The following is a 144179-nucleotide window of genomic DNA, read 5'->3' as shown; positions in this document are numbered from 1 at the left end:
GGCTACACTATGTAACCCTAGGCACACACTGAGCGGCAAATCAGGGCGCGTTTCCGTGGGGATCCTTTCCAAGCGTTCCCGCAAGCCTCCTATGCGATGGAGTAAGCTCCATTGAAATCAATGGGATTTTCTTCGCAGTTGACCTAACCTAGGGAGTTTGATCCGGCCGACCATCCGCATAAATTTGTTACCCGTCCCCCACTCCCTTTCCTCCCTTTTCTTTGCCTAATCCGCAATAAATATCTGCACATTGGACCCAGAAATTGGTTTCACGTGACTAATGAATCAGATTCAATCCTATCTGCATCTTTGCAGCCAGCTGTTTGCAACTCAGGGCCTAATGATGGAAATATTCCCCTTTAGCCTTGTGAAAAGGCGCACTGCGCGGACAACTTTGCGCTCAGACTGCCCCCCCCCCAACCACGCAGTCACGGACACGCACTCTTTATTTACAACCCGAAGCCTATGCAGAAAAAGCGAGAGCGCGGAAGTTATTTACCCAACAGAAAATATATCCTAACGTCATCAAAGCTTTGCCGCTGGAAACGGGTAGGCCACCCTTTTTGCCGCCCAGGTTTACACAGCAGTTTCAACAATTTGGACAGAAGCGCAGGGTGGCAGGGTGGCGGCGGCGGGGGGAGAAGATGACGCGTCGCGGAGGTGGCGGAGGAGAGTAGAAAGAGCTACAAAGCTCCTTCGATTTGTAACCATGTGCTCAGCAATCTGGAAAATAGATTCATTTTGCCTCATTTTCTTCTCCCCGCTTTCCACGTCCTGCCTTGTAAGTCTCTTTTGTGGGGACTCGCACATGAAAAGGGACGACTAAGTGTCTGACAGGGGATCGCTTTTCAAAAGCAAATGTGGGCCAGAGGGAGACGCGAGACCGCTCGCTGGGCCTGCAGGGAGGGCAGGACTCCTTTCAAGGAACAACATCAACAAACTCCGCTCAGGGCTTGTGGCCCGGGCGGGCGGGCGGGGTGGGGGGAGCGGCGGCAGAGGCTGGATGGAGAGACAGATGGAAAATGCTACAAGAATCCGCCTCTTTTCTCTCCTTCCCGCTCCCCCCACCCCACCCCACACGACCCCTTTCATAAACCCATCTCTATGGGAGTCTATTAAAGCCGTGTAAAAGCTAGTAAATGAATATTTTAGAATGGGGCTTTAGGCCGATCCATTCACTTACTCCTTTCAGGGTCATTTAAGTCATGGGCGGCGGGCAGAAACTTGACAAGGCAGTCGCTGCCTGAGCGATCCGGGCAGGATTTTGTTTATGCAAAGCGGCGCATTTTCACATTTGGCCACAGATATGAAGACATTTCAGGGGGAGGGGGAGGAGGGGAGTCTGTTTACTTTTGTAGCTTTTTTTCTTCTCCTCAAAATTTAGGCAGGGATCTCGGGTTTCAGACGGTCAGTTCAACCCTTCAGGCTCAGGGGTTTCTCCGCCAGCCCCCACTCCACCGCCACTTCTCCACACCCGCCTCCTCCTTCCATGTGTCAACATTTCCAACCAAAACAAAAAGGGGAGTGGGAGTATAATTTTCCTCCTTTAGGAACTGCCTTGGCAACTTCCAAGTATTTTCCGAAAACAAGAGTTCAATTGGTTGCCAAGTGTAACACCAGAGTTTAAAAGTATGATGTACAACTCATGGTTTAACACTTGAAATTTCAAAGAAACGGAGGAAACACTACCTATGTATTTGGAAGAGTGAAAATGATGAATTTAAGAGGGCATTAGCAGCGGGATGGGAAAAGTTTAGCCTCAAGTGAGCTTGCTAAGGACCTACCCTCCTCTCCCAACGGGAAGTTCAGTTCCTAACGTTAAGCTGAACTGCTCCTACTCCACTGATCTTGCCCCTACTTGACTAGAACCATTTACTACATGTGCATAAGCATAGGCCATAATTCGGTTGCAGACTACAGCCCTGTATTTTGCGGAAAAACCAAGTACCTCAGTTACAGCCCTATGGTAGATTGCTGCTCCAATGCATATTCTATTATTATTAGTAGTAGTAGTATTAGTAGTAGTTAATTATTAGTATAATTACTACTACTAATAATAATAATAGATTGTACACTACTATTGTTACTGAAAGTACAGTCGATTAAGGCCCACCTAATATAGTTATTAGTTAGCTCTCCAGAGTACGTTTAATAGTTAAGATGCATTACTTTTTAATATTTATATTACTTTAAAAATATCACCCAAATATCAAAATCACCAAACGCAGACACTCCTCGCTTAGGAGGACCCCTGGAGTCCTAGCTTTAGTCGTTAGTTTACTTTTATCTCTCTTCTCTTTCTTGTGTTAAGAAAGCCGATAGCGAGACCCACTGGGTTTCTTTAAAAGACATCACAAACATTTATTAATTTACACCAAAGGTGGACAAAAAAAAAATTACGTTGCCTTTTCCACATCAAATTATTCACAATTCTTTCAATAAAATAGAAAGGATGCGCAGCTATTAGGGAGAGCTAAGGAGGCTCTGGTAGGCGCACAATATATACACACACAAATAAGTCCAGATACACAAGAAACACACACGTTGAAGGGGCGGAGAGGAGGCGGGTGATTGGATAAAGGGGACTTCCTGATCTAGCACGGTCTTTTGAGATGCGCACTTGAAATCTCTCAACTTCTTTTAGCATTCCGGTTTCCTCTTTGGGGGGGAACAGAGACTTTCAATGTTAACTACGTTCAACAGACTTTCTCCTTAAGCAGTTCCTTGGGGGCGGAGGAAACCACATGGGGAATTATTTTTTTGTTTGAGAGAAATGCTACTAGTGGAGTATTTCTGATGCTCCAGCCACTTAAGCCGAAAAGTTTACGGCTGCTGACTACACACCTATCCGAGAGCAAGTCTCACTGAATCGTGGGACTTGTTTCTGAGTAAACATGCCTAGGATCTGCCCATCGTATTTTGGATGGCGGAGCGGACTGCTAGGAAGCTACCGCCACCCTCCTGGGAGATTTGCACCGGGAAAGCACAGTTCTCCAGCAAGCAGCTGCACAGAATGCGGCAGAAAGACGTTTTAAGGGACGCGCCCTACATACTCTCAAAAGAAGTATTGGGCCATTCTGATCCCCACAGAAAATCCACCTGGGTAGCTTAAGATCCCAGCCTTAATAAAATAGGCCCTGTTTTTAAAATGAAATCAAGCTGCCAGAAGTCATTTGATAAGAAACATTACTTTTTAAAATAGATCCGTGAGAGTTGGTCGGTTCTTTTTCTCCGCCGCCCCCCCCCTCCTCCCTCCTCCTAAAACACACTACGAATCCTGAACGCGCATGGAGAGAGAGAGGGAGAGACATACACAGAATCGATCCAGACGCCCGAACAGTTCTCAAAAAAGGAAGAGTTCCTACCTTTTAAAACACAACGGGAGGGCAATTGTGAGAATGGAGGGGAGGGGGGCAGAGAGGCCAGGAGGGGCTGTGGGTTAGGATCTCGGGGGTGGGGTGAGTAATGGTGGCTGGTCGTTGTCGCGTTTTTAAAAAGGACAACTGTTGAGGTTTGTGAGTTTGCTGGAAAAGTTCTGTCCGGACTGCAGGAGGGACTCGTGGGTGAGATTCAAATGGTTCGGTAAGGGTGTCAGAGCCGGAGAAAGCATCGCCAGGACTTGCGCTTGGCCCCCGGCGTGGCCCGCCGGGAAGGGCGAAGCGGGGGCGCTGCTGGTGGAGCTACCGGACGGCGGGGGGGCCGCGCCGCCGCCCCCGCCGCCTCCGATGATGTTGTCTATTGAAAAGGAAGGCCTGCTGCCGGCTCCCTGGTCCGCCTTGAGGCTCTGCAGGAGGGAAGCGGTGGGGCTGAGCTGGCCGGCGGGGTAGAAGGCTTTCCTGCAACTCAGGTCGCCGCCCAGGAACGACGAGAGGCCGCTGGAGAAAACGGACGGCGCGGCCGCCGAGGCTCCGGGTCCCGGCGGCGCCGGCAGGGCGCAAGGAGGAGGCTGGAAGGGGAAGGTCCCCGCCGCCCCGCCGGCCCCCGCCGCGGGGTGGTGGTGGTGGTGGTGGTGGTGGTGAAAGCTCTGCAGCTGGAGCCCATAGTTGTAGCCGTAAGGTCCGTAGGCGAAGCCGGGGAGGAAGGCGGCCGGGTCGGCGGCGGCGGCGGCGGCGCGCAAGAGGAGCTCGGGCGGCTGCGGGTGGAGCTGCTGCTGCTGCCGCTTGAAGCGCTTCCTCCGGCGCAGGAAGGAGCCATTGTCGAACATATCGGCCGACTCCGGGTCCAGAGTCCAGTAGTTGCCCTTGCCCGGGTTGCCCGGCTCGCGGGGGATCTTGACGAAGCAGTCGTTGAGCGACAGGTTGTGGCGGATGGAGTTCTGCCACGCGGGGAACTTCTCCCGGTAGTAGGGGAAGCGGCCGCTGATGAACTCGCAGATCTCGCTCAGCGTCAGCCGCTTCTTGGGGCTCTGCAGGATGGCCATGGTGATGAGCGCGATGTAAGAGTAGGGGGGCTTCACCAGGGGGTTCTTGCCGGACCCCGAAGCGCCCGACGACGACGAAGAGGAGGAGGAGGAGGAGGAGGCTGGCGCAACTGGCGCCGATGCCGCCACCGCCGGGTCGTGGCTGTCCCCCAGCGCGGCCTCCGGCCCTCCCTGGGCTGGAGAGAGGCTCCCGCGGGCCGCCTGCTTGGGCAGGAGGCGCAGCTCCTCCTCGTCGTCGTCGTCTTCGTCCTCGTCGTCCTCGCTGAACTTAGCCTGGCCGTGCTCGTGCGGAGGCCCTACCACGTCGATGTCTTCCACGTCGGACAGCGCCTCGTCGTCGTCCTCCTCCTCCGGAGAGGGCGCCGCCAGCAAGCCGCACGGCCGGCTGCTCCCGCTGCTGCAGCCCAGGGTCATGGCGGCGACGGCGTCGGCGGGGTTGCTGCTGGGGCTGCTGCTGCTGCGCTCTCTTCTGCTGCTGCTGCTGCTCGGCGCTGCCTCGGGCTCGGGCGGCTCGCCTTGGCCACCCCCTAGCGGCGGAGCGGAGGAGGAGCCACCGCCCCGCCTCCCCCCGGCTCAGCGGAGGGCTGCCGGCGCTCCCTCGCAGTTCCCGCCCCTCAGGCGAAGAGCGCTAGGTGCGGGGTGGGGGAGGCCATGGGGGTGGGATCCCTGGGGGTGGGCAGTAAGGAGAGGTGAGGGAGGGGGGACGGGGCAAAAGGGAGGGGAAGGAAAGACAACCTCCCTTCCAGCGCGGCTCCCTCCCGCCACAACTTCTCACAGGCACTGAGCAGCGTCGGAGAGCGCCAGGAGCCTTTATAGCGCGGCCCGCGCGTCACGTGCTGGCGCGCGCAGACAGACCCTCGGCGCTCGCTCTCCCTCGGTCCCTCCCCGCCCGCGCGCGCGCGGTTATAACTCGCGCTCGGAGCTGCGCGCGACCTCGGGCTCTTCCCTCCCCCCCTCCTCCTTCCGCGCCGTTGGTTGCGCCTGGCGGGGTACCTGATTCGCAGTCCCGCCAGACGTTCCAGAAGGCGCCCTGTGGCCCGGCCGCCGCGCGCCATCTTGACTCCTCTCGCGCGTCGCTCTTCCGGCCCTAGAGGGTCTGAGGGTCTCGGAGCACTGGCTAATAATAAGGACAGTAGTAGTTGTAGTAATGATGATACAACAGGGGCGAAGTCAACCTTAGAGTTGCCTGTCTCTTTTGGGAAGCTCTCCCTTCGACTCCAGTCGCACGGAGGTTTATTCTCCCCTCAGATACGTCCTCCTGCGCCAGCACCTCCACAAACAAGCAGCAACAACGCCCCGAAGTCTTCCTCCTTCAGAACAGCCATCTCTTTCTGCAGAGATTGCCGACGGCACGAGAAAGGCTTGGAGAGCTGGGGTTGTGAGGCGACGGGCCAAGGCGCATGTCTTCTGGCGTGTCAGGACGCTTCCCCCCACCCCCGGCAGTGGGCCCCGGACAGCCGCCCTCCTTCCATCGCGGGCTGGAAAGTCCAAGGCCGAAAGCCCTTCGCAACAGCGCCCGAAACCAGGTGGACCGGGAAAAGTCTCGCGCATTTACGCATTGCTGAATGTTCAGTGGCAATGAAGGAGATTTGCTCCCAGGCTTGGGTACATAACCCTGGTGTTCGTCTTGTTCAACCTGAACTAGTTTGTGAACTGAAAGTAGTCTCAGAAACGGTACATAAACTGCAAAAGAATATTTTCAATTGTTTTGGAAGACACGTGCTTGATGCAGATCCGGGACTCAACTTCTTTATTCAGGGGAAGGTTCTCAAGACTGCAATCCAGAATTAATTTATTCCCAGCGATTGTTCTGAAGGAATTGGCGTGGATTAACAGCCAGACCTGTACAGCCTCCTTTTTCTCCAAAGCAAATTTTACTAACCTGTGTAATTAATTCCAAATAAATAAATAAACCCAACTTCTCCACAAATGACAACTAAGCCCGGAAAAAAATACCAGCAGAAAGCGATGCCTGGTCAACTCAGGCAACTGAGCCCTAAACCAGAAGGTTCCTTCTAAATCCTTTGAACTTATTATTTTCAAATCCGTTTAGGATCTGGAAGCACTTTCCCACTTCTTGGGTTGCGACGGAGGTAAGCAGGGCTTCCAAGCAAATATGTTAAGGATCCAGTTGTCCCATCATCTGATCCGATCTGCAAGACTTCGCCGTAGGGACACCTACCGCGAAAAACAAGCACCCGCCAAACCCTGCCTGGATCTCAAACATTTCTGCATAGACAGAAGCCCGGCTGGTTTGGACAGAACTTAACTTCCCAAGTAACAAGGTCTTTTGAAAATGAAGCTGCGTCTACCTGCTTATAAAGGCCTATCAGCACCAGAATGTGAGAAGCAGACGATGCTGTTGGTTGAGCGAACCTGATGCCCCCCCCCCCGGTGCTACTCAAGAAAGCAGTGGCAAATAAGCAATGCTCGAATTATGGGGACAAAAGCAGGGCGAAGGTCGTTAATTACCGTATGTTGACATGTTTCGCCCCCAACTCCTTCCACTTTATAACTAAATCATGCCCCTCCACCTGAGGTTTCTAAAAGCAAGAAATAAGGTATCACAAAATATGGGGGTCGTGGTTTCCTTTCTGTCCTGCCTCAGGAAATTTGCACATTGCCAACTCAAACGATGGAATTTTACGTAAGAAGCGAACAGTTCCTCAGTGTACGTTGCTGTCCTTGCAATCTTCTATAGGCGCTGGACTAAGGGACTCCCCCTGCCCATGACAGGGCTCACCCGCCCTACTGCTGTCTATAGGTCATAGCTAGCACAAGGCATTTGAATATTGCAGCTGCTGTTTGTTTATATCCAGCCCTGCATTAAAAAGCGTGTGTGTTGCGGGGTTGCTGTTCAAATTGCACAGGGAAAGGGAGAAGCGAGCTTTGCAGAACCAGGCCCCTAGTGCTGAGCTGCCGACCACACACATCGCCACGTGTCTGCTTTGTTTTTCTGGGTTGGCTTTTTCACCAAGCGGAATCGGAAGACTCGCATAGAAGCCGAGGTTAGGCTGAAATCCAAGCGAATCTCCGGCCAAGACAACTTACGGCCCCCACTTAAATCAATAGAATACGCTGTCTGGTTTACTTTGGGGGTAGATCACATTGAAATAAATCAAAAACTTCATTAGGTCGCAGCTTCGTTAGGTGTGGATCATGAGGCAGCGTAGGCACATACATACATACATACATACATACATACATACATACATAATACTTGTATTCCGCCTTTCCACCGTTCAAACCATGCTCAAGGCGCCTTACATTATGGGGGGGAAATACATAACGTTTAAGAATGCACAACCAAACTGAACAATTTCCACACAAATTATGACAATATGTAAAATAAAGATACAGAAGCCCAAGATTGTGTTCAGCAGCCTCAGCTTTTTGTAGCTGGAGTCAGCAAGGATCCCGCCCTCCCAGGCCAGGTAGGAAAAGGTCAGTAGAGCAGGGAGCAGGTCTCCCGTGAGCCAAGAATGTCCACTTACACTCTCGCTAGACAAAAAAACCTCAGGCTTAAAGTCAGGGCAAAGGCCAAGTGACACCCCCATTTTGCATCCTTAAAAGAGATACTCCCACGTGTGGCTAAACAATGTCTTGAAGATCCAGCTTTAGACCACCTCGGATCGGCCTCACCAAAGCGTTCCTTTTTGGAGCTTGAGTCCCGCTGAATTCAGTGGGCCTTATTCCCGCATAAACCATATAAGGACAGGATAGCAAGGCGACAAACTTTCTTGTCGCCTTGGAAGTAGTGGACCTTCGGAATAAAAGAAGGGTTGTTGGTGCTGTAAAGGTAAAGGTACCCCTGCCCGTACGGGCCAGTCTTGACAGACTCTGGGGTTGTGCGCCCATCTCACTCAAGAGGCCAGGGGCCAGCGCTGTCCGGAGACACTTCCGGGTCACGTGGCCAGCGTGACATCGCTGCTCTGGCGAGCCAGAGCCGCACACGGAAACGCCGTTTACCTTCCCGCTGGTAAGCGGTCCCTATTTATCTACTTGCACCCGGAGGTGCTTTCGAACTGCTAGGTTGGCAGGCGCTGGGACCGAGCAGCGGGAGCTCACCCCGCCGCAGGGATTCGAACCGCCGACCTTTCGATCGGCAAGCCCTAGGCGCTGAGGCTTTAACCCACAGCGCCACCTGCGTCCCAGGTGTTGGTGCTGTAGAAGAACGCTATTAGCACCTGGCATGGGATGTCTGGAGAGTAGGGTGGGGCGAAGAGAAATGGAAAAGCCGTCATCCACTTAAACGTCGAGATGGCTGATGCAAGGCTGGACTTGCCGTAGAGGTAAGCTCTAATGGGGCAAATCCCCAGTTTCCCCCCTTCATTAATTTCCTGACACATGAAAGCCGTTTTCTCCTTTTGAGTTTACCTAGGCTAGAATCCTCGCTGGTGGATTAGCTTAAAGGCCCATCTTAGTCCAGCATCATCTTCTCACATGGGTCAACCAGAAGCTTATCATGGGAAGCTGGCAAGGAGGACCCGAGAGCCAGAGCTCTCTCCATACTCGTGATCCCCAGCCACGGTTTTTCAGAGACATCCCAAAGGGCAGAAGCTAATAAGGCATCCCTAGACCCTTCAGACAGCCGAAGGCATGGCATTGCCACAGAGGAGGAGCACGTCTGCATCCCATCGATTTCCGGGGAAGAGAAATAAGACCGGAAGGCTTACCTTTCCCCTTGAAATCAATGGGTCACTGGGGCGGGAGATCGTGTGTCGAGGGTCCGAATGAAGGCTCTCACTTAACACAGCTGGTTCCTATCCACGGATGCTATGCTCCGAAGTAAAATCTAAGCAGAAATACCCACTAAATCTACTTCCCAGAAGAAGTAGAGAGACCTTCCACTGCAGTGGGGCAGGGCTGCCCATCAGGGGTCCTGGGGGGTCCTTTTTTGTTTATTTGCAGCTGGGTCAATCTGGGATTGCAAAGTGAATTTAGGTAAACTGGAAAGGTGAAAGAGGCTGACCTCCCGATCCTAAACAGCCCTGATACACTGTTGTCAAGTAAAGGATTTAGTATCGGATTGGGTAGACATGTTCCCCTCCCCTTCCCATGTACTAAATGCCAGCGAGTGTGTGCTCGGCGCTGCACAGAAAACGAGAGATGGCAGGTGCTCAGAAACTCCTTATAAACTGCTGGGCATAACTGGGATGATAGGTGGGAGGGTGAGGCTGCTACTGATTTGATATACGTAGCAAAGTGAAAGGGAGAGCCTAAGGAATTGGTAAAGTCTTTTTTCGGCCGATGCTAATACTAATAGAGTTGTAAGGGCCCCAAAGGTTTTCGAGTCCAACCCCCTGTAATGCAGTAACGCCACCCCCGAGCCTTTACAATAGTGATGGGTTATGGATTGGTGAAAAAAGAAGTTATCCTCACTTATCAGGTTAAACCCAAGGATGGGCTTTCTAGCTTGTTCCATAAAATAATTAATTCAACTGAAGGGATGAAATAGGCCATAGATGGGGCCGATTTAGCCAAACCCCGTTGGCTTCACTCCTCCTCATGTGCCTGGAAATAGAGCAATTTCGTTATGTCTGTCTAATAGGCCAACTTTTTCATTCCCTTCTCCTTTTCCTTTAGCGTAGGAATAACATTTCAAACCAAATCCCAAAGAAGGTTCCTATCCATGCTCTGCCCATATTTCTCTGTTGTGACACTCCCCGCCCAGTCCAGCCACAAATTGATGAGAAGGTTCCCTGTAAATGAGGCAACCTGGACTTCAGAGCCCATTTTAGTTCTCTGGGGTGTTTTTTTTTTTTTAAAAAAAAATTGCATACATGGGAGGAGATGCTAATATTACCGCGCACACAATGTGATAAAAAATCCGAACAGTGCTCCCCACAGAAGTCGGCCCTAGATGCAGATGATGAGCGAGTTGCATGCTGTATAGAGGACAGGATTTAAATACAGAAATATATTGACGAATTGATTCTTTGTCTTGAAATAAGATTCGATTCAGCAAAGATGGTGCTTTACACGTTGCAAGTAGGGATCACTTGTCAAATACCGGGCACTCCTGTTGTTCCAGAGGTTTGTATAAAAACATCCTGGTGTTCCCTTTCCACCGTTTGTGAACATCGTTCAGGATGAGCAGCCGGTACTTTCCAACTGACCAACCTCCCCTCATCTTGATTCTTTCTGCAAAATCTTTGAGGGTTTGGGGTTTTTTAAAAAATAATAATCAAGCGGTATATGTACATTTCATGAAATATAAATAAAGAAACATTGTTCTTGCAAGTAAATGTAATCGATGTCCATTTAGCTTACTGTCACACTCATGTTTACTTGGTGGTACCAGGCAATGTCCCATGGCAGTTTAATACAATAGTAACTCGCCAGGGACTCAACCTTCATGTCCCTGGTACTTTGCTCCTTGTGCTAAAAGGAATGGGGGCCCTGTTCTTGGGAGTGTGTGTGACGTTTTATCAGAGCAGGAGAAAATGGTCTTGGGGTTTAGGATACGGTTTTCCTCACGTTTTATCAGTGCCTTATAACAAGACCTTGGGGGGGGGGGGTCAATCCTCTGGCTGAAATAAAAGTCCAGCTCATCGCACGTGATGATTTAACTCTCTGTGTGTGTGTGTGCGCGCGCGCGCGCGTCTTTCTCTCGCACTCTCTCTCTTTCACACACACACACACACACACACACACACACACACGGCGCTTGCGTGGGAATTAAGTCAATATGCAGGGATCTCAATTTTAAGCAGGCGCATATAGAGACATTAGGCACGGTATCCTAAAACAATTCAGATCTGCCAAGGTTCCTGCAGCATCGGATCCTCTAATCATTTTCGAAGCCTCAGTTCTCTCAAGCTAAGCCGATCTCCTTCCCTAGGTAAAAGCCTACTCAGAAGTTCCCTGGAATTCGCTGGCACTTGCTCCTTGGTGTGTTTGTGGGGGGGGGGTGTTTGGCGGAGTGAGGGTGGGTGGAAATTCTCTTAAACCTTTCCTCTTTTTTTGTTGTTGCTTTGTTTGGTGCGGCGAAGGCGTGGAGAAGGAAAAGGTGGGGCTAGAACATAACCCAACCCTTTGGAATGTCCAAAGTTGGTGATGATGAGAATAGCAACAATCATCATCATCATCATCATCATCATAATTAATAATAATGCCTCCACCCCATCCTTCACCCTTCCGTCAGGAGGGTGAGAAAGAGAATGATGAATTGCTGCTGGTGGTGCCGCCGCCGCCGCAAACAGGTGCTGGCGTTTGGTGATCAAATCACCAGCCCTAATACTGACAAACTGGGCCAAGGCAGCTGCAGAAGCTGCTTCCAAATACCAAACGCAGATTTCCAAACGCTTAACGACTTCGGGGCAGGGGCGAACTGCGCTTAGAGGGCTCTGGCAGAAAATCATCACCATCCTCTTCCTCCTCGTCCTCTAAAATCCCAGCGTTCGGAGATCAAAGTGACATTGACTTTCAATGGGACATTTTAATGCGAAGATGCTAAAGGCTGGTTTAATGTTTACGGTTTGGGTTGCGTTTGCATTTTGTGTATATTGCTATTTTCCAAAAGGGAGACTTCTGCTGGTTATTTGCGAGGCATTCCTCCTAAGTATGAAAGCAAGTGCTATTTCTTTATAGTTTCCAGCGAGGTAGCTGTGTTACAGCAAAAACTACCAGTAGTGCAATCCTATATGTGTCTACTTGGAAGTAAGCACCGTGAAATCCAATGGGCTTTACTCACAGGTAAGCACGCATGGGAGTGCATCCGAAGAATCTTGTGGCACCTTGGAGACTTCACTAACCCCCACCCTCAGCCCGTCTGCCTCAACTCCACGAAAATGTATGCTATAATAAATACGCTGAGGTTTGAGGTGCCGCAAGGCTCTTTGTTGCAATAATTCACATTACATTAACATTTTATTATTAACGCTGGCCTCTCTGCAAAAACGCATGTCGCGAAACAGCTTTTAAAAACACATTTTAAACACATTCCAATTAGGATCGGGGCATCGTCAACGCAGCCACCCAGGCAATTTCTCCCGAGGGGCCTCTGTTAAAAAGAGCTGCAGAGCCGGCGACTCCCCTGGAGCAAAAGAACAGAGGCAGGCGTCGCATCTTGGACCGGTGCGCCCCGTATCTCACTCAAGGCTTGCAGGCACAAGCGCGTTTGCAGGAGAGAAAGAGCGCCTGCCTGCATTCGGTAGCTCTTACTTCCGGGTAAACACGTTTGGGGATCGTGCAGGACTGATTCACCTTGGAACTGAATGGCCCTGAAATCAGTGGGACTTACCTCCCACCCCACCCCCTAATGGGATCGGGGCGCGCGTGTGTAAGTGAGGACCCTGAATGGGGGAAATAGAGACAAGCACGGCGTCGCTTTTCTGTTGCGCTCTCATTCATTCACACCCATCAGAAACAGATCGTTTTGTTTTTCAGGATAGGGAGCGATCCCCCTAAACTAGCAACAGGGCAAAATAACGGGTCATTTTTTAATTTATTTATTTTTTTTACCTTCTATAGATTCCTGACAGTTTAAAACGAATCAGGTCTCTGGAAAACTGACAGGGAAATAATCAAGTGGCGCGGGTGGGGGGGGGAGGGGGAACGACGAGCAGAAAGTTCTCTTCCCCACCCTCTCTCTTTGTAGGTTTATTGCGTAAAATAATAGTTTGGCCTCTCTGCATAAACGCAAGTGTCATTAAAAAGAAAAGAAAGAAAGCCCAGCCGCGTCTCGAGCAGCTGCAGCAGCCTGCGATTCCCGACCACACGCAGAAGGGGCGAGATCGAATTTCCACCTTGTGTATTTCAGGACTCCGGAGTGAACGGCCCCTTGTGCTCCGGCGGCTGGGCGAGGGGCGGCTGCGGAGGTGGGGTGTGTGTTCATTTTGGAAGGGCGAGGGATGGCTACTGATTTACTGGAAAATCATTAAGCGAAGGTGAAAGCCTTTCTTTGTTTAAAGTCACCCCGAATTCGTTACCCCTGATCTGAAGGGCGGGGTGGGGGAGAGAAAGAGAATGGGCTCTCTCGCCGAGCAAGGGAACGACGGAGTAGGCTGTGGTTTTGTTTCTGCCATTTAAAATAATAAAAAGCCCCTCCTAGCTAATTCTTCCCTGCTGCAGACACCTCCCCCCCCCGCCTCGGTTCTCATAGAGATGTTCCCTCCCGTTCCCGAAGTGGGGGTGTCCTTCTCTCTTTCTAAAGCGGACTGAAATGAATGGGGGCTACAAAATGCAGGCAGCAGAACTTGCTGGGGGATCAGGCCCTCCCGGTCCTCTCAAAAGGCCCCTGTAGCTCCATAAACACGTGGCCGCCGGCTACTTGAGGAGAGAGGTGTGCTCAGGGTGCAAGCGGGGAGGTTGTGTTACGACGGTCCTCCAGCAGTTGGGCAAAGAAGAACCACGACGTGGGGTTCCAGGCGCTCTCCTCCGCAGACGATTGTTGAGCCTCGCTAGTTGAAAAACCGCCCACTCCAACAACAAAATTGAATAAATCCCAACCACATCCTGAAGTCAGCTTGATCTAATTGCACCCAGAGCAAGCAACAGTGGGGCTGTCCTAACGGTACCTCGATATTGTAATTCAAATGCACGCAGACGTGTGCGCGCCTAAGTGTCTGTATTGCATTTATCCCCTAAAGTATTCTGAGCGACACACGAAATATATAGCACTCTGTATACTAATTTTGTGTGCGTTTAAAAAGTAGTGGTGATGTCTTATGCGGGCAAGGTGCGTGCGGCAGGGCCTGCTGCGATCCTAATATTCCTGGGTCTCTGGTGTCACAGTGTTTGACAGCAGATCGATCTGGTCCCTGGTTCATTGCACTGGTTCTCCTGCCTCCGTCTTTCTTTGCTTCACAGAGGCTTTATAGAAACTCACATCGGCATGGCTTTTTAATCCCATCCCGGAGGCTGCACTCCTAAGCACATCCTTACCTGGAAGTAAAATGGTCAGAGTTAGGCTTACTTGTAACTAAACATAGCTAGGAATTCTGTAAAGACAATTTAGAAAATCAGATTGACTGAACAGGATTAGACAGTTACATCTCACATCTCCCCCTCTAATATAGAAACTCTGATGATGAGTGCAGACAGGATTGCAGCCAAAGTGGGGGAGGGGACACACACACCAAGGATTATCAGTGTGCCTGGTTGTTGTTTTTTGCAGGAGTAGAAACCATCTTGAAGAAATCAGTGTAAGCGGATTACTCTCCCCTCCCCAAAGTATGGGACTGTACATACTCAGTGGCCACAGAATATTGAGTAGAGATGGAGCGGGGTGGAAAACCCTGCTTGAGGTCCTTGCAGTTTACAGGATCCTGATAGAGAATATTAGCTGGCTGGCTGGCTGGCTGGCTGGCACCTTGAACAAAAGCACTTCTGCTAAGAGATTTATTTCACCCAGGTTAAAGGCCCAAGTTTGGCACCCCACCTCACCTGCATTTGCATACACACACACACACACACACACACACACACAGAGGCTGGTTGCCTCAATGGCACCCCTTTGAAGACTTTACCGGGGACAAAATACTCAGCTAGCTGCTCCCAGCTACGGCTCTGGTTGAAGGTAGAATAACATTCTATTGCAGGTTCCACTTCCATAAAATGGATCAACATCATGATATGAGTATCCCCCGGCTTTATGTGCTCAGATAAGCACAGCTACTGGTTTGGATATAAGAAGCTAAATATAGATTCCAAAGGCCTCCTTTTCCACCCAGTTGATATGAAAACAAGTGCAGTCATTTTCATGGGACATGAGGTTCCAAAGTCTCCTGCGCCAGTAGAAAGCTCTGCTCACGTGTTACAGCCACAAAGGAAGCTGCAGATGGCCAGTGCTGCTTCTTGTATGTTTGAAGAAGGGAGGGAGGGGGGAGAAGAGTGCTTGTGTGTTAGTATCCTTCCAAAGGCCAATCTCAGGCCAAATAAATGTTGGGGGGGGGGAGTGTACTGACATGCCTCCAAAGGGGCTGGAAAGAGGGCATGTTTGAACCACCAGAATTTATATAATAGAGAGAGAGAGCTTAATTATGACAACTGAATTAAGTAAATGAAATTCCTTTTAAAAGGAAAAGCCTTTGCTTCTTTGTTCCAAGGTAGCTTCATTAAGTTATTCATAAATAGTTCTAAGGATATTTAGAAGTTCTATTCTTGCAGGGGTTGGCCACATGAGTAGGATGAAAGTTTGAAAGAACGCACTCAGTTTTTATGGATCACTGAGAATCACCACATCCTTCTAGGCTAGGTATGCGAAAAAGGTGGCTCACGCCATGGACCAGTGGCCCATTTTTAGTAGGCTACCTATTCTCTGCTGGCAGAGAGTACTGAGCTATATTGACCTTGATCTGATTTGGCAAGATGTTTTATGTTCTTAAGCAGCACTGCATACTAAAGTTTACTTAGTACATATTAGTGAAATTTTAACTGTTAATATCACCTGCATATATACTCTTGCTTACCTGTAAGCACAGGCCACATAAAACTGAAGTCAGTGCTGCCCTATAAAGGGCTGAGTTGCCATGCTTTTCATGTGCTGCAGAAATAGGGGTGGCCATCTGTGCTGTGTGTAAAAGTGGGTTGAAACAGCAGCAAACCTGTTACAGGTTGTGGCAGTGGTGCTCACCAGCATTCTGTGTTGGAAGTTTGGGTGAAGCTCAGCTTGCACAAGAGGGGTTTGCATAGGGTTAAGAAATATAGAGTGAGGGACTGCCACATTCCTAGACAATCCCCACACTTTAACTTATCAGCTTCTTGTTTGTTTAGACTAGGGGTCAGCAAACTTTTTCAGCAGGGGGCCAGTTCCACTGTCCCTCAGACCTTGTGGGGGGCTGGACTATATTTTGAAGGGGGGGAAATGAACGAATTCCTATGCTCCACAAATAACCCAGAGATGCATTTTAATTAATGGACACATTCTACTCATGTAAAAACACGCTTATTCCCAGACCGTCCGCAGGCTGGATTTAGAAGGTGACTGGGACGGATCTGGCCCCCGGGCCTTAGTTTGCCTACCCATGGTTTAGACTGATACTGTCTTAGGCTGCATCCTGTTTACAACTTCTTCCTCCTCACATTTCTCTCTTGGACCTCCAGATGAGAGGTCATTTTTAACTATCCTCTGAGAGCAAGCAATTGCTGCCTTTTTCTTTTCTAAACTAATTAGTGTGGAATGAGAAACTTTCTATTCAAGTTACGTATTCTGACAATAAACGACTTTGTTATTTTCTTTACCTACAAGCATGTGTTTGTGTGTGATTGCTGCCAGTTACTCTTTAACCAAGATTCAGTAGCTGAGTGCTGCTCACTCTGCAATTGGCAGCCACCATTCCCACTCACTTTCCAGCAGGCTGAAGACTGAAAACAGGAATATGAAATGAACATGTGTTGCTTCAACTCCCCCAAAATCTCACTGGACCTGTCCAAGCAGGATACTGGTCACTGGGTGGGCTGGAAGCTTCAATGTGAAAGTTCAGCCTCTTGCACCCTTTACAGAGATTAAGCTGCTTATTGGTACTATTGCCCTCAGATGCTTTTCATCTTGGTTATTATGGTCATTTTATTTAGAACTGCTTCCTTTGTAAGTGGGACACATAATTACCCAGGCACAATAGTTTGGAAGGGGCAGCGTGAGCATAGACACCTAGACACATTTATATGATCAGCCTGTTTGAATAGCAATGTATTTCCTCCTTTGTTTCCCCTGCCCCCCAAATACGCCCACCACCTATGGCTCTCTGTTTGTAGGGAAACAAGGAGATATAAGTCTGAGTTGGAAAGTTGTTATTTGGGCAAGTCTAGAGATCACCAGCACATATAATGCACAGTCCTACTTAGAAGTGGGAGAAGAAACCATTTGCAATTCAGAAATATTATGAGCCAACGGTCATTCTTCTATTGCTTCCTTCACGTTTTCATCTAGAAAAAACAGTGCAAGTACTGCGTACCCTTCTGTTCAGTTTTGAAACTTAATTTTCCTCCGCTCCTGCAAGCTTCAAAAATAGGATAAGCTCTTCAAAACAGATATCCAGAAGGAACAATTTGCTCAGTTGCAGGATAAAATAAAAATACAAGGCAATGAATTGGATGCAGGAGAACTGAATTGGGAAGCAAAAGGCAAGCCTTCCTCCTTGCATTCAGCAAAGCGCAGTGATGCTCTTCTACCCAGGCAATGCACCACGAGAAATGACTTCTAATGTGTGGGACTGCAGAATAGCAGACAAGAAATAAGGCAGGAACTCACATAGGCTTAAATGAGGCAAGGCAGGTAATGCAGGATGAGGACAACACACAGTCCATTAAAGCAGGCTAGATGATGACCTTCTTGCACATAAAAGCACTAACAGGAAATGCTAGGTCTTTGAGACAACCAGGGAACAGGGATGGACTGACTAATGAGAAAGGTATGGCCAGAACAGGATTAGGATAGTGGTGCCCTGTCCAAACACGCACCAAGACAACAGTTCTTGTGTTCCACTATGGTCATCTCACAACTTCTCACTGGTTTTGATTTCCATAGATCCTGGCATCCCTAAAGCATTAAGCCTTTCAGGGTTATCTTTTTGGTCCTGTTTTTGTTCCTGCTTACACACTTGAATGATGGTTCTTTCTCTCTCCATCCAAGAGGTGTTATTAACCTGATTCCAAATTTATGGGCAGAAATTCTCTACACATTTTGGCTGTGATCCACCAGCCAATTAAGGTAGACCTTGCAATCCACATGGTACTTAAATGGGCACACTTGTATGTAAATTGGCTTAAGTCCATTGACTTCATCACCATAAAGGAAACTCTCTAGCTTAAATAACCTGTTAACCCCCAGTGTCAAGCATTGCAGGTGGACAAACTAGAATTGCTACCATAATTCTTCCCCTGCCTTATGAGGACCTTTCCACCAATCTCTTTGTACAGTCCCCCAAACGTCTGTGAAGAGATGTTTGTTCACCTAGGTGGTAGAGTGGAACTTGGTGATCTCAACTCATAAATGGCCATGTGTATTTTTTTAAAAAAAAATAAGACCAAGCCAGTTCACTCTTTGCCACTAAAAACATGTTAGCCAAATTGCACAAGGCCAATTATGACTTGGCACCCACACAGGCACACTGAAGGCCGTAGTGTGGGAACTGCACCTACCACAAAAGAAAAATAGTCTTGTGAACATCAATTGGTTCAAATTATTATTTTACGTCCCAAAATAAAATTAGAATATCGGGCAATGTTTTCCAAATGTAAGCAATTAAATTTGGGCTGTTAAAAATATGGCCTGGACTCTGCCAACCCCCCTCCAAAAAATATTGTCACACTATAATTCAGTCAGAATTTTGGCAATGCTATCTAACAACTTGTTCAGATTTATGCAAGACTGTTATATGGTGATATTGGAGATATTTGTGCATGTGTTAGCAAAGGGGTCAACCACATGATTAGGAGTATAATCTATCCTGTGAAGGCCCATAGCAAAACTTCTATAGCAAAAGCTTTGACTAGTTTTGGATTTTAATCCAACTTTTTGTTGTTCAATATTTATCAGATCCTTCCAAAGCTGCTATTAACAGACAGAACAAAACAATTAATATCTGTAAAAGATCCAAACACAACAATTAAACCCAGATTAGATCTTGTCCATCCAATTTGCACATGAATAGCAAATATTGCATAGCTCAGCAACCGAGTTGTCAAAGTGCTTCAGCTGACAGGCAACCAAATAAAGTAAACGTGTGATATATATATACACACACACACACACACACACACACACACACACACACACACATATATACATGGTGTCTAAATTTCTGTGATCAGAAATTCTTTCCATCAAAATTTTTTGTCATGCAAATTCACAGTTCTGCATATATTTAATTTGCATATACAAATTCTCTGTTTTTGCGGGGATGGGACGGGACTAAAATATGTAAAATCAGGGAGCTCCCATTGCTCAGTCCCTGCTCCTGCCAACCTAGCAGTTTGAAAGCATTTCAAAGTGCAAGTAAATAAATAGGTACCACTCCGGCGGGAAGGTAAACGGCATTTCCGTGTGCTGCTCTGGTTTGCCAAAAGTGGCTTAGTAATGCTGGCCACATGACCCGGAAGCTGTATGCCGTCTCCCTTGGCCAATAAAGTGAGAGGAGTGCCACAACCCCAGAGTTGGTCATGACTGGACCTAATGGTCAGGGGTCTCTTTACCTTTACCTTTAAGGAACAATGTGGAGGAAAGGAAATCCCATCATCTGAGCATGACAGTAGCCCAAGCCCTTCTTTTGTTTGACGAAAGCATGAGCGTACATTTTAAAAATAATAATTTTGTGTTAACAAGGAATATGAAAACCTCTGTCTCCCTCCCACCCTACGAGAAAGAGATTAAAGATAATTGGTATTGCAGTGTGTGTACCTTTGTGGTAGCTGTTTCAGTGACAACAAACATGAAATTTAATTTTGCCAGTTCAGTGATTTAATCATTGCACTCATATTTTCATTATTTTTTTAAAAGAAAACTGCATATATCCCAGTACAGAAGTGAAGTGTTCAGTCCTTACGGTCTCATGAAAATGTGTCCACCTGAATGTTTTAAAAAGGCCAGAAAGCAATCCATTCTGAATCCATCCACCTTTTAAAGTGGTCTAAATTGCATTCAGAAAAATAACTTCAGACTTAAGTACTTGGTAGACATTTGCATGCCTCCCCTCTCCCTGTGTGTATATATATATATATATATATATATATATATATATACACACACACACACACACATATTGTTAGTTCAGTGCTAAGCATGCCATCTAGAGGCTATAGTGTTAGTTGCTAATGAAAGCCTTCAAAAGTCAGGGTGAAATTCAAACATTTGTACAGTACAGTGGTACCTTGGGTTAAGTACTTAATTCGTTCCGGAGGTCCGTTCTTAACCTGAAACTGTTCTTAACCTGAAGCGCCACTTTAGCTAATGGGGCCTCAGGCTGCTACCGCGCCGGAGCACAATTTCTGTTCTCATCCTGAAACAAAGTTCTTAACCCGAGGTACTATTTCTGGGTTAGCGGAGTCTGTAACCTGAAGCGTATGTAACCTGAAGCGTATGTAACCCAAGGTACCACTGTATCTGCATTAGAAATGCAAGAAACAGAGTAAACAATACATCTTGTGAACTTGGACTGGCCAGTGAGCATTTGAAATTCTGGAAGGAAGTTTTGAAATATAACAGGATTCTTCTTCAGGCTGGATATTCAAGTGGTAGAGAAGATGCAGCCAAACTGATTTACTGTGGAGCAGGAGACTCTTAATCTCAGAATTGTAGGTTTGAGCCCCATTTCCTGCATTACATGACCCTCATGGACCAGATGACCCCTCGGTCCCTTACAGCTCTACAATTCTATGAGTCACAAGAGGAAAAGGACCTGCAGAACTGTGGTCATTATTTACCCACCACATTGTCAAGCTTTGCTTCAATTCACCACTCCCATCTGGTGCTGAAGATACGGAGGACCGTTTTGGACAAGTTCTGTCCCCAAATGATTATTAGTTCTGTGTGGGAAATGGGATGTACGTCACGTATTGCTTCACATGTTGAGCACATACATGCGTATTTGTCAAATGCCTAGGAAGCTCTGATTTTGTGGAGGGAGGGGGCGGACAGTCAGGTTCCCATGGCATGTACATGTGGCAAAATAAGTGCATATGTGCTCATCACATGATGGTGTACATAAAATTTACTATGCACAAGGGATGCAAACCTCAGATAAACTACAAAGAGGTAATACTGGAAAGCTTTCAAAGTATACACAAGGCTTTCAGGGACAGAGCACTAAATGAAATATTTAGATCAGGAATAGGCCTCCAGATATTTTTGGACTACAATATCCATAATCCCGGATCATTAGTCATGCTGGCTGGGGATTGTGGAAGTCTAACAGCATCTGGAACTTACAGGTTCCCCATCCCTAATTTAGATATTGCCTTTTGGGAAAATTTAAATCATAGTTTATAAAATTAGATTGACCTAAAATGAGTGCTTGTTCTATGTCACTTCTGTGAGTAGGGTAGTAACCAAGGAATTAATACAATGAAAAATGTAGAATGGTGTACAGAACTTGGGGTTAAGCAAAGGTCCTCACTTTCAGTCTCGTAGCTTTTTAGAATTTTCTATTATTATTTTTAAATCACGAAATGGTACGACTCACTGCCCACCACTCAAGCAGGCCCTTATTCTTTTTATTTCTAATCCTCTAAGCATTTGGAGGATATTATTTCATAGTTTCTTACAAAACTAAAATATTTGTTTGGCAACAGTATATAAGGAAGAGAATTTCAGACACAGGTGGGCAAATCAGTGCAGATGATTTAAAAAAGATGATCGGACTATCAAAGACACTTGAAATCTGAAATCTAATTGTCTAAATCTGGATGAAAGCAAACTTTGTGTATTCCAATTATATCCCATTTCTCAAAGACTCCTTCCATCTCCATGGCAGGATTCAAGTTCACAGGTAAACTTTCTGCATTGAGTCCATTAATCCTAGAACAAAAATACAGGAAAACAGGAATCTACAGGATAAGGTCTGCAGTCAAAAGAACATTTCTGACAATTTCAGCCCAAATCTTAAGGACTGAAGAAAGGGAAACCACCCACCTCTGGTGATACAGGTCAACTGATGCCTTACAAGTTAAAGAGATTATATAAAGCAGGTCTTGTGAAAAAGCTGATCAGAGTGGGATGCTTATTCTAAGATGAAATTTTCAGTCCTCCATGCTAATGAAGGCTAGGTTAAATTCAGCACTTTAAGAGTGCAATCTTAAAGGGGAGCCTGTGGCCCTGCAGGTGTTGCTGGACTCCAACTCCCATAAACCCTAGCTAGCATGACCAATGACTAGGGATGATGGGAGTTGTAGTTCAGGAACCTCTGGAGGGCCACAGGTTCCCCAGCTCTGCTGTACACACTCACCTATAAGCCTGATTGAATTCAACAGGATTTACTTCTGACACCCATAGGCTTGCATTGCAAATCTACAGTCCTAAGCACGGCTACCTGGGAATAAGCCCCACTGAACAAACTGGGACTTAAATCTAAGTAGACATGCATATGAATGTTTGGTAAACGTTGAATTGTAGCACAAAATTTATGCAGATACTTAAGGCCTATTGAGCAATGGGTAGAAAGGAAGGAGAGGTCAATGCAACTACTTAGGCAGCTGAAAATCGACACACACAGCAAGTATGATAGACAAGCATTGCTGTAGGTTGCACTTTGGTAAGGAAGGCAGCAATGTCAAACATTTCCAGCAGTCATGGACAAAACAGGCTGACTTCATCATACATGCCTATTTAAAATTCAAGCCATTTGTCACCTCTACAGATGCTGAAAGAGGTTACAAATCTTGCTGAGTCCTAATGACTTTGGGTGACTAAGACTGCCCTCCTTTACATACATACCTGGGAGTAAGCCCCGTTGAGCTCAGTGAAACTTACTTCTGAGTAGATAGTTCACCTGCTGCATATTGATTCTTTTTGCAAAGCCTAAGATCAAGGGAAACAATGAAAGCGCATCTTTTTCTAGATTCAGCATGAGGCACAAAGTACAGTGGTACCTCGGGTTACATACGCTTCAGGTTACAGACTCTGCTAACCCAGAAATAGTACCTCAGGTTAAGAACTTAGCTTCAGGATGAGAACAGAAATCGTGCTCCGGGGGCACGGCGGCAGCGGGAGGCCCCATTAGCTAAAGTGGTGCTTCAGGTTAAGAATAGTTTCAGGTTAAGAACGGACCTCCGGAACAAATTAAGTACTTAACCCGAGGTACCACTGTATGTGGTATGTGGATGCCAATCCAATAATTTTCACCAGTCTGTGAAAATTTGAAATATAATTACAGGAGAGCTCTTCAAGGAGATAATTTACATAGCCATAGCCCAGTGTTAGAGCATCTGCTTCGCATGCAGAAAAATTCCTAGGGCAGGGCTGGGAGACACTGGCGGAGGAACGGGAGTGCGGAGGAAGTGGACCACCTCCGGCACCACAATTCCAGTAGGGTGCCATCGTGGTGGGCCCCCCAGACATGCACAGTGTGCACACACACTGCGCTGGGTGCCATGCCTCCACAGGAGGCGCACCATGCCCCCAGGATGTGTGCCACGCCCCTGCGTGCGGCATGCCATGCCCTCGTGGGTGACTTGCCATGCCCCAGGGATGCGCCCCACGCCCCACCCTGTTCTCTGCCCCCGGTGGCGGAGCATGCAGCTTCCCCACTGCTGGGAGAGAACCCTGACTCAAGTTCTGGAGATCCCTCTAGCAACCAGTGTAGACATACTGTGCTAGATGTTCCAATGGTCTGACTTAATATAAAGAAGCTTCATTTGTTCCTATCCACAGTTAATGCCCACCTTTCCTTAGACCTCCAATGTCTTATAAAAAGTTATTGGTGAAATAAAGGGCGGGAGAAGCTCACATACTGAGCCCAAGAAACAATGAAACATGCTAATCCTGAAGTCTTCCTTCTAATGTGGAAGCCATTTCTAGTTTACACAGAAGCTAATAAAGCCCTCACTAAGGAGTCCCAAATGTTAACTCAACACTGTAATGGGTTTTAAACCCTCATTTTGGCTAGCATCAAAGCTGGATCCTAAATTGGTTGCATACAATGTGGCGCTGGAAGCCTTAACACTAAGCGCCTTTCAGATTAATTTAAAATATTGCAAAGTGTTGCTTTAACTTTGCTTAATTTGCGTCACCAATTAGTTTTCTAATCATGGATTATGCATGGAAATTTAATTTGAAACGTAGTTCATCCAAGGATCTCTCATGAGACAATCTGGCTGTGCGCCTTCTTGGAAAAAGAATGTGGGGAAACAAACTAATGTGGTGTAGACGTTTGGACGAGGACTTGGGAGGCTTCCTCAAGCACTGGGTGGCCTTGGGCCACTCATTGTCTCTTTGCTTAACCTACTTCATAGGCTTATGGTGAGGATGAAATGGGGAGGTGGGAACCACATATGCCACCCCGAGCTCCTTGGGGAAAAGCCGGGGTCAGGAGCAGCTGGTGCACAGCGCAGCCCCCTCCCAACAACATCGCTGCTGCTGCCCACCTGGATGGCCCCAGCCTGACTGCTCCCCTGCCCTCATATCACCCAGGAAAGTGGCAGCGATGCTGTTGTTGGGAGGGCGGTTCAACATCACTGCCCTACCATGCTGACTTCCCCTGGATAAATACAATGATAGGTAGACAGATCTGCCACTGTAATTTACCAATATTCCAAACTCTGGAGAAGGGTTATTGCTGGCTGAGCCAGGTGAAATGAGTTGGACTCATACACCCTTTTTGCCCGTGTTGCTTCCGTTGGGTTGCTAGGTTACGTGACTTAGCTGAATGGAGGTTGCTATAATAAGCAAAACACCCTTACTCACGTTGGACTTTTGCTATTATCTTGCAGTGTGATGCTGAGCAATTTTGTGCCCAATAGCGCATTCATTCTCCTATTAACAGTTCAGTATTTCTTTTTTGTAGGAAATGTGTATGTGTGTAAATTATTCTTTAATGAAACATCAGAAATAGAAAGCTAGCTGGCTAGCTGCACAAAATGAAATAGAAGAAAGTTGAATATATTTTATGTAAATATATAATAATGAGAAACTGAGTCCACTAAAAATGCCCTTTGTTATTCATGTTACCGGGATTCCATTTTTTCCTGGCCTTGGTGCCATTCAGTCTTGCATTTTCAGTTTCAGCCAAAATTATGACCTAAGGCACATTTCAAGAAGAAAAGGAAGCTGCTTAAAGATGGGTGAGCTCACTGCCTTGTTCCAAAAGACAAGTTATTAACACTTATGACTTTTTCACTCAAAATGGAAACTTCTGCACTGTATCCAAATGCAAAACTATGCTCAGACACTGCACCAGCCCATTCCAAAGGAGTCACAAAGCTGTCTCCTAGTGTTCCACTGACATCATCCATTTGTGCAAGGAGTTCTCTTAATCTGGTGGTAATCCAACTGGTTTGCCACCAAAGATGTTTCTGGCCACACAAGAATTCCTGGACGAAATCCCAGAATATGCTCCTCATTCTCTTAGGACCAGAGAAGAAGAGAGTGGAAGGAACTACTGAAGCTATTGGCAAGGTCTCTTTGTGTTTGCTTGAAGGGTTGGTTATAGGAAGTCTGGCTCAAATGTCTACATTGTGCAGAATAATGGAACACCAGCAACTGTGGCACACTAGCAAGAAGCATGGCCAAACATGGTGACGCCATGTGCAGCCTGTGATACCTTCTATTCCTTGCAGATTTTAGCCCTAACGCATTTAGCAACCGCTCTAGGGTTGTCATAGGAGCATAGGAAGAGCCTTATAATAAATTTAATAATACTTTTTTTATTTATACCCCACCCTTCCTTATTCAGGAAACCGGGCTCAGGGCAGCTAACAACAAATTTAAAACACTTAATTGATGCTTTAAAAAAAAAAAAACCAGCATAAAATACGGTATAAAGTGTAAATAACAATAAAATCAAAAATCAATTTCAGGGGAAAATCCATCCAATAAACATTAGATGATCACCAGCGCTAGCTGGCTAAATTAGTCCCACTTGGGCCAGCGAGGAGTCCAGGGGAGAACCAGCTGTGGGATTCCAGAGCGGGCAATCTTCACAAAAAGGGGAGGGGGTGGGAAGGAAGGGGAACAAAAGATTAGGCCAGGTTCAAATTGAAAGCTAGGCAGAATAGTTCTGTCTTACAGGCCCTGCAGAAGGAAGTTAAATCCTGCAGGGCTCTGGTCTCATGGGACAGAGCATTCCACCAGGTCGGAGCCATCACTGAGAAGGCCCTGGCCCTGGTGGAGGATAATCTAACTTCCTTAGGGCCTGGGGCCTCTAAACTATGATTATTCATGGACCTTAAGGTGCTCTGCGGGGCATACCAGGAGAGGCGGTCCCATAAGTTCAAGGGCCCTAAGCCACAAAGGGCTTTAAAGGTCAAAACCAGCATCTTAAACCTGACCCGATACTCCACCAGGAGCCAATGCAACTGGTAAAGCACTGGGTGAATATGCTCCCATGGCAGGGACCCCGTGAGGAGCCTCGCTGCAGCATTCTGCACCTGCTGGAGTTTCTGGGACAGCTTCAAGGGCAGCCCCGCGTAGAGCGAATTACAGTAGTCAAGCTTATTGAGTCCACTGGTCCATCTAGCTCAGCATGTCTACACTGGCTGGCATGATTTCAGACAGAGATCTCTCCCTGGCCTACCTGGAGATTCTGGAGATTGAGCCCAGGATCTTTTCAATGCAAAGCAGATGCTCTGTCCCTAGCCTAGCAGTGCTAGGGAGTAAAGTGTGATATTTAAGATAAACCTATAGCTTCCATACAGGCTAGATTTCTGAGTGCCACACACACCACCTCAACATCTAAGTGTCCTTCACCTCTCTGTGACTAAACTCTGATTGACAGCCTGTATTCTCACTTAGAACAAGTGAGTTCCAGTATTAGGGATTGTGGCAAAGGTGTTGCTCCAGATCTACATCCTCTAGAGTTCTGTTTCCATCCCACAATCCTCATTCAACCACCGTCTTGTCAATCAAATGAGAAGGAAAATCACGGAAGCACAAGGAACTGCTAACACTGGTTGCCAAAGAATATTCCTGGAGGGTAACAGCCTTTGAAAGATCAGTGCCAGAAGGGAATTCCCAGGTGGTTTGTTTCCATAACCAATTCATGTGACCAAATCAAGGGTAAAAGCCAGCCAATTGATGTAGGAGCATCAAAGCAAGAGAACAAGATTCATCTTAAAATCAAAACTATATGAAGAAATCTGCAAAGATTGGTGGTAGGTGTTGCAAATATGCATTATTAGGTTGCCACCTTGTGGCAATGTGCATGATGTACAAATGACTAAAGATGGCTTACCAGCGTGAATTAATTGTTGCTATGAAAAGTATCAAACAGACAATTCTTGTACAATATATGTATTTTAACAATCCCATGAAAAGAAGCAGATATTTTGAGTGAAGGAAAACCATGTCTAACCCGTTTCTTGTTCTTAAATATACAGACTGACAAGCTGCACATTTGGGGGCAAAAATGGTGCATAACTGTTATTCCTTCCTGATGTGCTGAAATCACACAGATATCATGACACAGAAATAAAGAAATGGCAAAGAATGTACTTGAGCACTAAAGAAAACAAACCCACAAGAGTAGGGATAGCAATGATTTAACGATTTGGCATACTCTTTCCAAGCATTGTGCCCAGGTACAAACAAACAAACAAACAAACAAACAAACAAACAAACAAACAAACAAACAAACATAGGATTCTAGATGGTTGAACCTTCCATGTATTCAGGCAGTTTTCAGCTCAATATACACCAATAATGAAGTCAAGAAGGATATGTGCCACTGAAATTCAAGATCATTCTGCCAGTTTGCAGAGCTTCTATTCTCAAAGGATATAAGTTGCTATAGGGTGTTGCCAGACTGTCACTCTTTTTGTAGTAGGAATTCAAGTGCATACCAGAAAATTAGGCTTGCACACTTAAAGTGGATTAATTGCCCTAGAACGAAACAAACAAACAAACAAACAAACCCCTACTTTTAAAAACTCCTGATATTTTGTGGTTTGGCAAATGACAGGCAAATGCAATAACAAGTGTGGGATGAATGAGTACCATCATGGGAGGGGTGTTTTCAGCTACCCCACCCTTTGCCCTTGGAAGCCTTAAAAGAAATTGTTACAGGAGAGGGACACTGAACAACACCAAGGGAGGAATGTCCCGGGGAATAAGGTGAAACTGTGGAGCTCCCTTGCTATTTTTGTTATTGGCTTCTGCATGCCATTTATGTAATCTTGGTACATTTATAGTATTGAAATGTGGTTTTTTTGTATGTTATTATATTTGCTATTGTTTTGTTGTGCTATTATGAAATTGTTTTTGTAGTGTTTGTTTGAAATGCATCCCTGTTTTTTTTGTAAGCTGCTTTGAGCATAGTGTGTGTGTGTGTGTGACAGCAGCATACATATAAAATGAATGAATAACATGGAGAAGTGTTAACACCCTGCAAGCAATCAGGATGAATGCTTGTTGCCATATTATCACTCCCATAAAGAAATTAGACAAAACGCTCCATAAAGACCCACAAAGACCCAACCCTTGGCTAGCAAATGTAGCCTTCTTCCCCTCTTGCACCGAGGAACCAGTTTCCCCTTGACATGTGGTTAAATTCAGCACTGGATGTCTCTTACATTATTTTCGTTTCTGAAAGAAATATGCCACATCGCCGTACAAAGGAGATACACAGCACATCAGGGCTGGGGGCAGTTGACTGAAAGAGTGGTGATTACAAGCCAGATCAACAGGAAAAGGCCATAAACATTTAGCATGTATTTCCAGGACATCCTTCCCTCTGGCTATGATCATGATGATAATATAAGGGAAGTCCATTATATACTAGCACCATCTACTGGATATCAAAGAAGAAGCAGGTTAACCAGTCTCTGACTGCAAGCTAAAAAGCTACCCTTTCCCAACCTTGGAGAGAGGACGCAAAGGGCCATAGCATAGCACTGGAGTATCTACTTTGCATGTAAAATCTCCCAGGTTGAACCCCCAGCATCTTCAGGTAGGGCAAAGAATGACCCCTGCCTGAAACCCTGAAGGTCACTGCCAGTCAGGGTAAGCGTTACTGAGCTAGGTAGATATATGGGCTGACTGGCTGTAAAACAGTTTCCTGTGTTGTTTATTTATTTTATCTAACAAAAAAATATAACCCACTCAATTGTAGTAACATCTCTAAGCAGTTTGCAGGAAATGTTCCGTAACCCCTTTCCAAATTTGAGAATTGGAGCACTTTTTTTGGGGGGGGGGGGGATTTGCCAAGAGTGCCTTGCAACCATGAAGGCCAGTGGCAATACCAAATGCAGTAACAGAACCTTCCTCCTTTTTTCCCCTAGGGTCCCAGGGGCTAAATTATTTCAGAAATGTATTATTTCCCCTTGCAAAAAAGCAAAACAAAACCCTAACGTAAGATTTATTATCTATATGCAAAAATCAATAGCAACAATCATAATACCCCACTTATCTGGCTGGGTTGTCCCAGCCACTCTGGGTGGCTTCCAACACATATAAAAACATAATAAAATGTCAAACATCTACAGTCTGGCAGTGCCTTTATGGTAGAACCAATTGAAATGTCATGAAATGGCAAGCAAGCTTACCATTTCTGCAGTTTTCAGCAGCCTGGATGTTAATGAAGCAATATGAAGAACTCAAAAGCTTGCTCACTTTTTGTAACATTTTGGTTGGTCCTCATAAAGGTATTGCATGCGGATTTTGTTTTCCTCCCTCTTAGTGGACCAGCATGACTCATAGCTTCTTATGCTTAACATCAGACAAGGAGGGAGAGTTTAACCCTTTCCTCCCTGGCTGCAGACTTGACAAAAACCATGCTCCTTTGAAGCCGCCATGTGCATTGGAAGGAATTTCTCCATTGGTGCTAATAAATAGAGTAATGAAATCTGAGTTATTTCTCTGCCCTTGCTTCTCCCCATCCCAACTTCTGACAGATCTACATGGCCTGTTCAAATCATGTTCACATAGCACGCTCGTTTTCAGTTCTTTGAGCTTAAGACGTTACCTGAGGCTCTTGGGACCAGCAAAAAGATGAGCTTGCATATTGCTCCAAAACTTCCACGCATTCCAGCACATAATGTGGGGTGTGCAAAAGTGTAATTTTCCATGTCTCTGGTACAGTTTCATTGCAAACAATGGATCAGGGTGTGAAATGAAGGGAATAATGGAGGTAATGGTGCGGAACATGTAGCTGGCTCCAGTGTGACACACTTCATTGGGCCCAGAGTCAGAGCCAACTTCCATGTAACCCTTTGTGGCTTAAACACTGTAAGGGGGGGGGAATGTCAGAGCGAGGGACATTCAATGCATTCATCCTGTTGATTTCCAAAAACCATGCTCCCACTGAGAGATAGTAGCTCAGTCGGTAGAGCACGAGACTCTTGATATCAGGGTTGTGGGTTCCAGCCCCATGTTGGGCAAAAGATCCCTGCATTGCAGAGGATTGGACCAGATGACTCTTGTGGTCCCTTCCAACTCTACAATTCTATGATGTGTGCTTAGCACCATCATTTTACTTTGTTGTAACTCCTTCTTTAAGCAGCTTCATTGGCTCATCTATCCACAGCCACACCATCAAATTAGGCAGCAGGCTTACGCTCCCAAACTCCAGGTGGTTCATTTGTCTTTGGCATACGCAGCCATTCCAGTGATTTATGCAGGAAGGAATAGCAACCCTATAGAGTCCACATCAGAACAATCCATGGGCATCCATCCACATTCAGCAACAAAAATTAGAGGAACTCAATATCCCAAACATAATTCCAAAACTGGCCTATGAAGGCTGGCTGGACTGTTTCTTCAGAACTGGAAAACTTTGCTTTACCAGATTTGATTTCCCCCCAACAGTCATGAGGGTACATAAACAGGAATGGACAGGTCATTAGCAGGTCTGGCATTGAGGTTCACAGGCCATTATCACCTGAATTGCCACATGCCGGTTGTCTGATTCTACAGGCCATCCTTTACCAATCTGGTGCCCTCCAATGTTTTGGACTATGATTCCTATGAGCCCCAGCCAAAATGGCTGCACTGGCCAAGGCTTATGGGATTTGTATTCCAAAGCAACTGGAGGGCACCAAGTTGGAAGGCTGCTATTGGTCAAAAGCCAGGACTCTGCCTTGAAAATGTGTTGGGGATGGAAGAGATGTGAGTAGATTAAACTTCAACTTTCTTCATTCACAGGAGAAATTTTAGCAATCATCCTTTCAGTGCTCCCCCTGTAAGACCTAGCATAGAGGTTTGGACTACATTTAGCCCAGTCTTCCAAGGGCAACTGTCTTCATCCCTGAACTGATCTCTCATTTAAGTGGCAGCGAGCACCCCTAATTCTATATTAAGTCAACAGATTAATTTGGGTTTACCATTCACAGAATAACACTAAGAGTGACAATGAAAGAAAACTAGTCCAACTAAATGTGGGCCAGAGTTCATCTTCCTTGATGGTGGTGACAAGAAAGAACTTATTTCTCCACCAACATTGCATTTTAGATCACGTTGGGATCTTTTGATTAAAGGCAGAATGTAAATATTTTTGAGGAAATGAAGTGTTTGGGGTTTGGTCCAAATGCAGTCGCACTGTGTTAATTTCTCTTTTCACACATGTGTGTGAATACTTTTCTCAGGGTAACAATAAAAATTAATCCTTGTTGGAAGAAATCCATCCATGCCCAAAGTTTATGAAATAAGACGGATATACCTTCAAAATACCTGGATCTATGGGCAGAGATAATGCAAAACTGCATCTTAATTGCCACTTTGCTACACAACAGCAGGGGTTGCACTTGAGCTGTTCGGCCTCAACACCCGCCTTTTAAAGCAGTTAACCTTTCAGTACACATCTTCCTTCATATTACTTGAGCATTTAGAATGGGAAGGGTTGGGTCAGTGAGGAGCAGAGAGAGAGAAGACAGGGAAGTCCTGTAATTCATTTTTGAGCTTGCACTTTGGAAAAGCAGATGCAGCCAGGGATGCAGTAGAAATCTGATAATTCACATGTATCAGAATTCTGAGATGCCATTCTCCAACCATCCTTGTTTATAAAAATGCAGAAAAATGACTAAATAACTTACAAAAATGCATTACAGTATATTATGGGAAACTGCTTGCACTAGTCAAAACTGCATAGAAAAATGTGTATTAGAAGAGGGCCACATTAAAATGCGGACAAATTTTCATGAGGGTTCTTTGCTTTTTAAAAAGTGCACACACAATTGCAAATGGCTGCAGAAATGTGGAGAACTGAATTTAAGATTGGAAAAATGAGAAACCGAGAGAATGGATTTGCTCATCCCTAGATGAAACTCTTCTCTCGTCTAGATGCCCCTGGAAAGAGATGAATTTAGGTCTTTACCTATATTGTCACCACAGAATTATTAACAAGTACAAAGAGTAGAAATACATATAATTGCACAATTTGTGCTTATCAATACACAAATGAGGAGCAAATCATGCTCAAACACATAGATCAGTTCAGTGGCGTAGCGTGGGTTATCAGCACCCGGGGCAGGGCAAGTAATTTGCACCCCCTAACCCATGGATTTGCGCCCCCTAACCCGTGGATTTCCCTAACCCCCAGATGTTGCGCCCGGTGCGGCCGGCCCCCCCTGCACCCCCCACGCTACGCCACTGGATCAGTTACAGAAGAACCAGACTGTAAAGGGGATATTATTTTTTGCCAAAATCATTAGCGATACAACTAGTAGCTGCATACTTTTGAGCAGCCACTAATACTTTTGAAAATACACATAGATTGGGAAACCTTCTCCCTTCTTTATCCCACTATTTTCTCACCTTTCATTGACCACCTGGTACTCAGCCTCTCCCCATGACAAGTGCCTAGGTCTTTCAGTACTTGACAAAACACCCAGCATCTCCAAAACGCCATATATTAAAGCTCCCCACAAGATGATGATGATACTCCCGCTAGCTGCACACGCCTTTTTTGTGTGTACTAGATGAAGCTGCTCATAAAATACATCCCTGCACTAGAACCAAATTGTTCTAACATACATTCACACTAAGCCACCATACATTGTGTTAGTTTCTGTTCATATTGCTAGAAATTCCCAGTATAATCAGGAGAGACGTCCCATGTATCTGCACCAAAACGTCGGGATGAACTGACTCACTTTCTATGTATTCATTCAGCAGAGGATAAATTTGCTCCATTACATATCTGCTTGAAGAGCTCTCCAATGGAACCTCATTAAAACTCCTCAGAACTTTTGGAAGGTCATATCTTGCAGCAACTAGATACTGCAGGTGAACTGCAACCTGTTAGTAATGGCATCTGGGGCAACATCTGGTCCTCTTTCTGTTTTGTTCTTCTACATCTTCACTTTTAGCTACACCTAATATATACATTTCTCATTGCCCATCAGGAACAGAAAGTCTTTAGGTAATTTGCTGTTGCCTCTTATGATGAAAGCTCAATTCAGTCCTCTGTAAGTATACCATTAGTTAAAACAGACTACATCACCTTCCTGTTACTAAGCAAAGGAAGGCTAACTATTTATAATTTGCCTTTTCTTTTTAACAATAATTGCTTACTCTGGAGGTTCACCTACCTGAAGAAGCATAGCTTTACCCTACTGGCAAGGCAAACATAAACTTCCTCTCAACCTAAATCCACTTTGGCCCTGCTAGGCTTATGCCCCTCACAACACTTTAATCCAACTCATTTGCTTGATTCATCCCAGCTATAAACAAGCTTTTGAAACGAAAGCTTAAAAGACTAGTTGTGATACATTAAGATAATCATGGAGGAACTCCCCACAGGAGTTTAAGAAGGCCACCCAAAATATGTATTACCATATTGCTCACCTCCTGGTTGTGCGGGAAAACTTACAACTTCTCCCACTTCAGCTTTCATCCTGAGTCTTTTTCACAGGTCCTCTGAATTCAGCAAGGCATATCTCTTTATTATTTTTAATCAGTTTGGATTAGCTTCATTCCTGGTGGATGCGCTAGGGATGTTTCTGAATGTACTCAGATTGTGAACAGAACCAAGTAAATAGGAGGCACCCACTAAATTCTTTATTTCATCAGCTCCTTAATTATCCCCAGCCCAGATTCCAGTGGTGATGTCTGTTGTGCAGATGTGAAAGCTGGCGATCCAGAAATGATTTAAATAAAAGCATTTACACTGAAACAAGATGAACTCCATTAATTATGAATATGACAATTAAGTGCTTTGTGAACTGTAGTCTTAGCTGGTTGATCTCTGTGGTAAGAACTGTTTAAGAAGCAGTAACATATTGCTAATAAGGCTCCTGGTTACTATGTTGGTTTTGAGTGTGTATATATGTATATATGTGTGTGTGTGTACATATACACACAGACACACACACCCAAAACCAAAAGACAGGTGGCACAGTGGTCTAAACCACTGAGCCTCTTGGGCTTGCCGATCAGAAGGTCGGCGGTTCGAATCCCCGCGACGGGGTGAGCTCCTGTTGCTTGGTCCCAGCTCCTGCCAACCTAGCAGTTTGAAAGCATGCCAGTGTAAGTAGATAAATAGGTACCACTCTGGCAAGAAAGTAAACAGTGTTTCTGTGCGCTGCTCTGGTTTTGGTGTTCCGTTGTGCCAAAAGCGGCTTAGTCATGCTGGCCACATGACCCGGAAAAACTGTCTGCGGACAATCACCGGCTCCCTCAGCCTGTAAAGCGAGATGAGCGCCACAACCCCAGAGTCATATGCGACCGGACTTAACTGTCAGGGGTCCTTTACCTTTACCTTTATATGTATTTTGCTATGGGCGCAGGTCCAGTTGCGATTATGTGGAGATTTCTGGGCCTCAGGTTGGCAACCACAGTTAAAAAACCTCTGCCTTAGTCCATTGTTAATGCCATTTCCATTTCCACTGCATTTCTCCTTCTTGCCTACTGAGACAAGTGTTGCAAGAGCAAGCTACAGCCAAGCAATGTAGTTGAGATCATAGAATCATAGAACTGTGGTGTTGAGAGGGACCCCAAGGGTCATCTAGTTAAATTCCCTAGCAAATAGAATAGACATTCTATAGTGGCAACTGTAACCTAGGTTTAAGGTGCTCATTTGGTGCCTAACTTATACAGTGGTACCTTGGGTTACATACACTTCAGGTTACAAACTCCGCTAACCCAGAAATAGTGCTTCAGGTTAAGAACTTTGCTTCAGGATGAGAACAGAAATCATGCTCTGGTGGTGTAGCGGCAACAGGAGGCCCCATTAGATAAAGTGGTGCTTCAGGTTAAGAACAGTTTCAGGTTAAGAACGGACCTCCGGAATGAATTAACTACTTAACCCAAGGTACCACTGTATATCTGAGTTTCTACACTGTCTGTGTGTGTGTGTGTGTGTGTGTGTGTGTGTGTGTGCATGTGCAGATGGGTAGATAGATAGTACCACAGACATCACAGACATCAGGGCTAAGTGAAGCTTTGGAAAATAAATGCTGCAACATTCCACATCAGGCTATGCTTGAAAATGTTAAGAGCCTATGAAGACAACTTTAAGTGCGCAAAGGAGGAGCCAGCTAAAAAACACCAGAGAGCGATAATGCACCTCTTCAGACAACCAGAGCTCTGCTGGCTCCAGGCACACTTCAACGGAAACCAAAGACTGCAGAGATCTTCAAGAGTCTTCTGAGAAGTTTCCCAGGCAGATCAAGCTTGCTTCTGACTGCCAGGGAACTGAAAAAGGCTTGAATAGCTCAAGCACCATTTCCCAAAGACAGAGATAGGTACGTTTCACTGGTCTTAATGACACTGCCTAGCGAGAACCATATCAAATGCATCACAGTCTCCCAAAATGTCATAAATGTATATTTATCCGAGCTAGAGACAAAGGAGCCCTGCTAAAGATTAAAATTTGCTGCTGGATATGCTAACCTTCTGGTCATTTTCCTTAGGTGAAAAAGCTCATCTGTTCTCCCAACAGCAAGAGGTCAAAAATGAAGAAACGAAAGTTACTATTCTGACTTATCTTCCTCCCATATGTTTAAACCATTACAACAATGCTACAGTTTGCTCAGGCTAATGACTCTTAAAGGGAAGTGAGTGGGCAACTGCTTCCCACTGAGATCTTCACACAATCCCACTGGCTAGAGGAGTAAGCAAGTCTGGACCAAGATGAGTAACCAAGGACTGAAGGAGGACTCTTCTGATCAAGATGCACATGCTGTCATGCATTCACAGAAACGGAAAGCATGCACTATATAGTTTAGAAACGCAGTAAAAATATTATACTGTAAACATAAGACTTGATTTTTAAGTTTTTTGCTTTTTCTTGTAAAATAAAAATTATAAATAATCTGTTTCAAAAAAAGAAAGCATGCACTATTGCTTTCTAACAGGAGCCTAACATTCCAGGGCACCCCAGCCCTGCATATGCTATGCTCCACTATTTCAAAATGCAAAACAAAAGCCAAAAAGCTTCCAGAACAATTGACAGAAGTCCAGATTTGTGCTCCATTGACAATCCTTTTGATCTGACCATACATTTGGCTCTTCCTTTCAATACTTTTCAAGGCACAGGAAGGAAGGATCACACCTTGCTGACAGGTCACGCAATCCACTATCAACTGAAGGGGATACACTATAGGGGAATTTTGATGCACTGAAATTAATGGATGTGAAAATTCTGTATCCAAGTATTGCAATTTCACTGAGGCGGCAATCCTAAACCCATTTCCATGGGCGAAAGCACCACTCTGAATTCAAAGGGCTAACTTCTGAGTAGTAATATATAGGATTGAGCTGGGAATTATTTATTTACATCTTTTGCCAAAATTATTTTACCCAATTATGGATTGGGGGAATTAAATAAAAAAAAAAAACAGATTGTGGACAGCCCTGTGCCATGCCTATTTCCTCAGAATTTAGCAATACTTGCCCTCAGGCTGTCACTGCAAACTTGCTTGTCCTGTGGAACTCAGTCAGACACATAAATGTGTACTAAATCAAGCAATTAACCTCAAAACCTTTGCCAGATTGCAACTCTATATAAAACAGAGTGCAAGACTTGGTGTAACAGGACAGGGTTGCTGTGTTGCAGAAGGAATTGTAGCTTAGACTACTCTAGATGGAACTTCCAAGCATAGCCTTCCAAGTGCAGAACTTTCTGAATAAGCCCAAATAAGGTTGCTGGACACAACTGCCTTTTAGATCATCTCAACAAATGAAACAGTGAAGTACTTAATATTTCTTTTTCCCTTAACTAAGACCACTCACTGATTTGACATAAAAGACATGGGACATGATTAAAAAAAAAACAATGCTTAAAACTCACTGATTTCAATGGGAGAAAGCTAAGCACACGCTTAATTATCTATAACCATCAATGAGACTCTACTTTAGAGCTTTCCAAACTTTTCACGTGGGTGACAAACTTTTTAGACAAGCATCATATTGCGACACAGTAATTCAGTTTTAGTAGCAAACCGGAAGTTAAACTGACCCCTTTCCAGCCATTGGAAGAGTATGGGGAGTGTTTGTTCAACACGGCAACACACTAACATGTCGCGACACACGGTTTGGATAGCTCTGCTGTACAGTGCATCAGCGTCAGTAATCCTTGCCTCCCAGCCTTTGCACAAACCACATGGCCCCCTGTAGTACAGGAAGCTCTGCATGTATACTATCAGGTGCAAATGCTTCCTTATGACCTGCCATCCCTGATCATGAAAAACTCCACTGTTACCAGGGTCCATGCACTTCAAAGGAAGACTAAGGAGCTAAGTGACTCACCTGTTGACAAATATGGGAGCAAAAACACACAGGTGAAGCTCATGTCACGAACAAGATTCGAAAAGCTTAAGAATTGTTCTTCCTTTCTTTTCCTTTTAAATAATAAATCATCTATTCAAGAGGCATATTCAAAACAGGACCAGCACACTTAAACATGTCTAAAATGAGTATTTAATTTTTTTCCTAAGTTAGAAAAATATAAATTTCTCCTACTTACAAAAAGAATTGCTTAATTTAATAAGCAGGACTAATTGTCACTGAAGTGTTAAACTTGTACCTAGAACGTACCACTTTCCTACTGCAGGTAAGGAATGCTTCTCCATACAAAACAAAATATGTATCAGGGAAGAAGGGTCCTAACCTTGCCTTCTTCCAAACATGCCACCTTCCTATGTGCAGGGATTGGCTGATTTATGGTACATGGTTGCATCATATGAGACCTCACCAGCAGTATGATGGGGAACGGACCAGATAAAGGTTTATCATCTCAATGAGAACCAGGCTTTAAATGTATTAAATATTAATATTGAAATACTTAATGCTACTAATTCTTTAAGCATCACCAATGAATCAACAGTCCATTTAAGAGTTCAGATTTAAATCAATAAAGGCTTTGATCCCAAATATATTTGCAATTTTTGACTGAAATCAGAGGAATCAATAGTATCCTAATTATTTAAATGAAATTGACTTTTTAAATGACACATTTTTATGACTGCATCTAAATATGCTTAAATAAAAATACACTTAACTAAGTTATGAACTGTGATATTTGGTTATAGGTTATCAAGAAATCCCACATCCTGGGATATTTAAATGCATTATACATGCAAAGCACTACCGTGCATTATTCTGAAGGCATTCTTGTTCATTATGCAATATGCACTACAAACTATGCTAATGCTATATATGCAATATGCACTATATACACTGTACATTTCATATGAAGCATGACATGTTGGTGTTGTAACATTATACAGTAGCCCAGCGAGCAACACTGCATAATACATGCATTGTGCAGCACGATGACGATTGTCCATTACCTGCACGTTATGAAACATTACTGACGGGGAAAAGCAAACCACTTTCATACGTAACGTATGGTAAAAAATGGAACTGTTATACATTTGAAATGTACTATACACTGCCTACGCAGTGATAAGGAGACACACGGGAAGTAAAAATGGTATGTCGTTGGCCCAACCCGTTGTGTAAAATTTGCCAGCTTTGAAAAATAGGCAGCTGTTTGTCAAGTGCAATTATTCACTGCCAGAATAAAGTAACATACAATCATATAATTGTAGAGCTGGAAGGACTCTAAGCGTCATCTTGTCCAATCTCCTGCAATGCAGGAATCTCATCATCCAATCTGAAACCATACTGGACTTAGCTTTGCAAATGTGCTAGCAGTTTTATTGCTGTGCCACTAGGTGGTCCGTAAAACCAAATAAGGCGCTACATACCAGCAAATTACTACTAGCCTTCTTGGTATCTCCAAGACAGTGCAGTGTTTAGAAGATATAGCATTGTAGTTGACTGGGGGAAACCTGGGATCAAAGCATCACTCAGACACGAAGCTCACCAGGTAACATTCAGTCAGTCACCATCTCTCAGCCTAACTTGATCTCACACCAGTTATTGTGTAGATATAATGGAATCCTATCTATCTGACAAGGGAGGGGAAGCTGCCACCCTCCAGGTGTTATTGGACTACAATGGCCAGGATGGGAAGGGCTGATGGGAGCTGGGGCCTAATGACACCTGGAGAGTCACTGGTTCCCCATCACTGGTGCAAAAGGTAAAAAAAAAAAAAAAACACAAGCTCAGCCTGGGTGATCTTAGAAACCACAGGCAGCTGCTAAACATGGGAATCAAATCTCTGGTCCATTTAGCTCATTACTGTCTGCACTGAATGGAAGCAGCTCTCCAGAATTTGACAGGGTTCATTCCTGCCCTACGTGGGACTTTTTCATGCAAAGCATTTCCTCTGCCATTCTCTTGCATAAAGGACTGAGAATGTCAGAACAGAGCCCACAAGGAGGAAAGCTCTGTAAAACCTGTCAGAACAAGTACTTTTGAGGGCAGACAGCAGGAATGCCACCTCAGCACTTCCCTCAGCAGAAACAATGGCAAGAAAGGGCCAATCTTAGTGCCAAATCAAATAGGCTAACCTAAGCCAGCCCTGATCGGCTGCCTTCTTCTCCATCTCCTCCTCCCTATCCTGGCTGCAGAAGGCTGAACTAGCAGATGACAAGTTCCTCTAAGCTGCCATCACTAAACTGCAGGTCAAAAGTGCCACCTAAAGAGGTGGGACCTTAATTCTGTCTCATGATTCCGCTGTCACTGTGGGGAAAAAGTTGTTCTTGCCTGTGACCTGGAAATGGCACAATTGCAAACCTCTGCGGAGCATGGGAATCAGATGACATTAAAAGCTCTTAAAAATAAATAAATCACAACTTATTGGGCCAATCAACACATCATTTAAAAACAAAAAGCAAAACACTGTTCAGTATCTCCTATTCTGTTGGACTAGCCAAACTGCAAGACTTGGATCTTCAAGCTCACTGCTCAATGTTGCAGCACATTTTCCGGCGCACAGGGCAACACCCAGAATGTCTATTCATGAGGGGCTCTGTGCCTCTCAAGCGGCTGTTACAGGCAGAGAGTCCCTATGTAAAAGTCCTAAATTGCAAATCCACGATCCTATTGGAGGAGGGTAAAATGTTACATATGTACAATATTCTCAAAAGACCTGTGGCAGTCCTCACTTTTTGCATGGGGATGCCGCATGTTCCTTTGGACACGTGGGGTGGGGAGGCGCTGCTGCCGGCATGCTTCACGTGTAGTTTCCACGGGTTCCAAACCACGCGGATGCCGTTCAGACGTTGCTGTGGGCGCCCCCGCCGTGGGCTTCCTCGCAATTCAGGGGCAGACAAGAGTTCCATTCAAGTACCAGGCGCGCAGCTCCCTTCCCACGTGCCGATTCTTAAAATGTCCTAGGCGATTCACGTTGTGGCTTTGCCCGCCTGCCCGGCCAAGGCCGGCTTCCCTCCTCGGCTTCACAAGTACCTTTCCAGGCCGGAGTGGAAATTGGGCTGCCTCATGTATGAGTTGTTGGCGGCGCCTCCGAACTGCCCGAGCCCGTTGAGCTGCGAGGCCGCCAGGCCCAAAAGCTGCTCGGCGTGATCGGCGCAAGAAGAAGCGGCGGGCCGCCCGGGCTGCAGGGCCAGCCTGTTGGGGGCGCCGTAGAGCTGCGCGCTGGGAGGCGAATAGGCGCCGGGCGGCAAGGCCAGGTGGGCGGGCGGCGAGGTCGAGTACGGGTAGGCCATGGCCGGGGGCTGCCGGCCCAGGAATCCGGGGCTGACCTGCTGCGTCTGGAAGCAGGCCTCGGCGTTGCTCCCGGGGCAGCTGCCCAGGTCCCCGGCGCCGTTGAGGCCCAAGGGGTGGTGAGCCAGCTCGGGCCCCACCGGGGAGCCTTGCAGGGCCGCCGCCGCCGCCGCGGCTGCTTGCTGCTGCTGCTGGGAGCTAATGAGGCTGTCGATGCTGAACATCCGCGGCGGCAGCGCCGGGGGCGCCCCCGGGTACTGCGGCAGGCCGGGCAGCTGCGCGCTGTAGGCGGCGCCGCCGCCGGGGGAGTAGAGGGCGCCCCCGCCGCCCGGGTAAGCGGCGCCTCCGGAGCCGCCGCAGCCGGGCCCCGCTCGGGCCACGGGGCCCGGGTTGGGGGTGAAGGCGCTGGCGCTGTGCACGTAGCCCGGGTAGGTGGTGAGGTCGGTGCGCTTGAAGCGCTTCCTACGCCGGAGGAAGGAGCCGTTGTCGAACATGTCCTCGGCGGCCGGGTCCAGCGTCCAGTAGTTGCCCTTGCCCGGGTGGCCCGGCTCGCGGGGGATCTTGACGAAGCAGTCGTTGAGGGTCAGGTTGTGGCGGATGGAGTTCTGCCACTTCTTGGGGTTCTCTCGGTAGAAAGGGAAGCGCTCCGTGATGAACTTGTAGATGCCGCCCAGCGTCAGCCGCCGATCGGGCGCGTTGGCGATGGCCATGGCGATCAGCGCGATGTAGGAATACGGCGGCTTGCCGCGCTGCACCGGGCGCTTCCTCCGACGGCCGCCGCCGCCTCCCGCACCACCACCTGCGCCGGGGCCAGGTGGCTGCTCCTCCACCGGCTGCTCCGCTGCTCTCTCTGCCGGGCTGCCTCTGGGCTCCGCTTTGATGAGCAGCGGTTCCACTTTGCAGCCCGACGGGGAGGCCCTCTGCAAAGTGGGGGAGCCCGGGCTAGCCCCCTGACTAGGCGAGTGGAGGGAGTCCGCTGTCATGGTGCATATACCCGAGAAAAAGGAGAAGCCGGCCAGGTTCATATACAAGGGAAGCTCCCGGGAGGGAAAGGCAGATGAAACAGCACAGCTCCCTCGGGGACCAGGTATTGGACGGGCAGGACCTGCTTTATATAGATCAGGCCTGGCGCCACCCTGGTGCGACCCCCTCAATGGCTCGGCTATTGCCCACCCACCTGAACGCTCCCCCTCCTCACTCGCATGCATTCTCTCTCTCCCTTCTCTCTCTCTCTCTCTCTCTCTCTCTCTCACACACACACACACACACAGCTGGCAGAAAACAGCGTTCCACAAGCCAGTGCCAGCATTTCGTATGTGAAAAACTAAACTGGGGTTCCTTTCTTCGTCTGCACCAGGTAGAGAGGAGGTAAAGGAGGATTTCGTTTCCAGCCCATGGTGTAGCGCGGTCCTATGCGTGCTAACTCAGAAGTGCGTCGCACCACGTTCAAGGGGACTTTTACTGCAAGTAAGCATGGCTGGATTACAGGATTGTAGCCTTAGCCTGTAGCAACTACGACGAGGGGATTTCTTTTCAGTAAGACGTTTGCGGACCGCACCGTCTCCTTTTCGGCTTGGAGACGGGCTGATACGTCGAAGAACTACTGGGAATTCCCCGTGGCGACTCCGGAACAGCAGCTGGCTCCTAAGGGCAAGACTGTCCCTGCACGTCAAGAGAATTTACTTGGAAGGAAGTGTGCTTTGCAGATGCTTTAGCCAACGGGATGTAGGAAGACAGACGCGTAGACTCGGCCGGCAAGTCCTTCCGCTGATGCTTCAGTTAAAAGAATGGAAGTTGCGCAAGGGGAGGGGGGCTGTCACAGTTCCCATTGAGATTTGCGCAGGAGAACTTCCTGGTGAATAATGCCAATGGGCAGAAACAAATCTCATGGGATTCGGTTGGATTCGCTTTTGTATTAGAGCCGGTTGCCAGGGGAGTTCTGGTTCTTCTCGTCCACACATTCAATTAGAGCGCATATATCATTCTTTTGCGATGTACATACGGACTTCTCTCACACACGCCAGAAATGTTTGAAGGATGAGATGGGAAAGGGTGACATTAATTATGATAAGCTTTTCTTAAGCAACACACGGAGATGTTCCAGCTGTCTCCAAATTACTTAGCACACCCTCTAACTCCTAGATCAAGGGACGGAGATCCTCCTTAAAACGAAAACAGAATGTATTCAACTCGACAGGCTTGCCAAGGGGATTCAAGCTAAGGGAGGGGCGTGGAGGAAAATAGGCAAAGGAAAACCGCGATTTTATTTTTTCCTATTGTGTTGGATTATGAACACGTTTTCAAACTTCTCTTATGCCATTCATGGGCTTCGTTTTCCTTTGTGTGTACAGCAGGGGTGTGCTCCTTTTCTCAGTGCTACACATTTAGGCAGGAGCTTCCTCCTTCCGACCCAAGTCCTCCCCACCTGATGTCCTCAGTTAGCAAGTACATGATACACCTGGCTGTAGTGTAGGGAATTCCGTGAATTCAAGGCACGCCTTCCTCTTTTTGCCCCTTCATATGGTGAAAGGAGAGGGTTGGGGGCATCGTCAGTAGCTGTTTTCACCGCATCAAAACTGGACTCGACTTTCCTGCTTATTTGAACTGGTTTGTTTGAACTGGTTGGAGATCATTATCTACTATCAGCTTCGTTTCCAATCTGCTCCATCACCCGCCCGGTTTTAACATGCATCCTCATGCTCTGACGTACTCAGTATCTTGCTCGCTATTATGCAACATCTTAGCTGGTCCCGATATGGGTGTTGGCCTAATGTGGATCTAGGTCATAGGAGCCAACTCATAGGGGCCGTGGGGGTTTCCGCCCCCACAATAAAATATTTGAGGGGGTCGGGCCCCCCAAAATTGATAGGCATTCCCATTCAAATGGGGTGTGTGCCCCGCGTTATGTGATCGGTTATGCGGAGCGGGGCTTACCTGGGCTCCCACAATATTTTATTCAAGTTGGCGCCTCTGATCTGGGCCCTCCAGCGCTCCCCGCGTCCAGCCCTCTCCCGTGGGCCAACGGAGGCTGCTTTCAATTTTTTATCTATAGGGAACCATTGCTTGGTCTTTGTCTAGTCTCTCCTGCCCTCTTGAGTTTCCCAAAACTGTCCGTACCAAATCAAATATCACAAAACTGATGTACATATGTCTAAAATTCTCTAACTAGAATTGACTTAATAGTCCTAAATTCCCAGCGGTATCTCGGTGCCTGTTGGAAGTACATCTCGGTCTTCTCAGCGATTCCTTTAGGATTGGGCTGTTCTGTGAATAGTCCAATCCCGACCTTGTGCGCTCGAAACCAAGCCCCACTTCTCCTTCCCCCCCGCCCTCACCCAGCGGGGCTTTCTTGCATGGAAATATGCTAAAATGGCCATCCTAGACCTATTTGTAATAGCACAAGGCTGCAATCAGAGAGCCACTTCTCTGGGATTTAAGCCCCATTTGATTCAACAGGTGACTTATTCTAGGACTGCGCAGTCAATTCCAGTGGATTCGCCTTATAGATACCTGCGTGCCATAGGGCTGCGCAGATTCTGTTTTACGACCCACTGGAGGTTTCCCTACTTCAGGGCTGCTCAAGTCAATTGGGAGCTGTCCAGAGGTGCGCAGTTCCCCTTCAGATCAAAGAGATTTTCTCAGGCGAGTTTCTTGCTGCTTACACACCGAGGTTGTAAATTCTGTGGACAAGCGTTCGAGAGCAATGCGACTTCTCATTTGCAACGCAAACTTGTAGTGCGAATCGAGGAGAACGCCATTTGAAACCGCTGGAATCCCATAGGATAGCAGCTTTAAGGGGCGGAATAGGTAACAGCCAGCTCCTCTGCGAAGCGCGAACAGCCAGTATTATAGCCAACACGAGACCGCGGAGAAACAAGAGGCGGGTGGGGAGGGGTGTCAGCAGGGAACCCCCAAGTTCAACATCAACATCGAAACAGTCCACGCGCAATAGTACCCCGAAAACGGGCTTGGCTGGCTAGTTAGAATCCAGAACAGAAACACTTCGCACAGCTGCGCTGCAACATATTGCTGCAGGTTAAGTGTAGTAGTTAGTGTGTCAGACTAGGACTTGAGAGAGGAGGGTTCAAATCTCCATTCCTCCATGAAGCTCACTGAGTGACCTTGGGCCAGTCCCCGCCTCTTAGTTTAACCGACCTCGCAGGGGTGTTGCGGGGATTAAATGAGGAGGGGGAGAAGGGCTCCTTGGAGAAAAAGGTGGGATACGAATGCAATAAATAATAAAATAAATCATCTACCTACGCACCTGCTTAGCTACCTTTTCTCAAAGCGTACAAAACACCTCCCACTGCTTCTTTAATGCTGGTTTACTTTTGTTATTAATTTTTTGCAAACGAGGGTGCTTAGTTAGGAAACACAGAGATACCCTGCACGGTGCAAAACTGAAATTACTTGGGAACTGTTTACTAAGTTAGTTCCGGGTCGGGGTAGGTAAGTGATGGTCATTTTACTGCTCTAGAGAAGAGAACCGCCGCCACCAGGCGCGCTTAAACCTGCCACACCACACTAAACACGTTCCTTTCAGAAGTAAAACACCGCGGATTTCAACTGAAATGACTCTCCGGAGCGTAATTTGCTGCTCGGGGTCCCCAATCCTAGACTGTAGCTGCAATCCTACTAGAGAAAGCCCCATGGAACCCAATGTGCAAGGTTCCTCTGTAATGCAAGGGCGCCTTTGAGCGGGTTTCGGATGCGCAGGTCCCTAAACTGCTGCTCCAATGAGAAACAAGACTTCGACCTGAGCGACAGTCCCCATACTGATCGGGGCGATTGTGGATTGGAGAAGGTCCTCGGCGCTGCAACTGTGACTGTAAGAAGCATCCAGGCTTCTTGAAGCTGCAACCGTGTGTAGACTTCCCTGTGAGTAAGCCCGCCGAATTCAGCGGGACTTCTTTCTGAAGAAACTACTTGGAGGCTGAGCTGCAGCACAGAGCGCTGCAATGCTGTTCAATGTCAGGAAACCAGGCGAGGGAACCCGGTCCCATTGCTCCTTCTTGAACCATTCCTCACTTTGCCAGTGGCGGGACTTCTGTGCAATATCATGAAAGCGGGCAGGGGCGCTAACGTGAATAAAATATTGGGGGAACCCAGGTAAGCCCCGCCCTGCGTAATCTATCACAAGACGCGGCATTTGCACACCATTTGAATGGCAATGCCCATCAACCTGCTGGGAGGCTGGCCCCTTCAAATATTTTAGGGGGGGGCGAAGGGACCTAAGCCCCTAGGAGTTGGTCCTATGAAAGAGGGAAAGGGACGATAGTTTAGATCAGGAGTGGGATTTATTTATTTATTTACTTTTTTGCAGCCGGAGAGACCCATTACTTTCTGGGCAGCACTTCTGGGGGACACGTGACGTCAGTGATTATGCCAGATGCAAAGGCATGTGGAGCAATGAATGTCAATATTACCTTTGTACAATAGGCTAGTAAGTTTCATACAGTGGTACCTCAGGTTAAGTACTTAATTCGTTCCGGAGGTCCGTTCTTAACCTGAAACTGTTCTTAACCTGAAGCACCACTTTAGCTAATGGGGCCTCCTGCCGCCACGCCACCGGAGCACGATTTCTGTTCTCATCCTGAAGCAAAGTTCTTAACCTGAAGCACTATTTCTGGGTTAGCGGAGTCTGTAACCAGAAGCGTATGTAACCTGAAGCGTATGTAACCCGAGGTACCACTGTACTCACGCTCGCGTCTCCATCGTCTGTGGCTCCAACAATGACCTTTTCGGGGATGGGCCAGTAGAACCATACGCACTACTCCAGATGTGACTGAGTGTATAACAGTGTTGTTGTGATAAATGCACTTTAATTTCAAATGAATCTCCGAAGTAATTCCGTTTCTCGTTTCTCACCCCATATTTGCCATCGTGCCAACTGCAGCAAACAGTTTCCGAAGTGATTGCCAGTTGGCAACCGCCTTTGCGCATCGCCTTCCACTTCCTCAGAGACGAGTTAGAAAGGAGCTCCTTCGGGGCATCCCGGCTGATATGCCTGAGCTGCGAGCACACATTTATTTTAGGACGTAAGAAAAAGCTTCCATTCAGCAGACGATTTTATTTAGACTTCCACTCATGCACAGAAAGCATGGCAATCGTAATGTAAGGCACCTGCTTTAACTTCCGCGTACGGGCGCGAAGCACAATCTGCAGCAGGGGTTGCCGACCCTCCCGAGTTTGCTGAACTACAACTCCCATCATTCCTGACCACTGACCATGCTGGCTGGGGCTGATAGGAGTTGTTTCGTTTCCAAGGCTATTCCAAGTCCTCAGGCCACAACAGCTGGCTTTCATCCAACAAAATAAGGACCAGATGCTTCTCTGGACTCATCCGCAGACCGAAATGCCTAACCGGTGGTATTCTAAGTCAAGGTGGATGCAAGCGATTTAATCTTCGAAATGCTGTGCAGAAGAGTCATAGGGTTGCAGCCAATGCTAGCCCTACTCAGAGTAGACCTGTTGAACATCACCAAGTTAAGGTCATTGATTTCAATGGGCCTACCCTGAACAAAACATAGTTGTCTAAAACCTAGACAGTAGATTGCTGATGTTTCCTTCCACTGCATTCCTTTGCAGACCAAGGCTCACTCAGGTGAAGCACAGAGTGGACCTGATGGTCGCAGACAACTATTGCTTCTTTGGCATGATCAGCACACATAGTGAGTAGTGAGTTTTTACCTCTGTTTGCCCTGATTTTCACCGCCACTTTCAGTTTCTTTGTCTGCTTCATTGCTCCCAGTTTCCTCCCCTCGTGGAAATGCAGAAGTCAAGGTGCAAGGGGAGGGAATAGACTCTGTTCAGATGGGAACATATTTGTAGATTTGGGCATGGTATGACCCTCCAGTTTTCTCAAGATTGGATGGGATGAAAAATATGATTTATAACTACTGTTTCTGCTGTTCAGGACTTTTAAGGTTACCTCTTTCTACTGCTGATCAGAGTACCTGTTCCTCCCTCCCTCCCTGCCAGAACCACCAGGGGAACAGGGTAGGGTCTTCATATGCCCGGTTGCTATCAGTTACTGAATTAAGACTCCTGCCAGCCAAAGGTCCTGACTGGGAAGGAATATATTCTAACACATGCAGGGTTATGGATGGAATGGGATGTCCATCTGCAAAATTCATATGCAATTTATTTCAACTGGTCTACTCTTTTTTCTATTGGGTTTTATAAACAAGAATAATGTTATACAAACAACTATACCAAGTTTTATCATGTCATTTGTATAACACACACACACACACACAAATATCAACTGGTCTGCTCTGAGTATGACTTTTTGAGAACATCTCCAAATGTTTTACAGTTCAGCAGCTAGACATATAAGAGACTGGTAGGCAGTCTAACCATTTGTAAATAGCACATTTTATAATTTTGCTTATTTGAAATAGTATATATAGCTCACACTTCAAAACCAAAACAGCATTCCAGAACAGGTTGACAATAAAACCAAAACAAAAGGAAAGAAACAGCAATAAAAGTGGGGGGCGGGGGGCGGGAATTCATCACAGAAAATTATTCATAATAACTCATCTAAAGGCATGGGTGCACAGGAGGGTTTTTAACTGGTGCTTGCCTGCTAGAGAAGGAGGGGGGCTGCACCCTTGGTGGGGGCCAAACTGACCAGCCCTGAGTGTAATTCTTTCAGTGCAGGTCTAATTTGTTCCTTAGAGGCTGTCTCACACCACAGACATGCCACTGAGTTCTGCACCAGCTGAAGCTCCCAGACCAGCCTCAGAGGCAGCCCCATAGCAACCTTACGAAGCAGATCACTCACTGCTGTTTCATAGATGGAAGCTGAAGTTGTTACATGGCTACAGTTGTGAGGAAGGGCTATCGTCCCAGGTTTGTTTGTTTTTCATATAAAGCTTCTAGGTTCAGCACCTGGCATCTTCAAGTAGGGCCAGGAAGGTCTCCTTTTTAAAACCTTGGAGAGCTGCTGCCAAGTGTATAGGAGCATAGGAGGCTGCCTGATATTTAGCCAGATCTTTGGTCCAGCCAATTCTGTATTGTCTACACTGACTGGCACAGCCTCCTCAGAATTTCAGGCTGGGATTTCTCTACCCAGCCCTACCAGGAAATGCCAGGGATTATATCCAGGACTTCCTGCAAGCAAGGCAGATGCTTTGCCCAGTGTACCTAGATGGACCAAGGTTTGACTTAAAAAGGTAAAGGTAAAAGACCCCTGACAGTTAAGTCCAGTCGCGATTGGCTCTGGTTGCGGCACTCATCTCACTTTACTGGCTGAGGGAGCTGATGTTTGTCCGCAGACAGTTTTTCCTAAGGACCAGGGAGCAGAACTCAGGTCTTTAAGAATCCTAGGTCACTTTCATTTTTAGTGGATTGATTGGCATATGCACATTACAGCATGGCCTCCTGATGATGCCAACACTCACGTTTCTGGGCAGTTAGGCTGCTAATTAAGATATCCTCCATTGTCATCTTGGTCCTCCTTGTCTTAGTTCTTTGTCTAATTGTCTTGACAGTAGCGATATAGTTCATTTGTAACAAGATGGGCTCTTCCTGCCCCCAAGGCTGTGAAAATCTGTGTGTCAAGGTGCATTTCCTTCCCCGTCTCAAATCTTAAATGCAGTAAGCCTGCAGCAAGTATTTTGAAGCTTGTATTGACATTGCTCAATGGTTTAGAAACCAAGATCCCAAAGCCCACCTATCTGGCTAGGTGTCTCTGTTGCTCTGTTTCCAATTGCGGACAAACAAAAACTGCAGGGGGAAGTTCGTTTGCATTAAACAAAATCCCCAAGAGAAGACTGGGAGTTGCACTGCTTTGCAGTAGATAGACAGAGCTGTTAAAATAATACTGATGGGAAGATGGAACGCTTCCAAATTCATTTACTGCTCTGTAGAACAGTGATTGGCAAACGAGGATCTCTAGGATTTCATGGAGTCTGTTCCACAAAAACTTATGCTGTGATATATTTGTTGGTCTTTAAGGTGCCACAAGACACACTATTCTATTCAGGATCTTCCACAGAGCTCCACCCTATGGAGTGACAGAGGGGTACATCCTTCCAACTTTAATCATTTTAGCTTAAGGTTACCAGATTTTTCGCAATGAATCTGGGCACACTTTTCAACTTCCTACTAAATAGATGGATTTCATCAGGGGACTGATTAAATCCGGGGACTGTCCCCGGGAAATGGGGACGTCTGGTAACCTTAATTCAGGTCCTCATTTTGGGCAGCTGACAATAGCCCCAAAGGAGTCTGGTGGAAATTACAGGGACTGCCTGTCCCTGGCAACGTGGATTAAAAATGAACCTACTCATTTTGCACTGGAAGTCTGCTAATCTGTGCAATTCATCAGTATTCAGCATTGATATGTAAACTGGACAGGGTGCCCTTTAGTTTTTACCAAACTCACAACTGATAGCATTGTTGAATTCTGAATTTCCTTAACAGGTAGCATGAAAATTGCCTTAACTTTGTGCCTTAAGTTGCCTGACCTTTTGGTAATATTTTTTTCTAGACAGCAAGTACACAAGTGTAACTTAAAGGGAGGCAATTAAGTACAAATAATAAATAATAATAAAAAGGTAAAGGTAAAGGTACCCCTGCCCGTACGGGCCAGTCTTGACAGACTCTGGGGTTGTGCGCCCATCTCACTTAAGAGGCCAGGGGCCAGCGCTGTCCGGAGACACTTCCGGGTCACGTGGCCAGCGTGACATCGCTGCTCTGGCGAGCCAGAGCCGCACACGGAAATGCCGTTTACCTTCCCGCTGGTAAGCGGTCCCTATTTATCTACTTGCACCCGGAGGTGCTTTCGAACTGCTAGGTTGGCAGGCACTGGGACCGAGCAGCGGGAGCGCACCCCGCCGCAGGGATTCGAACCGCCGACCTTTCGATCGGCAAGCCCTAGGTGCTGAGGCTTTAACCCACAGCGCCACCTGCGTCCCTATAAATAATAATACTTAAGTGCAAACTTAAACTGTTAATAATTTTCTGACTATGCATCCAATTTCATGTAAAGTATTATGGTACCCTGCACTGGGACAAGACATCAGTTCATATTTCATTTCTCTGCTTTCACTCTATCCCACTCTATCCACAGTTGCCCATTCTACTCTCCAATTTCCCCCCCTGTTGCAGACAATTCTCACTTTTCTCCTCTAACTCTTCTCAATAACTACCTTAGATAACAGGTCCATCCCCTTTCGGGTGTTGTATTGGCTCTTTCAACACCTTTGCACCAGTATCACTGCAGCTTACCTGGACAGAGGTGGGGTGGGGCAGGGTAGGAGTGAGTTCAGGGCTGTGCAGATTGGTTCTGCCGTGAATCTGTTGGTGAGGATAGTGGGGTGCCACAGGTTGTATGATTCTTAGGCACAGCTTCACCCTTCAAATAGGCAGCCAATTCATACTTCACAGGCTTGTGTCATTGGACCACAGTATTTTTTCCATTCTTTCCTTCTACATGAGACCACATTCACTGACAGCAGTGTAGTGGACTGAGGAATTCAGTAGGTAGTGATGGGAATTAGGCAAGGCTTAATGAACAGGAGAGCCCTGGAATCCAGCGTCCAATGTTTCATCAGGGGAGAAGGATTTCAGTAAATAGAATATTTTTGAGCCATGGGTTTCTAGGAACTAGAGGTATGAGTTCCTTATAGGTTCTAAGAGTACATAGGAGCTGGGCTGGTGAGATTTAGCGAAGATGCTAGACTCAGAAGGACCCAGATAGCTGGGCTGGCTTTTTACCTAGGGTATCAAAATACTTACAGACAACAATGCACCAGAGGTGGTTTTAGGGTAGCATGACTGGTTTGGTCTCCCTGGGTGTCAGGCTGCAGGAGGCACCGCAACAATGCACCACAATGGAGCATGAAAGGTGGGGGGCACCAAATTCTAGTGATGCACAGGGCCCCACTGAAATTTGAGAGCTCAAAGTCTGCCACTGCCAGCACCCCTCTCATTTCCAGTCTGCCCCCCATAAAATCTTGAGAGCTATAAACACAATCTCCTTTTAAATGAAAGAGCATGTTATCACATTTCTTTGTGAGCACCCAGATCCTTTATTAGATGGGCACGCTCTTGTAGCACAATGTTATTGTAGGCATTTTAGTTCCAGGCTAACCTGAAATTGGAAACTGAGAGAAGAGCTCTATGAGGCAGCAGGAAGCCAGCATACAGAAACATAACAGTAGATGGCCAGAATATTATTATCTGCTCAGAGCAAGGAAGCCTTGCCCTCTTTGTATTTGGCTGAACGAGGCTGCCATTCACAATGTACCATGTCCATGTCTCCTCTGAAACAAAGCCTTTGATTAGGCTGCCTTTGCCTGCTGGAAAATGATAGAGGGCTGTGAATAAGACTGGCTGACCTTCAAGTCAGATGTTAACAGCTTTGGACAAGTGTGGGATTTTTACACTCCTATCTGCAGGAAAATCTGGTGTTTAGTGCCCTAACCGCGAACAGGTCATCCTTAAAGCTCTGAACATCCTAGGCAAAAAAAAAAAGAAAAAAAAAAAAAGAGGCCTGGGGGGAATTGTACTGGTCCTAATCCCTTCTGCCATTCTGCATATTCATGGAACATTGTCATAACACATCAGGCAGTTCAGTCGGACAAAAGATCTGTCGGCACCTCCCTCCCCATTCCTCTGATGAGCCACGAGACAAATGCTGAGTAAACACTTGGAAACCATTCACTGGGCCGTTCTCATACTGATGAGAAAGGCCTGGGTCTTTCTTGCAGACCCAGAGCTGCTCAACCTAATAAAGTACGGACCATGGCTTGTGAAAAGAGTGGCCTATGAATGATGAAAACATGGATTATCTCGTTGCACTCTCCTTGTAGCCAACAGTGCTTGCATTTGGAGTGCACTTGGTCTGACACGCAATTACAAAAAAGAAAAAAAAGGAGGGGGGGAGGGAGAGATTTGGAGAACATAGTAATTATGCCTGAGTTTTCACACTGACATTTACCTAGTGGAGAAAGGGTGTTTTTAAAATAGCATCCTTTCTGATATGAAGCTGTCCAAAACCGTCCTAGCAAGCATTGTTCAAACGGGAAGATTTCTCGGTGGATAAAGAACTACAATGGTATTTCCTAATCCTAAATTGCAGGGTGCTTTACAATTTTCTTTTGCCATGTCTTTTGCCTCCTGAAGAACCAGTGGAGGCTGCTCACTGTCATTCTTGTTTCACAGATGGGAAAGGGGAGCAGAGAGATAGTGAGTTGCCAAAGCCAGTCAGGAAGTTCCTGGCAGTGATGGCATTTGAAATTGGGTTACTCCAACCCCTTCCAAATACAATGCTCCTAATAGTTGAAGAAGAAGAAGAAGAAGAAGAAGAAGAAGAAGAAGAAGAAGAAGAAGAAGAAGAAGAGGAGGAGGAGGAGGAGGAGGAGGAGGAGGAGGAATAGGAGGAGGAGGAAGGACGAGCCCTACAATGCTAATTGCACACATCTGGAATGCTGCCTCATTCAAAAATATCTCTTCCTCTTCCTGCTGCTCTTCGGATCTGACTACAGATTATGCTCAAACACATGTAATAAGGTCCTGAAGCATTATTATTTTTTAAAAAAGAAAAACCACTTAAGAAGTGGAATTTAGAGCAATAACCTCAGTCTAAACTGTCTAGGTATCTACTTTAGATATGTCCAGTGACGTGGGCATTTCCACTGATATTTCTCCATGCATGTATGTGTGTGTGTTTTACAGCCCACTTCCATGGCATAGCACAAAGTTCAAAAGCTGTTTGCCATGCAGCATTCAGGGCAGTTTGGTAAACAGGCAAGCCCAAAGTCCCATGGGTTCTGCAGGACTAGCTGCATCACAGCTCATGAACTTACCCTCCTTCCCTGCAGACCCTCAGCAGAGAGGACCTTCTTGGTAGTTCCACTGCCCTCAGAGGTTCAGGTGGGTGAGGGTGGCCCAGGAGATGTCATCCCCTACAGCAGCTCCTAGGCTATGGAATTCTCTCCCCATAAAGGTGGGTCTGGCACCTTCATTAGTTTCCATTGTATGCTGAAGACAGACTTGCTTACCCTGGCCTTTGACACCCGAGATATGTATTTTCAGGACCCACCCTATTCTGGGGACTGTAATTTGTTTTAAACCATTTTTAATATTGAATTTCAAATTGTCATAATCTGCCCTGAGTGAAGGGTGGGTAAGAAATCAAACGAAGGAATGATAATGCCAGCAGCTTTCACTGGGCAAAGCTGGTAGCTGTGTACTTTAGGCACCATTAAGGAAAGCTACGCCTGTGTCCTATCCATACCTTGGTTAACACCAAGGAAGGCTACCATTCTCTAATTGGCATCCTTCTTCAAGGCTGTGTCTCACACTGGTGGTGCTGTGGGTTAAACCACAGAGCCTAGGACTTCCTGATCAGAAGGTCAGCGGTTCGAATCCCCGCAACGGGGTGAGCTCCTGTTGCTCAGTCCCTCCTCCTGCCAACCTAGCAGTTCAAAAGCACGTCAAAGTTCAAGTAGATAAATAGGTACCATTCCGGCGGGAAGGTAAACGGCGTTTCCGTGTGTTGCTCTGGTTCGCCAGAAGCGGCTTAGTCATGCTGGCCACATGACCCAGAAGCTGTACACTGGCTCCCTCGGCCAATAAAGCGAGATGAGCGCTGCAACCCCAGAGTCGGTCACGACTGGACCTAATGGTCAGGGGTCCCTTTACATTTACGTATATCGCATGAGAAGATATTTAGCCACCTGGACAGTTCTGGAGAGGGTGGTGGTGGTGGTGGAATCTACATTTATTAAACAGAATATTCCAAAACAACTTGGGGGAATTCACATGAGTCATTTCCGACTAAACTTTGCTTTGATTTAATTTGTGGCTAGAGTTAACACTTCACTTAAAAGAGGAGCAAGTCCAAAGGGCAGTTCACACCAGTTATCCATCAAGGCTTTGTGGTATTGGTTGATAAATTTGTAGCACAATCCGATAAGTGTTTACACAGAAATAATGTATGCTTTCTTAATGCAGTGTTGTGTGTCTGTTTGGCAGACTGCCTTGAGCTCTATGCAGAAAGGCTGGGTAGATATTTTAGAAAATATAATATACTATTGCTTAAGACATGTTTGTCATGGCCTTTGACTAGAACATTAATAATAATAATAATAATAATAATAATAATAATAATAAAGCAGTTTCTTGAAATGCAACAAAGCAAATAGTAGAGGAGAGGTTCATTGACAAATGAAACCTGGGGCCATGGCCCCCACCCCACCTCAATGCTACACCACTGTTCTGATCCACAGACCAGTGCATCACTCTGCCTAATGGTAGGGCCAGCCCTGGAGGTAAGCGAGTGTAGGATTACAGCCTCAGTTAGTCACACATCATTCACATTGAAATCAGTGGGGTTTCACATTAGTCATCACCAGCGCTATTTTTCTAAAAAAAGAGGTGCTGGAACTATGAACATCTCCCTTGTTTTCTTATAATGGCAGTGGTGCCCACCTGAGAGTTGTCAGAAATCAGTTCTAGTGAGTTCCTGCTGAAAAAAAAATCCCTGGGCATTATTAACTTTTCTCATAGATTTCCATGTGGCATAATTCAGTTTGGATCCAACCCTAATATTCCCACAGCTCTGAGCAGGGGTTCCAACTTGAATAAAATATTGGGGGGCAGGTGAGCCCTGCACCACATATTCAACCACATGACATGGCACACACACACCATTTGAATGGCAATGCCCAGCTTTGGGAGGGCCAGCCCCCTCAAAAAAAATATTAGTTGGCTCCTATGGCTTTGAGACAGATAGGACAGAGAGGCTCTGAAGGTAAGCAAAGCATCAAGTCAGTTCCTGTGATGCACTGAAGTTGCAGCTCCCAGCGTAGAGCCATTAGTAGCATTAGCAACCATTCTTGTTTGCTCAAGGGAACCAGAGTTGTCTTAAATTCAATTGCCTGACTGTGAAGGAAAATAACATCCAAGTGGAGAGAGTTGCATTAAACACACACTTGTTACACACTGGTGTATCTCCCCCGGAAGGCTACCAACGCCTGAAATAATAATATTTATTTTCTTAAATAAATATCCAAATGGCGGGCTTCTCGTTTCCACAAACGTAATCCAGAGCCAGAAGTGGAAGGCTCGCGCTTAGCCTGTTTCCTGTCCTGCACCATGAATCGCTTGTTTGTGTAAAAGATACTTTGCAGTGCAACAGGATTTTTCAACTATAATGGGGTCAACTTAACATGAAGCCGTTTTTGCATTATGTGAAAGCAATGGTTGCAGGAGAAACAAAGGATTAAATGGTAGTTAGTGAGTGTGTTCAGTAAGAACGGAGAGCTGGGAGAGAAACAAATGTGGCCTGATCTACATTCCCAAGCTATTAACAAGAGAACAAGTAGCTCAGTTGATAGAGCACAATGCTCTTAATCTCAGGGTTGTGGGTTCAAGCCCCCATGTTCGGCAAAAGGGACCTGCATTGCAGGGGGTTGGACTAAATGACCCTCAGGGTCCCTTCTAACTCTACAATTCTATGATTCTATGACACTGAGCTTGCTTGGAATGTGAAGACATTATACATTTTATTAGAGTGGCATCCAAAGTCCTACAGATGACTGGAGATGATGATGATGATGATGATGATGATGATGATAATGATAAATTTATACTCTTGGTGGTTTCCAGCAAAATATTAAAATACAATAATTCATCAGGTAAGACATCCTGTGGCCACAAGCAGTAACTACAAATACAGTGGTACCTCGGGTTACAGACGCTTCAGGTTACAGACTCCACTAACCCAGAAATAGTACCTTGGGTTAAGAACTTTATCTCAGGATGACAACAGAAATCATGTGGTGGCAACGGGAGGCCCCATTAGCTAAAGTGGTACCTCAGGTTAAGAACAGTTTCAGGTTAAGAACAGACCTCCGGAATGAAGTTCTTAATCCGAGGTACCACTGTAGCTCCTTTAAAACACATATACCTGTACTGTATACAGTAAATGTATCAGGTTCTTCTTGATGTTGCGGGGAGCCATCATTCATTGTGTCTCAGGGATAGAGAGTAGCCTAGAAGGGCCTGGGGCCGACTTGGCATGGAGCCTGTCAAAACAATCACACAAAATTGATTTGTCCTTTGATGAGGGTTGAAGTTGCCAACTTGAACGCCGAGTAATAGCCACAGATACCCTGCTCACAGGCTGCCCCACTAGGGGGAGATATACAAATGTAGCTGTTATTGTTTTGAAACCTTGTCTTGGAGAGATATCCCAGCCTCTACCTCCATCCCCTTCTTCCACAACTCAAGCCTGTTTTGAGTCATCAGAGTCACATTACTGGGCAGTGTGCCAATAATCTAGTGGGCATGAGCACATCTGTTTCTGCTTCTTCCATTTCCTGGGCGCGCATCACCAGGACCAGCTGTAGGCAAAGTGGGGAAATGTGATTGTTTTGGATGTTATTATTTTTTTAATGTTTTCAGATGCTTCTAATTCTTAGATTTTATTTTTAATTGTATTGGTTTGATTTTTGTGTGTGTTTGCTGCCCAGGGCTCCATTGATAGGGAAGAACGGATACAAATGTAAGAAACTATTAAATATCACATATTGAGACAATCCCAGGGTTGTCATAACAGACATCTGTCAAGACTGGCTCCTGTCAAGGCAGTGAGATCTCCCAAAACTAACAGCTTGTAGGTCAAGACTGCCTCTGTTCCCCCACAGATATGTTCCAACATCTCTGCTGATATTTGGAGGGCAAAGCTTAATTGGAAGCAATACTGTCATTTCAGTGCATCTCTTGACCATTAACTGTTGCATTAGTCTGTGCTTGATGCTAGCCCATCTAAGCATTGTTCTCAAGGACCTATAACTGAGGCCAAATGGCTATTATGATCCCTTAACTCCGCTTGGTTTCTGATACCTGAGCAAACATTTACAGCATGAAACGTAATAGACATGGGCATGTCAGCTATATCTCAGGTGGATCTTGGATAAACAAGGTCAGCTAATCTCGAATGCTGAAGTTAAAAGCTGCCAGTCATCCCAGGAGGTCTTGTTACAGGGTCACTTGTGTTCTAAAGGCTTTCAAGGCTGATTTTGACATGTCAGTCTCTTGACATGCAACAAAGCATTGTTTTCTCGTGTCGGTGTCAGATATCTAACATTTGGGATTAGTTGCCAGATACCGTAATATGTTATTAATTACTTTTACATCTTACAATAAGGTAAACAAGTAAAATGAGGCCATGCGCCTCAAGGAATATGCATTACACAGGAAAGCAAAGTTTGTGAATTGATTCCAATACTGGTTTTGATTGTATTTTACCTCAACATTGTATAAAGAGGTTCCAGTTTGAATTAAGGCAATACACCTCCTTTTCCATTCCTAAATATGGCATGAATACAGTTCATCTTAGTATTCCATACTCATGTTAATAAGCGTTAGCATTCCCAATTCTTCTGTTTATGATCTAATTCTGTTCTTGCAATGATTCTGAGATTAGCTGTCAATTTATAGAGCTCATTTTGAACAACCAACGCTGTCAGTAAATCACTACAGCCATACCAGAAGCCTTAATTTCCACAGGAAAAATATATGACCTATTATCAAAGTTACTTTCTTCCAGTATTTAATAAATAATAAATTCCAACTGAGAAGCTATTGTTTGCAAGAAGAAATCTATTAATTTTACCCCCCCCCTTTCAAATTTTTCTAGGGGTAATCTGAAAATACAGCTTTCAACTCCCTCTGGAAGTAATCTGATAAATTTTAGTAATCCCATGAGTCACTAAACTGAGGTCCATTCTATCTATAAATGTGTATGTACAGTTTCCTCTTCCATATATCCCTTCTTTTGGTGCTTCCTCTCTCCTTTTCTCCCTCAGTCCCCACTAAGTTCCCTCCCTATACAACTAAATTGACAATTTCCTCCTATAATAAAAAAAATCTAGACCTACTTTTGGTGAGTCGAGAAAGCAAAAACTTCTTTACAGATCAAAGTATGCCATCTTGGCTGCGAATCCTGGAAGACCTGCTCCCCTACCTTGCAGGTCTTTTCCCACCTGGCCTGAGAAGCTGTGGCCCTGACTAACTCCAGCTACAAAAACCTGAGGCTGCTGAAGATATTGGGGGGGGGGGATGGGTGGGTTTGCTGCTGCTGCTGCTGGTGTCCCCCCTCCCATCTTTATTTAAGAACTTGTGATTTATGTGGAAATTGTGCCATTTGGTTGTGTATTTCTTAATGTTTCTGACTACTTTTGATATGTTGTAGTTATGTAGTTTTTCATGCTGTAAGCCATCTTGAGCATGGTTTGAACTGTGAAAAGGCAGCATACAAATAAAATTACGTATGTATGGATCGATGTATACAAAAGAGCATTAAGCTAGTTCTCTTTTCTATTCCATACAAGATTGTAGGTTTTTGTCAATCACCATTTTGACACACATTTCCAAAGTGTCTTCAGGTATAAAACTAGAATATTGTGGCAGTGGGGGGACTTTTTAAAAAGTTATCATAAAAAGGAACAAGCAAATAAAACAGCACAGCAGCAGTGAACTTCTAAATACATTTCCCCTATTAGAGAAAGACACTTGGCAGCCGAACCAACTCATCCTGCATTGAGACATGTGGGAATCCCTTGTTTGTTTTATGTTGTTTCTGTTAAAATAAGCTGTTCAATCAGAAATTTTGTTTGACAGAATTACCACAAGCAGGCGGTCAGGGAAAATAGTAAAAGAACAAGCAGCCCACCATAAAAGAGAAGGGTGACCTAATGCATAGCTCCTATCCCTCTTTCTCTCTTTTTTTTATTAAGCAAGAGAGACGACAAGCATTGAGGCAGACTTAAAAGATTCAGCAATGTGATGACAGCTCTCTTTCTGGAGAAGAAAGGAGCGAGGTGATGGGATTTGGGCCCAGACTAAATCTTTATGGCAGGTAAGTCTTCAATATGTACTGAAAGGTCAAAAGCACAGAGCAACTCATTTTAGAATAATAAAAAGCTTTTGACTTTATTAGGCTTTTATGGCATTTTTCTTCCCAGACACACAGCTAGAGAGAGCTTTGGTTTCTTCTTTTTATGGAATTTGGCTTGTAGAAACATGTGGCTCCATATTTTGAGATGGAGAAACAATTTTGCACTAGGGTCGCATCTTTAATTCCGTACTGGAAAGTTGGCCATACCCAAACCCAGCTTGGCAGCCATAGGGAATCAAATCCACAAGAAAGGTTGGATCTAAAAGCATTGGCATCATGTGAACTGCATCTTGAATGGGTGAGATGCAACCTCATCTTGATTGGGATGAAGAACATCTCACTGACCAACAGTAGCTTCAGTTTATTAGCCTTCGTTCCGTCTTTTACTTTGTGAATTTTTCCAGGGCTTACAATGTGACATTTTGATTGCATGAAATGAGAAACAGAGCTGGGTTTTTATCAACATATTGACAGTACCTTACAGCAATTCTCCGAGTTGGTGAGGCTCATTTGACAATGAGAAAGTGAGCCTTTAGCGTTATCAGCCCAGTCCTGTGGAAAACTCTCCCAATAGAGATTCAGTGGGTGCCTCTATGCCAACTCTTAAAAGCCGGCTTTCTATTCTGCCTGGCCTAAGCGGGCAGTTAAAGAGTACATCCCCCACAAGTCTACTGATGTTCACTTTTTAAATTATTGCTTTTAACTTCTTTTTAACTTTTATGATTTTATTGTCTGATTTTGGTTGTATATTGTTATTTTTGTGATATATTTTTATGATATACTGGTATATAATTTTTTAAAATACAGTGGTACCTCAGGTTACATACGCTTCAGGTTACAGACTCTGCTAACCCAGAAATATGCTTCAGGTTAAAAACTTTGCTTCAGGATGAGAACAGAAATTGGGCTCTGGCAGCGCGGCAGCAGCTGGAGGCCCCATTAGTTAAAGTGGTGCTTCAGGTTAAGAACAGTTTCAGGTTAAGTACGGACCTCCGGAACGAATTAAGTACTTAACCTGAGGTACCACTGTAAATAAATTCCAGAGCCAACCACATCCAGCAGCTTCATGTAGGTGTTAAACAGCATGAGATGGTGAGATACAATCACATGGAATGCCGTAGTGTAAATGCCATGAGCCACACAAGTTTATTGGAACATGCAAAACATGGTGATCTATTCTACCCCCTGCCCCCGGTGCTGTAAATATATTAAACCAGACAGCAGGTGCACACCAGGAAAGTAAAAACAAGTGATGTAGACAGTGACCCTCACATGCATGAGACATAAAGCAACATTACTTTTTCGGAATTTGGCAGCAATACAGGAGGTAAAAATACAGCCTCCTATCTCTCATGCAAAGCACTCAACAATAGCTTAAGTGGATCCTGGGATCAGTGGATCCAAGATGTTTCTATACCTAAGCCCATTCAACCACAGTGCTTGTCCCCCAATAAACCTCCATGTCCAGTCTAACCCTACTTGTGCTCCTTAGCCTGACTTGCATCAAATATGATCTCATATAAGAGTAGTTGAAGTTGGACTAAAATAATACAGCAGTAAAAGGTAGCTGTACTGGAACATAAGGGGAAAAAATCTAAAATGGGCAATACCTTTAACAGACCAATCAAAATGGCACAAAATAGGGCTCAGATTTTGAGTTTCCTCGAATTCTTCAAGGGACCAGGAGAGCTTTAAAAGTCCACATGTCAGCAAAGAGAAGGTCCAGTGTAATCTCTGGTCACAAATTCCTGTTCTAAGATTACTCATCATTTTATTCCTCAGTAGTACTCACTCAAGGCAGTATATGAGGAATAGTCTGTAGCAAAAGGCGCACAGGCGTGTTGTTGAATAACTGACCCAGTTGAGAGAGATTGCCATTATCATGATTCATATATTTAAGAGCAAAAAGAAGAAGATAAGATTCTCTAATGAATAAGGTCAATAACAAAATCCTTCATTAATGAACAATTGTCGACAGAAAAATAACAATTCAGTAACTGCCCTTATTAATAGTTCCTTTGTGCTTCAAACTTCCATGTAAATAAGGAGCTGGTAACCAGTAACCCACTTCAGCACTGTAGAAATCAAAGGTCTGAAACTCACAAACATTCAGTATTACCGTGAATGATCTCTGGGAGAGAAGGTCACATTCATCCCTAAAATGAGTAATTTTACCTTAATATTGAAGAGACATTTTATTAAGGTCACCTGTGCCTTATCACTTTAATTAAGAGAGCCTTTTTAATTAACTTTTAACAAGCATGTCATCCAAACTATAATAATCTTTCATTTTCATGCAAAGTAAAGCACTATATTCGCAAAGTTCTTCCCCTTCCCCCATCCTGGGCACAATGTCTTTCTCCAGACACAAAAAGGAAATCACAGCAAAAACAAAAATGATACTATCTTTACAGTAACACTGACATTTCAAGTTCAAAGCATCCTTCTTCAAGCTTCCCACCCTAATGTCTCATAAGCATTACAAAAGAAAAGACTCTCCAGATTCAGCAAAACTAATATTGTTAGTGACTGACCAAATTTTCTTTGCCTAAGCAAGATTACTGTAGTGCCTAATGGCCCTGAATGGGTGGGTTGAAGTTTTCTCAATGGGAGCAAATACGGTAGTTGGGAAAGGAAAGGGCTATAGTAGAGTGATAGATCACATGCCTTGCCTGCAAAAGGTTCCAGCTTCAATCTCTAGGAAAGGCAGGGCACTCCCAAGCCCAAAAGGCAACCAAGTGAGCTCCAGGCTCCAAGTGGTTTACAAGCCCCGAGTTGCTACAGTTTACTGCAACAGGGCTGCACAGGTGTAATGGCAGAGCCAATCTGGGATTCCTGCTGGTGCGTCTGTGCAGCCCCAACACATCACTACTACTGTCCTGCCCGAAACAGATAAACCCTAGTGGTCCCTGTGTCAGGGGGTTGGCCCTGCAGTGCTGTCACACCATCAAAACATAGGCGTTCAAAGCATTTCACATCCTATATCCTTTTAAATGTGCTTGTGGGAGAGGAGGGTTATTACAAAATCATAGAACTGAAAAGCTGGAAGGGATCACGAGGATCATCTATTGGTTTGTTTTTGTTTTTGCTCTTTTATATTGTATTTTTATGCTGTGAACTGCCCTGAGATCTTCGGATAAAGGGTAGTATGCAACTTTTAGTAACAATAACAGCAATAACAATAATAAAATCACCTTACTGTACTTTTTGCAACAACCTTGTAAGGTAGGTCAGTGTTATTAGCTTTGTATTGCAGAGAGGGTCTGAGGCTCAGAGACATATTGGTTTTTAAAAAGCTGGTAAGTTCATGGCAGTGGCAAGACTCAAGCAAGGGATCTTCATTTGAAGCTCAGTCTCATAAGACAAGCAACACAAGATCTCTTATTGATTCATCACTCTGGTTGATGACTGCTAGTAACACAGGGAGAAATTCAACATTGTTTCGATTTCATCATTCGGCATGCACAAGCATTTCTGCTTTCCAGACAAAACAAAAATCCCTCTCTGCTGTTCTGGAGGAGGGTATGGAGGAAGTACTTGTACCTGGCCTGTTGCATTTGCTCTTGCTTGCTGCCACGTAGTACACCAAACCTCCCAAGTTGTGATTTGGAGGCTCCGTAGGATGGAAGCCTTTAGAGCTTACACTGAAGCCCTTGATTCTTCTTACTGATCTTGTATTTCTTATCTAGAAAATTCTCGCAGATTCCACAGGCAGCTTGAAAAGTCTGTAAAACCATAAAAAATTGTTCTTGGCTCAGGAAATTCACCCGCTTTGAACCACGTCATTACTTTGTGATGATGAACACTTAAGACAAACTTTTGTTTAGCAGTAATATACAGAGCCTAAACCTCTCACCTGCGAGCTCGAGCCATTCTATACAAAACAAGCACTCCTCCTTGTGGCAATCTGGAATAATGAAAAAGAGTACAGCCACGTTCTGAGTCTTGTCATTTAGCAGGGCTTTCTTCCAAAATGCATAGCTACAAGTTAAACACTCCCCCCTCCCATCTGTAGTCAAGTACAAATATCACTAGGATGGTGTTTGGATTTTCAGACAGCCCTGCCCTACTTCCCCCACATGTGTTCCTACAAAAAACAGTGGTGTATTTTAAAGTAGAGCCGCTATGTTTTGCAGACACATAATGGCAATGATTCACCAGTAGGTTATTTGAGAACAAAATTTTATTTGTGTACATTTTAGAAGTTTTTTTTACAATTTGCTGCTCCGTGGAATTATACAGTTTTTTTCTGGTTGCAGAAAATAGTGGGCGGGGGGGGGGGGGGATGGAGAGAAAAACACTGCATTCATGGCATCAGTAAGAGTGGCAAAAGGAATCAATCCCAATTGTTTAAACGACACGATTAAACCCCAAATTCAATATTGGTAGCATTTTTTAAAAAATAAAAAATACAGTTGTTTCAGTTTTCAAACAGATAGCAGAATACATAGCAAGAAAACATACTCACTTCGATTAATATTTGTAAAATTCAAACACCGCAATATCACTACAATGAGGATTCTTATCTAATGACTAACTTTACGAAAAGACTTTCTAAAAGGTTTTGTTGGTAACACTTCAGGTCATTTGATACTAGGTTGGCTTATTTGATAGCATACACAGGATCAACATACATAGATCCCTTACTCCCAGCACACTGAAGTGCGGTAAATGCCACAATCAAAGCATGTGAAGCATTCTGCACACAAACTATGGTTATACAGGTTTCCTATCTGAGCATTTGAAGAAGTCCTTTGTGCACCTATCCATCTTCAAGCTTCCTTTGACTCAGGCCTGAATTTAGTTTCACTGAATCCCTTTTTGTCTTCCTGCTGTAGCAGACAATCACTACAAATAGATTACCTTTCCTTTTTGGGAGAGACAAGTCCAAGAACACAGCATGCTTATAAACACCAGGTTCATCCCCACTTCTAGGAAATGCCCCAGCTAGCTACCAACATGAAGGATCCCAGCTCCCAAATTCACTATTTTAGGCCATAAGCATGTCTACCAAGGCATAAGCAAATCACAAAAATTGTCCTTCACAGCAGAAAGGGAGAAGAGTAGATTTTTCAATTTTCAAAGATGTATATAGAATGATTTTTGTGGGGGGAAGGGGGGAATTGATGATGATTTTAATCAGCATTAGTGATTGTTACTACAAGTAGGAGCAGTATGTTAATTTGTAACAGTGGTTCAAACTATGGGCATAAGGAACCAAGAGTTCCATAGATGCTTATTAAGGGATCCTCAGTAAAACTAAACAAAACTGGTTACAATGGATCAGGAGAGGGTTTCCTGGAATGTGTGTCCTGAATGGAGTCTGCAAGGACTAACAGCTGGGCTGCAAGGACTAACAGCTGGGCTGCAACAGACCTTCCTAAAGCCCTTATGTGAGTGCACACCAAAATACTCCCCAGAATCCTGTGCAACAAGCAAATTCTATGGCAGATATACTGGGCTCTCTTTGCAGACAATCAAGGTTTCCCTGTGGGGAAGTAACTGAAAAGCCAATTCTCTAGAATAAGACTATGTGTTGGTTTGTACACGCTCTGAGAAAAGTTGGCCATGATTCCCCCCACAAAGTAGCTGCACCTTTCAAAGTTTTTGCGACTAATCTCAATAACATGGTGTATTTTAATGCAAAAAATCTCATCCTAATACAGCACATTTTCACTTAGGCTTTCTACTTCTTGAGAACACCAGTGAAGTCAAAGCACAAATGTTCAGCTGGCCAAAGTCAATTGCAGTTCCTTAATTATATTTTAATTAAAAGAAAATATATCACTAAAAGCTATTCTGTGTGAGAGAGACAAAAATAGGAAAAAGAATAGTTGTAAACATAGTTAAAATGGTAGCTTATGAAGCAACCATCACAAGAAACCTTAATGAGTGCACTAATAAGTATGCATCATCACATTTCCCAGATCCTATTCAGTGGACATTTTAAGAAAAGAATAATAACCCCACAGATTTAAGTAACCAGCCCCATATTTTTATGCCATTTTTAAATTAATGAAATGTGCAATTAGAACAGTTGTGCAAGCATTTCAGTATGTTTTTGTTATCCAAATTAATCAAGTTATTAAAAACTCATTTCTGCCACTAGCAACACATTAAATTTAAACAATACAGGTCTAGTATGCTTTTATATTGGTCAAACCATATCAAACGTATAATTGAGTCGAAATGTTCAAGTTATACAATTTTAGCAGAAAATATAACCATAAGAATTTCCCCTCCAACCTATCTCAAAACATACACTTCAAATCACTGAATAAATAATTTTGTTACAAAGCTTCTAGATTAATTTTATCATGCAGCTAGAGTTGTGTGGCAAGTGATTGTTACCATAATAGCTGCTTTCAAATATCTGATTTCTTAACCCTTGTGGGTACTGGAAATACAAAATGCCCATATTACTTACAAATACACAAATACCTAAATGTGTGCAGCACCTACATAATCTGAATCCTCAGCCCTAAATGAACTAGGCTTGACCCAGCTTAAGTTAGGCTGCAGTCCTAACCCTCTGAGATGGTATGTATTTGCCTGGTTTTGCTGTGGTGGAGGCTTCTGCTGTGCTCAGGGGAACAGACAGTGCAAAACTCGCAAAATGGGATTATCAGGATGGATCCTGCAGGAGCTGTTAAGGATTACTCTGATGATTGCAGTCTCCCATTAAAATCAATGGAATTAAAATGAATCATGACTAAACTTTTCAAATTGATTTCAGTGGGACCTAAGTGCAACATAGATTGAATCCAACCCACCGACGTACGTGATTTCCAGATACTGTTGCTCCTCATTATCTCTGGAAAAGGAGCTGTCCCTCTTGCAACACTTGCACACACTCTGCATACTGTGTGGTTCCTTTTCGCCTTCAAGCATGTGTGGGATACAGGGAGCACCAAAATGTGAAAGCAAAGGGACAACTTCCAAGTAGTGTGGTTAATATTGGGGTGCCTCAGGATGGTCATTGCTTTATTAGCAACCAAATAAACAAGAACTATTCAATACAAAGGGGATACTCTGTTTAAAACTTTTGCTTACAGCAATTGCCTGTCATTCAAAACAGCAAATATCATAATTTTTTTTAAAAAAACACATATGATTTCCCCATATTTGGTCCAAAACTAAAAGAAAAAGAAACCGAAAAGAAATTCAACAGGCCCTCTTACTTATATTTACAATTTCAGTATACGGGATTCTAAAAAATAACATGGCTTTGGACAGTAAGAAAAGACAAATTAAGGGGATCACCAGATGCTTTCTGAAAATAGCTAGGATTAGCATTTAATTACTATTTTTGTTCTGCAATTAGGGTTCTTTACCAGTTGCAAATCTTTTTGACTGTATCTATCTTAATGACAAGCCACATCTAATTCTAACTCATATTTTAAACCAGGCTTTCGAATTAACCATTTTTAAACTGTTTTCAACACAAAAGTGTTTAAAAGGGCATATTTTATCACCATTATAAAATGAACTATAGTAGCAGCTCTTAAAGCAAGAGTCAAGCAAGTTTGAAAACAGTGTTCAAGTAGAGAACTAGCCTTCTTTATCAAAGATCTTCACAACTTTGCCAAAAACCTGCAAAAGAAAAGACATTACATAATTTTTCTACATTATACCAACAAGCACATTTCATGAATACTGCAAACAATTATTTATTGCACTTATTAGCTGCTTTTTAAAAATGAAAAAATAAACTCAAGTGATGTATCAAAAAAGCACACACTGCACATTAAAACATAAATCTAAGAGAGAGTAAAAGCTAAAAACACATTCATAGTATAAAAAGGCAGGACAAACACTAACACAAAGTGTTCAGAGCCTTAAAAGGGATGGAACTATGAGTTTCTTATAATCACTATGTTCAACAGGCCTATTCAAGTTACAATCTACCACCAGGCACATGTAGCACCCAGCCTAAGGCAATTAGAGGTGAAAACAGATGTAAACGTTTTAGAGCAGTGATGGAGGCAGCTTGGAAGTCAGGTAGTCAATGAAACACAGAAGGGACGGGATTGACAGTGAAATCAGTATTTTCTAACTGATATATCTGTCACTGAAGTTAATGTGAGGCCTGTGGATGATACTGTGATGCACAAGAAAACTTCCACTCACACAATGGGACTTCTGCCCCTCTCCTACTTATCTGCTCAAGGGTCCCAAATCTTTTGCAGATTTTGGGGGTGCATAGAGGATTTCAGGGGATAGAAGGAAACTAATGGTGTCTGTTCTCCTGACAGAAAGCCATAGTTGTATTTCAACTGCCTGTCTTCACTATATAGATTGTCCCCTTGATAATCATTTTTGGTTGCACTGATTTGAACATTTGAATGTCATCTGCAGTACAAAAATCAGAAACTATAATGGAGGGTCTCAAGGAGTTTCCAATCCTGGCAATCAAATTTATAGTGTGATCCCTGGAGTGCAAGCTCAGGATTCTGCAGCCAAGTCACTAACACTTACCAAGAAGAGGAAGGCAAAGTGGCAAGGGAGGTCAGGACTGCATGAACACACTGGCAGAGAATCCAGAGCTCATGTCAATGTGCTCCCAAAATTCCAGTCTCAGTGCCACCTCAGTGCTCCCCCTCTTGGTAAGTAGAAGCAATGCTAATGCTATTGCTGCAGCTCTGTCTCGCTGTGCTAACCACATCAACCATTGTGCCATCCTGTCTTAGACAATAAGGGCATGCCAATTGTAGGATGAAGTACACAGCACTTGGATCCATGCCCTATTCCTGTACGCATGGTGCCCTGAAGAAACCCCCTGCACACCTTCAATCTTATGTGCAGCCATGCTTGTGACTGGGATCTGGGTAGCTGTTTTGAATTGATGATCTAAAAATAGGTGTAAATTGCTTAACTGTTAAGACATTTCTGTTTTAACGCTGGCTGCAGATTTACCTGGTATCTTCCCCATGCAAGAGAAAGGAGATAATTTAAAATGCAATGAAGAGTTGGGATATTTGAGCCCTAAGAAAATCCTGGCGCTTGTGTGTGGTTAATAGGTCATGTAAAGAAATTCAAAACCAAACCTTCTCTCTTCACAACTTACCTCATCAACAGATTTAGAGGCATCTACTTTCCTAACTTTGCCCATTTTCTCATAGAGGTCTATTATGGGCTTGGTAGACTCTAAATACGTATGGATTCTAAGGGAAAGAAAGATACAACAAAGTCATGAAATTGAAAAGCATCAGGAAGTCTAACACAGAAATTATGCATAGACACAGTACCTCTTTTCCAGACTTTCTCTGTTGTCATCACTTCTGCCACTGCTCTTTCCTCTTTCAAGGCAACGGTTAATACATACCTTCAAACAAAAATAAAAGGGTTATTGAAACATGAAGCCACTATCAAAACATGAAGCCACAAAAAGTAAACAAAATACTTGGATTTTTTAAGGTACAAGACTAAAGCTATATATCAAACATTTTGCATGAATATATTCAGCTTACCTTCAATTACTTATGCTGTATATTGATAACACCACTTTTGGAAACTTTTAAGTGAAATAAGAACCTAGACCTTATTCCAGCCACGTGAAATCTAACATTTCACAATCAGTAGAACAGAAAGGCATCTCCAAAACGGACCTAGCATATTGTGGTAAAAGCCCTTGAAGTCTAATTATCCACTGAAGTTCATTGTACATTCATTGTAATACAACACATATAGAGAACTATCGTTTATGTACAGCATTCAAGAATGTATGCAGTCTTTTATTTCCTAAAGAGAATACCCTATCTAATGCAAAGGACAAAGTGATTTTTCAAGATGACAGAACTGCGGGAAAGAGGTGGTTGGTATAAGAATTAATTTTGCCTGAATACTGTAGAATATCAGTGCTCGCAAAGACTTCTTCACTGCTGGAAGCAAAAGAAAAAAAGATATCTCCCACTTTCTACAATTCTAATTGTGCTCTGGTAACCAATACTTCTTTCTGCTATGGGACAGTTCAATAGAACTTTTTTCCACCATGTCAGTTACCGTATTTTTCGCCCTATAGGACGCACCGTCCCATAAGGCGCACCTAGTTTTTTGGGGGAGAAATAAAAGGAAAAGAATTATTTCCCCCCAGGCACAGGGCTGGGGCGGGGGAGGCCCAAGCTTCCCCCGACCCCAGTCCCCAAACAGGCAGCTCTCTGCAAGCCATGGGAGCCCAGCGCTGGCTCCCGCTGCTTGCTGAGAGGTCCGCGAAGCCTGGACGTGCTGAGCGCAGCGAGGGCAGGCTTCGGCATGCAGGCAACTCTCCGCAAGCAGTGGGAGCGCTCCCGCTGCTTGCGGAGAGGTCCGCGAAGCCTGGACACGCTGAGCTCAGAGCGCGCAGGCTTCGGCATGCAGGCAACTCTCCGCAAGCAGCGGGAGCGCTCCTGCTGCTTGCGGAGAGGTCCGCGAAGCCTGCATTCGTCCCATAGGACGCACACACATTTCCCCTTCATTTTTGGAGGGGGAAAAGTGCGTCCTATAGGGCGAAAAATACGGTAATTGTAATTGCAAGACAATTTTGCCACAAAATTATCTAGGCTTATTGTGGGAAGGAACCAATTAACACATACTGTAATTAGTATCAAAATATATAGAAGGGAAAAGAGAAATGGAACAATGGAACATTTTTCATTGTCTCTCTTCATACAGCACAGAGGAAAGTTGCAAGTGTCTTGATATTGTGATTACCTCATTGTCACAATCAAAAAAGAGAACAAACAATACATCTGCTTTTCCATCCATGGTTTTGTTCCAGCCCTGAAGATTGTCTTCATTTCTGGGAAATCCATCAATTAAGAATTTATTCTTCTGTGCATTGGCTTCCATAGTTTCATCCATAGCCTGATGGGTAACAGAGAGCTTATATTAAACATGACTTTCTACAAGCACGGTATTGTGACATCTAAGTAATAATCCCCCTGTACTACAAATACACGTGCTTTTCATGTGAACTGTTACAGGTGTACCAAATACATTTCTTGCAACCTTAAAGTTAATTCCATACTATCTTAATACCAATATACTTATGGCACAACTGGAAAAGCATTAAAATGAACAAATGTCTACCACAAAAATAAAATAGATGGGACATTCACACAGAAGGAAACAGGGGAGAGACAGTTTTCACTCATTCCTTGTTTACTCTGCGGCTTGGAGAGAAGATGTTCTGAAAGGCGGAGAATTTCATAGATCAGAATAGGAGATGGCAGTGAGAGCTACAAGAGGGATGAAAGAGAATTGCTTCTCCCTTTCTTTTCTCCAAAGGGAGTCCTTGCAGGATCTCAGCCACTTCCATTCACAGAATGGCAACTCTGGATCCAATCACAGAATTGGGACTCTGCAATACCCCTGCAATACAGGTAAATGCAGCTGTCCCTTACAGGGATCGAACCTGCAACCTTGACATTATCAGCATCATGCTCTAGCCAAATGAATCCTAAATATATAGCCCATGTAGTCCAATTACTTGCAGCAACGGAGTACAGAATTTATTAATAAAAAACATCCTTCGTAGATGAGTGATTTGCCTATCTCTGGGCTTCACAAACACACAAGACATAACCGGGTGTGCATTCACATAAACAATACTCTTCTATATATTCTTATCACAATAGCAAATGTTTGTCTTGCACGTAGACAACACATAAAGTGCAATAATATAGAAGGAAGCCCCAATGGATCAGTGCATTCATAAAGACCAAATATCTACTGGTTTCTGTTCCACATAGGGTTCTAGCAACCCTAAAGAGAAAAGCATTGTTTTTTATGAAAAACATACAGGTACAAAAGTAATTCATCTATCTGTCTTGCACAGCGGTGGGAAATCTCAGGCCTGGAGCCTGAATGTAGCCCTCCAGGCCTCTCTGCCTGGCACTTGGGCCTCTTCTTCTTATTAGTTCCGCTCCACACACCCCTTGAGAGTTCTTTTGCCTGACCATGATGCCTTGAACCATGATGTCATCTCTTGCTTGTTGGGATGGAGAGATGTGCTTAGAAACTTCTGACTTTCACATGTCTAAACGTACCTTACCCAACATAGTTAAAAGTCACGTTAATTGCTCTGGACATTTTTTCCTCTGGACACGCCCACAAACAGCATGTGCCCCTCCCTTGAAGACTACCCACAAGGGAATGCAGCAATCAGGCTGAAAAAGCTCCCCCCACCCCGGCCTTGCATGTTTTTGTTAGCTACTAACAAAGGGAAAGCAAATTTCTATCTAACCACATTAAAGTTTTGTTGTAAGCTGTTTTGTTTTGTTTTGTTTTGTTTTGTTATAGCTCCCCATGGGAAACTGTATACTCAGCACAGTGTTAAAATCTTACCCTCTTTAACAAGCTGATGGTTATCTCAACAGGAACAATTTTTCCATCTTTAATGTAACTTTCAATGAGCTCTCCATACTGAGAGCCCGGTCTCTTCCTCTCATCTCGAAGCAGGTCACCTGCTGAGAGGTGTGTGTAACCGTATTTCTAAAAGAAAAATATACATTTAAGTATCTTTTAATTAAGTATAAGCAACTTCTTAAATAAAATTGGTACGTATTCTTCTTTTTAAATGCACCACATGCATCACTAAAAGACAACATGTAATCCACATATGCATAGAACTTTTTCCTTTAGGCTCCCTCACCAAAGTTTAATATGTAACTTTGTAAGAACTCTAACATTTGTTGGAGTTATTTCCTCCATGGAACTTTGCAGAAACCTATTAGTTAATATGTCTTCCATTTCCTCAACACCTTCACATAATCAACAGGATTTTTAAATACACTGAATTTCCCTTATAGCAAGCTCACTTGGACAAATGACTCACACTTCAACCCAGGTGCCAAGGAAAGCTGGAATATAAGGGCAGCCCCATCAGATCAGACAAGGGACCTATCTAGACCAGTATGCTGCTTCCCACAGTGGCTAACCCACAAGTACAGTAGGAAGGGCAATATAGGCAACAACTGTTTTGCACAAGGGTTGTGTTCCTGACTCCCCTGCTGTTGGTGAAGCACACATTAAGCCTGCCCCACTCCCTTTCCCAGCCACTTCCAGGTTGTGGGGATGCACATGTGCAAGGTCATATGTCAACTGGACGTGCATCAATTGGCCTGTAAACCTCTCCAACATTGCTCTCCAGTGACTAGTATTCAGAAGCACTGTACCTCTCAATTTGAAAGTAGCATGCAACAATCATAACTGTTAATAGGAATTGATAACTTCTGAACAATTAACTGAAAATAAGGTTATCGTTTTGTTACAAGTGTTATCAAATACAACTGTCACCTGAACAGAATCATTCCATCAAGCTGTAGCAGAAAAAGAGAAAGGATGCAAGGCAATGGAGAGCAGTAGATTTTGGTTTCTCCTCTTCCTGAACTGCTTCCATCCTAACTAATCATTATAGGAACTTGTAACTTAGAATTGTTATCCAAGCTTGCTTATTTTCTCCTTCCTTCCTTCCTCTCCATTTTCTTTTTCTGATGCATCTTTTACATTGCAAGCCTGAGGGCAGGAGTCTACCTTGCCTTGCTTTTACTGCTCTGTAAGCTACCTGGCTAAAGAGCAGGGTGGGTGGGTGTGTAATTGCACCATAAGTTTCTCTGCTTGTTTATATAATTACTGTTTACTGCTCTGAATTTAGAACGTTAATTTGGCTAGCACAATATGTAGATGTTACACCAACCCAACAGATGCCAAAGCAGGAACAATTTAATTGTATTCCTGTTCCACCAACAGAAGACTAAAATAAAGTTATGCTAGAAGACGACGTTAGGAATACTGTACACATTCACCTAAATCCCGGTAAAATGTATGTTACTTTGTAAAACATCAAGGCAAAATTTTGCATACTGATATCTCTCAAAGAATCCCAGTGGTGTGCTCCATAGCCTTACTATGTATTTTAAACTAATGCTGTATATAAATATTAAGTCCGTTATTCCAAATATTACCTACAGAAGCTATAACCTAAATCAAAGCTTTTCATAAGAAGTTTTACCCTGAAAACCCTCACACCGGCATGCAGTATTTTCGTCTGCAGTTGAGGATTATGGTTTTAAAAACATTTTCTATAGAAGAGAACGGGCAGAAATAAATCCCTATTTGGCACCCATTTATGTATCTGTAAATCTAACCCACAACTCAGTTAGCATATTCTGACTTAACTGCTTTGTACTATACATTAAACTTTTTTAAAAAAAATCTTAAGATGCAATTTTATGTATACTTTCTTGAAAGCACTGCACTGAAATCAATGTGCCCTACTGTCTGTATAGAGCCATTTACTCAACTTCCAGAATTCCCTATATTTGGAGAGAGTGCAACTGTGGACCTCAATTTTTACAACCACCCAGATAATTGTAATGTGATGGCTGTATGATGTACTTGGGTAAGTAAGGTAACAATCCTATATATACGTAATCACATTTTGTGCAACATTTACGATAGGGCTGTAAATGCAGCTAGGACTGAAATGAAAGATATGACATAGTTGTATATGGAATGTCTTGTCCTTGCTTCACTTATTTCAAAATAGTGATGTCATCCAAAGCAGGGAACAGATTGTATTCCAAAGTGCATCCCTTTACTTCAGGCATCACCAACCTTCGGCCCTCCAGATGTTTTGGACTACAATTCCCATCATCCCTGACCACTGGTCCTGTTAGCTAGGGATCATGGGAGTTGTAGGCCAAAACATCTGGAGGGCCGCAGGTTGGGGATGCCTGCTTTACTTTATCCTATATACATCCAAGTTTTTTCTGCTCATACCTATTCAGACAAGTAAATTACTGCCCTTGAGGGCACTTTTGCAACAAGGGCAAAATTGTGCTCTCTCCTTCATATACTGGATGGCAAAATCCTCAGTTACGGGGATCTTAAAAGGCTGGGGTAAAATGTGTACTGCATTTCTTGCCTTGTAAGACAAATCTTTTCTGGTCAGCATTTTGCCAATACAAATAATGGATTTTAGTGACGCAATGAAAGTACCAGTTTTACAGTTGGGAGCCACACCCAAGCTGTGAGTCATTACTAAGAATCATTATGACATGTGACCTATGCCTTATTCCTTCCTTTGCTCACTGTATGTGGTGTAAGATTACCATTGGTAGTACTGCAATGGTACTGAGAAACTAGTCAAACTCATAGTGCTCACTTGGGGGTTGGCAACATAAACTTGGCTACATTCCGCATACAGTGGCAATTCGGTTTACAACTTAATCCGTTCCGGAAGTCCATTCTTAAACCAAAACCGTTCTTAAACCAAGGCGTGCTTTCCCTAATGAGGCCTCCGCCACCAGTGCCCTTCCACTGTTCGGATTCCGTTCTTAGACCGAGGTAAAGTTCACAAACCAGGGCACTACTTCTGGTTTTGTGGAGTTCGTAAACCGAATCGTTTGTAAACCAAGATACCACTGTACTTGTGCAAAGTTCAAAAATACAATGGCAGAGGTCTCCAAAACAGAAGGTGCCAAAATCCATTATTTTTTGTTTCAATTGATTAAGGTGAAAGCTAAACTGAAGGATTAAGCACTGAGCTGCAATGTATGCTGTCATCATCACCACAGATTACACAAAAAAGATTACATTCAGAGTGGAATAAGGTATTAGAACACATAACTCAACATGCATTTATACATTTATGACTTAATTGTGTTGCCAACTTTTGATTTCAGCATGAATTGGACTTTTAAGATTTTATATAGTGCCAGAAAATTTGTGACTCATACCACCTCTTATTTTTAACAAGTTATGTTTGTGGTCTCCAATCCTGCAAAGGAAACCCTGCCTGCCTCAAGAGAGAGAGAGGCTTAAATAGACCACTCCTTGGTTCTTTCCAGCAAGCTTTCTAAGGCAGAAGTGCTGTGTGTACTTGCCTCAACGTGTAATTGGAGCCTTGAAGTTGGACATGGTTTTGATGCGAGTGTCTAGAACTTAGGGGCATACTTATATTACAAACAGAAGTCAGTTTAAACCCAACAGCATCTCCCAACGAATCTTAAGACCAGCAGCTTATTGATTATGAAGATTCTTTCAATTAGTTGGAAGCCATGAGAGTTGAATAGCTCGAACCATTCCCCAGTTAAAGAATGAATGCAAAGGTGCACAAAATTGCTTTCCCCCCCTTTCCCCTCCAAACATAAGATCTTCATAAGTTACTAACAGAAACAATCGCGCCAGAGGTTTAGATGAGCATTGAACCCAAGCTATTTCTAGCCCGCAATATAACCACCACCGCCTTCCATAAGCACCTGCTTAGTTACTGAGGATCGGTCCTTTTCTGTGCCTGACTGTGAAATACCTTCCCCTGAAGCATCCCTGACACGTCTACAGCTTTTGCTTATCTATTTTTTTTTCTGTTGAAAAGAAAATATTCTTTTATTATCACGTGTATCTTATAAGATCCGTTGCCCTGCTTACCGTGCAACTGCTATTTCTAGCTCCGAGCCTCAACACCAGACTCGTAGCATATTTGATCCCACCGGTATCAAGTCGGGTCCAAACCATTTGAGAATCTCGAGGGCCACAAGCCAAGTCGGTCACAACTACAACCCCCATCATCCTCTGGGCGCCGGTTGACAGGGACTAGGGCGCTTCTACGGGCGCGCTGCTTGCTAGGCATGGTAGTTCTATCGCGGAGGGAAGAAAGAGGGAGAAGAGACGAGGTGCCCTTTCCGTCCCTTACCTCCACAACGCGGGCGCACTGGGTCCCCTTTCCGGCGCCAGGCCCGCCGAGAACGAACACGACCACCGGCTTCATGAGGAGCAGCAAGCGAGGGGAAGGGGCGGAAGAAGCCAAGGACGCCGCCAGCCGAGGAGCCGAGGGACCGACACGAGCCGCGGAAGCCAAGAGGCAGCGACAGAACATACGCCGGGGGAGAAGCGCCGCGCCGGCAGGGATGGTGGGCTCGCTAACTGTCCCGACGCCACCTCACTCCTCCGGCTGAGGTGGCTGCTGAGGTGTCACCGGGAAGGGAAAGCGCTTCCGGGTTCCCGCCCGGTCACTCTCGCTGCTGCTGCTGCTGCTGGGGGAGGGGCGACATGGCGGGCAAGGAGGGCGGGGCCAGGGGAGAGGGCGGGGCTACGCGCCTGTGCCCGCGCGGCGTCTCGTGAAGGGCTCCGGAGGAGAGCCTGTTTTAGACGGGGGTCGGTTCGCCTTGTCTAGGAGGGATCCTACGTGGATGAGGAGGGGATACTTTCAGGAACAACTAAAAAAGAAACAAAGAAACGCGTATATGTGTGCACGCACACGCACACATATAGACACAGAGATAGAAATCAATAAATACCTATTCTCGTTTGGAAGTTCATATAGATACAGTATATGGATTCATGCATGCGATACGCGCCCGAAAGGAGCTTCTTGTAGGTCTCTGTCCTTTCTGTGATTGCTTGCAAACTTTTGGCCGCAGAAATGCTACTATGCTGGCACTGTTTGGGAAGAGGGCAAGACAAAGCAGCACAAAGCCGAAGCACTGTGGCCCCCTCCCGCTTTTGTGGACAAGAGTCCACTTCCTCAGGTGCATTCTAGTTGGCAGGTGAGAGTGTAGTAGAGGAAGCATCTTGCAACCGGGGATGACATATATCAGCTGAAAGTAGACCAGTCTGCAGATGATGCCACTTAAACCTGTTCGTCTTTAAGGCGCCAAAATAACGTTTTTGCTACGATGTATTTAGGCTTCCATCCTGTATCCGCTTACCCACTGAAAATGGACTTCGCTCTGAATAAGACATGCCGAGTAGTCCTACCAACGACCCTCGGAGGTACTTACTGGGGCGAATCCCCTGAAATATAGCGGCATTTACTTTCAAGAAAACGTATACAAGATTATATGTAAGCATGACTTGAATAGACCGTCCCACAACTATGTTTACCCAAGCACTTTCTGAAGCATCGCTCGAAGCCTAGGTATCTGTTATCACTAAGGTAACAAAAGGAATCACGCCCCTTCCTCTTTCCACTTTCAGACTCTGCGCTTGCGCAATAGCTCCCTTGCTGCGACCGTTTAAAACAAAGCCATGTTTTTTTAAATATCCCTCCCACAAGAGGTCCGCGCGCGCGCAACGGGCCTTAGTCTCATTTGGGGATTTTTGATTGGTTACGGAGACCTGCTGGGCGGGTGCGACGGTTTTGATTGACGCGATGTCAGCGATTAATAGAAGGGGTCGCGAGCCACGATTGGCTGGGTGGACCTCGCGGGAGAGGGATCGCTGATTGGCCGTCCGTGCCGCCATCGGAGCCGCCACAACAGGGAGGAGGTAGGAATTCGGTTACATCTTGACCGCCGCGCCAGGCTCTCGAGCGCCGAGAGTGCGTTGGCGGCGCGTGGAAAAGGGGGCTCTGGCGAGGAGTCGTGAGGTAGGTGGGGAACCGCTGCGCCTGAACTGGGTGGCTTTTCTCTGCCCGCGTCGCCCGCCGTTTCCTTTCCGCCCCTTCGGTTCCCTGTGCGCTTCCCTCCTAACTAGCTCCCCCACCCGCGCCTGTCTATTAGACCAGGTGTTTCCCCTTTCAAATAAGTTGTCCGCCCCCCATCTTTAAAAACACAGAGCTGTGTCCACGAGCAAATCAGCGTTTCTGTCTCCTTATGTCACAGCTTGTGGGCCTCGTGGACGTTCAATAGGTCCCCTCGTCTCCCCACCTGCTCTCTGCCTGGCCGTGAGGTGCATTAGGGGCTGGGGACGCGGAGGTTGGGTTGGGGAAAACATGGCTCAGATCCGTGTTTTTCAGTGTATTGCCTTGGGAAAAATCCAGAGCCGCAGCTGTTTTATCTACTATTAAGGTTTTTCCCCCAACATCATCATCATTATTATTAGATATAAACGGCTCACCATTATGAAATAGCACAATAGTATACAAAAATAAAAATAAAAGTATATGCCAGGAATACTGGCAGTTGTAGCAGTGCACAACACCAGAAGGACTAGCACATGGGTAGGCAAACTACCCAAACCTTGAATTAAATGGGTTTGGGAGGGGGCAGTCATAAAAATTGAGGTAGTTAATATTTGAAATTAGGGTGATGTTGCCTACCACCCAGTTATATAAAATGCTCATAAATTAATATTCCTCTAATACTGATCACTTTTGATTATGAATTGGCTCAAAAAAATGCCACTTTAGCCCATCTTTTGGTTGCTGGCTACCTATGAATTTAATAGGATTTCAATACAATTCACCACATTAAGCTGATGATTGCCAACTAGTATTTGACCTGTGGGGGATGGTTCTGGTGACCTGGTGGGAGGGAAATCTGAGAGCAGTGGTTTGAACAAGCATTGCCATTTGCTTTCTTGAGTGCAGTGCTTCTTTCACTGGGCAAAATAGACAAAGCCCCCAAAGACCACTGAAGCACAATAAAAAGTGATGGTGATCTTAAAAAGTAGAAATCTTGGGCAGGCAGAAATGAGCAGGTCAGATGGATGGAGTTTTGACTACCAACTCTTGGGGAGTGTAGAATCATTCACCGCTGATTTTCAAATACAGATATCTTTCTATTCTGAAAGCAAACTCTTGTTTGCTTTAAACAAAAGTTTTTGTTTCATAAATTTTAAATTATGACTGTTAGTCACCTTAACTGTGATTTTGAGCAGTTGGAAGAAACAGTAGAACACAGTAGCAATAACTTATGCTGGGGAATGAGACGGTTATTGAATTTGTGCCTTTAAAATGGTGTTAGCCAATGTGCCCTCAAGATGCTGTTGGACTACAACTTCCATCAGCCCCAGCCAGAATGACTAGTACTAGTCATCAGGAATGATGGGACTTGTAATTCAAGAACACCTGGAAGGCACCACATTGACTACTTGTTATTTAAAAGTTCCATGGTCAATAATAGCCCTTCCACAAAATTGTGATAACCATGATAGAGGTGTACTGTTCATCCACTGTGAGAACAGGATGTTGAACTAGATGGCCCATTGGCCTGATTCAGCAGGGTCTTATATTTTTATGTACATGGGTATTATGTACATGGGCATACCAGACCTAGCACTGGAATAATGTAAAAGTAAAACTTGAAAGCCAAGATACAACTATTTGACTAGAAAAAAAATGTTGCTGGTAGGTTGCAGATTAGATGTTGCAAGTTAGACAATAAATAACTTCCCTTGATATATCAGAAATGGAGTATGCTAAAATACTGGTATCAGACATGATTACTTCGCGGTACTTAACTGTCTCTTTTATCTTATTCCTGTTCTTGCATTTTCTCAGAGGGTGAAGTGATCAAACGGATGCTTAAAGCCTCATGGAACTAATATCACCTGTGTCTCAAAACCAAAGGTATTATTGCAGAAATTTTGATCTCTTTCAATATGAATATGATTTACAGCCTGTCACATGAGGGATCCAAGTCACACGTCAGCAGCATTTCCTATTTGTTCAGGTGTTTTTGTTTATTTCCTGAGGCCCTGATTCTGACCCAGTCACTATAAAGGCAAATAGAACAGAGTACCCTGAAGACGTTGAAAAGTATGGATAGCTAGAAATTGTATCACTGCTTGTTAATTATAACAGTTCAGTCCTAAATGTGTCACTGATATTTATTTTATTTTTATTTTTTAAAGTTAGGTTCTGCCCTTCCATCTAAAGAACCCAGGACAACATGATATGTTCCAGTAGCTTGGCTTTGTTTATGTGTGTAACAGTAATATGTTTCTGGTGCATGTTTATTCCTGATACAGTCATACCTCGCGTTAAAGTAGCTTCAGGTTGAGCGTTTTCAGGTTGTGTTCCAGGGACCCGGAAGTAACAGAATGGGTTACTTCTGGGTTTCGCCGCTCATGCATGTGCAGACGCTCAAAATGATGTCATGCACAGAAGCGGTGAATTGTAACATGCGCAGACGTGGGTTGCGTTCTGCTCAGGATGCGAACGGGGCTCTGGAACAGATCCCGTTCGCATCCATAGGTACCACTGTAGTTGATATTACTTGCTGGTGTACTCCCTCCTCCTTTCCCCTCTACTACACCAGTTTGCCACTGTTACTTGGGAAAACCAGAGATGTGGGCTGTTTTCCTTGAGATAATCATATTGATATTCATTGACTGTGCCACATGTGTTTAAAGCCTTGCATGCACTCGTAGCAGTCCAGAGCTCTCTGCAAGTTAGCTCCCAGCCTGGCAGCATTTCCTGACATGACCATGTGGGCAACTCAGGAATTGTTGCTAGTGTGGAAGACAGCATGAGAGCGCTGCACTACTTAAACATAGTGTTTAAAGAAAAATAAAGCTCCCCTCAGGTAACTTGTAATGTAAAATAAGGCAAACACAACCCTCCACCCCACAAAAAAGGAGCAGAATTGTCCAAAGCTTTTCCCCATTGCACTGTTTTTGAGGACCTATTTGATTTCCTCAGCCCTTAAATGATTCTTTAAAAAGACTATTCAGCTCAGTCCTAGTATGCCCTGGAGTTTTAAGTTGAGTTTGTGTATGAAACATTCAGCACTGCTTACAACTGGGTTGAATTAAGCTGAAAGTGTTCTGTTTGAAATGGCTTCTTTTGCAAAATACCATAAAAGTAGTTAATGGGTGGTATTCAATTAAGTCAGAGTAAACCAATTGAAATTAATGCACATAACTAATTTAGAGCCATTTCAGGAGGTCTACTCTGCATAAAAGTTAGGTGAATACCACCCACTGCTTTGCAATACATATATTTAAAGAGAATATGAAAAACCTACATTTTCCATCTTAAAGGAGCACACTCCTACCATGTTTAGGGAAACTTTTAATGTTTGATGGATTACTGTGTTTTAATATTTTGTTGGAAGCTGCCCAGAGTGGCTGGGGAAGTCCAACCAGATGGGTGGGGTATAAATTATTATTATTATTATTATTATTATTATTATTATTATTGGGAGAATTTGGTAAACTTGTCTTCTGCTTATCTCCAACTGTACCCAAATAAAAAGTAGTAAATTTTTATATCTTTTCAGAGGTGTTTTGGGGAAAATGGTGCCTTTCAGCTTTCCTGCATCAAAATGTGCACTTTGGAATCCAGCTCCTGTTGGAGAAAGCATTGTCTCTCACCTGTGTTATAGGTATGGTGTCTCATATAGATTAAGAGTTTTTCTTGCCCTGAATTGTTTACTCATCTATCAATAACTCTTCCTCCAACTCTGAATCCAATTGTTATAATACCATGGAGGTCATCTAGTCCAAGTCCTGTTTAATGCAGGATGCAGCAGCAGTATTATTGACAGATGGATGACTACCTGCTGCTTATATACTTCCAGTAAAGGGAAGCCCAGTACCTCCATATGCGGTCGGTTCCATGTTTGAACAATTTTGTACTGTAAGGAAGCTTTTATTAAAGTTTTGCCAGTAACTGCTTTCCTTCAATTTTACCCATTGGAACAACAAATCATACAGCACCCCAAGAAAAGACATTGGGCAAGTACAAATTGTATTTTGGGTGGAGAAAATGGTGTCCCTAAGAAGCCACAGCTAATACTGTAGTTTGCGCTTTCTGTAATGTGGCACAAGAGTGACATAGTTGATTTTTCTGCCATACATGGAGCAAGATAATTTCAGTGAAGTGTAATTGTTTTTTTAAATCAATAAACAACTCAGAACTGATTGACTCAACTATTTTCTATGTAGTAAAATAAATCCAAAATTTAAGCTTGGGAAAATTACTAAAAATAATTACAATGCATCATGGTTGCTTTTGGACTAATAACACATAAATGAACAATTTCAAACCTAAGCAACTTTTTCAAGGTGCTTCTCCAATTTTCCCCACATCAATTCTTGCTTTCCCTTTTTCTTTTTTCTTTTTTGTAACATGGATCATTTGTATTTTGTGGCAGTAGTGAATTATTCTTTGAGATAACTATCAGTCTTCGTATACTTAGAAATAGTAAACTCAAGTACTGAAACTTTAATTTGTGTTTCTTCAGAAATCCTAAACTGATAATGCATGAGAAAACACTGCGACTGACCCATCGTCATGCTAGGCAGAGTAGAAGAAAACCCTTCACATGTTTTCTGATTGGAAATCTTGCAGTAGATGAAGGTAGGTATCTTGTTAGAGGCCATTGCCATTCTATTTTACTCAACAAATAAGCCTTACAGCAGTGTGTCTTTATAACATGATTATTTTGTTAATGATACCAAGGGGTGTAAACATGAGCCTGCCTTACATTGCTGGGCTATTGATCCTTCTAGGCCAGTGGAATCAGCATTGCTTTCTCCAGATGTTGCTGGACTACAACTTCCAATGTCCCTTGCCACTCACAATGTTGGTAATCCAACAATATTGGGGGTGGGGGACTCTCTTGGTTACACATGTTCTATCCAAATATTGTCTCTCCTGACGGGCAATGGCTCTTCAAGGTCTGAGGTGACTTTCCCAACCCTGCTGCTTGAGATCCTTTCAACTAGAGATTACGTTCAACAACTGAGGTTGCACTGTACAGTGATGGCATGTTGATGACTATTTCACTGAACTGTGCATTTTGATGTTTGTGTTACTTTAAGTACATGCAAACCTGTATACAGTGTTACCTCAATGGTCTACTAGTCTATTGTAACTGGCAGTGACTTTGTAACCTCAGGAAAATATCTTCTGTTCTGCTACCTTATGTCCTTTTAACTGGAAATGTTGAACCAGCAACCTGCTGTATGCAAAGATGACTATCACTTAAATAAGACTTCATCAAAATTACAGCTGTCTAATTACTTTGGGCAGGGTTTGTGTGAACCTTGAAATGTGAGTGAGCATCCTAGTGCTGGATAAGTCTAACAAACGGTCTTGTTTTAAGCCTTGGTGAAATTTGGGATCAGTGAGCCATCTTCATAGAATGTATTCTAACTTGCCTAACTTCTCTGGCACAGATGGTGAAGGTGTATCGCTAACAATAGATCGTTTTGATCCGGGTCGTGAAGTAACTGGTGGCTTGGGGAAAATACCAACAGCATCGCTTCCTGGAGATTTTTTGATTCCATGTACTGTTAGTGCTTGGGGATTTTCATCAGGTGATGTCATAGTGCACAATTCTGAAGATTTCAGCTTGGCTTTTAAGGTAAGAAACTTGGGACCCTTATTTTAACACAAAGGTTGTTTATTGAATAGCTGCTGTCTTTCTATGTTAATATCCATTGGCTATTCTCAGTTTGTCCCGGACAGTGGTAAATGCTTAGACATGAAAAGCTGTATCTGGGTGTAGCTTTTTTATTCAGTATAAGTTTGGAAAGGGCGACTGTTTTTCTTTAACATTCCCTTCTGTTTATTTCTGTTTTCACTCTCTCACATCTTTTTCTCTGGAGCACTCTTATAGGAGAGGGGAAATAAAATAATCTCCATATATCACAGCTCTGACCAGCTAAGTTCCTTTTCAGAAGTTTAGATGCCTAGCCTAAAAAGAATGCCATTACTGTTCTTAAACTTTGAACAAACCTGCTAACATGCTTGTGTCTGAGACTAATCCGGACATAATTTTCCCCTATAGATACTGCAACAGAATTTGAACAGTCAAGATTCTTTGGAACCTTCGAAATTGCTGACTTTAAGAGTTCACATTTATTCCACAGAAGATATGGACAACCTAAACTTTGACTTTCACTGGGCAGCTGTTACATTTGCCAATGCCTTAAAATACACTCCTGTGAATTCTGTTCCAATAATTCCTACAGCTCTTGCTAGAAATCTGAGCAGCCACATGAGCATTACACAAGTTCAGGGTACCTGCAAATGTGGGTATGTTAAGCTTCGTTGCTAGTCACTTTGGCAAATTTCAGTTGTCTATATTGTTTCATTTGGTCTTGGAGTAAGATATATCAATGCATAATTTCTAAGGAGACTTGGAAAGTAGCTTCCAGTATGATTTCCAGGTTTTCTATATAATTGACTAGGGCTAGGGGAGTTTCTTTGTTTTGAATATAATGATCTGGCACTATTTATAGACTCTTTTCATCAGTCACAGCTAAACTGTGCTGTATTACACGGACTCTCTTTTGTATTATTAACTGATGCAACCTTCTACATCTCACTTTAAATTACTGGCCTAGCATGAATGGATTTATTTATTGCCACGTGGAAGCTGCTGCAAATGCAGCTTAAGACAGTGTCTGTAGCACACTAATATTGTCTACTCTGTAAATTGCCTGTTACCCTGTGAACAGTTTGCCGGTCAGTATAGTATGTTGACTGGTATTGAAACTCCACACAGTGGGAAAAATACACTTAATAAGTCACATGAAATGCAGCTTTTACACATTGTGTCTCCACCTCGCGGAAGACTTCTCAACAGCTCTAGTGTAAGAATTGGCCTACACAGAGAACTCTTAGTTTCTATTGGATTTTGAAATTAAAGCTGGTGCTATACAAACAAGTCCAGTTATTTCTTTCAGTTGATATATAAGTCAAAAGTTGAATTTGTGTGCCTACTCTGGTATTAGAAATCAGGTTTTCCTTGACACACATGTCAGAACATACCACCTATAGTTTTGTGTATCATTATAAGAGATGTCTTGTGTGTTAAGTTCTAGTATTACACTGTGGATATAAAATGGTTTTAAGATAGTGGAAGCGCTTCCACAAGACACCGTATTTTCACCAATCCCCTTTCTATCAATTGCAACCCTATGCTGAGGGTCCTTTAAACCCACAGAAGATTGGTGGGAGAAGGCACAGGGGGCTTTATTGTGTAGGATGGGTCAGTGAAATTTTCTAGCACAAGGGCACCATTGGATACAACCAATATTTTAAAAGCATTTCACAAGTTCCCTGCATCAGTAACATGCCTGATTGTGACCAATGAAAAATGTAATCCTCAGAAGGATTTTATGGGGTTTTTTTAAGGCTAGCTTTTTGTTGACTCAAGTGACTGAGACAGGTTTTCAAACAGTTTGGATTTATTTTTTTCTTATTTACAGCTATCTTACAATGGACCAGACCAGAAAACTACTGCTAGTTCTTGAATCTGATCCCAAAGCTTATACTTTGCCACTGATTGGCATGTAAGTATTTAGATGAAGTATGAACCTTTCCTCTGTTTTTCTTTCTTTGAGCTTGGCATTGTCCAGAAAAGCAGAATGTTTTAATATGTACTGCAGAAATATTATTCTTAAACTGGATAACTCAGTTTGAGTAAAATATATATGCTACATGAGAATGCACTGGCTTATAGCATCAAACCTATTTTTTTCTTCCTTTAGTTGGTTGAGCGGAATCTCTCACATCAACAGTCCGCAAGTCTGGACTTGCAGCCTGCACTACTTATTCAACTCTTCAATTCAAGAAAGGTGATAATAATTAAAATGAACTTTTCTCAATAAATGATAAGTACACACAAGTCCCACCACCTGCAAGGTCGCTATCAAAAAATCATTTATCCACATTTAGAGTTATGGCCAAACCTCACTATATGCCCCACAGATTCACTTATCCAAACAACTTACTTCTTTACATCTTGGTTTTTTTGTACTTTGCTGGTCGGTGGCAGCCATTTTGGAGCAGAAACCACAGAGAATGGGTGTGTGTGAGAGCGATTAAACAAATCAGAGAGCAGGACAAATTAGGGAGCAGGAGATTGCTTGATTGTCCCAGTCAGATCTAAGTAGATTAATGTAGGAAGAGATAATGTTTAAGATAACCTGACTCAAACCATTCAAAGATGATCAGCAACACTATCAATTGAGCCTGGGTTGTGAATTGGAAACTGTTGTACCTGCTAGCCCTTATAGCTTCTACAACAGAATTACATGCTCCCCAGAACTAAGTGAGCAATATGATTTTCAGGTAGTGAGCTGGGCAACTTGCTGAAGATATATGAACTGGACTTAGTTTAACAACAAAGCACAATTGCTGAATTATATTTGAAATATGAACTACCCCTTTGCTTCCTGTTCTTGTAGGTGATCTGATGGCATTTGTTATATTAAGCTTTACCATTCGAATTCAATTTTTAAAAAATATTTATTTCCTTTGAATTCAGTACATCACATTGCCAAATGATTTTTTTTATTTATTGTTTCTGTTTAATGAGTGTATTTTAATTTATTTTCTTCAGGGTACTTTCAGAATCAGGAAGTTTCCTTGTAATTCTTTATTCTCTGACGCATAAAGATCCAGAGTTCTATGAATGCCTTCCTTGTGGTGGACATACTAAACTAGGTTTCCAGCTACTTACAAGCAAAGAAACATTACGTTGCTTCAAAGTAAGTTGCTTGATTTCCCTACTTAAGTTGGCTGTGCAGCTACAAGGGGGTGCTTGTCAACGGTTGTTTATCACAGGGGCAAAGTTGGCCCAGCAAGCCATTCCTGACTAACCATTCCCCATCCCTGAAGTCATATGTGATGTCAGGTGTAGGCCAGGTACTGGCATGGCTTTAAAGCAACAAGCAGGAGTTTATAGTGAGAACAGCTTCAGAGGACTAAGAAACAAATAAGTACTCCAATATCTCTGCCCATGCTTTTTGTTCAGGACTGTGAATGTGGTAAGCTTGTTCTAGCAGGCAGATTCCCTTTGGGAATTATTGCGCATTTCTCTGTGTGCCAAAATACTTGTGTAAACTAGATCTGGTGCTATAGCTGAGGATTTGCTGTATCCAATGATCCTCTACCTCAGTGGTTCTCAGTCAGCTAAGTACTGTGTACCCGCTGTTTTTCAGAAGCCAAGGCATGGACCCCCTACTTTTGAAAATCTTGTCCCAGCACCAACATGTCCCAGAAGACCAAACATGTGTCTTCTGGGCTGTGCTTCCATGTGAGTCGCATGACCCATGTAAGAGCACAGTCCCCAAATGGGATGTCCTGGATAGTTGATGGGTATGTGCCACAGATGTCCGCAGACCACCAATTAGAAACCACTGCTCTAGCTCTTAACCTCTACTAAGTACCTGCCTGTTTAACATTAATCTTTACTCCAGTCCAGGGTCCCCTGAATATAAAAACTCACAGGAAGCAAGAAGGTAGCACCATCACTAGGGTTTGTTTGAAGAGTTCTTACATGACTTTGGTTAGGATAAGTTGTGTGGTAATTGTTAAATGGAGCTTACTGACTACATCTACTTCATTTCAGAACGTGGAGCCATCAGATAAATACCATATTCAATTTGAACTAAGTTCAGAAAATAAAAATGCAGAAGTGGAGTTCTTCAGTAAAATTTCAAAGAATATTTCCTTTAGCAGGTGAGACCTTTTTCAAATACTTATGCATTTAATCAGACATTTTTGTTTTCTATTATGCAATCAAAACATTTTCTATGTAATACAAAACTCAAAACTTGATTTTAATTATTTTTTTTAGCCCATCACAAGGTTCCTCAGCTAGTAAACTTTCTGTTAGTGATCATGACTCTGGTGTGGAAGAGGATGCATCCCCAAGACCATTTCCCCGTCCTCACCCAGTGAGTCAGCAGGTATCTCCAAGATTTAGTATCTTCAAGTTTTTAGAGAAAATATCAGTACCTTTGTGTAGTTGGTAGGAATTCTTAAGCGCTCAGCTTCTGCATCAGTGCTGCCGGGATAGTTGTATTCCATGCTCTTACCACCAGGTTGTGCTGTGGTGCTGTTAACCCTTTATTGCTGCAAGTACATGTTTTAGATTAACCTTATAAAGAAACCTCTTAAGGAGACTTCATATTCTACTGTGGGAAGCATGTAGACCAAATAAACCAGCTGACCCATAGCCCCATTGTTTGACTTAATTTACTACGGAGGTCCTCTAAAAGCACATTGAAGGAGGGAGAAGAAATAATGGTTGAGCTGTACAGATAGGCTTCTTAAGAATGCAAATGTTGATTGCCTTCAATTTTTCTGCTTCCTAAGCTAAAGATAGAACCAATGACTGTCTCTTGACATAGACAATAACTGCTAGTAGTGTTTTTATAGAGAGACTTCTATGCACTTTGACAAAATAGAAACAGTGTTTTTCTGCAATAGCTTTTATTTCCATTTGAAACACTTGCACCTGTGCATCTGCCTACAGTACATGTATAGTATCAATATTTGAGGTTCTATTAACATGGCACAAGGACTCCTATTTTGGCAGGACTTGGGATAATATCTTATTAAAGGTCTCCTGGTAGAAGTAGGTTTTCTTTACAATGGGGTACGACTTACATAGTGATGTTTGCTTTCTCTTTCTCCATAGTGTAGTGGAAGCTGCTACAACAGTTTCTCAGGTGGGGGAGGAACATTCCAATTAAATTGGTAACATAAGAAATGCATAGATCAACACGTATTTTAAGTTTATATTGTCCTCGTTTCCAGATGACAGAGATCCAGCCTTCGGTTCCTGAACTGTCTATTGTGTTTGATGGCATCTCTACAGAATCTATGTCAACATCCAAAAATGTCATGGTGATGGATAAAAAACCCCAACCTTCATTGGGACATCAACCTGCTAAGATGGCATGTTCCATAGGGCATCCACCCCACCAACTTCAGAGCTGTGATTGTGGGAAACAAAGCTTGGGTTTCTGTGCCCGAGAGCCTTCTCCAAGGCAGTTACCAAACCAGATAAAGCAGAGAAATTCAGTTTTTAAATCTTCCAATGGAAAGAAACCGCCACTACAACAGCAGTCCAACTGTGGTGTAGTTGGATCTCAAGCGAGAAAGAGCTCTGGGTCTTCTTCCTCTTCTTCTCCTTCAACTCCTTGTAGCGGGTTCTCTCCCAACACCTCTTCCCACCAGCTTGGAACACCAGAACAACATTTGGCAAATAATGAGCCTACACAAAGCAAAGGAGAGCTTCCTTTTAATGGACCCTCAGGATCTAACTCTAAACAATCTCATTTAGTTTCCCAGCCTTCCTGGCACAGCTGTGCTTTGTCATCTCCACACATGAGAAGACCCATGGAACTTCGGATACCATCTCAGAGCTCACCTTGCTGTCCCCATTGTGTCTGCAGCTGCCAGTTACGTGACCATATGCAATACAGTCCAACAAATGTTTGGCAAGGGATGTCTACAGTGGGTTCCGGTCACACACCTGAAATCCAGTCAAGTAGTTCCCAGGAGAGTACACAATTAATGTTTCATCAAAATACAGAATATATAGATGCTTGCTGCAACCCAGTGTGTCCCACAAGTAGCCCTATGAACCTTGGCCATCATGGGATAGTGGGGAAGTTTTGCCCCCATAATGATGACATGTCAGCTACAGTAAAGAGTTCTTCAGACCCTGGCAGTGCACAATCACATGCAGTGTATCCGGCTTGTGTGCACACTCATGCATCAAAGTTGGGACCCAATAATGGAATAATGAACTTACCTTCAGATGTTTACAAAATTCTTGCTGAACAAGATAAGCAGATCAAACTGCTACAAGCTCAGGTTTGTTGGGTTAAATCTATTGTGTACGTGCTTAGAATTTACTAGGTTCATCACAGGAACATGGTCTTTACACTCATGGTACTTATGATATTATCAGATTACAACTTTGGTCTTGTGTACTTGTCTGTTAATAAGTGGCCTCTTCAGAGCCTAGTAGAAATATGTAGTACTATGTCTTTTAACAGTTTCACATAGCTCATTAGCTATGCTTTCAGAATTAAGCTGGCTGGTTTACTAGTCAATTTAGTGAGCCATTAAGTTGTTTGGAATTAAGTTCAGTGCAGAATAGAAACCAACTAGGTTTTAATTAATGAAACTCAACTGTTTTAATAGCAATATGTGCTTTTCTCCGTTCTACAGTTAGCAGTGTTGCATTTTTATATAAAGAGGACTTAAAGATGCTGCCTTTAATCATCTTAAAGAAAGAATAGTTCTGTATTCATGAGACAAATTGATATGACAGTGATATTTACTAATTACTTTTCCCACTTTTATTATCTTGGCAGTATAATTAACACTGATCTTACATGGTTACAGATTCAGCGGCTTTTAGAAGCACAAACTCTTCAGCCCTGTTCAACCAAAACTATAGCAAACAGTAGCATACAGTCTGAGAAGCAACTAGAATTTGTTGCCATGGAAACCCAATCATCCACAGGGTTACACATGAAGAAAAGTGTCAGCATTGCAGTGAGCACAGGTATTGGTTTATTGTACATCTTATTGAAGTTACACTGGTATAACTCAGCAGTGGGAAAATACCTGACATGGGCGCCATTTTAGCTGTTCAGAGTCTGCTCTGCTGTCTTCCTATTTGATCCACTCTGCTAACAAACTTGGGTCCTGTACCCAGACTGTTGTATCATGGCAGATTCCAATACAGTATAGTATGACTGAGAACTGAATATTAATTGCTTGAAAGACTGTAAATTTTGTGGAATAATTAATGTGATTGAGTTGGTTTGCTCACAGTAGTGTTCAAATGTTAAAGTTGTGGGGGATTTTTTTAGTGCAGTGGATCTTGTCTTGCTAAAGAAAAGTTACTAATGTGATCGTCACAGCCTCAAATCACACTTCAGTGTGTTGTGACTTCAACTACTTTTGTTTTGATGGCTGCTGCTAGAGTCCAAAACTGGTATTATCAAGATTACCAAATTTGTATGAAATGCACAAGCTCATCATGTTGTGAAACTGCCCATGAGAGGACTGCTAATATTTGTCATTTTCAGTTACTTAAACACTGAGTGTCACATTAACGAACTGCTAGTAATTGCAACAAGCTGTACCAGTGATTTGCTATAACGCATGAAGTTGATGGACATCTGGGACTGGGATAGAATACACAATACATGCAGAGACAGAGAGTGGTGCCACCAGCCTAGCTAAATTCAACCAAGGCTTTCTTCCTGTTTTACTTTAGGTGCTAGTTTGATGTGGAATGCTACTTTGGAAAATAAAAATGAGCATGTGAAACAAGATGATGTTGAAATATCCAATGAAGACATCAATATTTCTATGAACACTGAGAAGAACAGGAGTCAAGCAAGCATTGCCTCTTCATTAAATGCTGTTGACATACCCAGTTTTGTGGATAGTATTCATCTTGTAGAAGGAGCTAGTCAACCCTCTGGACTCCGGTAAAAAAACAACCCTCGTTTAAATTCCCCATACTTTAATAACCTACATATACTATGTTGTGTGGAACCCATCTGATCTTTCAGGAGTACACTGGTGGAGGCATACAGTTCCACATTGGTTTGCCTCAGTTCCCTCCCTTTGCCTTCAATAATGCATATTTGTAGAAGAAGTTGACCACAGTTGGCAGCCTTGTTTGCCTGAGCTGAAGTAGTTTGTATTATTCACTTAAGTTCAGTAATCTCTCATTCATGATTGTTTTGTTGTACATCTGCATTTCTCTGCTCAGCCTCAGAACAAGCCATTTTATGTGTGTTTGTCACCTGTCAGAACTAAAATGTTAATTCTAAGAATTTGGGTTGGTTTCAAAAAGGCTATTTTCATTCCCCCCCCCAAAAAAGTGAGTCTAATTGACTTTGTATTATGTTCACTGTTTTAAATAAACAGTATAGCAGCTAAAACCATGTAGAACACTGACTGTAGCAATGAATTAATCAGCAAAGATTCTACAATATATCTACAGCCACTCAAAGTTGTGCATCTTTAGCAGATGTTTTCCTCCTCTATGACCAGATACTGCAGACAACTTGCTTGAAATGCTAATGACTGAGTTAAGTGGCAGCTACAATGCAGCAGTCCCATTAATCAACCCTAACTTCACTTTTCATGGGTAAAAATGGATTGCTTATTTGTGGAGGCGATGAATTAAAAAAAAAAAGCATGCCTGCCTCACTGCAACTTCATGTGCAGCTTTACTGATGACTAGGATCTCAAACTATAGAAACAAGTCATGGGCATACAGAACTTACTTTAATCAAGCAAGCAATCTCTTGATGAAGCTTGCATCCCAGTTGCTAAAAGTGATTTTTCACATATTGAGCTTTCAAAAATTTTCTGAGTGATGAAAAATCACTTCTCTGGCAGTAACTGGTAACCTGTAATGACAGTACATGATTTAATCTTATCTCTTTCAACATACACAATTGATTACTTTAAGCTGCATCATTTGAATACCATTAATACCTATGCTGCTCTTCGGGTCATTTAATGATCTAGCAGGCATTTTGGCATTAATTATCCATGTTTCTAGCCTTAGCTGTTAAAATAGCAATTCTTGTTGTGATCTGCAAATATGCATTAAGTCTTATTTAATTAAGGGACTCTGCATAATTCTTTACTGTGCAGTAAATGTACAGGTGTTGCTAACTTGGTTGTTTGGTTGAAACTTACTCCATCAAGGAAGTGCTTGAGGTTTGGGAATGACAAGAGTATACTTAAGCGGCATACTTTTTTTCTCCATTATTGAAGTTATTCCAACTTGCTGTGTAGAATATGGTTGAATACTCATCGTAATACAGCTTTTGCATTTTGCCATGGCATTGCTGATAATGACCATCCCATTTTATAGCCTTCACACTAGTATTGACCCACTTTCCCACTTCTGTTCAAAATCAACTCATTTGAATCTTCTCTACTAATTCACTATTCTCTGCTTCTAGTAGTGGACCAGATGCTGACTCAGGACTTCCCCCAATTTCAGCAATGAATGAAAGTGTTAGCATGTGCATGCAGACCAGCCCATCAGAGAGAGCTGACAGTCATTTGGTAGCAGTTAATGAACAAAATACTGAGCATGTTATCACTTACCTTCCAAATGCCCCACCAGATGACCAGAAGTTTTACCAGGATATATTGGTAAGTTATTTTGATGTATCATTCCTTAACCCAATGCTCCTTAGTGGTATTAGCAGAGAAGCTACCAGGCTTTATTTTTTTTAAAAATGCAGTTTTTATAAAACAGATTTGTGTTGTCCAACTGTTTATTGAGCCTTCATGTTTCATTTTACAGTCCATAGTAGGCATTTCTGATATTTTGCATGCCAGAATAGTTTTTCAAGATGTAATTCGTGTATCTTTTAATTCAAATAGTATGTGGCACAACAATAATTTAAGATTGCAATGACTGGGGGTGATATCTAAGTTGTACTTTCCGACTGAGTATGACTTAGTCAGATGTCACTCTGAGTATCTAAAATGAAATTTCATTATGAAAAAAGTTCTGATCTTCTGTGAATATTTGTTTGGCCTTGACATACAAAACTATTCCCTAGCATGCTAAGTATGAGACTGCTAATCAGTGGCGTAGCGTGGGTTGTCAGCACCCGGGGCAAGGCAAGTAATTTGTGCCCCCTAACCCATGGATTTGCGCCCCCTAACCCGTGGATTTGCGCCCCCTAACCCTGACCCCCAGATGTTGCGCCCGGTGCGGCCGGCCCCCCCTGCACCCCCCACACTACGCCACTGCTGCTAATATCCTATAGCTTTGATTAGCTTTTTCTACAGTTCTCTGTACCTTCCTTTCTACGTTTCCTTAGGGTCAAGTGAACCACTTCTTGAAGGACTCTTCTGAAGAAAACAGTTCCTCAGTACAAAAGGACATTACCAGCAGTGAATGTACCACAGCTTCAAAAATGAACAAAACAGAAAGAAGAGGCTCAGTCAATCCTGATCCACTCCTAAGTGATAAAGATATTGTTCTGAATGCAACCTTGAAACAACTGAGGAACCTTGGAGTAAAATTTGACTCTCCTGACAAGATGATGAACAGTGCACACAAAGTAGAGAATGCCAGGTAGAAAGATTGCTCTAAATAAAGAACAAAAAAGTCTGACTGAGCTTATAAATGGCTTCATCCCTCTAAAGCGGGGATGGGAATCGGATATTCTTCAACAGTACAGTCAGTGTTCAGAGATGATGGGAGCTGTAGACGACATCATCTGGAGGGCTTCCCATATCCATACTCCAAAGGGCCAAAAATAATGACTTTTGTGGGTAGGGATGGATAGATCAGTCAATTCATGTTGGTGTCCTTTTCGTGCTTGTCAGTTTCACGTGTGTATGTTCAGAGGTCTAATCAGGCTCAATCCCACAATAATCTAAAATCGTTTTAATCTGCATGAAGATTTTGGTTTTTCTCTTTCTAAATATGCATTTTTAAGTGCATTGTATCCTAAAATATGCATTGATACACTTATGTATCATGTAACTCAGCATTTAGGCAAGAACATAATCTAAAGCAGGAGACAGAAACCCTTCCACCTGTCAAAGTTGACCTATGTGGGAGGGGTCTGCTTTCACCAATCCCAGTCCTACTCAGAGTGGACCCATTAAAGTTAGTAACTTAATAACATGAGTAACTTAGGTTCATTAATTTGAATGCTTCTACTCTGTGTAGGATTAGCATTGGATACAAGCATTGGTAGTTTGAATTGGCATGCAGTCTGTTTCCAAAGGACCCAAAAAGCATTTATCAATGTTGTCTGAGTTAGCAAGCCATAGCAGCTACTATATCTGTAGGACAAAACTAGGCTTCCAAAGACTGACTTGTCAACCTAAGCTTTAAATACTGTCCTTGGCTCCTTAGCTAGTAGGATAGCCTATCTTTAAAGTACATTGACATTTTGTGACCTGATGGCTACAATTAGGTAGAATAAGGTACACCCTGTATACTTACTTGCATCAAGTTAAAATAACTTGTTTTTCTTTGTTTTCTTCTAGCATATTGGCCTGTATTAATCCTGAAGCTGTAGTCCCAGGTCTAAATTACATCTCTTTTGCTAATGTTGGCATGAGTGGCTTAACTCCCAATGGAGTAGATCTGAGTATGGAAGCAAATGCTATTGCACTCAAGTACCTAAGTGAAAGTCAACTGTCTCAGCTTTCTCTGAGTCACTCAAGCCAAAAAAATTCTATGGCGTCATCTGTACAGACTCTCTTGCACACTAATACTGATAAGACTTTGGTGGGCTTTGGCTTAATTTCCCCAAGCAATATGTCATTTGCAACCAAGAAGTACATGAAAAGGTATGGACTATTGCAAAGCAGTGATGGCAGTGATGATGAAGAGAAAGAACAGACTGACTACAGTAGAGGAAAGAACATAAAACCTGTTCTGCAACTCAATTTAAACCCTATTTTAGATGGTTTCAGCTGCCAGAAAGACCCCTACGAAAGAGGAAGTGAGAGACTAGCTGTTAATCCAGCACATCATGAATCTGAACTATCTAGTACTCATCTGTCTAATCCAGAGGGTCCCATATTAAGAAATGTTACAAATGCAGTCATTCCACTTCGAATCCTTCACCAGTCAGATGAGAGCTCGTATCCATTTTTTAAAGACTTGAAGCCCCAAATGAAATTTCTACCTGGAAAAGCAGAGTTTACTCAGCATCCTGACAAAGAGAATCTAGATAATCAAATTGTATCTGAAACTCATCAAGCTCCTATCGTTGATAATTTAAAGCAAGTGGACAACATGAATTCAGTGGGTACTTTCCTTGATGTACAAAAACTCAGACAGTTACCCAAGTTATTTTAACCTGTCTGATTTGTTGGCAACCAACACCTTGCAGGACTTTTCAATACAAGTTGAACCAGTTTTCTGTAGTTCAATTTAATCAAGAAGCCACCAACTCTTTTCAAGTGGTTTTGGCAATAAACTAAATGGGAGGAAAGGGTTCAATGTGTGCCTGGTGTGATGGCTTGACTGTCATCTCAAATATAAATATTTACACCTTTATTGATGTGCCTTTATGCTCTTAAAGGTCAGCAAATATATATGTAATGGGACATACTTTTTAAAACATGTATGAATTTTGTAAAATGGACTTTGGCAACTTAATCAATGCTGAAGTGGAAAGGGGGTTTAGGACGAGATTATCTTGGTTACTCAATTTAGAGCATTAACCTTTTTTTGAGTCCATTCAAGCATTGGAGTAATGCACTTCATTAGACTGCTCCGATTCTTACACAAATTTGAAATAAAATTTCATAATGTTTACTATGATCATGAAACAAAAACAAGGTCAACCAATGTCACCCTTGTCTTGTTTTTTGTCTTGTAGCATGAACATGAAGAACAAATGCTGGATAAATTGCTGAACTGCTTATTATTATTTGTGTTTGAAATCATTAAATTTTTTGAATGTCTAAATAAAATGTACTTGACACTTATGATATGCAGACTTGTTATACTCAGGGTTTTTTTAAAAATTAAATTTGGTTTATTTTATTTCTGTGTGTGTTACCATAATAGTTTTACACTGTTTTTTCCAATAAAAAATTGGACGGTGATGTCCCTCACTTCGTAATATTTTTGCTGGTATATGCAGAGTGGGGACCGCTGAATGTGGTGGGGAAATCCATTATATTAGCTTAGCAGAAGTTACATATGACTCTTGGTAATTGCCTAAAACAGGGTTCTCAAACTTTCCTAGGGCCACTTGAGAAAGCTGAAAATTACTAAAGTCTACTAGGCACAAATTGGCGATGCAGGGCCAGAACAAGCCACAAAATTTAGGTGGAGTTTGACATACAGTGGTACCTCTAATTACGAACTTAATTCGTTCCGGAGGTCCGTTCTTAACCTGAAACCGTTCTTAACCTGAGGTACCACTTTAGCTAATGGGGCCTGCTGCTGCACCGCCGGTGCATGATTTCTCTTCTCATCCTGGGACAAAGTTCTTAACTTTGTACCACTGTAATTAGCTGTCAACTATTGATATCCAGTCCCTCTTTGGAAATTGCTGAATTCTTTACCACAGCAATTTCCCTTTAGCAGGAAGTTCCATACAGTACTTCAGCTTTCCTCAAGCTAAATACAGACATTGGGTGCAGAGGTATAACTCCCCCCCCCTTTTTCTGCAAAATCTGTTCCATAAGCTTTACCCCACCACCTCATCTTCGTCTTTTACTGTTCCTTTCCTTCGTGCACTTTTCACATTCATTTTTCTCCTATGGCAACTTAATTCTCATCTCCTTCCTCTGTATTCCCCCATATTTAAAATATTTATTTTATGTGACAGTGGAGAAATACCTTATCTAAGGTGTTGTGTAAAAAGAACCTTCCTTCCTTTCTAATTTCTTTCACTACTACCTCTGGCCCTGCTATCCCAAGTTGTGTTCCATGGTGCAAAAAAGTGAGGTTGCCCCTTTGGTATGGGGAGCATGAGTGTGAAAAGGACTGAAGTCTCTGGCAACCAGTGTGGCAACTCTGGAGCCAGTGTGGTGTAGTGGTTAAGAGCGGTAGTCTCGTAATCTGGAGAACCGGGTTCGAGTCTCCGCTCCTCCACATGCAGCTGCTGGGTGACCTTGGGCCAGTCACACTTCTCTGAAGTCTCTCAGCCCCACTCACCTCACAGAGTGTTTGTTGTGGGAGAGGAAGGGAAAGGAGAATGTTAGCCGCTTTGAGACTCCTTAAAGGGAGTGAAAGGCGGGATATCAAATCCAAACTCTTCTTCTTCTTCAACAACATTTATGCACCTGAGATTCATCCCTATTATGGCTGAGGCTGGAATATTGATGCATGAGACGGTTGTCTATGGTTGGATGTGAGAGATGCTTTTTCCATTGAGACTGCTGCTGCTTGCCATCTGTTCTGGCACTGAGATTGCCTGTTCCTCTACCCCAATCTGTACTGTTCTTAGAATCCTCATTGCTTTTTTCTTGCATATTTCCTGTGTTCCAAGAAATGTGTAGCAAGTGTTTTGAAGAGTGCAATGGGAGCTTGAAGACACTGCCAAAGGGGAGTTTTGAATGGAGGTCAGTTAAGATGGGTGGGGTATAAATAATAAATTATTATTATATTATTAAGATACCAAGTGTTTAACCACTGATTAATAAGCTTAGAATTGCATTGATTATTCTATCATGGCTTCTTGTAGATATGCTGACAGACCCCCACTCTGCCTCTGCATCTTAAAGCTGAAATATTACTGCATAGTGTACCAGCTCACAATTCTGGTGATCTGCAAGTCACCATGTGCCAGCTGGTTCCTTCTGTATAAGAAGATATATTGCAGCTCAAGGCGGTGCAGTCAAGCTCTGGGAGTGCCCAAATGTGACTTTTCAGGGGCAAGGCTGCAGCACTCTGCACATGCTCGGAGCACTACTTTTGCCCATTGTGGCGAGGTCATACGGGAGCGCAGACATCCCTCCGGCCTAAACGGAGCTCTTTTAGGATCTGTGCCGGGTTAAGGAGGGCGAGACGTGACTCTTAATTCATCCCCATCCCGCGATCGCGTCCTTCTGCCGCCTTCGTTTTCTCTCCTCTCTGGCGAGAGGAAGTGGCGCTCGTGTTTCCCGGATGCAGCGTGCAGGACAGGCCTGGCGGACAAGTCGTGACTGCTCTGGGGCTGATCTTCCTGGCTTCCCAGCAGCGTCGTGAGCGGCCTCCCTGGGGAGGGGGAAGCTCTTCCTCGGCCTCCTTCCTCCGATCTTGGAGCCTGGGTTAGAGACGTCAGGCGGCGGCTGAGTCCCCTTGAAGCAGCATCATTAGGGAAATCCTCACGTCTAAGGGAAGCGGGCCTCATCTGCTGATTGGGCTCTTTGTATTTCCCTGTATCACGAAGCCCTAGTTCCCCCTTGATGTCCGGATGACTGACAGACCGACTCCCGCGTTTAACGTTAGCTCATCGCTACGCCGTCTTCCAGTCTCTCCCCTTTCGGCCAGCCACTTTCAGAAAGATAAGAAGCGCAATAGAAGTGGGAGGAGAGATTGCTGGCTTGTTTTTGTTCTCATTACAGTGGTACCTCGGGTTACAGACGCTTCAGATTACAGACGCTTCAGGTTACAGATTCCGGCGCTAACCCAGAAATAGTGCTTCAGGTTAAGAACTTTGCTTCAGGATGAGAACAGAAATCGTGCTCCGGCAGCAGCGGGAGGCCCCATTAGCTAAAGTGGTACCTCAGGTTAAGAGCAATTTCAGGTTAAGTACGGACCTCCGGAACGAATTACGTACTTAACCCGAGGTACCACTGTATTATTATATCATCATAGAATTGTAGAGTTGGGAGGGACCACGAGGGTCATCTAGTCCAACCCCCTGTAATACAGGAATCATTTGCCCCATGTGGGGCTTGAACCCACGACTCTGACATTAAGGGTCTCATGCTCTATCAACTGAGCTATCCAATCCAATGTTTTTCCTTTTGTAATTTTATGTTGTAAAAGATCTCTTAATGTCTGAGATCTACAGTAATACCTAATAAAAACATGATAGCAAAGTTGCGGCGTGCTTCCCTGGGGAGCATTCCAAAAAGGAAGGGGCTACCGCAGAGAAGGCCATAAAAACCACGCATTATAGCATAAGCTTTAGTGGACTGAGCGCATCTGATCTGATGAAGTGGACTGGACTCTATCAAGCCTTATGTCACAACCAATGCGCTCGTCTTTAAGGTGCCACAATAATCTCCATTGTTTTTTGCGGCAGGAGACTACCCCGCTAGAAGCTGGAAAGTAACAATATATGTTGTACTAAGAAGGACAATGGATGATTTCAAGCCAATCTGGCTGAAAGCATATTTATTAAGGGGCAGACGACCATTCTTTTAAGGTTGCTTCCACTTTCGGGTTTAATTTTCATGGGGGACCCAGTCGGAATTGGATTCACAGGACAAGGGCGCCTCTAGATTCGCAGCATAGCGCCTGTAGTTGATGTGTAGTGTGGACGTAAATAAAAGGCCAAAAGGTTGTATTTCATACGGTAGAACTCTTCTAAACTGATTCGTCTGAGTGTAAACAGCATTATGATCTCAAATACATCACGCAGAACAGTCTCCTAAAACTATCAGCCTTGCCTTCCTGAGTCGCACCGTGTAGTCCAAAATAGTCTGAGGAGAGCAGGCTGAAGCCAGCTCCTCAAAGGTAAGTGGCAGAACACAAAGTAAGTCTACTCCTGCTCCTGCGTCGTCCCCTACCCGCTCACCCCGATTCCTGGACTGATTTAAGGGCCCTTGTTCTGCAAAGGAGCTGCGACAGCCTTAAAAAGAAACCTTGAGCGCATCCCGAAGTCATGTCAACGCCTATTAATGACCCCCGGAGTCACTTCCATTTTCCATCCTTTTATTTCAAGGCAGCAGGGACGGGAATGCTATATCTGCATCGATCCCGAAGGGAGGTAATTACTCCGCAGTAGTTAACCAGGAGTACACTTAAAGGCTTCCCACCGATTTGAGATAAATGCACCGACACAAAAGGGCTTCCATGTATTCCAGATTAACTGTAGCTGTTTTTCGCCTAGTTCGATGCAAATGAGAACGCGCCTTGCACACCTACGACTCTATTGAAAGGAGAGGAAATTTGGTTTGGAAATGTGACATTTACTGCTCATCGATGCTCTGTTAAAATGAATGGGACGCACATCCTGCTAATACGTGCTTAGGATCCGAGAGGATAGACGGGAATAAAAAGGCTCTATTTGTTTTTCTTCCATCCATCAGCGCCTCTGAACTTTATGGCTCTTAGCTCCGCCAACTCAATTCTGCATCTAACTCCAGTGATCGTTCTGAGTCCCTTCCCCAACCCAGCGCCTTAATGCCCACCCCCCTCCGGAATATTAGCCCATCTCCTTCCCATGAAAAGGTTACATATTTGACGGGTTATTAAAAAATAACCATAACTGCGCACTTCAATGAGCTTTTATTCCTAAATAGCACCCCTGCCTCTGATTTCCTTAATTGCCCCCACTTCCCTCCGTCGAATATCAAATTAAACCAGCAAATATCGCTAGTTTATGCCCACACATTTTATTTATTTCTTTATTTATTGGCTAGGGAAGGATTTTTTATATCCCTTCCCTTTGTTTACCCAGTTGTACCAGACATGCTGCTCCCCTCAGCCATTTAGTTACACGCCCGCACACTTCTCCCCCTTTTCAATATCTCGATCCATTTTATTTTGGCTCATTAAATTAAATTAAGAGCCGAGTAGGTGTTCCATATTTAATGCCGCGTGTGCGGTGGAGGCGGGCGGGCGGGTGAGGGGGGGCCACGCAGAGGAAGCCCGTGGGGGAGAATCGTAACCACCAAGAAAGCTGAAAGAAAAGATCGTTATTCAAATATGGGCAGTCCTGGCGAATATTTTATTCCTCCTCTTTCCTCCCACGTTTTTCCCCCCTGTCTCTTTTTAAAGAGCATCTGAACGCGCGCCCCTGCGCGCGCGCGCACACACACCCGTCTAAAAAAGCAATCCGGCATGCATTCCAAAGTCCCTCTCTCTGCATATCCCTGCAATAATTTTCCGCTTTCCTTCGATAAAATTGCCAAATAATAATGAATCATTTCATAAATAATGGGTTTAGGGGCTTATCAGGGCAGGCGGGCCACTGCGAGCGCCTTATCTCTCTTGGCCACATTGCTCCGGTGTTCCGCTCCCCATACTAAATAGGAAACTGGACGTGATGTGGGAATGAGATCCCGGCGCTGCGAAGCCACCCAACACTCTCTTTCTCTTTTCTCCTTTTTTTTTTTTTTTTGGCTTTATCTTTTTTCTTTTTCTTTTTCTTTTTTTTACGGTAGAGGGAGGCGGGGAGAAAGGAAAAGGGGGAGAGGGGGAAAAATTGCATCCATCCGCCATGAATAGGCCACAAAATGGCTCCAGTCATTTTCACCAATGAAAAGCAAATGGTGAGTAAAAGAGAGAGACGATCGAGACGCGCTCGATATTGTTTTCTCGCGGGTTATTTTGTGCGTGCGTGTGTGTTTTTTGGGTATCTTCGATCCGCAGCCGGCCTGCCAGTGGGCCTGGATTAGGAAGCCTTGCCTCAAACAGAGAAGAGGGATGGGAGGCGGCCAGAGAAGTAATAGAAATACATACATATATATATAAATCCCCGCTCCATTCCCAGACTCTGAGGTCGCTCTCGTGCGCACGTGTGCATATACATATATATGCACATGCACACACGCCCATATACACACTGAGGAAGGGAGGAAAGCAGGATGAAAGAAATATCAAATTATATGGATGTGTGTTTTCACTTTATTTCTTTGCCCGTTCGCTGCCTCGCCTTTCCACTGCAACCCCCCTGGATTTTCTCAGGTTAGCTAACGAAACGAGGCAGCTATCCGTCAGGACATTTGCTCTTCGGCTGCTTTTGCTATCTGGGAGTTGCTGTTGTTATTTTAAAAAATCTCTATTTTTCTTTGTGCTGGAGCCCGTTCCCACCCAGCAAACGGCCTGCTGTGAGTCCAGAAGCAAATGCGGCATAAAGTAAAAGCGGGAGGCGGGCTGGCTCCGTGCGAATCCGGTCCCGCATTCTCTGCACGTCTGCTCCCCGGCACGCGTGTACAGAAGACTGCAGCTGGACTTTATCCCTGTTACTGTAGATAGCCAGCACTAAGAAGCTCAGGCTTGGCCCGGTATTTTAAGGCGGGGAAAATGTCTACGGTGGTGGCTGAGGATCGGTAAAACAAAAGAAGCCAAGCCAGTCCGCAGGCGGCAAACCGAGTTAGCCGGCGGATTCAGGCGCTCAGATCCCAGGATCCAGACTCGTTTCCCGCTTCTCGTCGCCTCTCTTTTCCCCTGAGATACTTGGATTTGCAGGGATGGAAATGAAATGCGTTTTTTGCGCGGAGAGGTGCGAGGTATTAATAGGAGAGGGATGGGAAGCGTCCAGGAAAGACGGCCTGTCTGAGAAGGCGCAGAATCTCTCTTAAGCGGATACCGAAGTGCGTGGCAGCCTAACAGGCCGCGAAGAGAAGGCTTGGGCGGCCCTCTCTGTGTTGTCGTCCCATGTTTTTCGCGAGAAAGCTAAAGATTTGGGAACAGACAAGGTGGATTCTTTAAGAAAGCTCATTTGGAACAGTGCAATTATTATTATTTTATGATTATTATTTATTAACTTAAAACAGAACCTATTTGCAGATGGCCAATATTTCAGAGGGTGGGAATTTGGTTTCTCCCAATTCAGATGCTGTCAAGATCTACCGTGTTACAGTATTCAACTAATGCACGCGTGCATAAAAACAGCGGAAGGCTGAAAATGCAATACATTTCGAACTGGAATTTGTCGCACCCTGCTCCCTTCTTCGTCTTTTAGGAATTCCGATTCTGAACATTTCCTGTAAAACGGGTTCCTTAAAATAAAATTTAAAACCCCCCCCTCCCCCATACGAATGTTCACTTAAAACGGTATTTCTGAATAATATAGCCCCAAAAGCCAAGGCGAGGCGCTAGCCCGCTCAAATGTTTCCTTTCTTTTCCTTTTTTCGTTCGGTTTCCTGCAGCCAGCATGCTGGTGCATACAGTCCTCTAATTCCTCGTGGTACAAAGAATAAATAAAATAGACTATCATCTGCCTACTAATACAGGGAGCGTTGTGTGTCATACAGTAGGTCAGAAAAGTAATATATTTGCATCAAAATATGTACACCACAATTATGGCATCTGCGCGCTTAGGAACTGAAAGCAAAAGAATACATTGCATTTAGATGATAGATAGATAGATAGATAGATAGATAGATAGATAGATAGATAGATAGACGTTTGTGTGGGAATGTAGAAAGGTCGCCTAGGTCCAATTCGGGGGGCGGGGCCTTACCAAGCAGCTCCTCCTCTTTCCCTCTGCGTGTATTGGCTTACACGCAAAAAAAAAAAATCCAGATCGTGTAGAAGCCTGTACTGAAGCTTCCTCCCTGTAGACGTTTCCACTCGCGCTTCCACCCTTGATTTATTGACAGATAGATCAGGTAAACACACAAGCAGGCTGCGCGTTGTCCTGATGGTGAAACCCACATCTCGCTTGAAATGCGTGATAACTTTGTAGGAGAGGACGTCCACGGCCCCTCAAGGCTGCTAAGCTATGCTTCAGAACAGAATGACCTTTACAAGCCCATCGGCTCAGCAGCCTCTCTGCAACTGTGGCCAGACAGATGCCGCAGAATATCTCAGAAGTATGCGTATTTAGGCTAGATTACTGCAATGCATTATACTTTAGGCTGCCTTGAAGACAGTTCAGAAACCACACCGGTACAAAATTCCGCGGCCGCATTGCTGACGGGCGAAGATGATCTGAGCGTATAAAGCTAATTCTAACACGACTGCGCTGGCTGACAAATAGTTTCCGAGCTCAATTCAAAGTGCTGGTTTCGACCTGTAACGCTTTGTGCTACTCCGGACCCCAGTACCTCAGAGACCGCCTCTCCCCAGGTGAACCAACCCCAGCCCTGTGATCATCACGGGAGCTCTTTCTCCATGTGCCCCCTCTGAATTAGGTCTGCAGGGTGACAACACAAGAAGGGACTTTTCAGTGGTGGCTCCCAGTTTATAGAAAGCTCTCTCCAGGGAATTGCGCCTGATGCGATCACTGGCTGCTTTTAGGAGCCAATCACGAACGTGTTCCCGCCCCCTGACCTTTAGCCTGGAGACTTTTTAGCTATTGCGGCCCTTTTTAGTAGGTCAGCTGTGTTAGAATGCTTTTAATGTATATCGGTGTTGTTGTTGTTTTGAATCTTTATATTGGTTTTAGTTTTGCGATTACATTGTAAGTTGTTTTGAGTTTACAGTCTGTAAAAAAGACTAATAAGTCCAATAATAAATAAATAGTTAATGCAGCTGGATGATACTCTAGTTTACAACTCTCGTTTAATTCAGTTTAAGCTTTAAATGGTGTCCTCTGCCATCCTTATTATGTCTTAATCATCTTTTTGTAACCCTTTTATTTCGTCTTTTAAAAGCAGCCCCTGCATGTAAATTTTAAATAATTAAATTTGGCACTGGTAACTTATTGTTAGAATAAAAGGCAAGAGGAGAGTACGCCTCTCTTGCCTTTTGTTCTGGCATCCGGTTACCAGGGGTAGACTGCCTCCGTAATGGAAGCTCCGCAGATAACCTTTAACAGACGTCATCTTCCTCCACAAACTTGCGCCTCCTGGCCATCTCTCGATTTTGTAGCAGTGCATATGCTGACGGTGAATTCAGTATGGTGTGTGCGTGTAATCCACTTCTCTCGAATGCTTCTCTCCCTATCCCCCAAACACACACATTTTCGCGTTTCATACATTTCTTTCTGGATACAGCGTGCGTACAACAAAACCCCAAACGCAGCTCACTCCTCCAGACCCTGCTAAGACGTGCGCCGGACTTTTCCGCCACTTATCTGCAGTTTGCTGGACGCTCGCTTCTCCCGCAGTTCCGTTGTTGGACAGACTCAAGGCTACTGGAGATCCAGGGCTTGTGTCAGGAGCAGAGCGAACAACTACCGCAGGGATCGCGGCTTCCTTCTAAGTAAGAGGAAGAGCCCCACACCTCCCCCCCACAACAATACAATGGGAAGGAAGCGTCGAAGGAAAGAAAACGATCGTTTCCTTTGCGCCCAAGAGCCAATACAAAAGGCAGGGTACAAAAACAAGCTTCTGAGTCGCACAGGAATCTTCACCAGGCCCGAAGCTGCAAATAATAATAATAAGAAAATTGTGGCTAGGGGTTTCTTTGCCTGCAAAAGCATACTCAATTAGAAGGAGGAAGTGGTAAGAGATAGAAGACTATCCCATTCCTTCAGACTTTTCACATCCCAAAATGTGGTTGGGCAAATATTTAGGGGTTCATAAAGCGAAATTAAATTGTCATAGAATCATAGAATTGTAGAGTTGGAAGGGACACTGAAGGTCAACTAGTCCAGCCTCCTTAAATCCAGGAATCTCAACTAGATCATACATGACAGATAGCCATCCAGTCTCTGCTTAAAAACCTCCGAGGAGGGAGAGTCCACCCCCTCTCGTAGGAGTCTGTTCCACTGTCGAACAGCTCTTACTGTCAGAAAGTTATTTCTGATGTTTAGTCGGAATCTTGTAGCTAGAAGCCATTGGTTCGGGCCCTAGCCTTCGGAGCAGGAGAAAACAACTTTTTCCATCCTCAGTGTGACAGCCCTTTAGATATTTGAAGATGGCTATCATATCTCCTCTCAGTCTCCGTTACCAGGCCAAACATACCAGTGGTAGATGACTTCTCTCTCATTGGTGAGATTGACTTCTTTGAGACAAGATTGTGAGTGGCGTGGGGAATGGAGTGATGGGAGTGAAGCTTCCTCCCCCCCCCTCCTGCTGGACTCCTGTGGTTACTGGTAGGAAAGGCACTTCTCACATACATATGATAATTGTATGAACCGGAAATCGAAACCAGGCTGCGAACCTTAACATTTCCTTCGAAACTAACCCCATCAAAATCAATTGTATGCGTTTGGGATGTGAGCATTGATGTGAAATATTACGTTATGGCCCATTTGCACAGACACTCATTTTCCTCTGGCTTTCTAGTTAAATACACCCCCTACCCTGTCCAGATCTAAATATCTCTCCTCGCACCCCACTTCCTCGGCCCCATATCCGGGACGGATCCCTCCTGATCCGAGATGCTTCTTCCTCTGCTTAAGCCGTGGCAGGAGGCAGCATCCTGGGCCAGCCCCTCCCCTCCCTAAACGAAAGCCCCCTCGAGGTAGGAGGAGGAGAGGCGGCCTTGACAATGAGAGGGGCTTTGTGGAGGCAAGAGGCGAGGGGCTGCCGCTGCTTAACATCTGACAGAGGCGAATTCTACCTCCTCGTACAGTATCAGAAAGTCCAATTAAAAGGAGGAAGGAGGCGGCCGGATTGGGTGGGTGCTGCTGCCGAGGCAGTTGAAAGCAGGGAAGGGGTCGTGACTGGTCAAAGATAGAGTCGTGCTATTTTGATGGCGTTTTCCTCTCCAAAGCTGCCATCCAAAGATCTCCCTCTTCCAACCCATCCCGGCAGAGGCCGAAGGAATGGAGAGGAAAGCCCCGGTCCCAAACGGAGATTTTGACAACAAGGAAATCCTGCTGGTTTCGAGGGCGTTTAGGACATTGTTGGTGGCGTGGTCCTTCACTGGTAGGGTTGGGCCGGGCTTGGGCAGGTCCGTCTGCCTACAAAGCCTTGAAATCGGCTTCAGATCCCTTGGTTTAAATGATGCTTTGCTGCCACAGCATACGAACTGATTAATTCCGAGCAGCAAAGCGGCAATCGCATATATAAGCCACTTGTCGTATTCGTTGCTGGGTCAGCTTCAGGGTCTTTGTATTTATTCCCAATTTCGGTCGGCCCAGAGGTATCAGGGATGGCCAGATCCATTATATCCCTGCTGGACTACTGAGGTCTTCAGGGAAGTCACTGTTGAGGGGGGGGGGGGCGTCCCCGGTGGCTGGGATGATGCTCAACTTGTAACCACAAAGAGTCCTCCTGCCTTCAACGTTGCGGGGCCTAATTTTGTGCAGCTCCCTCCCAGTTGAGGCCAGACAAGTCCTTCCACCCCTGAACTTACTGAAGATTGTCGTCGATTTTCCTGCATGCTTTCTAACTGAATTATGATTTTATAGTTTTAATTCGCTTTCGTCTTTTTATGATAGGTTAGGTTTCCTGCACACAGAGACAACCGCAGTCAAGCGCCATACCAATCGTTGAGATAAATGATAAAATACTATCGAGTTCATGGGTCTTATGGGCTGCAGCGTAAGTCTGGGGACAGTCGGGCAGGTCTGAATGCTAGATATTCTACACGTTCTCCATGCTATCCTGGGCGGGGTATAAATAATAAAAATATTATTATTATTATTATTATTATTATTATTATTAATTAAGACCCTGTGCACTAGTAGCTAAGGCGTTGGGAATCCTTCTTTATGTACTCGAGAAACTCAGTGTGGTGTTTTGACCTTCGAGGTCCAACAAGCGTCGGAGTTGGGTTAGGCCACCCGGGGCCCTTAATGGTCTTGGGCTCCCCGCGTTCCGCTCCCCGCGGCAGCCGCTGGCCTTGCTTGCCTTCCGACGCGCCAGTGTTCGGAGGAGAGCCCCGCTGGGCGGGCAGAGACAACTCCTCGGCCGATCCCCGGGGGCTGTTGTGGTTTCAGTTCGCCAGCAACCAATTTAAGCCTCGGTTTTTCTATGCAGCCGAGCGAGGCGCTGACCGGATTTATGCTCGAGGCGTGAAATTAACAGCCCGCAGCTCAGCGGAGAAAGCCGGACGGGAATAATTCCGCTGCATTTAAGCGATTTAAACGAAACACCATAAAATATGGATTTCTCTAGGCCCCCTTCGCCAATCAGCCGCAATATAAATTGCGTTTCAAACGCCTCTATTTCTTCGTGCTTTGTTTTGTTCTTGCTTTAAACGGGAGCCCTGATCTACTGCTTGCTTAAACGAAACCAACCCATTCACTAACTAACCAGGACCGCCGGTCTGAGGATGAAATCCTGAATATATTTCACTCGGTCCTCAGGAACCAATCTCCTTGGACTCAGAGGGACTCCGGGAAAATCACCCCTGCGATGTGTTGTGTGTGTGTGTGTGTGTGTGTGTGTGTGTGTGTGTGTGTGTGTGTGTATGTAGGGGGGTGGACGAAGGTTCTAGGGATGTATATTCGGAAGATAGCACCCCTCATTCTCGTGGGACTTGCTTCCAATTAAGTGCATATCGGATTGCCATCTGAAAGGGCTACCTGGTCTTAAAAAACAACCCCCCCCCCAAAAAAAACCCCAAGTATTTAAGATGAAGCTTATGCCGTAATAAATTTTAGTCTTTGAGGTGCAACAGTACTCCTTTTGGGGGGCGGTGAGAGGTGTCAAGATATCAGCACGGCTACTCCCTCTGCAAGTATTATGGAGATAGCTGGAAAAACCGACTTTGGGCTCACAGACAGCTTCCTGTTGTTTGGCGTTTCTGGATCAAACCGGAAGCCATTCCCCAACCCCGCAGCAGTCTGTGCCACCAAATAGCCTTAGAGTTCATCGCGATCCCCAGAAATCTGATGGCTGCAAAGCGATCGAGGGGGAGGGTCTCCGTTCGTTATAATAAAACTGTTGGCGGCGGCCAGAAGAGTTGGAACTGAGACACGTTTGGTTCCGTTGATCACAATACTATCGCCGATAGGAACATTTACTTGGAGAAAGGCCTATTGACGTAATCGGGAGAATTCGAGTTAAAATGTGTTGTGAAGCCCAAATATTCGAATTTAACTGGCTGTGTATGTGCGCGCGCGCGCGCCCCGGTTCGGAATAATTCATCTATTTCGTGGAGCGCTTGGAGGTTAACAAATCTGGCTCTGTTCTCAGAGCCTGGGCGCAGCCGACTTTTGGAAAGTGCCTTTATTTCGCGCTTTGTTGCAGCGAGGAAGGCAAGGCAAGTGTTGGCTAGACGGAACACTCAGGACGAGAGTCCTATTAGCCCCCCAAAGTATTATTAGTTGAAGGCATCGATATGGCTATGCAAAGTTAATTTAAAAGCTGATATCAACCCCGGAGTCGTTCGCGACTGGACTTAACTGTCAGGGGTCCTTTACTTTTTTATCCGCAAATACACCATAACAGAATACATCAGCACTGCGATTCATTCAAGAAACACCCGAGTTTTCATTTCATTTTAATTTTGGATCGGTAGAATCCAGTTACAGCGCTGTTTTTTTAGAGGTTATTACAGACAGGTGAATTCCTTCCTTCCTTCCTTCCTTCCTTCCTTCCTTCCTTCCTTCCTTCCTTCCTTTTCACTCTTCCATTGTGATATGATTTCTTATTACACCCCCCCCCCCTTATCCCTGGCATTAATGTGAAATGAAAAAGTTTCTCTTCCGCGCAGGCTGCTTCAGCGAATGGTGGCGATTTTCTTTTTATTTCAGCAACAAAGATGCTTTGCTGGCTTCCCTTCTCCTTCTCCCCACTGCACAACTCCTCCTCTTTTGGTTGACACTGTCACTCTGCCACCGTCCTCCGCTTCCACCAAATGGTAGATATCTGATCCTCCGGCCGCTCTCCCCACCCACCTCATATCTGTTAGAATGACTTCCCCGAGGCCACCCTCACTCTCTTAGGAAACGCACCCGCGCAAGACCTTTGCGCGGTATGCGCGCCGGATTGCCACGAAGTCCGAAGGGTGCGTGTGTGGAATTAAAAAGCAAAAACGAGATACGGGCAGGGCAGGCAAAGCGTTTTCCGCAAGAGGATGGAGGGCAGGTTGAAGAGAAAATCCTTTCGCTTTTCTGGGGTGCAGGGAAGTCTCAGAGCCGGAGGTTGGGGAAGGGACCCCCTTTGCTCTGCCCTCTTCTCCCGTCTTAGATTCGCGTGGGTGTCCCCGCCCGAGCTTGCCCGGCCACCGGGCCATACAAGGGCCGCGCGCTCTACGCGGCGCGCCATGCTAGCCGCGCAACTGTCCTCCGCGGCTGCTGAGCGGCCCTGCGCCGGTGCCCAACCCCTCTGGGCGCCCGCTGCGCTGCCAATGACAAGCGGGCGACGTCGCGGGCGGGGAAGGCGTCGCTTTCTTTCCCGATCCTTCCTCCTCCCAGTCTTCCAGCCCTTTTTGGGGGGTTGGAAGCTCGTCTCGTTCGCCCTTCTCCTTTCTTCACCCTGCGCGCAATTTTCCTCCTTCGTCTCCCTCCCCCTTCCTTCCTTCCTTCCTTCCTTCCTTCCTTCCTTCCTTCCTCTTCCTCCACTTTCCCTTTCTCCTCCTTTCCCTCCCCTCCCCCCTCCCCGGCCCCCTCCCCGCGCGCCCCTCCCTCCCTCCCTCCCTCACGGCTCTCCTCTCCCTCTTTCTCCCCAGGATGCTGATGGAGAGGCCCCCCAGTGACCCGCCGCGGGATGCCGCGCACGGAGCCGGAGCCGCAGCGGAGGGCGTCGGCGAGCCGGACTTGGGCTTGGGCTCCGGCAGCCACAGCGTCGGCGGTGTTGGCGATCGGCGGCGCGGGGGGATGGCCCTCCCGGGGGAGCCGGCGCTGCTCAATGGGGTTGCCAAGGAGACAGGCCGGCCGCCCCCCTCCCCCGGCCCGGCGCCCCCCGCCGCGCCGGTGCCCGTGATCGAACTGGTGCGCGCCGGGCGCCCTATAAAAGCCGCGGACGCGCCGAGCGGCGCCAGGCAGAGCCAGCGCGAGCGAGACGGAGGCAGCAGCGCCAACAGCAGCAGCACCAACAGCCGAGCGCAGCGCGCCGAGCCGGCCAGCGCCCTCGCCCTCGCCCTCGCCACCGCCGCGGGCACAGGCACGGGCACGCCCCCCGCCGGCGCCAGCCTCAGCAGCAGCAGCAGCAGCAGCAACGCCAGCAGCGACGCCCGCATGGTGCAGCTCAGCCCCACGGCAGCCCCTGCGCTCCCGCTCCAGCCACCTGCGCGAGCCATGCTCTACGGCCTCGGCCCCCCGCTCAGCACCGCCAGCAGGTCCGCCAGCAGCGTCGGGGGAGGGAGGGGGGGGGAGGAAGGGACTTTTCTGCCTGGGCCATCCGTTCTCGGCTTGGTTTGCTTAGGGTCGCCTTTGTCATGCCACCATTGTCGAGGATGTCCTCCGGTTTCACAGAATCACAGAATTGTGGAATTGGAAGGGAGCACGAGGGCCCTGCAGTGGAGGAATATTTTGTCCAGCGTAGGCTTCGAACCCACGACCTTGAGTTTAAGAGTCTCATGCTCTGGTTTGGGGGCTTTGCCATGCCCCCACGCTTCCTCTCTCTCCTTCATTTTTCTTTTACAAACCAACATCTGTTTCTTTCCCCGCTCTTTTTTTTTGTCCTCTCGCCTTCTTATGCCCTCTGAGTGCCAAACCTGAGCTGTGTCTGCCTTTCCCTTTTGTCCGCTTGCCATAGAGAGAATTGATTTTTTGCCTTACTTGCTACGAAATTAATAGCCGCCACCTTCGTCTATAGGAGCCAGAAGGAAACAGATTCTCTCTGGTGGATCGCCTGTTCTCTATTGACAATCAAATTCAGTGGCCCCTCTGTATACGTCATTTTCTAAACCACAATTATGCATCATTTTTAAAACAATAATGATGAAGGAACCCGTTGACTGCCAGGTCTTTTTTTTTTTTAATGCCATTTGTTAAGTGTACGGGCTAGAACTGTAAAAAAGGCTGTGCCGTGAAATGCCATTGAACTAACTAGCATTACTAACCAGCAGGCGTTGATAGCCTTCAAGTAACGAAGGTAATACTAGCGCTCTGGATCCCTCTCCCACCCTCCCTCGCCGAGAAATTGTCTATAGTGGAATAGATCAAAAACAGAGAGAAAACATTTCCTCCCAGGGATTATTCTGAGTGTTTAATCAATGTGTTGCCTCCATTAGTTAGGAAATTGTTGAGGTTCCTTTTCACTGCCTGCAGAAATGCAATGCAGTTTAATCGCAATTCATATGTATATTAAAAAGCTCTGTCATGCCAGGGCCAAGCCTTCTTTGAGGTTAGTAGATGCTTCCACAATGATTTCCCCCCCTTGTTACACAAATCCTTTAACCCTGGTAAGCATCCCTTGGGCTTAAAAAAAAGGTGCTGCAAAGTATACCTTAATTCTTCCATTAGAAGCACTCTGAAAGTGCTTCAGGCCCGTGTGTAATACATCTGAATCCTAAGAGCATCTTATTTAGAAGGTGAATGGGTTTCAGGGGAACTTACATCCAAATAAATGTGCTTAGAATTGCAGCTCAAGGTTTCTCGGTGTGTGTGATGAGCATCTGTAATATGTGCATATATGTGCGATGTTAGGAATGCTCATCACACAATGCCCCCCTTCCCACACTCACACTCTCTCTGCATATGCTCAGCTGAATGGAAGTACATTCAAAGACTGCCCAGTCTCTTCAGCAGAGATCTGCCTTGCAGTCCTGTACTCTCTCTCCTCATTTTCTCCTGTGTTCTGCCTCTTGCTTTGCAGTGGTTTCTTTGGAGAGCCAGATAACTTCTCAATGTACAGCAACAACCGAGTGAAAAGAAGACCGTCCCCCTATGAAGTGGAGCTCTCTGATGGTGAGGAAGCTTTTTAAATTTGAGAGTCTCAAGAACTGTGATCTGCTAGTTAATTTCCTGTTATTTTTGTGCTGGCGGGGGGACGGGGGACGGACAGATTATGATCTACAGGTGGAACTTGCAACAAAACATTGTAGTAGCAGTCGTTCTGCTCAGCGTTCCAACCAGCCACACCTCCTGTCATGCTTCCTTTACTCCACAGCATTCCATAGCCATTCAGCATGCTGAGTTCTGCTTGGGCTGTTGTCCTGCTTTCAGGTTTCCCCCCCCCCCAAATGATTTTTGTACCTAGCAAACATTGAGGTTCCCCCAAGCCTGCTATCACTTCCCTCTTGTGTGTGGATGGTGTGTCATTTTGGCGACTTAAGGATCTGCATTTGGTGAATATATGATGCCTAAGTACATAAATCAGAGGTAATTAACATAGTTGTCGGACTCCAACTCCCATCAGTCCCAGCCAGCATGACTAATGGCCGGAGATGATGGGAGCTATAGTCCTACAGCACCTGGAAGGCACCGTGTTGGCTTCATAGTGGTGGTGATGATGATGGTGACAATAGCAATAATGGGAAAATGTTGGGATGAAACCAATTGGGTGGTATTCATTAAAGAGCAGAGCAGATCCATTGAAATGAATAGGCATGACTAAGTTAGGTCCATTAAGTTCTGTGGTTCTTCTACTCTGAGTAAAGCTTAGTTGATGACCACCCTAGGAGGGAGAAGACAATATTTGCCTACTATATTGCCCTGGCCCTGTAGTTATTCATGTATTTAGGCAATATGCACTAAGCAAAACCAGTTTTTGGAAATCAAAGGAGCGTAGCCATCAGTGTTGGATGGGGTTTGAGGGGGTGAGGCATTTGGACCTTCAGATGGGTCATGTGTTCAGATGTTCTGGAGCTTTCAGGGCTGGACTTGGGTGCAGAAGCCCAGGGCCTCAATCAGCAGAACAAGAAGGAGGGTCCTCTAAAGCAGCAGGACTGGCTGACCACATTTTGAAGCAATACACAATATTGTAGCTGTGAAAAATGCAAATTCCATGGGATTGAAAATAAAGCTGCCAATATCGTGATGCTGTTATAGGAACCTATTGTGTCCAGTTCTGGCCACCTTACCTCAAAATGGATATTATGCAGCTGGAAAAAGAATAACTAAAGGACAGCCAAAACGATCACAGGACAGGAGGAAAGGTTACAACACTTGAGCCTTTCTTTGTTTAAAAAAACAAAAAGAGATGAGTAAGACAGGTGGCAGGATAGAGGTGTGTAAGGTGTGGAGAAAGTGGAGAGAGAGAAGTCACGCTCCCTCTCTCTTCATCCCCTGAAACTGAATGTTGGAAGGTTCAGGGCAGACAAAACATTGTACTTGACAGAGCCTCATTGAACTATGGCATTTGCTTCCACAAGAGGCATCGATGGGCACCAACATGGATGGCTTCAAAACAGGATTAGACAAATTCATGGAGGAGAGGGCTTATCAGTGGCTACTACTGATGCCTATGCTCTACCTCCATTATCAGAGAAGGCATATGCCTCTGAGCACAAGTTGCTGGAAACTATGAATGTATATATACTGGTCTTGAAGTTCATGGAATAATTTAAAAGCTGCCTATGAGCAAAAGGTTGATTTTAGGCTTCTTTACACCTGAACCATGTGAAGCATCAGTGTATACTTGACTGGTGAGATGTTCCTTCTTGGCTTATATATACTGAGGACATGAACTTAAGCCCCAGAAGTACTACTAGCCTGTCTGGACTGTGTATAAACTGGGCATGTGTTCTTGTAACCACCAAGCTGAACACAGCCCAATCAGTCAGGTCCAGATTCTCGACAGCCCTTTTGTAGCCTTAGGTAGGCAGCAATATGACAAAGAGAGTTTGCCTTAGTGGGGCACAACTTGTGCAGGTCGAGAATCAAAGAAGCCAAAGTGAGGATGCAGAACAGGTTTTATTGATGTGGGATAATGACATGAAGTAGAAATTTTGTTAAAAAAACCCTGGAACTAATTCCATGAATGGGACACATGCTGTCACCCACACCTCATTTGCTCAAGAACTGCTATGGAGAAATTGGGTTATTGTGACCATGGCAGCCTGATAATCCCAGGGTAATTAACTGGCAAAATGCCATTTGGAGGTCAGAACTCCTTCCCAGTGAGAGGTCGCCACTTACAGAACATGGTGAGGATTTGTAATGTATTTCAAAGCAATAGAAATATCCAGTGGTCATGATCTTGCCGCTTTTTCAATCATTTATGTTTAAATTAGGGATCAAACAAAACAAAATCACCTGAAAAGCTTGAAATATATCTCCCACCCTTTTAATATTATATTTTAAATATCAGGTTTGACATTTCCTCCATCCATATTGGCCAGGTGGTTGGTTGGTTGCTAGCTATGCTGCTTTACATATGCTTAGTAATCCTCAATATTCACATTAACAGTCGTGCTGGCTCTATTAATGAGCCCATTTTTATATTTCATCAAACATTTGACTTTGTCTGTTGCTAACTCAGTTGTTCACCTATTGATATTTCCACAATTTATAAAAGGACTGGATATAATTTGGATGCCTCATTGAAAAGACACAGGGACAAGCTATTTGAAATGACTGTGCAGCTGGACTAATCTTAAATTGAGGATTTCCTCAATTTAAGATTAGTCTTGCATCACCATCTTCAGTAGCTTTGCGAGGATCCTCTGTCTTTTAAATGAGAGTTATCCTGTGGCAGTGAGGGACTTCGCTTTTGCCAGTGTGTTCATTTTAGACCAAACCAACAATTTACATGGAACTGCTGCCACACTGGTTCTAGAGCAGCCCTCATTGAGGCAAACATGTAAAGTGGGGACATGCAGAGGCATAGCCCATCTAACTTAGTATTGACAAGTACACAGATTGGCAGCATCTCTCCAGGGTTTCAGATAGGGGTCTCCTCCAGCTCTTCCTAGGGATTGAACCTGAGACCTTCTGCATGCAAAGCAGATGCTTTGCCACTAAGCCACAACCCTGGGTTGGGAGGCTGCTGGAAAAGCAGTACAATGAATCAACACGCCAGGGCTATTCAATTATTTTTACAGGCGTTTTCAAAAACTGGGATTAATTTTGTGATGGATTAACTCTGTGGGGTATTTCTGTGGTTCTGTCACCTGAACAAGCTAAGAAAAGAAAGCAGAAAATGATCAACCCCAATGAGCCCTAAGCCAACAATGATCCTAATATATTTGATTCAATCCATTCTAAATGCAGTTTTGCATTATGTCAAGGGTGGCCTGTGGGCTGCTTTGACCTCTGGGGACCTCTCCAAGGGCCTCGTGCCAGTGACCTAAAAAGTGTGTGGGGTGATCAAGAGGTTGCCCTACATTCACACCCACGGTCTCCAGGACACATACACACACACCGCTGAGGTTGGGTGGGATTTGAAACCATGACCCTAGATAGCAATCTCAGGACCATTTTCCATGACTGAACACAATTTTCCCTGTACCCTCCTTCTTTTCACCCCTCTACAGCAGAAACCTATGGCGGGTACTCCTCCATGCGACAGCAGAGTCCCAATGCTGGTGAGGACATCATCATTATTTTTTGTTCCATTGCTGCCGCCAAATTCTCAGGGGCCATAGGGAAGAACTTGGGGGAGGGGAGCTGGGCTTTTGGTGAACTACCCCTGCTTTTCATCCTCAAAGGGAAATATTTTTAGTCTAAAAGATGTGCACCAATCAACTGGCAAAACGCCAACTTGTTCAGGGAAACTAAGGTAGAACTTTGTGATCTCTGTGATGCGGTAGATTGGATGTGGTACACTGATGGGACCAGGACTAAAAAGTTGGATTTGTATCTGTGGGATGAGAGTTCATATTCCATCTTATTTATGAACTGAGATTACTTCAGATGTGCCTGCAACACATGACTTTCTCCAAGGCCAGGTAAGATGGTTGGGGTTCCTGGAGCAGTTCCCCAAACAGAGACCCTCCTTCATCCCAAAATAAATGCATGAAATCAAGTCCACAGGATAAGGTTTCTGGTATATTAAAGAAGGTGGGGAATCTTTTTGGCTCAGTGGGCCAGATCACTATCTATCTGCAACCCAATGGATCAACTTTGACAGTTGGGTGTGGCTTGTTGGGAATAGCTTTGCAGGCCAAACTGGGACCCTTGCTGGCCCTAGTTAAGTCTGTGGGCCAGAGATTCTCTACTGCTGCTGCAGTAGGTTGATCTGAAGTATAAGGTCTGGGGGATAGAGAGTTGTCTTCTCACAACTTTTTCACAGCTACCAAGTTTGTGATCCAATGAAAAAAGCTCAATGCCACCAATGCCCCCGTAACTTAAGAAAAATGTCTCCACAGTCAAAGAGTTTTTAGGGCTTAGTGCTTAGTTCAGCCATCAAAACTCAGGATATAAAATTTAGATTGGCAGATCAATTTGGATAATACTAGATTTTTATTTCTTTTTTTTTTTTAAAAAAAGAAGTTTTGCTCATGGGTTGTGAAAAATATCCTCTCAGTTTGAGCGCTTCAATGGAAGTAGATGTAATATTTGTTTTCTCAGTCATGACATGTTCTTAAGATAAGCCCTCAATATTTTTAAGCCATGCATAAATGGATCTGGAACAGGGCCAGTTTCCAGTTTTACTGCCACTCTTCTTGTCATGAAAACTGTTAGGCAGGTGAAGCTCCTTCTGTTGAACCTCCTGCAAGGAGGGATTTATAATCTGTATATGCACAAGGGCACAAGGATCTCAAATACAGGGTCGCCATATTCCCAAAAGTTAAAATCCGGAAAAGTTGTTGACCTTTAGGGAGCATCTTCCCAAAAAATAAGCGTTTTTTAAAGCATTTTTTTAAAAAAATATTGCTCTAGTTGCCATACATCTGGATTCCCCCCGACATTTGGCCGATTCTGTGAAAATCCACCCAGACGCCATTTTGGCAGTCCAATTCCTGGACATATGGCAGCCCTACTCAAATAGGCACCTCCTGGAATACCAGTCCTAAATAAATCCTGGCACATCTCTGCTTTTCTCAGCAATTGCCCATCTCTACTCTGAATAAAGAGACAAACTATGTAATTTTGTATGCAGAGATGGATGCACTGGGCTATTTCTTCCTTGCAACATATACATCAGGAAGCCAGTCCTTGCAGACTCACCCAGGCATATGTACAGGGTGGTGCTGCTGGGGGAGAAGACAGCCACTCCAGGTTTCAAAATAATTGTATATTAAGTGTGGATTGTCAGGAGGGAATTGGCTCTTGGTGTGACTAAAAGCAGAGTGTCTGTGAGCATGTGAAGAATTGTTTTTCTTAAGCATTAATTCATCTCAGTCCAGGCTTGGTGTCAGCACCAGGCCACTGCCGAGGCCCCAGTACTGAATCAGAGGTCACTGACAGTGACGTCTGCCCTGAATTTGGCATTTTAAAATTTCCCACAATGCTGCCAATATAGCCTGACAACCACCATTTTGTGATTCCTTTAGTGGCCCATGACAATGTTCTGTCAGGGGCACTGTGTGAAATTTAAAATGGAGCCTCCTAGCGGGATGTCATTGCCACCACGTAAGTCTGCAGTGCCCACGAATGTAGAAGACCCGCCAGAGGCAACTTGCTCCTTGAGTCCTAGAGTTGACCCTGTCTCTGTCAATTCCATTCACCTGGCTTCTGGATCAGAGGACAGGGGATCCATCAATACGTTTTTTTGCCTTAGTGCTTATCCCTTTGCAAACTGAGAACCAAAGCCAGCTTTGAGCAACAGCTTCCTCTGCTTAATACCTATCGATTCAGATTTCCCTGTTGCAACAGTTGACCTCATTACATCTCCAGCCTCCTGACTTGAAGAGACCCTTGGTACCTGACTGCCCACTCAGTCCAGTTACCCTTCACCACTGCCACCAGTGCTGCTGATTTAAAAAATGCCAAATTCATGCTGAAGTAAATAATAATAATAATAATAATAATAATAATAATAATAATAATAATTTATTATTTGTACCCCTCCCATCTGGCTGGGTTTCCCCAGCCACTGGGCGGCTTCCACAGAGACCAAAAATACACTAAAATGTCACACATTAAAAACTTCCCTGAACAGGGCTGCCTTAAGATGTCTTCTGAATGTCAGGTAGTTGTTTATCTCTTTGACATCTGAAGGGAGGGCGTTCCACAATGCCTAGTAAGTCAAGTATGTGCAATCTCCTTCATCTGCACAGTGCATAATTCATGCAGAATATAAGGGTAAACATTGCTTATGGAAAAGACAGGGGAATGACACTTGCTACTGCCTTCTGCTGTAACATGTGGTGATTCTTGCTCTTATGCACAGGGTTTTCCTGGTCACCTGGGTTGGCATCGGGAAGGAAATTCCCCCCGCGACACATTGGCAGACACCGGGGCTTTTTCGCCTTCCTCTGGAGCATTGAGCAGGATCATCTGTTAGGATCAGGTGGGCGTATCCCACACGATCAATTTCCTGCTTCGATTGTTGGGTGGACTAACTTGTGGGGAACTGCTGGGTCCTAGGCCCCTTTCCCTTGGGAGGTGACTGCCAACGGGCATTGAATTCTGCTAAAATTGAATATGTGCAAATTGCTGGAAATGGGTTGTGAATTACAGTTATTGGGCTGTATCCATGGCGGTTTTGCACTAGTGGAAATCATTTCTGTTTGACCAAGATGATTTTTACTGATCTCCAGGAGAAGCTAGTCTGTTTGGAGGAATGGAGCAATGCCCCATCAGCCCAAGTCGAAGTTCCCACCTGCCTGCTATCTTTTGTATAGTGAGTCCAGAGAGGGGCAGTGTTGGTTGTCAGCTTCCTCCTCATTACTCTCAGGTGGAATCTACACACACATATTTTTTTAAAAAAACATGCTGCGAAAATGCTTTAAAAAACGTTTTGAAAAATACATTGAATTTGGCATAGCTCACTTTAGCCCTCTAGTGTCACATTTGTATATTGCACTTCACAACACATTTAAAATGTTTTATTTGCATCTGTATCACTGAGTCCTCGGTGTCATCATTATGGAACTCAGTAATGAGGAGGATGGGGCAAAACTAGAATTAGTTGGCTCTGCCTAGGCATGGTTCCACCTACTGTGCGCCACTCTGACTTCTGCCATACCAGTCTCAATGGGCACCTCAAGTAATCTCTCCTACCCACTGCAACCCAGGTGTCCCCTGAAAAGTTGTTTCTGATGGAATATGAACCAGAGGGTTGCAGTAGATGGAGGTCTTTTGTGTACGTGTGACAAAAATTAGGGGCCCTGCCTTGCACAAGCAGAAGCCTTTTTTCACTGGAACAAAGCCAACTTGGGATGCATTCTGTACCAAGCAGTTGAAGTTCTCTCTCTTGGCCCCCTCCTCAACACTGGGCCTCAGTTATAAGAGTATTTGGTGGATCTTATGGACCCCAATACACATAGCATGTGTCATATCATGAACACCAGACTATCCAACTGGGTGTTATGAGTTTTTGTAAGATGAAACAATTCACAGTCTGCATAATATTTGTTTGTTTGTTTGTTTGATTTATATCCCATCTTTCCCTCAAGGAACTCAAGGTGGCATATATGCTTTCCCGCCTCCCCATCATATCCTCACAACAACCCTGTGGGGTAGCTTAGGCTAAGAGACAGTAACTGACCCAATATTGAAAAGTGTCAATTTAGCACCCACCACCACCAATATGCTATAGATGATAGATAGATAGATAGATAGATAGAGATAGATAGAGATAGTGTCTCCCTGAAGTGCTGGATGTATATTCCTTTCTGTTAAGGATTCTCTGATTAGTAGCTAGCCAAGTTGCATTGTGGGATGAGACCTCAGGTTATGTTGCTGCAGAAGAGATTGGGTTGAAATACGAACTGATTATAGTTTGTGTCACACCTTATGAGAAGAAAGAATTGGGCACCTGTCTAATTTCTGTCTCCCATTCCAGTGATGAAAAGTGTACCTGGCTGGCTCTGCTAAGATATCTACAGATTGTACTGTAGGAATGAAGGAGAAATCCAGTTTTTATGCAACCGTATCTAATTCACACTTCTGAAAAAATACACAAACTGAAACATGGCTGTCCTTCAAAATTTGCACACAGAGAAGTGTATTTTAGGGGAAATGTGCAGTAAAATGCTGAGTAATTTCTGTGAGATTTTTTAATTCAAAAAATTGCAAACTAATGCAGAAATATGGTGAACTGAATTTAAGATGGGAAAAATGAGAGATTCATCCATCCCTACTTGAAAGCCACACTTTAATAAGTTGTTTCGATGTGTTCATGTTACTGTTTCCCCATGAATTTTGTCACTGCTAAACTTGCATTTCTTTTTATTTTTAGGTCCTCACACAAAGGTGGTCCGTCGAATATTCACAAATAGCCGGGAGAGGTGGAGGCAGCAGAATGTCAATGGAGCTTTTGCTGAGCTCCGCAAGCTCATCCCAACTCACCCACCTGACAAAAAGCTGAGCAAGAACGAAATCTTACGCCTGGCTATGAAATACATCAATTTCTTGGCCAAGCTGCTCAATGACCAGGAAGAAGAAGGAAACCAAAGGGGTAAAGTGAGCAAAGAGAGTGGCCTCGTGCAAGAGGACCTTCTTCAGGACATGTTGTCTCCAAACTCAAGCTGTGGAAGCTCATTAGACGGAGCAGGAAGCCCAGACAGTTTCACAGAAGAACACGAACCATTAGACCCCAAGCAGCACACGAGAGCTCTCCACCATTCTATTCTTCCCATTGAAAACAGTGCGCAGCGATGATGAACCTGCAAAGAGGCACAGGCAGGCCCTTGAATACATGGTATCTGGAATTTATGCATGTCCTTCACCCCACCTCCTCTCGAAAAGAAAATGGGTACTTCCCAAGTTTTCCTGTTGGCTTGAACAAGAGAGCTGCATAACAAACACAGATGGATCAAGTGCATCTTCACTGACAGCGCATTGATGGCCTGGGAGGATTGTCTTGTTAACTCTGTGTTTTTGAAAGAGTTTAACACTCAATTGTGGAAATATGCAGCCATCTCATCTTGTATTCATAACAAGGTTTAAAAGGGATTGGCCTGACACTCTGTCCTTCTGCAGAGTTATCACTGCTTCAGTATTGTGTTGCCCCTCGTCCCCTGTCATCTGTTCCAAGCATCTTCCATAACATTGTGCGTCCGTGGGGCCATGAAAGCCCTTAAAAACCATCCCTGCAGTGTGGTTTTTCTCCAGCTCACTTTGAGAAAATGTATGCAACTTGTCTGCCTTCACTCAAGAGCTTTGCCTTTCTTATGAAAGAAAGGAAATAATCCTTTGCGAAGGAACAGCTGACTTTGTGTTGTGGGTTTCTCTGATTTTTTAAACAAATTAAATCTAGCTCAGTTTTGGGTTGTTTGAGGTCTTGTATTTATGATGGTGGAATTTTTTTTGTTTAATTCCAAGCTGCAGTATCTGTTGAACTAAAAAGGTACATCAGTGAGGGTTTGTTTCCTAACTTCTGACATTTCATCACAATGATGATTTCTTCTAACCTGGGTGAGCAGCAGCATTTCCTTGGAGTTCTTATCTTGGGGTTTCCTGGTTTTATTTTTCCTGAAACAAGCGTGATGAGAAATTGTGTGCGTATGTAAATATATATTTATATACAAAACTGATATAAACAATGTTTCAGTAATGCACTTTGACTTGTTTGGATTTACTTACGTAAAAGTCAGGGGTCACATGAGCCACTAGGAGCTTCTCCTGCACAAGATCTGTGTAAATGAATGAGAGTTGCACAAAAGCATATCCACAAACCATATTTGTGGTTGATGCTGTTGGTCATCAGAGTCAGGTTCTTGCTGGGAATGGCAAATGGCCAACTGTGCTGTGTGCCAGACATGCTAAGGGTGCCTCCAGATGGAGTATTCACCCTGACTTGCTTGTGGAGAGGCTAGACAGTGTATCAGTGCATTCCCCCTATCACAGGTGGGTAGCTGTGTTGGTCTGCCATAGTTGAAACAAAATAAAAAAATTCCTTCCAGTAGCACCTTAGAGACCAACTAAGTTTGTTATTGGTATGAGCTTTCACGTGCACGCACACTTTTTCAGATACCTATGCATGCACACGAAAGCTCATACCAATAACAAACTTAGTTGGTCTCTAAGGTGCTACTGGAAGGAATTTTTTTATTTTGTTCCCCCTCTCACTTATTGCAAAAAGTCCAATATTTGGGGGTTTGTTGCACAAGACCTCCCAAGCAACTATAGTTGTGCAGCCTGCATTTATAAGTATGTGATTGAATCAAACCCCAATCTGGAAGTGCCCTAGGAGACTTTGCAGTAGAAGCCCCAGGAGGACAATGCTCAGGGGGTACTATTCTCAGAAGTTGCAGGGAGCCAGAGCTGGTGTGCATTCTGTTGTGCAACATAACCCTGTGATGTTATGTTTCCGATAGCATGTGAGCTCTTTCCTGGGCATTTCCCCAATGCCAGTACTTTGTTCAAAACCTCTTCCAACTACCCCCCATCAGAATCCACCAAGCTCTCTGCAATCTCACCAAACCAACAATAAAGCCTATGACAGTGTTTGAGAAATACTTTGAGCTTTGAAGGTTACAGGCAATGATTCTGTGGCGATTGCAGATCCAGGAAGTTTTTACACTTCTCAGGGCCAATTCTTATACTGTACTGCATGTTCAAGATGAGCGTAGGAGATCTTCTAAGTGTGCGGATAAAAATGTAGCATGTGAATGTGCACAAAGCAACATGTTTGCAAGCACACCCACAATTCTAGGATGCATATTGGGAAGCTATAGTTGCTAAGACTGCTTCTGTTTTATGCACTCTCTGTAGCTATAGCAGTTTTATAGGTTCAAGGCACGATTCAGAAAACTCTGGGTGCTTCCATGACTGAAGGACAGAGCTTTGCAAACAAATGGAAGTCTACCCTTAATGGAGAAGGCCTTTTGGGTTTCAGTCTTAAGTCTTGTTTTATTTTTTAAATAAACATCTCATAGATATCCAAACAGCTTTACAGAAGGCTTTTGTTTTTAGTGCCAAAGGGTTTCTGATTTTGAGGGTTTGTGTTTTTTGGTGAAAGTTAAAGTATTTCTCTTTTGGACGATGTGCTTGCTTATGCATATGTGTGTGGACTTCATTTCCCCATTATCCCATTAACAGCCAAATGTATTTGTAGAGGTGGAATAAATAGCTTGCTAAACACTGCTTGTAAAAGTTTCTGTTTAAACAGTTGTTATGAACAGGAAGCATTGGCAGACATCCATAGATAGGAAATGGAATCTGAAAGTCAGATTAAATGAACTGCAAAGCACCAGATTCTGAGTTTTGGGATGTAATCCTACACACACATACTAGGGAGTAATCCTCACTGAACACCTGGGGTTTACTTCTGAGTTAATACATATAGGATTGAGCTCTTAGTGAGTTTCATTCATTCACTGGTCCTGCACAGCCACCGTAGGTCAAATTTTGGACATGTTCATCAGCCCCACATTTACTTTATCCTATTTCAGTCTTTACAGTCTCTTTTCTTAGGTTGATAGTTAACTAGGAAATGGGATACAGCCTTCTCTAGTCTTTTGACCAATGAAAACTGTGGCATAGAGCTGCCTGTTCCTAAATAAATATGACTGGATTTCATAGAACTGCTAAAAACAGGAGTGGCTCACCTGGTGAGTGGAGCTGCAGGAAGAGCCTCCTAGGACCAGTGTCACTGCTGCCACGTACTCGGTGGCATGAGGCCAGGGCTGTGTGGACACTCCAGTGGGAGCCTCTGCACAGTCCTGACCTTGCCACTGATTCATCTAGCCCACCCCAGTAATCATTAGTGAGGCCCCTGCCTCTGTCCCACCAGGCAAGCCCCTGAGATACCTCCTTCTGTTTTCTGAGGAAATGAACATGAACTATTGCTATGTTAAAATGTCTGTACGTATGTTTGTGTTGAGAGGTATATTATATGAAGAAGTATTTTCAAGTGAAAACGTTAAAAAAAAAATCCCAGTTTTTGGTATTATTGTTCTAGGGCCCAAAATGGTCTTGTTTGGTTTAGACTTGGCTTCACCCTTAGGCATGTCAGTTGGCTTTGGGCAATGTTAGCATAGATTTAATAAAGCTCCCCAGCCACTTCCACTTCAGAATTAACTTCTGCAACTGATATTCCACAGGGGACAAATTCCTCTGACTTCACAATATTGTAGGTAAATGTTTGTGTGAGTCTAAAGAACTGTGCTTGGGGAAGTTGTGTGAGGAGCTCTTTAACCTCATTCCACATCTTGCATTCTTTAGACCTCAACACCATTTCCTTGGAGCTCAATACCAGCCCTCACCATGGGTTAACATTCAACTGCTCCAAGTAAGTGATCCGTCCCCTTATGCTCTTGGTGGTACTGTCACTCTGCAAAAGTGTGGCGTGTCTCCCCTGAGCTGTTGAAGTAACCTATATTGTGTGAGCTTTCACACAGTCTTCTGCAAAGGAGGTATGCGGGCAGTGTTGCATTTCCTAATGATAAAAATCCAAATGTACATTGTTTGATTTCATGTACACATTGACTTTCACATTCTCCCATTGAGACATTATAGGCAATGGGGTGTGCATCTTGAAGAAATTCCTTGCTCCCATGCTGCTTCACAGCAGAGATGAGTGCAAACTGTTGTTTCATGTACTAAAATAGCAACTGAACTCATCTGATCAGTGAATGTCTGATCTTACCATCAATGTGAATCTATTTGGTACATTTCACTAGATTTGCAAAAAATTAATAATAACGATGGCAGCTCAAGTTTGTGAACCACTAAGCCTAATGCAGCTCACCAGGTAGATTTATTGAGACCCTGGTGAACTGTTATACATGTATGCCATCTCAATAAACTGATTTTTTTTTCTGCTTTCCTCACTGCTCATAAAAAAATAGCTGGTGCTCAACTTGCTGGGTCCTGTCCCTCACCTATATATTTTATATGTGGGAAATAAGGTAAAATAATGTGGTGTGAATTTCTTCAGACATGCAAAATGCCACTCTAGGTTGGATCTAGACTAAGGTGAGTTTAGGTTCTATTGTAATCAACAGAATTAAACTAATGATGACTTGTCCCCTATATTGTAATGGGAATGAAAAGTGCAGTCTTATACATGTCTATTCAGATGTAAGCCCATTGAGTTCAATGGGATCTGCTTCCAGTTAAAGGCTGTAGCTATAGTGAAACAAGATGGACCTTGTGGTCTCTTCCAACTCTATGATTCTATGATTCTATGATTCTAAGCTTAGTATGCATCTAACCTTCTGTGTTTAACTTAGACAACAGCAATCTTGCATTCCTTTGTAATGCCTCATAGAGTTCCAGGTCATGGAAGAAAACAACAATATGGCATCTATTTCTATGATAGTTATAAATACGAAGTGTTGGGGAGGGACTAAGAGTGAGACCAATAAGTAATTCTACACCTGAGTCAGAGATTATCACGTAGCCAATGAAGATGGGGCAGGAGGAGGAGGTCTGGGTGAGAATGGAGAAAAGAATCACTGTGCCTGATCTTGAGTTTTGAGATGTGCATGGCCTACTGGGATGTTGATCAATAGTATTGCCCCCCTAGTTAAACAGATGTCAGACTTTCTCTAGGTCACAGGATCCAGCCTTTGGTCTCTCCCCCTCTGCTTACCTTGCCTTCCCTGCATCACGCGCCATCAGAATAGTGTTGGTGTTAACTGGGAGGGTCACTATGGATCGATGTAAGCTGCTTACATCTCAATTTCTTTGGTGGATTCTGTTGCCCAGAAATTGGGGAGAATAAAATGTTAGGTGCTTTCCACACATCACATGCATTACTCACACTCTTCGACTGTTTTAATCCATATGAGAGAATGGTACAACTCATATCTTTTCGGCACAGTACAATTTCAGTATATCTGAGGTCTGTTCATGTGTACTTTAAATTGTGATTGGAATGGTACAACTCTGCTTCCCCATGCCTCTCCTCTCTTTCCTGCTCTGTGTCTTGGTGTATATAACACCCACAAAATTTAGGTTCCGAAGAAGCAGCACTTTCAAGTGAGTGTCGTACTGTGTGATGGATTATTTTTGCCCCCTTTTGTTGTTGTTTCCCCCCCTGCATTTTACAGCAGAAGTAAAGTATAACCAGACTTGGTACATTTTTATTCTGATTACCTTTGTAAAAGCCCACAAGGTGATGTGCTACTTTGAAAACACATTTGTTGTAATGTGTATGTATATATATATATAAATATATATACATATATAATGACTATATGAAGGATATTTCTAAATAAAGGTTTAAAAAAACAACAACACCGTCTCCATGCCATCTTCTTTTGCCAAAGATTTTACTGTACTTCCACATAATCCAGATTATCTGAACAAGGCTGTTAGGAAGGACGGCAAAGCATACTTGGAGTGGTTGGGATGGGATATTGGTATAAAAATATCTGTTTGGTTTGGTTGGGTCTGGTTGTGACTGATAATAAAAACAGGCAGTGCCTCACCTATAGGCTAGAGAAAAATAGCCAAGCGATTCAGTTCTGTGCTTGCTCACACCCTTGTTACAGAACTTTCACCTACCATGAAAGGAAGAACTTGGTTTGGTGCTTTGGGAATGCTATGGTGCCCGTTGAGAGACTACTATCTCAAGAAGGGATGCCTTTCTGAATTTGACAGATGAAGCTCCTTCACTAGGAGCTTGACGGCTCACATGCTTGCTGAATTTATACTGCGTTTATACCTGATACCCGTTTAAGTGCATTAGTCATGATGAGTCAGAGGCATCACCAGTTGCTGGGGAAAAGAATGGATGACGACTTTTGCTTGTGGTTTCCCATAGGCATCTGGTTGGCCATTGTGGGAACAGAATGCTGGACTTTTTAAAATAAATAAATAAATAAATAAATAAATAAATAATAATTTTTATTGAATGGTTTTATGTTACAGAAAACAATACAGCCATACTACCACTAAATATAATTAAGAAATAAAAATTACATACATTGATATTTAGTTTGTTATTTGTTATTTACCGTCTTATTTCCTCCCAAACATTGCATACAACACACATATGTGCAGACACCCGCACACAAAATGATAATAATGAAAGTAAATATTTTTCCGCTTTTATCTTCCAAAATCTTTTCTTCAACTTTGACTTCCTGTCAAGTCCCTTTGCATATGTTTTATCTTACATTTGAATGTACACAAAACAATAAACCTTTCTATATAATTTTTCTAATACATTCTGAAAACATAATAAATCCTTAATTGTAGTAAAACTCCTTTTAGTTCCTTTATCACTCAAATGCTAGCACGGAGTCAAAACTATTATTGTATTTTTGAACATATTTTTTATAAACATCCCATTTTCCCTCTAATTTTTGCTTTGAGTTTCCTCTGAGTTTACTAGCCAGTTGAGCCGTCTCCACCAATTCCTGTACTTTGATTTGCCAATCTGTTATTTTTGGAGCCTCGTGATCTGTCCATCCCTTGGCCACAAGTATACGAGCCGCTGCGGTTGCATACAAAAATACCTCTCTTAGATTTTTTTGGATCTCTTTATCTAAAATACTTAACAGAAATGCCTCCGGTTTTTTAGTAAAAGTTATCCCCATCATCTTTTTTAATTCATCGTATATTCCCCCCCCCCTCAAATCTTAATCTTTCCACAAGTCCACCATGCTGGACTTGACAGGCCTTTCGTCTGATCCTGGTGGGATCTTATGTTCTTATGCAGGCAAATGATTTTTTAAAAGCAAAGAAGCTCCCCGCACAACCCTCCTAATTTTTATTATACTGAGACAAAGTAGGTGGGTTAAGGACAATTTGAACTGACAGTGTCAATTTCCATTCAGTTTTCCTTATCTGTTTCATTAATGGTGCTGCTATGGTCATGCATTAAATTAGGCCCCCTGCCTCCAATCATTCCCAATCATAATGATGCAAAGTGCTGCATCTCCTCATTAGTATACAGGCTTTGCAATGGGAACAGGCAATTTATTGCTTTCCGATCTGCTTAGTGCATCCCTATTGCCATATGCCGGACAGAGACCTGCTAGTTATCTTGCCTTGCTGTGCTTATTCTCACGGAAGGACAAAAGCTGCTGTGAACCACCACCAGGCCCTAGGGAGAAATTGCGAGTGATTTCCTGGGTGAATCTAGAATACGATAGAATTGGCATTATACACTGCTTCTATTCAAGACAAATTGGCTGGCTAATAAAGAGAGGGTAAAAAGAAAACGATAACATTCCATTTTTTGGAGAAACAGGAACCGATTCTCAGGACTCTTTCATACAATGCGTGAAGCAACAAAATGGGAAATGCTTGCTTCATGGAGAGCTCAGATGCCTGGACTTGTCCCATACCAGATGCATCTGCGTTGGGTGAGGGCAGGTGCCAGAAATGGGCAAATATGATGCTGGGAGGTTAGAGCATTTTCTATGTTGATTGTCAAAGGCTCTTGCTTCCACCTGGCCCTCTGAGCACCTCAGTTTATGGTAAATTTTTCATTCAGTCCAAGGTGCTGAAAATAAAACAAGCAGATGCTACCATGGATATCCAGGTAGACTGAACTTCTCAGGAGAGGCTCCTTTAAAGTTCCATGGGTATACATACCGACTAGTGCTGGCTCCAGGATATTAAGGGCCTTGGAGCGCACAGTTTGGGAACTCCTGCCCTAGGCAACTGCAGATCTCCAATATATGCACAGGTAGCAAAAGTGATGTGTACACAACAGGGGCAGCCCATCACATTTTGCCATCTGAAGTGAAACACGAAAGAGTCCTGCCCCCCCTCCCACTTCTGCCCCGTGCCAGAATATTCCCCCTATTGCCAAACTCAGTGAGTAATTTCACAGCATTTGTAGAACCTGATATGTGAAGCAAGATGTACAAGAGTGAGCGCTCTCTCTCTCTCTCTCTCTCTCTCTCTCTCTCTCTCTCTCTCTCTCTCTCTCTCTCTCCTAGTCTGCTCCCAACTTTCAGTGTTTTACTTTTCCTGTCCTTCTAGAAAAATTCTTGCAGATGTGCAGGCATCTGACCTGGTATAACCTAATCCAGTAGTTCCCAAACTCCCCCTCTGCCCCCATGGGCCCCATGTGGACCACAGTTTGGGATTCCCTGGTCCAGACTATGTTCTCATATCAGACTGAGTGGCAAGCTCACCTGCAACATAGCATGGAAACACTGGCGGAGGAAGAGGAGTGCGGGGGGAGCACATCGTCCCTGGCAGCGTGATCCTGGTGAGGTGCCATCGTGGCTGCCCCCCCACCCCGCCCCGGGATGCACGCCAGCCCCTCCTCCGCCTGCTCTCCACGCCCCCCCCCCCCGGTGCCAGAGCATGAAGCTCCACCACTGCATGGAAGTCAGCCAGGGGTCAACTTTAACCACCACCCTCCCATCCTCTGCTCTACCAATTTAACTCCGTTTGGCTCTCCTTTGGTTTTCTCCTGCTATGGTTTATGAACTAATGCAATAAATGCTATTCTGTTCTGTTCTGTTCTGTTCTGTTCTGCTCTATTCCTTTGGCGCTCAGTGCACACTTTATATTCTGAATTTCTAATTTCACCCATTGATCTCAGGAACAAAGGCATCCAGCCCTCCTGCCCCAAACTACAGGACTTGGACACCACTGGTTTAAGCCTCCCTAACCCTAAACAGGTTGTGCTCTGTTGCCTTTGTAATTCTGTTGGTGACTGGTGGGATCCTGGCAGAGCTGACATTTCCACAGCTCCCCAGGGGTTGCCCTGCTGTTTGTCAAAGGGGCTTCAATTATCAGTTCGTTAAACATGGCCTGAGAATCTGTCTGTAGGGACTTGTACGCTATTTCTCAGCAGGGCAAACTGGTGGCAGCTTAAGATTTTCTAATCAGAAAGGCTCTTTGGTCCTGGAGGTCTGCCCTTCTCTTCCCTCCCAGGCCGGGGCAATCCCCCAACGGAATGCTTGTTCCCAGCCGCCACTTGAGAAAAATCCAATCTGCCCCCCCCCCACCTTCATCACTTGCTGTTTGTTCTCAGGACTTGCCATCAATCTGTCTCTCGTCGTTTTTCAAAGGTAAGAAGCTCCCTTTAGAGGGCTGCACCCTTCAAAGATAGTCACATTTAGGCAGGTACCCTAACTCTGCAGAAAACATTTTTGTTTTGGCAAGCCTATCTAGACACTTGATTCAGTTGCTTACATGTATTTTTTTATAGTTTTGTCTATATTATCTTTGATGTTAATGTTGATGATTTTATGCACCCTTGGTTTGTGCATTGCTTTTAATTGATTTCAGGATTTTAGCCAAGTGTCATCTATAATTACATTTGCACGCCGTTGGGAGAAATTTTTGATCAAGCTGTTTATCAAGTTTTGAACTAAATTAAAAATAAGAATAAATACTTGTTGGACTCAATGCAAAAAATGTAGCTCTAACTCCTTGCTGCCATCCTGCCTGCAAAAGCATCAGCGCATAGACTTGCACAGAGTTTCCACCGGTACCTGCAGCTGCTCACTTGGGCTTTGGCCAACAGCACAAGGACTAAAGCAGTTATGCGCCTCTGTCTCATTTCTTTCTTCTCTCTCTCTCTCTCTCTCTCTCTCTCTCTCTCTCTCTGTTGGTTTCTTTTTTTGATGGAGGCAATCAGACCAGTTGTTGTGCTGCTTTTGCCTGAGTAGCCAGGCCAAATCCCACCCCAGTGTTTTTATGGTAATGCAAGGAGCCCGTTGCCACTGCTAAGCAGATGCTGGGTGGCAAAGAAAGAGCTTGTTTAACAGATACCAAAGAGGAGAGGAAACCTTTTGTTAGGCACTTGCTGGTGTTTTGAGTGCACTTGTAAGGGGAACAACAGCGTGGAACTGGAGCTCGTTGAATGGAAGTGGAGGCGATTAGATTCATTTCACTGCCTTCTGATGGGTTCTTCCCTCCCGCTTCAGCTTCATTATGGAAGTGACTCGGATGTAATGTTTTGACAATCGGTTCTCTGGTCTAAAAAGAAAAAAGGAAAAAAAAGGAAGACGATGGCTGCCTTTCAGACATTGATCTGGGTGGCTGCTGGGGAAATTAATGGCTGCTAATGCATCCATGCCACCACCAGCTTTTCTGAGGCTATATGTGGAGGAATGGGATGTGGGTGGCACTGTGGGTTAAACCACAGAGCCTAGGACTTGCTGATCAGAAGGTCAGTGATTCGAATCCCTGTGATGGGGTGAGCTCCTGTTGCTCGGTCCCTGCTCCTGCCAACCTAGCAGTTCGAAAGCACGTTTACCTCCGGCAGGAAGGTAAACGGCGTTTCCGTGTGCTGCTCTGGTTCGCCAGAAGCAGCTTAGTCATGCTGGCCACATGACCCAGAAGCTGTACACCGGCTCCCTTGGCCAATAAAGCAAGATGAGCGCCGCAACCCCAGACTCGGTCACGGCTAGACCTAATGGTCAGGGGCTGGGATTTACCTTTACCTTTACTATGTGGAGGAACAGATCTCAGAACCTTCATGGCTGAAACCTGACAGGACAGGCCTATTTAGCAGACACCTGGTGTCAAATGCAGAAATCCGGAACTTTCTCCTTACATGTCTTTCAAAAATCAAGCTTTTAGTTCTCCTCAGGATTAGCGGTAGGTGGAGTTTGAAAACTTACAAACCTTAACCAATTTAGGGGTTTTGCAGACGACCCCTCTGAATGCATTTATCACTGTTGACACTCAAATATCCTCAGTCTTCCTCAGACAGTGCTAGTGCCGCTTCATTCCTGAACCTCCATAATGGAAAGTGATGGAGGAATGGTAGCGTCACTGCTAGGGGTACCTTTTGTGAAAGAATACCTTTAAAAACAGGTTGAATGGGGCTGGTTGGGTTTGGGATGCAGAGTTTTGCTGAATCTGGTGTGTAACCCTATGACATGCTGCCTTGTCTTATGCCAGACAGCAAGAGACATGGGTATAATCCAAGGATGGGGAATCTGTGGACCTTCAGATATTGCTAGGATCCAGTTCCCATCAGCCCAAGCCGGTATCCACAATAGTAGGGGGTATGGGAGTTGTAGCCCCCAAACATCTGGGCTAGGCCATAGGTTCCTCCTCCCTGGCATAGTCAAAGGGACTTAAAGAAACTAAAAGAAGACATCAGAAAATAATCAGTTTTTCAAAATGGGGGAGAGAAGTCATGAGGGCCATTCTACAAGTTCTTACCAGGCATATAGAGAAATTATTCAGGCTGCATGTCCATGTTCGACCAAACCAGGACACAGAGACCCAAGACAGGCACATCATCTAGCTGCCTTTGTGCCACCAGGTTCGTTCTGGATAGGTGCTACTCCATATATCTTTAGTGCCACATGATTCCAGCTTTCTGCCAAACATATAGAAACTATTTACGGTAACATTATTTTGCTAAACTAAGGAAGCAAAGAGTGTTTGCACTCTGCTTTATTCCCAACAATTCCTCTTTGGCTTCCACAAAATAAAGCAGGAATGGGGATGTGAGGGAGTTTCCTCACCTGTTTAATTTTCAGAGCTCCAAGGAGGACAGAGCTGGCTTGAATGATGTTGTTTCTCCAACAGTAATGGTTTGAACTACAGTCTATCCTCCCATTTATGTCTCTCCTTTTCTCTGCCACATGGTGGCCTCATTGAGCAAGAGAAAGGGAACACTCTAGCGGTGGTGAATCTTTTAGAGATCAAGTGCCCAAACTGCAACCCCAAACCCACTAATTTATCGCAAAGTGCCAACATGGCAATTTAACATGGGATAATAATGATTGTCTGCATGCGCACATACAGATAAATAGAAATAAATAAATAAACCCAGCCAGATGGGTGGGGTATTATTATTATTATTATTATTATTATTATTATTATTATTATTTGCTGTTTGATGAGAGTTTGCCTAAGAGCCCCATGAATGCTAACCTTGAGTTCCGTGATGAAGGAAAGGCAGGCTATTGATGTAGGCAGGGGCAGCCAGATGTTACTGGACTCCCAACCCCACCAGCATGGCCAATAGACAGAGGTTAGAAGTGTTATAATCCAGTAGCACCTGCAGAGTACCATGTTGGCTACCCCTATATTAAAGCATAATATTAGCTCAAAGAAGGTATATGTCAGACCACATAGGTCATCTAGAGAAGGAAAAGCACAGGTCCAGGAGGTTTTGCCTTTCCAACCTGTTATTCAGCTCTAAATCAGGATAAACATCATTTCACAGAAAATCCACTTGACTTTGCTCTGATCCAGAGGGAAACAGTGGGTTCCCCCCTGGGGAAAGTGGTGGGTCAAGCAGATGAGCCCTAAGTCAACCCTAAGTCATAAAGAGATGGAATCATTGCTTGCTCAACCATTTTAGCCAAAACTGTTGGATTTGAAACTGGTCTGTAATTTCCAAAATCACCAAGTTGAGAGGTGGCTTCTTCAGTAAAGGTGTAACTACTGCCCTTCTCAGAACAAATTTCTTGCAATGTCCTTATTGTAGAGAAGCACTGACCACAACCAAGATAAAATCGGAATGATTTGTCCTGCAAGAGAATGCTATCATTCTAAATTTTTGGAGCTGGTTGGCTAGAAGTACTGATACTGATTTTGGAGGCTGAACTTGCTTGGGAACTAGTAGTACCTGGCTGGCTTTATTTCATGTGTGCATCCACCTTCTGCTTATTATCTTCATAACAGCTAACAGAATAGCCACTGCCTCTTACCTGCTCGGCCTGTCTGCTTTAAATTGCAGCGTGGGGGGGGGGGGAGCTGGTTGGTGGGCACACAACTCTCCCCAATGCTGCTGCGAGTGGCGCGTGCTCTAGGGAGCATTTCCCGCTTGCAGTGGCATGGGAGAGAGTACCTGCCCATTTTGCCAACCCCCAGCAATGGCCCTGCTGGGGCTATGGTGCGTGTGCCCAAAGAGTGGGCCTTCTGAGTGCCCACCCTGGGATGCGTGCCATAGGTTTGCCACCACTGCTCTAGATGAATGCTTCCCAATTAGCTAATTACTGAGGGCCCCTTATTTATCAACAGCCAAGCCACGGACCCCCTACTTTTGAAAATTTTGATAATGCCATTGTAGTTACCTCTGTAAAGCAATTTTTTGAACAATATGGGGTGTAAAGGGATCCCTGACCATTAGGGATCGTGGACGACTCTGGGGTTGCAGCGCTCATCTTGCTTTATTGGCCAAGGGAGCCGGTGTACAGCTTCTGGGTCATGTGGCCAGCATGACTAAGCCGCTTCTGGCAAACCAGAGCAACTCACGGAAACACCATTTACCTTCCCGCTGGAGTGGTACCTATTTATCTACTTGCACTATGATGTGCTTTCGAACTGCTAGGTTGGCAGGAGCTGAGACCGAGCAATGGGAGCTCACCGTGTCATGGGGATTCGAACCGCTGACCTTCTGATCAGCAAGTCCTAGGCTCTGTGGTTTAACCCACAGCACCACCCACATCCCAATATGGGGTGTAGCCCCTAATAAACAAAGGATTTTAGGTATACTAAAAACAAACAAACCCAGACTAGGGCTGAGTGATATCTGGTTTTTGACATGATGCTCTACCAGCAGCTAAACATTGCGATATTCCGATATATCACAATGTCAGAAATTGGAGATCATGCGTGTGGATGAGGGAAGGAGCAGTCACGAAAATCGGGCAGGTGGGGTGACCTGCCCCCTCCCTGTGCTCACGCCTGCCCACCCTGGGCGCTACAGGCTTGTGGAGTGCTGCTGGTGGGAGGTAATGGATATGGGGTGTGTGTGTGTGTGTGTGCGTGCGTGCGTCAAACCACCTCAGCGGGGCAGCCAGCGAAGATGCATGTCCACTGTGGCTACTGCTGCTTTTCTGCTGGCTGAGAAAAGCTGCTGCACCTCAGTGCCAGGGGAAGGTAGTGCCACAGTGCCTTGAAGTGAGGGCAATCAGCTGCCCGGTTTCCCCTCAGTGTGAGGGAAGGCAGCTCAGATCAGCAGCATTATTGTCTGAGATTATAGTGCGATATTGGCGGTGACTTGAAATCAGCTGCCTTGCTCTCCCTCGCGTGAGGAGTGATATATTGCTGCGCATTGCCAGGTCAAAATCGTTATCGTGGTGTGATTTCAAAACCGATTTTGACCAATATATTGAAAAATCGCCTAGCACTAAAACAGACCATAAAATTTGTGATGCTACCATGCCAAAATGACAAAAAATTAGTTAGAGGGAGGCAAGGGATGAGAACCCCCTGGACGTGTCCGCTGGACCCCCTGGAGTCTCCAGACCCATAACTGGGAACTACTGCCCTAGACAAACGAATGCAGAATAACGCTATCAATGGCTACCAGTCAATATAGATATGTCTGCCTCCACAGTCAGAGGCAGTATGTTTCTCAATGCCAGTCACTGCAATGTTGCTGTGCCCAGGACCTGCTTGTGGGCTTCCCAGGGGCACCTGGCTGTTCACTGTGAGGTGCTGGACTAGTTGGGCCATTGACCTGATCTAGAAGGGCTGTTCTTAATCACTGGTTGAGTGATTGAGCAAGGAGCGATTTTGGCACTGGAAGCTTTGAGTAACATGTCACTCTATTAGGGGTTCTGTGTGTCCCGCTTTAGAAACAAACAAACTACGCTGGATGTGCTTGTAGTAGGCAGATGTTCATTTCAGAAACTGGTGGTGGGAGCCAAGTCCTCATCTGCCTAGGGTGTGAAAGAATCATCAGAAATGAACATGGCTTATAGAAGTCAGTGGAGGGAAGTCCATCAGTAAGGGATGAGAAGAAACAGCACTGAAGCATTAGGCTATGCCAGTTTGATCCTTTGCCTGGCTGCCTCTCTGTGTCCCTGCCATGCCCACATCATCCCTGTGTGCTGTCAGCCCCCAGCAGCCTCTGTTAATGCAAGCCGGTTGCTAAGAACACTGGTCCACCATCTCCAGCAGAAGCACAGGCATGCAATCCTTCCCCACTGTTTCGCTTGGTGGTGTTAAATCTCATTAATTATTTTCTATCCCAAATTCAAATAAATAAGAGCTAACTCTTATTTATTTGGATGGGGAGTACAATATAATTAAGGGATTTGACACAACCATGTGTGAAGGGAATACATGCCATCCAAAAATGAAGGCAGCGGTTCCAAGGGGGAAGGAGTCCAATGTCTGACAGGGGAAGACCTTTCCAAGGTGAGTGAAACCCCAACAAGCCAGGTGCTTCTTCAGAGCATCTTTCTAATGACAGAGAACTGGGAAATGGCAAGGCATAGCCCAATCTTCAAACTCTAAAGGGGGCTTACTGGACAATTCCGTTGCCAAACCTACAAGTGAAGTGTGGAAGAGTTCCAGGTCTTTGCCTTCTTGACATCTTATCTAGACCACTTACTGCAATACTTGTTGTTCAATTTTTTTCCTATTCTGTTCTCTTCAGCTTTTCTTTTTTGTAATTTTTTATTTAATTTTTAAAAATATAAACATAATTCACAATCCAAATATCAAGATTACTCATAATCTCCTGACCTCCCCCCATCCCTTCCATGGATCCTAGTGATAATATTTACAACTGCATATGCAAGATTTATCCTTTCAAATTATCCATACTTTCCTTTAATTTACAAGTGTGATTAAAATCCTGCTAATGTTTTAAACTGCTTATAATGGTCTTGTAATTAAATTGTAAACTTTTCCCATTCCTTTTTTTAAAGTTCTTGTCCTCTTGATTTCTGAGCTTCCCAGTTAATTTTGCCATTTTTCAGCATAGTCCATCAACTTGGTTTGCCATTCTTCTCTGGTCGGGGTTGTTTCTTCCTTCCATCTCTGGGCTAGTAGGATCCGTGCGGCTGTTGTCGTGCACATAAACAGTCTTTTCTGGTCCTTTGGTATCTTGGTACCTATAATTCCTAATAAGAAAGATTCTGGTTTTTTAACAAAAGTTATTTTAAACATTTTTTCCAATTAATTATATACAATCTCCCAATTTTTAAAAATTACTTTACACGTCCACCACATATGGTAAAAGGTACCTTCCTTTTCTTTACATGTCCAGCAGGTATTTGAACTCGTTCTATACATTTTTGCTAACTTAACTGCAGTCAAATACCACCAATAGATACATCATTTTCATATAATTTTCTTTCAGTGAACAACATGCCGTGAATTTCAAATCTGTTTTCCATAGCCTCTCCCGATGTGAGTTGTCCTCAGCTTTGACCTTACCTTCCAGTAAACCAATATCACGGTCAACAGGATGTTCTAAACTTGAATTTCCTGCCTCTAGCCTGGACTAGATGGTCTACAATCCTGCCTCTGGCTCTATGATTAAGCCAGCACCATATATAAGAGCCTAGAAACCTTTTGCAAAGACAGAACACTATGAATGTATAGGCTTCAACCAAAGACATCATAAGATCTCATAAAGCATTACTTTGGAGACCAGACATCTCCTTTGCAAGGCATAGACTTGGCCGGCCCCTCACTGCTCCACCTTCCTTGAGCATCACCTACTAGTGGCAATCAGTAAACTCACAGACCCTCCCTCTTTTTGGATCTCAGCTCTCTGGCAGAGACTAGCCACTGCTACTGGAAAGGTTGCCAGAAGAAGCCTTCAGCGTTAAATCAGCCTGCTGTCACACAAGTCATGTTGAAACAAGTTTCCGAGAGGGCAATGATGCTACTAGTTCCCAGCCTTGTCACTGTGGACCACTGCAGGATAAAGTACAGCAACCTAATCTACAAGCACATTAGAATGTGAAAAAAACAATAATCCTGCAAAGGAAACACATTATCTGGCCTTGTTACTTCACAAAGTAATTTGAATTAATTTTTCCCTAGAGTGGTTAGGGACCACTATTGCCGGCCCTGTCTTTTCTCTTTGGCTAATGAAGCTTTACCAGTGACTGTGAGTGAATTTCTATTAAGACCTCATTTTAGAGGTTATTATGGGGCAAAACAATTCCTGCTCCTGGGAAAGATGCCTATGAATTTGTAATTGTAAGTCCATGTCTGGTAGGGATTAGCATTTGAAAGGAAGAGAATTTGTGTGTGAACCCAGTTGGGGTAAGGGAAGATAATTTCAGTTAGCAGCAGCAGCGGAATAAAGCATCATAATATTTGATTATAGTTTATCCATTTAATTTCCCCTTGCACAGACCTCCAACTGTGTACCTTGAACTGTGCAAATCAACAAGTGTACACATACACTTTGACATGTGTGAAGACAGCTTGTAGCTGTGTTTAGATTTTGGGTAAAGTTCTGGATGAAGATGCAAAGGTATTGTGGTGACTGAGAATTTATTGGCACGGTGCCCGGGTTCATATTTACATCTTGGACAGCATGAGTCGCCTGCCATCTCTCTTCCAACTCAGATGGAATGGGATAAACCAATAGGAGCAGTTCTACAGTACAGCTGCATGAGCAGAGATGGCTGCTCAACTCTTCTTGCAAATGCAGAAACTGCAGTTCTGCCCTTGTTGTGCTTTGGTTGAAATGCCAGTTGGTAAGTGGCATAGATAGGGATGTGGGTGGCACTGTGATCTAAACCACAGAGCCTAGAGCTTGCCGATCAGAAGGTTGGCAGTTCGAATCCCCGTGATGGGGTGAGCTCCCGTTGTTCAGTCCCAGCTCCTGCCCACCTAGCAGTTCAAAAGCATGTCAAGTGCAAGTAGATAAATAGGTACCACTCCAGTGGGAAGGTAAATGGCATTTCCATGCGCTGTTCTGTCTCGCCAGAAGCAGCTTAGTCATGCTGGCCACATGACCTGGAATCTGTCTGCGGACAAACGCCAGCTCCCTCAGTCTGTAGAGCGAGATGAGCTCGCAACCCCAGAGTCATCCGCGACTGGACCTAATGGTCAGGGGTACCTTTACCCTTTACCTTTAAGTGGCATGGATGGCATGTTACGGTGTCTGCCATGCAAAAGCTCAGCCTTCAGCATGAAATATAGAGGCCACAGAATGGATTGCAAAGGAGTCACCAGTGCAGCCATGTGAACTGACCTTTGCACAGCTTTGAAATTGAGCTGAGTCTGGGTTTGACAAGTTGCAACCATGTGCAGACCAAGTCCCCCCCCCTCCCCCCGGATGTGAGCAGGTGGCTTTTTATATGCTATCACACCAAACCTTCTGACAGGCAGCCCTAGATGGCATTTGTACAAGTTTACTCTGCATTGAAAAATTGGAAGTTGTCACAGTGCCCCACATCTTTGCACACTCCTCAACAATGACTGAGCCCACATTTCTGCCCATTCCCCAGCTTGAGGCTTGTTTGAGGCAGTATTGACCACGGGTTTCTCTGCTGCTGTTTTCACAACAGTGCCAACGCAGAGTGTCACAGGCAGCAGATTGTCTTTGCTGCTCCCTCCCATTTGCAAATGATAAAACTAATATCAATATAAGAAGCCAACATTTCTCTCCTTTTTCTCCTCCTGTGTGCCCTCTCTTTCTCTGCAGTGGCCCTGTGTTCCTCCTCAACGCTTCAGCCCCTTGTCTGCCACATAAGCTCAAGGTGTTCTGGAGCTTCCTCTGTTAGGAGAAGATTATAGACACCAAGATGGAGAAATTGGGCACTCAGTTGTGTCCAACTGCTTGCTCTCTGCAATATTTATTACAGTTTAACCCCCCCCCAAAAAAACCCATTTGTTTACACACATTTCTTTGGGAGCTTCATTGTGTGTGTGTGTGTGTGTGTGTGTCTTAAAATGGCATTCCTTAAAATGGCATTTGCTTTATTTTATTGCATTAATCCATTAAAAAAGGCAGTAAGGCCTAATGGAGTGAATGATACGCTGATTACATGTTAAAGCAAGCACTTGGCCGGAAAATCCCTGCAAATACATGCTTAAATAAAAATAAAGAAAGAGCTTTTACATTTCAGTGTATTCTCTGAGTGTGATGTATGGTCCCCTAGCTATTGAAAGTAGTATGCGAAGTCTTATGGCAACTGTCATATGATGCTGTCAACCATGTGACAGCTGAGGTTGGAGGTCAGCACATGTGCAATGGAGAACAATGCAAGGCCAGAGAGGCCCTTAGGCTCACGTCCGAAGTAATCTCACATTGCCATTTTAAAGGACCCCTTTCTCCCCTGCTTTGTCTCAAAGATGTCCCCACATGCAGGTTTTTGAATGCCGAAAAGGCTAATTGCAGGTGGTCAGCTCTGCTGCCCAGTGGACAGCAAGCAGAATGAATAATTGACTATTTCATTGTCCCTAATCTTCATCCTGCATCGAACTGGCAGTGAGATGGGAGCATATTTCTGGTTGAAAGCTGCACTCGCTGATAAGTTGCCAGGCTGATAGCACTGGAAGTCACATGAAAGTGATAATCTGTCACGGAAGCTGACCCACAGGAGAATTTTCTGCCCTCCTTCCACCATCTAGAAGTGACCTCAGATGAAATGGGCGATCTGCTTTTAATTGTAACAAGATGCTTGGTAGGTTCCCCCCTGCTTCTATCTCTGTGGCATTTCTGCTCATAAAAATCGCTTACAGATCTGCCAAGAAATGGCTAAGCCCATTTTCACAGAGAAAACTGTTTAACCACAGGTCACATTCTGAAGTGACTATAATTTGATTCCTCTTGAGCTGCCTGAGCCTCAAAGGTTTGGAAAGCAAAAAAAGCACCATCTCGGTGCTCAAGATGATCCTCACCATGCTGGTTTAGTATGAAACTGGAATGTCATAGGAAGCTGTTTCTACTGAGTCAGACCCATTGGCCCATCTACCTCACTGACTGGCAGTAGCTCTTCATAATTTCAGAGAACGTTCTCTTCCAGCCCTACCTGGAGATGCTAGGGATTGAACCTGAGATCTTTTGCATGCAGAGCAGATGCCCTACTTCTGAGCTACGACCTTTCTCAACCATTGACACTCACAATGTCAGGAATGTGGCCCCCCTGAGTGCAGTGGAAGAGTCAGCCTCAGAAATTGAGCTAAGCGAGCAAGGGGCTAACTCTGCAGATGAGATCTGTCTGTCTGAGTTTAGAGAGGAAGCCTGGCTCCCCTCCTTTCCAGGGAGCATGCTGTTAGCTCCCAAGGAGAGGAAGAGCTGTAAGTCAGCCAGAGAGTTGCCAGGCAACCAGCAGATAAGCCAGAGTCTGAGGCTGTGTCTTCTGGGAGTGGGAAGGAGACAGGCCAGCCGTTCGGTCCCCATACTAGGAGACTGGAGAAGCTCAGAGAAAAATGGAAGGGAAGGAGAAGAAAGGTGGGATTTTGGCGTTCTTCCTGTTGGGGGAGGGATGATGAGTCAGACTGATCAACTACTGTTAATGCGAGCAGGTGGGAAGCCGTGCTCTGGATATGTTTTTCTTGTAAATAAACTTACATAAAACTGACAGAGAGTCCTTGCTGCTTATCAGGCAGCTTGTCTGTCAGAGATCTTTATATTCAATATCCATTGACACGCTGCCAGGTTAACAGTCTAGGGGGTGACATGGTTGTATACAGTATCTGTGTACTTGCTGATGTGGCTGGCTATTAATATTTTTCATTTACTTATTTATTATCTCACCCTTCCCACTCACGTTATCCTCACAACAACCCTGTGAGGCAGGTAAGACTGAAAGATAATGAGTGGGCCCAGTGAGCACCACGGCTGGGAGGAGATTTGAATCTGGGCATCCCCAGTCTTAGCTCAACACTCTAAGGACCACCGTTTTCTGCTTTTTAATTGCTCCAGTTTTGGATTTGCAATTTGAATGGTACTCTGAGCTGTATGAAGTCGCACACTTTAAAAAGTCAGGCACTGTAGCTCAAACAGGCCCTGTGACCACATTTTCTGTCCTAGAAGTCTTCAAATTCCAGATCTATATGGTCTGATTGTGATTACCCAGGATCCAAAACAGGCCCACATTTAGATCAAAGCAGTCACTAGTGCTGGGGGAGATGCCTTACTCTCCCCTCCAAGCCGTTTATCTGATATATACGCCTTCCAAAGCACTGGCCTGTGCTGTTTCATCAATGGAGCTAATACATCCTTCAGGAAAAGGGGATTTAGATCAGGAACACTCAGGAGACTGAGGAAATACAATAGCCATCTTCAGATATCCCAAGGGCTGTCACAAGGAAGATGCAGCAACCTTGTTTTTTCCTGCTCTGAAGGGTAGAACTCGATCCAATGGATTTGAGTTACAAGAAAGGAGATTCTGACTAAACATCATAAAAAACTTTCTGGCGGTAAGAGCTGTTCAACAGTGGAATGGTTTTCCTTGGGAGACTGTGGTCTCTCTTTCAATGGAGGTTTTTCAGCAGAGGTTGAATGGCCACCTGTCATGCATGTTTTAGTTGTTGTTTTTGTATTGCAGGGGGTTGGACTAGATGACCCTCAGAATCCCTTCCAACTCTATCACCATGAACCTCTTGTGACATCCATTTCTATCATTATTCCACACACCAGAACTGATCCTTGTCACCAAAAGCAGGTTCCATGGCCCAGCTGACTTGATGCATGAAACACCCTTTGATCTTTTTATTTAGCAACAGTTTTGCATGCAAATGTGAGCTGAAGTAAGTGACTTGGCTCCAATACAATTAAAGATAGATGTGATTAAACCCTCACTGAAAATGTTGTACTCAGAAAGCAAGTCTCACTGAGCCCAATAGGGGTTGCCCCCAGTTAAGTATGCATAATCTTCTGCACGTTTACCCAGAAGAAAGTCTTACAGAGATCAATCAAGGTTGTCACCCAAGTAAACATGTATGCAGGCATCCACAGGAAATATTCTGGGGGGGGGGAGTGTTTCCAGGGGGGTGCAAAATAAAATACTGAATGGGGTAGCAGGCTAATTTCACTCAAAAATTTATAAGAATAGTGTCTGTACATATCACAGGCTCTACAAATGCTAGAAACTTACTTTTTATGAAATGAAACTTGGGAATCTGGGGATCATGATATATGG

At 44.4% G+C, this 144179-nt stretch overlaps 5 protein-coding genes across 11 annotated transcripts; 2 read left to right on the top strand and 3 right to left on the bottom strand.

Annotated features, from left to right (window-relative positions):
* Positions 1 to 2336: 2336 nt before the first annotated feature.
* On the bottom strand, positions 2337 to 5179 carry FOXD2 (forkhead box D2). Its single transcript, XM_079982525.1, has one exon. The coding sequence runs from the start codon at positions 4832 to 4834 to the stop codon at positions 3491 to 3493; it is 1344 nt and encodes a 447-aa protein (XP_079838651.1). The 5' UTR covers positions 4835 to 5179; the 3' UTR covers positions 2337 to 3490.
* Positions 5180 to 40753: 35574 nt separating this feature from the next.
* Positions 40754 to 42046, bottom strand: FOXE3 (forkhead box E3; the record flags this gene model as incomplete). The annotated part of the gene is made up of 1 exon (XM_079980705.1): positions 40754 to 42046. One exon carries the CDS (start codon positions 42044 to 42046, stop codon positions 40754 to 40756), a length of 1293 nt encoding a protein of 430 aa, XP_079836831.1.
* Positions 42047 to 64108: 22062 nt separating this feature from the next.
* CMPK1 (cytidine/uridine monophosphate kinase 1) lies at positions 64109 to 76990 on the bottom strand. 2 transcript variants are annotated; one of them, XM_079981978.1, is made up of 6 exons: positions 76619 to 76990; positions 72268 to 72414; positions 70633 to 70785; positions 69192 to 69268; positions 69011 to 69107; positions 64109 to 67536 (listed from the first exon to the last, which is right to left on the bottom strand). In XM_079981978.1, the coding sequence occupies exons 1-6, from the start codon at positions 76799 to 76801 to the stop codon at positions 67495 to 67497; spliced, it is 699 nt and encodes a 232-aa protein (XP_079838104.1). In that variant the 5' UTR covers positions 76802 to 76990; the 3' UTR covers positions 64109 to 67494. The 2 variants fall into 2 exon arrangements, with proteins under 2 accessions (XP_079838104.1, XP_079838105.1); XM_079981979.1 differs by lacking the exon at positions 76619 to 76990 and adding an exon at positions 76354 to 76589.
* A 1037-nt stretch (positions 76991 to 78027) lies between these two features.
* Positions 78028 to 96923, top strand: STIL (STIL centriolar assembly protein). 4 transcript variants are annotated; one of them, XM_079981977.1, is made up of 17 exons: positions 78028 to 78292; positions 80147 to 80215; positions 81870 to 81974; positions 82836 to 82951; positions 83773 to 83960; positions 84387 to 84634; positions 85813 to 85896; positions 86095 to 86181; positions 86949 to 87096; positions 87960 to 88069; positions 88188 to 88287; positions 89153 to 90217; positions 90755 to 90917; positions 91638 to 91854; positions 93352 to 93547; positions 94228 to 94484; positions 95411 to 96923. In XM_079981977.1, the coding sequence occupies exons 2-17, from the start codon at positions 80181 to 80183 to the stop codon at positions 96228 to 96230; spliced, it is 3939 nt and encodes a 1312-aa protein (XP_079838103.1). In that variant the 5' UTR covers positions 78028 to 78292; positions 80147 to 80180; the 3' UTR covers positions 96231 to 96923. The 4 variants fall into 4 exon arrangements, with proteins under 4 accessions (XP_079838103.1, XP_079838101.1, XP_079838100.1 ...); XM_079981975.1 differs by having other exon boundaries at positions 78029 to 78192; positions 88188 to 88299; XM_079981974.1 differs by having other exon boundaries at positions 78029 to 78292; positions 88188 to 88299.
* A 5292-nt stretch (positions 96924 to 102215) lies between these two features.
* TAL1 (TAL bHLH transcription factor 1, erythroid differentiation factor) lies at positions 102216 to 123050 on the top strand. 3 transcript variants are annotated; one of them, XM_079980481.1, is made up of 5 exons: positions 102216 to 102316; positions 111225 to 111833; positions 113315 to 113406; positions 116919 to 116966; positions 121730 to 123050. In XM_079980481.1, the coding sequence occupies exons 1-5, from the start codon at positions 102303 to 102305 to the stop codon at positions 122149 to 122151; spliced, it is 1185 nt and encodes a 394-aa protein (XP_079836607.1). In that variant the 5' UTR covers positions 102216 to 102302; the 3' UTR covers positions 122152 to 123050. The 3 variants fall into 3 exon arrangements, with proteins under 3 accessions (XP_079836607.1, XP_079836606.1, XP_079836608.1); XM_079980480.1 differs by having other exon boundaries at positions 116916 to 116966; XM_079980482.1 differs by lacking the exon at positions 116919 to 116966.
* The last annotated feature ends 21129 nt before the right edge of the window (positions 123051 to 144179 follow it).

The sequence above is a fragment of the Podarcis cretensis genome (assembly GCF_951804945.1).
Source record: "Podarcis cretensis genome assembly, chromosome: 6".
NCBI lineage: Eukaryota > Metazoa > Chordata > Lepidosauria > Squamata > Lacertidae > Podarcis > Podarcis cretensis.
This window is presented reverse-complemented; position numbering and strand designations above follow the sequence as displayed.

Bases quoted from the DNA above. Each gene is read 5' to 3' on its own strand.
- FOXD2 (XM_079982525.1), bottom strand. From the start codon at position 4,834: ATGACCCTGGGCTGCAGCAGCGGGAGCAGCCGGCCGTGCGGCTTGCTG.
- CMPK1 (XM_079981978.1), bottom strand. From the start codon at position 76,801: ATGTTCTGTCGCTGCCTCTTGGCTTCCGCGGCTCGTGTCGGTCCCTCG. The intron at 69,269-70,632 runs GTAATCACAATA...TTTTGTTTGAAG, and splicing joins TTTTTGATTGTGACAATGAG to GTATGTATTAACCGTTGCCT. The intron at 67,537-69,010 runs GTAAGTTGTGAA...TTTCTTTTGCAG, and splicing joins CCTCTAAATCTGTTGATGAG to GTTTTTGGCAAAGTTGTGAA.
- STIL (XM_079981975.1), top strand. From the start codon at position 80,181: ATGGAACTAATATCACCTGTGTCTCAAAACCAAAG. The intron at 82,952-83,772 runs GTAGGTATCTTG...TCTCTGGCACAG, and splicing joins AAATCTTGCAGTAGATGAAG to ATGGTGAAGGTGTATCGCTA. The intron at 88,070-88,187 runs GTGAGACCTTTT...TATTTTTTTTAG, and splicing joins AAGAATATTTCCTTTAGCAG to CCCATCACAAGGTTCCTCAG.
- TAL1 (XM_079980480.1), top strand. The intron at 111,834-113,314 runs GTCCGCCAGCAG...CTTGCTTTGCAG, and splicing joins CCGCTCAGCACCGCCAGCAG to TGGTTTCTTTGGAGAGCCAG. The intron at 113,407-116,915 runs GTGAGGAAGCTT...ACCCCTCTACAG, and splicing joins TGAAGTGGAGCTCTCTGATG to CAGAAACCTATGGCGGGTAC.